We start from the raw sequence: 126,704 nt of genomic DNA on the forward strand, positions 1-126,704 counted from the left end.
TATTCTCTATATTGATCATCTGAAAACATGCAGAGTTAACATTAACAGTTTTAATGACTACAGTCTACGACCTCTCTGTTAGGACACTGGAGCCTGGCACCGATCTGGTTCACTGAAACAATTTCCCAAACTTGTCCAATACACTGGCAAAGATACCCATCTTCCCATATACCCAGAATGCTATCTGAGGGTTGTTGGAATGCCATTGTTATTTCAAACACTCCCCCTAAATGGATGCTCTGTTATTCTATGATTAATGACTTGGCTATTGTGAAGACACGTCACCTCTTTCAGAAACATTGGCAGTAATATAGTAATTGGGAACAATTAAAGGTTATTTTGATAACCATATGTACCTTGTACAGGGCAACTATTCGTGTATAAAAAAAATCAAATGGCTTATGACGATTTCTTGGTGCATTAGATTTCCTAGAAGAAACATGTTTGACCATTTAAAAGAGTTTTGCATCTCTTTATATTCGGATTCTATGTGAAACATGTTTGCAACTTAAAGGTTCTGAATGCCAAACGGTCTGCAAATGAGCAACATTATATTACCCATACAAGGTTTTTTGAAACATAAAAGCATTTAATATACAACATTAAAAAACCCAAGTTTTTAAGGTTAAAAAAAGTGTAATTGTTTGTTTCGCTAATACTCGAGTAACTGGATTTGACAGATTTCCTCTGAAAGTTCTGGTCCTACTGCAGTATTCCTATTACATAAATGTAAAATTGGTAAAAAAAAAAAAACCTACCCCTGAGGCTTGGAAGGATAACTGAATTAAAATCAGTTGACAAATCATCGCAATGACATGCAAAGTGAACACTGAAATGATCGAAATAACTGCCAAGAGACACAAATGAGCAAGAAAGAAAAGGGACGTACAGACTGACCACAGAGCAAAGCAAAATTAGACAAATGCCAAACCATCGCAAACACGAAAAGCATTGTTAAAAACAACAAAGAGAAACAGAAAGAGCATTGCTATTTAAGTGCTTGCATATTGTTAAAACAGCCACAAAGAGTCTGTGAAATGCAAACCAATGGAAAAGAGAAGGGGAACGACCAAACACGAACTGTCGTTTGAGAGGCAGAGTAACCCCAGACATTACAATAAAAAGAGTCTTTTCAGTGTGGGAGTCTTATTTTGTGTAGGAATTGTTTCCGTATACGCACACGTAGCCTGTGAGAATATCCCATGTGATTTCTTTGTTCCCTTTTCAGTCACTGGTTTGTCTGTACTTACTTCCATTTGTGCAAAACAATTTTGCAACCACAGCAAAAAAAGAAAAAAAATTGAGGATACATTATTCCTGTTTTGATGACACGACAAACAGTTCTTTTATATATATAAATTAAAGAAGAAGGAATTATGTACAGGAGACGACCGTTTAAAGGCAAATTTCCCCAAAAAATAAATAAATGTCGGTATTTACAGTTACAGTGCTGTTTTTAAAAGAAACAGTAACATCAAATACTTCTTTCCACCCTCGTTGGTCTGCACACAATTCTCTTCCTCGTTCTTGCAAGACTCGTATCTATCAACGGCCCTTGATAAAGATGGCACCCATCTGTCTGTGTGAGGCCTCAGTGTGCCAGAGGTTGGTGGGATTGTCCTCAGAAATGCAAGACAGAACTGTGTCAAAGTACATTTCCGAGGAAGGAAAGGAAGAACATTTCTGTAGCATTGGAATGAGAGCAAAACAGCTTCTATTATTATAAAAAGTTAAGAAATCTGGAACCAACAACAGTCGTCCCAGAACCGGCCGATCTGCCAAAATAAGTAATCGGGGGACAAAGGGCCTCGGTCAGACAACAAGCAAATAGCCACTCTAAATGAGATACAGGGTTCATATGCGGAAATGGGAGAACCTGGATTGCTGCCCTGATGGTAAAAACCATTAGTGCAGCAATCATACCTTTATTATAGAGCGGTCAGACAGAACCCATTCCTCTCTAAAATGCACATGATAGCCTGGGGGGGAATTTGCCAAAAGGCACTTTAAAGCTGCAGTCTGCAAGATTTGTTGTTGTCATACGTAAAGTCCTACTTTTTGGCATTTTAAGAGTTTACATGATCTATCAGAACGCTTGAAGTTGAAAACGGTGACCTCCGTAGTCGCAAAATGCAAGAATGCTTATTTTTTAACCGAAAAATAAAAAGTTATTCAACTTCCTGTCCCGCCCCTTCAAAACACATGAGAACTCGTGCACGTAGAGATGCGCCTACACGACTCCTCATTCATCAACTCACCTGTCATTTGCGATCATGGAAGACACAGTAAGTAGACAAGCCCGTAATGAAGTTCAATAGTCCAGATAAATAAGCGTGGGGACGAGCCTACCTTGTATCGCGCGTGCACAATCGGTGATTGACAGGCAGCAGAGCCCAGCTCGTAACCTGATTGGTTACCTTTTACCGGTCCGGTCTGCAATTTTGTAAACAAACCTGCTGGCTTTGGAGGGACCTAGCGGGACATATAGGGGACCTAGAGAACTCATTTTTTTTTTGTATTGGGGTATTTAATGTACTACTTTCAGAATCCCCGGACAGTTCCAGGCATTATGCTTGAAAAAGAGTTGCAGACTGCAGCTTTAATGACTCCCTTGCCACGAGAGGGAAAATCCTCTGATCTGATAAAAGACCGAACTATTTGGCCACAATCCCCAACAGTGGGTGTGATGGAAACCAGACACTGAGCATCATCTCATTAACCATTTGTACAGGAGAACACGGTAAAGGCGACACGGGACCGAGTACAGGTCGGAGTGGAGAGAAAGAGGGCCGTAGAAATACCAGCAGCAGTCCCGAGTGAAATCTTTTCCAGAGTGCTCAGGTCTACATTTCAAGAAGACAACGATCGTTTCACTGGCAAGTAAAGACAAGATCAGCGTCATAAGATCTCGGTTAAAGTTCTAGAGCGGCACAGCCAGAGCCTGGACACGAAGACCTGACGTTGCCATTGCTGCCAATGGTGCATCAGCCAAGCAAGAAGTAGTAGAGGAGATTTCAGTCTTGTTTCTAAATAGATGGAGTCCTGCTGTATGGCTTTGCTTTGCTGTTGTGGAGCATTGTATGCGTTGTAGTGACGGAAGAATTGAATCAGATAAAAGAAGAGTCTGATACAGAGCAGAAGACGGGGAAGTTGAAAGTTGCAAGTATGACTTGGATGATTCAAAGTGCTCAATATATTCGTTGCAGTGTAGATGGTCAGATTTGGAAATCTCAAACAAGGAAGTACACACAGACAACGACACACTCTTGGCGTTTTTGGCTCATCCGCTGCCACATTTTATTATCTCATGTTTATCTCGTCGTGTTTTAAATACATTAATAGTTTAATCCCAAACGTCTGCCTGCCTCTTCGCCGGCATACTAGTGTAAATGAGTCCAACAGTACAACAGAAACTAATGTGTTTTCTTACATCAGGACAGATGACAGCATTATGAATAACACAATACAGCTGGGATGCAAGTTGAGACAAAATCCTCTTAAAAAATCTGCTTTAAAGATCAAAAGGCACATAAAGTCAGCATACACGCAGAGGTCTCTCTGAATGATCAAGTCAGAGACGCACATACAAATATACTGTCCGTTACCTGCTGTTTAAATAAGTCGGTTGCAGTACAGTTTTGTGTAGATCACACGAAAGATAAAAGTGTGAGCACAGCACTGAACATCTTATATAATGAAAATAACTTTGTTAAAAAGTGGCCATACATGGCGTCGATATCCGTGTATGGCATATACTTTGTTTTCTGTGATTATTCAGAGATGCCGTTTGAGGTCACGCACAGATTGAACCTATAAAACAACAAAGTGCACTCAATTAAGAGACTCAAATATATCCTGAAAAATATATTTCCACAGCTTATGAAGCCAAGCTGCATGCAGATCAGAAGTTTAAGAGTTCAAAAGTCTTAACGAAAAAGAATATGTATCTTTGAGATTGAACTGCAGATGCATTGCTTTGCGCGCACGCGTATGTGTGCGAGGCGAGTCGAAACACTCAGATGAGCCAATGATATGGACATGTCCAGGACTAAACTAATTCTACATATTCATCAATGTAAACATCTTTTTTTTTTTTTTTGTCAAGGTAAATTATATTTTGCTGGATTTCTTTTATCGAAGGAGGAGAAAATATCTGCACCATTTAGCAGTTTCCAGTGCGTTGTGAAACTGGTGTTATTACAAAGCTGCAATCACACACGCACACACACAAAAAAAAGAAATAGATAATGATTAGTTGAAAACGAAGAGAGTGGAAACAAACCTAGCTGTTAAAACCTGTAAGATTATGGAAATTCAAATCAAGGATCAGAGCAAGTTGTGACACTCTGCTCACGTGAGCAGGTGTGTTCAAGATTACATCAGCGCTCCTTTTTCTTTTTTTTTTTTTTTCAAGATTATATGCTTCACACAGTACGAGTCCAGTCCAGTTCATCTGTGTTTTCCTGCAGCTTTTTCCTTTTTTTTTTTGGTATATTTCAAAAGACCAGTCTACTAATGGTATTGAATCCTCCTCCCCCTCCTCCTCCACCAGATGGGCCACAACTCCCTGGTGGGTTATTGTCATCTGAACCGTTGGGTCTGAACGAGCACGAGGACGAGGAGGCCTGAAGAGCCTGCGACCGAGCATTCAGCTCCTGTTCCTGTGGATCGCACGGGGAGGGGGAAAGAGAAAGATTTCCAAGTTAGATTAAGTGTCGACTGGAATCAAACCTATATGTAAACTACAACAGTTCCAACAGTCCATCAGTGTAGTTCTTTACATTATTACAGCGCCCCCTAGAGGAAACCTACTACATTGCCTTTTACAGGTTGAGTTTCGGTTCAACGCGGCACAACTCAGTGAATGACTCATGAAATTAGACCTTACATCCTTTAACAGGTCAGTTCAGATTTATGTCCAAGTGCAGCAGAATGAATAATTGAACTAATAAACTCTGTGGCGATCAGCCCTAAACAGATGGGTGGCCTACTTTCACCACTTTTGATCTGAGTGAATCTTTGATTTTGACAGGTCACATGTCAGTAAAACGTGAAGCATAAACAGTTCCACCAAAACACCAATGAACCTCTAAACAGTACTTTTCACTCTTTGGGCTTATTTGTAAGCACTAATGGTTTTAATGGGTAACATTGAAACAATGGCAATATGTGGGAGAAGTATGTTTGTTGGTTTATTTCATATCACCTGTAAGTACAGCTTGTTGTCCTTGATAATAGCATCCAGCAGTTCCTTTTGCAGGGGAGGCTCAGCAGTCAGTCTCATTCCATTTGCCATTAGTCCTCCATTCAAGTTCTGCCCTGGAAGATCCTGTTTTCTGTACATGAGCACATACGCCGTGTCCTTGGGGAAGCGATTTGTAATGTTTTGCACTGACTGGAAAGATGCAAATGTCACTCTGCTATCATTGAACAGTAGCCAATCCTTTGCCTCCTGACCACTATTAGGTGGTGCGTCACCTTGATCCGGTGGAGCTGAGAGCGCAGAGCAGGTGGAGAGGCTGCAATCAGCCTGGCCATTCCCCAAATCCTCTTTGATGGGAGAGTGACTGGCTGGATGCTGTGTTCCATCTGCTCCACTGATGTTACGACCATAAGTGTAATAGTGGCCACTCTCAGACGATAAACCAGAATGCATCACCAATGAGCTTAGCACATAGGGCACTGACTGAACTGGCATCTCTCCTGCTCTGTTCGTCTCCTCTGCTTCATCTATCCTCACTGCCTTCTCGTCCTCTTCATCTTTTCGCGACGGTTTGAGCTTTTTGGCCAGATTTTCGCTGCTCTCGGGAGAATCCACTTGCAAAGGGGAAGAGGTAGCAGAAGACCACTGCGAAGGCGTCGAAGGCGCATGAACAGGAAGTCCCAAGACTGCTGGGATGGTGACGTTGTCGAGAATCTTTCTGCGGATGTGGCATTTGGCATCATATGAGAAGCGCAGCAGGGTGAGGATCAAGTACTCAGGTGCGGACACCACTTTCATGGTCCTCTCCGCCCGCTGAAGGGAGCTACACTTCTCACAGAAATAAGCGTTGTCTTCATCGAGAATCTCTGGAGCCAGGAAATAGTTCACCAGGTCAGGCACAGAGAAAGGAGACTCATTTGTCCCTGGCTCCTGATGGACGCTACTAGCAAGACTGCTGGCTGGGCCTGGCTCAGGAGCTTCGCTGCCACCGTTGACAGATCCCTGACAAACCACTTTGGGTTCTTCTGCCGGCCCCTGCAGTTTAGGAATACTATGAGAGGAGGCAGATGGACAAAAGGCCAAAGAGAGGTCTGTAAAAGGCTCTTCTTTCTCAGAAATGCAATTGCATTGCATGCAGCGAATGCCTGTGATCAGCTTTCCACCAAACATCCTTTCTATCAAAGTCCTTCCGTCATCTGCAGGTTTACTTTCTGCCTCAGTCAGATGGGACTCCTCGTGTTCCTCAGCAGTTGAACTTGCTGGGTCTTTGCTATTCATGTCAACCAAGGAGGCATCTTTTGGCTTAGCTGACTCCAGGACCTGAAGTGTTTTCTCCTCCTCATGCAACCTTCAGATCAAGAGACACTTGGAATTAGGAGAAAATACTAGCTGTTCTTTGGTTTTGATAACATACTGCATTTTTTTATTTTTTTTAACTAAAACCCTCAGTAATATAGTAGTAGTCAGTAGTAGAAACTGCACTCGCTCACACTAATACTTAATCAGTTAAGAACCACGTATTGTGTTGTTAACATTCAATTCACTTTTGAATAAAAGAGATGCACGGTTGAAAAATAACCGATTATAATGGAGCATGATGGAGGGACAAGACGAGAAGAGGTTTTTACTCTCTATTGAGTATATTTAACAAACTTGCACATTAATTATTAAGTCAGCTAGAGATGAACAGTACCTGTCTAAAATAAATCTGAGGTACTCAGAACAGTCCTGTTGCGAGCCCATATTGAACCACGGAGGACGAGATGCTTCCAGGAAGTTTTTGGGACCATATGCTGCCCTCTGTAGGACACAAACAAATGTACCGTCATCCAGTGTCATTGTTCTGCAGAAACCATATTCTGCATCTACCATTACTCAGGACAACACCGACCTGTGTGTGTGCAAGGAAAGCAAAGAGGAGCTGAAGTTTTTTCATCAGTGTGTTGGAGCCGTTTAGATGCAATGACAAAACGTGCCTCCGAAAGCTGAGAAAAGAAGTTTGTGTTTAATTCAAGAGTTTTGCAAATTCAACAAGAACAGGTGGTCTCACACACTGATTCAGTATATCTGTGTGTGCCTATATGACTCACTCTGTGGCCATAAAGAGGGTCTGGATGATGCTGTTCATGTAGCAGGTGTTCCCCAGGTTGATCAGGCCCGTCTTGCCCGTCTCAGACTTTCCGGCTTGCTTCACCAGACCAGACGCAAATGAGTTAGACTGAGATGTCCAGGCGCTCTGATTCAACACCAACTTGATCTTCTCTTCTGCAGGCTTTGGGAGATCCTGGAAAGAGGGGTGTGGAGTAATTGGCATAGAAATGAATTGAACTGAACAGCAGCTGAAGCTATAGGCTGCTCATGCATTTGTAAGAGTAATTTCTGATTATCCAAATAAATCAAACAAAAAACAGGTAAAATATCAACACACATCTATTTCCTACCTTGATTGCTTCTAATATGTGGTCATAGAGGTCAGGGAAGCCGGAGTACTGGTACATCATGCAGTGTATGAGCTCAGTGAACTGCAGCAAGAAAGCTTTACTGGTTGGGAGACCATCTGTCCGTAGAGACTGAACTAGATGCACTACATGTGGAACCACCTGAAAGAGGTGAAAATAAAGACAAGAGAAAATAATTGAGTGCAATATCGTGTTGAAAACAGCGGATGGTACAGCTAATATTAATCATACAAATGTGCAACATGGTCACACATCTGGAGCCCCACTGAGAGTTCAGTTTCATTTTCTAGTAGAGTATTTTTTAGATTACTCATGTTTTTTAGATTCTAATGAAACTGGCCAACTCAAGGGCCATTGCTTGGCATTTAAGTGCTTCACACATCATTAGTGAGAGTGGTGCCGCGCCTGGGCTTCTGGGAAAAGAAGTCTGTGTGGCTTTGAAGTAATTTAAGCCAGAAGAGATGAAAATGAGAAAACCAATAAGGTGGCCATATGAGAGGGAAATGGGCTGTGAGGAGGCAGGAGATCCCTTACCAAATGGAAGGCCTCAGGAGAGTGCTGGAAACTTAGCAGCATATGGGAAAGCACAGCCAGCGCCCCCTGCCGCACAATGGGGTACCACAGACGACTGAATACCTGCAGGCAAACAAAAGAAAAGTTGTGAATTCATTTTTGCAATAGAAATTGTTCAATAATTCAAGTGAATGCGTTTTCCTTCCACGCCCAAGAAAAAGTAAAAGCTGAAATAACCATTATTGCACTTTAAGAGCTGTGTAGCGTACAATTTCTGTCAAACCCTCCCACCACCCCGCAAGGTCCATATTGAACCAAAATCAAGGATTCACATCACAAACCAGTTCAATTTTGAGTAGAGTGACATCTATGAGGATAGTGAACTTCTGAACCGCAGCCAACCCTTTCAACAGAGCGATGACCCACGTGTCAACATGCTGGGCCAAAGGCCAAGACAGCCAGTCAATCATCCTGAACAGACAGAAAAGTCATATAGATCAAACAGAAAAATCAGCTGCAGATCGCAGAAATGTAAAAATACTGTAGAGAACATATCCATCCTGATAAAAAAACAAACAAAAAAAAACACGTGTCTTTTCAGGATGTGTGTTCATTACAACAAAGCCTTTTAACTGAAATGAGTCAGTGTGAAAGGTAACCTGCAGAGAGCTTTAGTCATGCTTGCATCTTTGACATTCTGGTCCGTGGTGAGACTCTTGATGAGCACAGTAATCATCTGGACAGGGATATGCTGGACCAGACTGGCAAGCGCGATAGATGGGTCAAAGGAAGGGTCTGCAAAAAAACAAAAGCAAAAAGCAAAACACAGCATTCAGAATTGTAGTTTTTTTTTTGTTCATATTCTGGTGCACAATAAGTGGGCTGTGAATTTCTACATTTTCTTAAATTCGACAGGTTGAGAAATGTGCACGTAATGGACACTGCGACTTGGCAACTGCCAACAATAGTAATCTAACACATCCCGGCTTTTATTTGATCGTTTTATAGTGTAGTATGTTGATATATGGTGTTTTATGCACCTTTATGCACTATTTTATCTGTCAAGAGGTGCGCAGGTGTCCGGGTTAAATCAATTAGAGTTTCATTCACAGACACAAAAACAAGCAACTAAAAGTCAATTTATGGTCAGTGACACAAGACGCAACGCAAGACGCAACGCAAGACGCAACGCAAGACGCAACGCAAGACGCAACGCAAGACGCAACGCAAGCCCTTGCGCGGTTGCAAGCCCCCCCCAATTGTCACCTCAATTTTCTAAACTTCACGCAAGACGCGAGCACAAGCCACTATCTACATCACATCCGGCGGCGTGTTCATCTTCCGGTTTCATCCCTTAATAAAAGACCGCTGTTTTCAAACACCAAGGTAGAAAGCGAAGAAGAAGAAGAAGAAGAAGAAGAAGAAGAAGAAGCATGAATTTCCTGTCCTGGCAGGCCTTCACCGCCTGTCCTGGCGGTGAATTTCCTTTCATCGTAGTAGGCTTCTCTAAGGTCGTCATTGAAAAAACCCGCTGCTCCACCTACTGTCCCGGCGGTGAATCGCCACACAGCACACGCAACCGCCGACAAAGCAAAATTGAAGCATAAACGTCTCGAGCCATTAACGCAAGCGCAAGACGCAAGTGCAAGGGCAGTTAAAAGAGGTATAAATCAGGCTTAACAAAGAAATCCTAGGTTTCGACAACAGAACTTTGGGATCACTGTTCAGTCAACGTGACCCTCTAACATTATGCAGCTTTGCTCGCACATGCTGCGTGTGTGACAAATACTTGAAACTGTGACCTGCTGGTTGTTTTGACCAGCATTATTTAGTACTACTCTACAAATTCAGTCATTCGCAACACTGCACAGAAGCCTCGGGCAGCCATATGAAGAGAAAACCCTCCAAAACGCTTGATATTCGCAGACATATCCTCAACTAGAGTAAAGTCAAAAAGAAGTTCTGTTCGTATCTAACATGTGTTTAGGGCAACAGTAAGAGCTCCAAGGGTCCTAAACTTACCATATGAAAAAACAACACATCATTCTCCAAGATGAAAATACGTTGCTTTCTGGTTAAAGCAGTTTTACCTGTGGAGGAGATGATGGCAAAGACCTCCTGCAGCGATGGCAACAGCGTGGCTGGGTCAGCTTTCCAGATGTTTTGCAACAGTGTGCTAACCTTAGTCACCAGCCCTACATACTCTCTGAGTTCCCGCTCTTGGCTGGCAAAGCAGTGGAAGTAACTGATGGTCCTGACCAGCTGCTGGCAGAACAAAATGCCCGACTTATCCCTTGGAATGCACTGCATGAAGTCCGACAGCAAAGTGCTCAGACGGGCACAAAGAGTAGGCTCAGGACGTTCACACACCATCCTCAAAACCTCCACCTGGATCACACTGAAGGTCTCCAGCACAGAGGGGCAGCTAATGAGTAGCCGCAGGCAGCAGTGAATGTAGTCTATTATGGCTGGGTCTCTGTGGTCCAGCTGCCCGTAGCCCTGCTGGAGCAGATTGAGGACAAAGTCTTTATTGAAGAAATACTCAAATTCCAGCCGGTGGTAGCGCGCATAGGCTTCAAGAACCTGGAAGCCAATCTGCTTCTGGAAAGCATCTTCACCGAACAAGATGAGGCGGGTGGTGAGCGTAAACAGCGCCCGACACTGCTCCTCTGTCGCCTCCTTCTCTGCCGCTTCCACTACCTTCTTTACTATGGCCCTCTTCACTGGAACAGAGTGATCGGAGCTGATGAGACCCTCCAAAATCTTGTCCATGATGTCGGGCTGTAGAGAACAGTTGAGAAAATGATTAGTTATCAAAAAGTCACACAAGCACTGCAAACAATGAATGTGAGAGTTTGGTCACAGAACCATTTTGACTTGTATGTGTGAGAAAAGCAGAGGTTATTGGATTCAGTTTTAGGGTCCTGGTGCTGTAACATGTTGGTCACTGTTCCCGCTTCCTGGGACTTTAGAAAGAACAAAGTCATTGTTGCTGTTATTAGCAACATTTTCACTCTCCCTGCTAGGACAAGTAATAACACAAAGAGGCCTGTCCATTATCCTGTCCATCAAGTTCTGCGTATTGTATTTGTTGAGTGCACACACTGTCAGCACTCAAAGGCAGACCACGTGCACAAGCCTTTCATGTGCCTCTACTGGAATGTAAAGTTCTGTGTCCAAGTTTGTTATTCAAAAACAAAATCACTAACGGAAAGGAAAGAAAGAAAAAAAAACACACCTTCAGTAGTTATTTATTCTTATTTCTCATTGATTATTTTAGTCAAACTTTTTATTATATTACTAAGGTCAGCAAATCTCCACATCTGGCAAACAAAAACCTGCAAATATTAAACAATTTTACTTGAGGGATTTTTTTAAAAAAAGTTTCATATTATCAATACAACTAATATTCTCAATGCCAATAATAATGTACGGACGTTTTTTAAGTAAAACAAATAATACCCATCACTCATTCATGATATTTTTACCCACCCTAATCGTTCATAATACAAAGAAGATAAAGGTTAAACACATTTTACAACAATGATGGTTGATTCTTGTTTTTGATGTCCAACATAATGTCTACCCCCACACCCCATCCCCACCTTTTTTATTATTTTTTTTCTTCAGTCCAGCTTACGAATGCAATAATGAGCTATATGACATTACAGCAGCAGTTTACATTAAACATATCAAATACAAATGTACACATATTTTGTTTCTCACACATCGAGCCAAATCAAGAAGACATCAATCAACCGCTGCTGTTGGTGCTGCTGAGTGGTTACTGGGAGCTAGCTTGCTAACGCTAGTTGTATTATTAAATTTAAAACAAACCTCTACATGTACAGCAGTACCAACATAGGTTTTGAACTATATAAAAACAAAACTACCAAAGCAAGTCTGTGGCTCCAGAGAGAAACTAACTCGCGTCTGCGACAAAAAAATAGAACAAAGCAACCAAACAGGCCCAACGTCTGCCGAGTAATGTCAGGTACCACTGACTTAGCATAAATACCACCATGAAAAAGCGCATTCCAGAGGCTTTACCACATCTAAACCACCAACCTTACCTAAATAAAGCATGTCAACAAAGTCCAACCAGAATATTATCCGCTGTCAGTCGGAGTTAGACGTCTTTTGACAGATAAATTCGTATTATTTTGGTTCACTTGATCGAACAGAATCAGCTGATTTGCCTTCCACCTACGTCACTCCAACGGGCAGCTACGATTTAGGACCCTTGTGAAAGCAGTTGTACATTTGCCTGTTATTTTGGTACCTTAGTTTTACGAGGTTTCTTTCGTTGTTTTTGAAAAACTGACTCCTCACTAAGGACATTGTTGATTGCTTAGGAGTTGTCAAAAATGTATTCATATATTTTAAGGTCTTTTGAATTATTTAGGTCCAGTTTGTGTGTTACATTCAAATCCTCCTCGTTCAAGAAAAATCTTTTTGAATTAAAATTTGCAACATTGTTACAATATACCATAATATTTAAACTTTGAAATATCATAAGTAAGTAGTTCCCCATAATAGATTAAAACCCAACCAAAATCACCCTTTAGGCAAGAAAAAATATATATTTTCTCAAAAACTTAACTTGGACTATTAATTATGCCATTAATTAATTCAGAATGCATTCATTTTAATTTTTCTTTTCGTTTTAACCAACCAATAAAAAAGCGTTTACCACTCTCACAAATCACCACGAATGACATCATTCATGTTATTTAAAAAAAAAATTGTTACTGACAATAAAACTGACTTCGACTCTTACTTATTTTGGAGATTTTGAACATGTTTTTATTTTTCAAACTTATATATTGGGCAGTTTCATAAACTGACATTGACAACAAGTATTATTCTCACAGCAAGACTGAAAGCCATGAAGCTCTGCATTAATAATTTACCACATTTCCAACAGTCCACGAAGTCTCGCGATACACAGTGTACGCTGGGTGGTGCTTCCGGTGCTTATGCGCGGGTGCGCGAGAAAAATCTTGCTAGCGCGAAAGTGTTGTCTATAGAACCAGTGCGTCTTTCATTATAAACAACGGGATAGTTCTTACTCACCGCGCGAAAGTTCAGAAAATCCTTTACGACTCTAGAAGGAGATCACACAGGGCACATACTAACAGAGGATATATCCGAGAAGAAGAGATAATTGGACCAAAATGTCTGAAAGTGCCGCGGAACTGCGGGAAGAGCAGACTGAACTTGAAGAAGCCGGGGGAGCGGAGGTAAGATGGTTTAAAATGGGCATTGTCTGTTCACAGCGCCGAATCAATATGTCATAAACACGCCGCAAAAAACGTTTAAAGCCCATGTCTCCAACCTATGGATCCCTCAATCCGTGGGTTAGGAACAAATGTGTCAATGTTAATGTTGACTCTTTGCGCTACTTAGCTGTAACGGCTAACTAGCTGCTAGGACGCTACATTCGCTAACGGCAACAGCATCTCGGTCCCATCCAGGAACAGAAGCTAACGTAACAGCACAGAGCCTCAGCTAGGCCAGCCTGTCTCATAAGCGCTCACGCTGTTAGCTTAGCGCTGATAGCCACACAATGATAATTAAACCGAGAGTCTTCTCTCGCTTTCCGTTTACCCCCAAACCATATGCACACAGCTTCGGTGCTTGTAATTGAGATTGGCTTTTAGAAAACCTCGAAGAAACAAGTGAGGAGGAGCATCCCTCTCAACTGTCCCATTTGCGTCTTTGTTTCCAGAGGGACGGCGCTGTTATGGCTGCTGTAACCGGGGGCAGCTTGACTACCGCTGTACTTTGTGTTGAGTTTTGACCTAAATCCCGTACGCCATAAAGTTTTTTGGGGTTTTAGATGTAAAGATCAACGGTTATAAGAAGATAGGATAGATGTCACTTCGTTATTCAACGCACGGCTACCACGAGTGTTTGATTTACACAAAGATGTGTACAGATTAGTTAAACTGCTGAACACGCCAACATACGTTATTACAATTTTCATGCCTCTGGACGGTGTCAGTTCTGCATGTTACCACTTTTAATAGAATATGTGCTATAATGTCAAGAAAGGACAGGTAAGCAGCTGGTTTGCTGTTCAGTTGTGACTGATTTGTAGCCCAAAGTTGTTGCTCTGAATTGGAGCAGAAGGCACAAAAGGGTGAAAGAGGTTTTGTAGAATATTAAGACACCGAAATCAGGAATGTATCTTTTTTTCTTTTTGGATTGTCACATTTACTGCATGGCCTACTTGCATTTAAAATAGAGAAATGAAACTATCAGAAATTTGATATTTTTACTGTCATTTTCCCGTCCACTTTTTATTGTTTCTACAACTAATAATTACATCAATTGAACAGGACATCACAATTTGTTCACAATCACAATTTTTTGCCTCTACTATGAATCGTCACATAGAAATTTGTGGTTGTTAAGGGTTTAGTCGGCATCAACCTTCCCTTAAGTAGGCAAGAGAGCATCTCATCTTATATATAAGGTTACCTTCTTAATCAGTTTATCTTGTCAATTCCTAAATGCTATAGTCGCAATGATGTAAACATAACCACTGAATACAACTGTTCTGTTTTTTTTTTGTTTTTTTACATTTCACTTGGCTCAGGAGAAGTCTGAGTCTTCGGATGCTGGAAAAGAGTCCTCTTCAGATGCTGGTGCTGATGGGCAAGATGCATCCCCCTCTTCATCCCAAACTAAAGATTCTAATCCAGGATATGAGGAGAAAGTGGTAAGTAAATTTCCCGGTAGCTTGTATAACAAGGATGACTCTGCTCTTGGCTGCATAAGTTAACAAAGCCCGTCTTCCTGCGTGATGCAGCAAACAGACCGGACCAACAGATTTGAATATCTGTTGAAGCAAACAGAGTTGTTTGCTCATTTCATCCAACCGGCGGCTCAGAAGACCCCAACTTCGCCTCTGAAAATGAAACCAGGACGCCCTCGGATCAAAAAAGACGAGAAGCAGAACCTGCTGTCTGCCGGAGAGTAAGCGCTCGTCTCCACAACGTGGCTTTGTTTTTTGACATGTGAAGTTTGCTCACGTTTTGATCTTGAATTGTTGTTGCTCTTTCTTTGTTTTCACAGCAACCGGCATCGTCGCACAGAGCAAGAGGAGGATGAAGAACTTCTCAGCGAGAGCACGAAGACCACGAACGTGTGCACTCGCTTTGATGATTCTCCCTCCTGTAAGCGACAACTGATTTTCCACCTAAGGGGATATCAAAGCGCAGCTATGCACCAAATGTACACAATGAGCAGCTGTTCAGGTTATGTTTTCTTGTCTCTTATCCAGATGTGAAATCAGGAAAAATGAGGGACTATCAAGTCCGTGGTCTGAACTGGCTTATCTCCTTGTATGAGAATGGAATCAACGGCATCCTCGCAGACGAGATGGTCAGTACTTTCTCACTGTCGTCTGTTTTATTTTGCTTTTTCAAGCCACTGGAGATTTTTATGTTCTTTTCTTTTTTGTGTCATTTTTGTGTGCTCACAACATGCTCTGTAAACTTGTTTTTAGGGACTGGGAAAGACTCTCCAAACTATTGCTCTGCTGGGTTACATGAAGCACTACAGAAATATCCCCGGTCCCCACATGGTGCTGGTACCCAAGTCCACCCTTTACAACTGGATGAATGAGTTCAAGCGATGGGTGCCCTCTCTTCGTGCCGTCTGCCTGATCGGAGACAGAGATGAGCGGGTAGGCTGCGTCGAAACTTTCTTTTAGTTTCCAGTTGCAGTCATTCGATTGTCTCAGGTGGCTTTTAATGAGCTTATGCTGCACATATGAACAAAAGAACGTTTGAAAGTGGATTACACTGGCTTTAGTTTATGTATGCAAACTGTGTGCGAGTATGGCATGAAGCTATTTATCTCTAGTTTAAAGAAAAACTAAATGTAACCACTGCAACTGCAGAATGCCCTGATCAGAGATGTGCTGCTGCCAGGAGAGTGGGACGTCTGCGTCACATCCTACGAAATACTCATCATAGAAAAGGCCGTGTTCAAGAAGTTCAACTGGAGATACCTGGTCATTGACGAAGCTCACAGGATCAAGAATGAGAAGTCAAAGGTTAGACAGCCATCGAAATGGAATGAGCGTTTACATTGTTCTTGTATCGATCTTGTAAAGTTAAAGTTGCTTTTGCTTTTCCGTAGCTGTCAGAAATTGTGCGTGAATTTAAAACCACCAATCGACTGCTTTTGACTGGTACGCCTCTTCAAAACAACCTCCACGAGCTTTGGGCTCTGCTTAACTTCCTTCTGCCAGATGTCTTCAATTCAGCAGAGGTAAAATTCAAGCAACACCGTCAATTGTGTGTTTAACTGTGACCTAGGCAGAATTTAAACGGTTAACTCCTGAGTTTGGATCTGTTATTAAGGGGCGTTTCTTCACACTCTTTCATTTCTCCTTGTTTCTCAGGACTTTGATTCTTGGTTTGACACGAACAACTGCTTGGGCGATCAGAAGTTGGTCGAACGTCTTCACACTGTACGTACGGAATGTCCCTCACTTTAAGTTTGAATGCCAACCTTTTGGTTTCAGTGCACCTTATTAGTGTCAAACAATAAGAATGTCTTGTTGTTGTGTAGGTGCTGCGTCCTTTTTTGCTTCGTCGTATCAAAGCTGACGTAGAGAAGACCCTGCTGCCCAAAAAAGAGATAAAGATATACGTGGGCCTGAGTAAGATGCAGCGAGAGTGGTAAGCATCCTGAGTTTTTCTCGGTTTAAATCAGATTTAAGCTTCTTTGTGCCACAAAGCTTAAAAGAACTTGGAAGCTGACCCCCCCCCCCCCCCCCCCCAAACTCATCAGGTACACAAAGATCCTGATGAAGGATATTGACATCCTGAACTCTGCCGGCAAAATGGACAAGATGCGTCTGCTGAACGTTCTCATGCAGCTGAGGAAATGCTGCAACCACCCGTACCTGTTTGACGGGGCTGAGCCGGGCCCACCGTACACGACCGACCTCCACCTGGTGGTGAACAGTGGCAAGATAGCGGTCCTGGACAAGCTGCTGCCCAAAATGAAGGAGCAGGGTATGTTGATTGTTTCTGGAATCTGTTCCATCCCCAGCTGCTGATAACTGCTGTTCAGTTAGAATATTTAGGCAATATATTAAACACTGGATTCATCACTCTCCAACTTGCAACCATAATAAGTCATGTTTACAAAAGATTTGTCCGTCAAATTGTCAAAGATTGATGGGGTTTAGACTCGCTCTTCTGTTGCCTATTCAGTGTTGTGATTTACATCTGTCGATAGTTTAAACATGTTCTCACGTACTTGATTTCCTCGTCCCTCCGTCCTAGGTTCCCGTGTGCTCATCTTCAGTCAGATGACCAGGATGCTGGACATCTTAGAGGACTACTGCATGTGGAAGAACTACGAGTATTGTCGCCTGGACGGCCAGACACCACACGAAGAGAGACAGGTGAGATGCTGGCCTGTCGGCACGTGTCAGCAGCTGCGATTCATCAGAGCGAGCAAATGACTGAATTTTTCCGTGACCGTAATAAATGCACACATTTAATCCGTTTTTCTGTTTTTGTGTCAACAGATCTCCATCAATGCGTACAATGCACCCAACAGCTCTAAGTTTATTTTCATGTTGAGCACCAGGGCCGGTGGCCTGGGTATTAACCTGGCTACAGCTGATGTGGTCATCCTCTACGACTCTGACTGGAACCCTCAGGTGGACCTGCAGGCTATGGTGGGTGCTCTCATCACATGCTCTACCTGTCTCCTTTAAATCCCATCAAAAGGGGTGGCGGTAGTTTTCTTTAAAACCTGAGAATTCATCCTGTTAATTCTGACGCGGCCGCTCTGGTTGTTTCAGAGGCAGAACACTGGATGATAACGTGCTCTGCTTTTATTTTAGGACCGAGCTCACAGGATTGGTCAGCAGAAGCAGGTGCGCGTTTACCGTTTCATCGTTGAAAACACAGTGGAGGAGAGGATTGTGGAGAGGGCTGAGATGAAATTGCGCCTGGACTCTATTGTCATTCAGCAAGGTGATTTAGCTCAGCTGCTGACTGTTGGCGTTTAGATCGGCATGTTGAAAATGTTTAACGTCCTTCGGTGCGCTGCTCCGATAGATGGATACCGCGTATGTTACCGGGATTTTGAGACCTAACCGTTATCTTATTTTTCTTATTCCTTTAACAGGAAGACTCGTTGATCCAAGTGCAAACAAGCTGGGCAAAGATGAGATGCTGTCCATCATCCGCCACGGTGCCACACATGTGTTTGCTTCCAAAGAGAGCGAGATCACAGACGATGACATCAATGAGATTCTGGAGCGAGGCGAAAGGAAGGTGAGGCTGGAAGCGGGATTCTTCTGATCACCCGTTTCTTTTTGACTGCTTTGTTTTTTTGCATATTGATTTGATATATTTCAATTGTTTTGTGCTAGACTATGGAGATGAAGGAGAAGCTTTCTTCTCTGGGTGAAAGCTCTCTGAGGAACTTCACCATGGACACGGAGAACAGCAGCGTGTACACGTTTGAAGGAGAGGACTACAGAGAGAAGAAGAAGGTAAACAGACTGACCAACACCAGCGTTTGATCCGTCGCACGCTGCCCTACTCTGGGAACGTTGAATTTTTACCTTGTTTTCATCTTCCCTTTCCACTCAGGTCATTACCAACTGGATCGAGCCGCCAAAAAGAGAACGGAAAGCCAATTATGCCGTGGATGCCTACTTCAGAGAAGCTCTGCGAGTCAGCGAGCCCAAAGCTCCAAAGGTAGGGCGGGGTCACTCTGCAAACGGCACAAGTATATAAAGCGGGGCATGTGCAGCAAACGGTATAATGACAATATTCTTATGTGAATTTTTCAGGCTCCTCGTCCCCCAAAGCAGCCTAATGTTCAAGACTTTCAGTTCTTCCCTCCACGTCTCTTTGAGCTTCTTGAAAAAGAAATTCTGTTCTACAGAAAGACCATAGGCTACAAGGTACATGTGACAAGTTTAATTTAAACGGCAATTCCTATGAGTCGGTGTCGTCTGAGATGCGTCTAAGTGGACCTGTGGTTGTATCTGTTCAGGTTCCCCGTAACCCGGAGCTGCCCAACTCGGCTCAGGTTCAGAAAGAGGAGCAGGCTAAGATCGATGAGGCCGAGGCTCTCACAGAGGAGGAGCTGGAGGAGAAGGAGAATCTTCTGCAACAGGTACGGATAGTTCTTACTCAGTGCAGCCAATTTGGTGCTCAAGTGTTACGCTAGAAATGTATTTTTATGTTCTTTATCTTAAGCCTGCGCACGTTAAAGGCGGGGTAGGGGATCTTTTTCTGGAACATTTTTTTACATATTGCTAGAAATACTCTTCACACCTCCATTTCAACCAATTAATTAAAAGTTTTGACACAAATATGAAAAGTTTTAGTGGCCTCTAGAACGTACAATCTAGGAAAAACAGTATCCAATCATTGTGAACGGACCGTTCACAATGATTGGATACTGTTGCCGTCTATCAAACTGCAATCTGCTCCTCCCTCCCCCTCTTTCTCCCTGTGCGCGTACCCTGCTCCGTGAACGTCCAGAAGCTTGGCAGGAAGCTAAACTAGAGCCAGCTTGGCTAGCACCTAGCATTATTAAACGTATAGTTAGCATATACTAAATACTAAATACGGCAACGATCGATGCTTGCTGTCAGAACAGCGCTCGTGCACCTTCGTGCTCGTGCACGTTCATGTACTCTAGAGGCATGCCTTCGGGGGGAAAGTGAAGAAAAGGGTTGGGACTTTTTACCTGTGTATTTTCAAAATGCAGCTTTGCTGGACTCAAAATCCAGGATCTCCTACCCTACCTTTAAATGACTGTTTACCCCCCCCTGCAGGGATTCACAATTTGGAACAAACGTGACTTCAACCAGTTTATCAAAGCCAACGAGAAGTGGGGAAGAGACGATATTGAGAACATTGCCAGAGAAGTTGAGGGAAAAACTCCTGAGGAAGTCATGGAGTATTCAGGTCATTTTTGTTAATATTATTACAGTATTGGCTTTTTTTTTTTTTTTTCGCAAATTGAAAGCTTTGGACGTATTTTGTGACTTGATGTTTGTGTATGTTCCTCCAGCTGTTTTCTGGGAGCGCTGCAATGAGTTGCAGGATATCGAGAAGATCATGGCCCAGATAGAGAGGGGAGAAGCCAGGATTCAGAGAAGGATCAGCATCAAGAAAGCACTGGACTCAAAGGTAGCAGACTGTCAGCAGTTTGGCCGTTCTTACGTCGTAAACGAGCCAGATGAGCCTTTTCTCGTTAAACTTTGCGTCGTCTCATCCTGTCTTACCTCCTTTTACAGATCGGCCGCTACAAGGCTCCCTTCCATCAGCTCAGAATCTCCTATGGCACCAACAAAGGCAAGAACTACACAGAGGAGGAGGACCGTTTCCTCATCTGCATGCTCCACAAGCTGGGCTTCGACAAGGAGAGCGTGTACGATGAGCTTCGGCAGTGCATCCGCAACTCGCCTCAGTTCCGCTTTGACTGGTTCCTCAAATCCCGGACCGCCATGGTGAACTCTAACTTCACTGCACCATTTCCTCTGTCAGCGTTTGTCCGTGATTTGCATGTGTCCTAAATGAAATTTTGTGATTTTTGGTTGCGTAGGAGCTCCAAAGGCGATGTAACACTCTGATCACACTGATTGAGAGAGAGAACATGGAACTGGAGGAGAGAGAAAAGGCTGAGAAAAAGAAACGAGGACCAAAGAGCGCCTCAGTAAGTTGCATATCTATGAAACCTGAAAGAATGCAGAGCATAGCAGTCTGTCTTGAGTTTGGTATAGTTTAAAACTTGCAAAAGAGCAGTATCAGATTTAATGAAACCCAATGTGGATTTTTAAAATATCCCCCCCACCCTCAATGCTGTTGACTACACCAGCAGCCTTAACCTTAACCTGCCAAAATATTGATATCTGAAGGTTTAGCAATGGGTGCTTGGTACACATTTCCATTTGTAGCAAAAATGTTTGATTAAAACTCTGCTGCTCTGGTTGGCATCGACAAAGAAGCCACAGCTTCTGATGGGCTTTTCCTTAAAACAACCTCCTCTTCTCTTTGTTTCAGGCACAGAAACGAAAGGCTGAGGGGACTCCAGATGGTCGAGGACGCAGGAAAAAGCTGAAGTTGTGAAGCAAGCTCGCAACCTGCCGGGTTGGAATTTTAAGTGGCAGCCAGCTCGTATCAGTAGTCCTAGTGTCCGTGTTTGTCTGACAGGCTGTGATAATGTACTTTGTAAAATATCTGACGGACTGATTTGGTCGTATTGGGTTTTAGGAAGTGCTGATGTACGAGCCTGCCTTGTTATCACTTCCCTAAACACTGCAGCTGTGCTGAGTTTTTTTTTTTTTTTTTTTTTGGTTGGGTTTATTTTTTTTTTATGTTTTTTTCTTTAATTGTAGTTAACTCAGATAAATGTATTTATGCCTGTTGGTTGTACTGCATTCAATTGCTTGTACCCTGTTATTTTTTTATGAAAAACATTGTTCTGTTATCTTCCTATGTGAAGTAGAAAGTGTCCTTTTTTTTAGCATCACAAAATAAAGTTCCCATTTTATAAAAAAGGAAGAAAAAAAACGCTGCCTGGTAAATAAGACACTCATTCAAAAAAAAAAAAAAAGGTGACGTTTATATTTGGCAGTTAAAATGTAGATGCATCCAAACCTTTAAAAATGTTACACAAATTAAAAGCCACAGTTTGCTTGTTAAAAATATTTTCACCCACAGAAGGAAAAATGGTTCTTTCGGGACTGAATGAGCCAACCAGAAAGACGTGTATTTAATATCTTCAAGTTTAAACCAGGGCGTAGCAAATTTTTTTTTTTTTTCTTGTCTGAATCCTGCTTTGATATTTACACAGATACATCAGTTTCAGCCACACGTATCAGAAAAGCTTACAATCCCTTTTAATGGCACCATGGTACTCCTATCGGCGGCGTGCTGCAGGCTTTAAAAAGCACAGCGGAAAACTAAAAAAAAAATCACTTGTCACATTGCCATTCATTCAACTTAGTTTCATATAACATTAGATCCATTTTACTCGATTTTCCACAAAACAAAACAACAAACAGCATGAATTACAGTAATAATAATAAAAAAAAAAGGTATTTTGAAGGCGAAAAACATAGAAAAAAAACAAAGTTGCCATATACGTCTGAATTTGTTGTATTTACTGCATGCATTTGCAAACACGGGATAAACTGCAATACTTTACAACTCGGCAACCAGCAAAAGAGGCAAGTATCTTTTTTTTTTGGAGGGGGGGGCGCTTTTTTTTTTTTTAATACATTTTCATGATTCCGAGTAGTGAGTAATAAAGGCACAAACCTACAGTACATTTTTGTAAAAACTAACCAACACCAGAAATCAGTAAGCCATAAAAACCGGTTCATTCTCTGTGTGTAGTCCCCAAGCACTGGCATCCTTTGCTGTCCACAGGTTCCACAGGGCGCTACTCAGTGCTACAAGAAGTTAGGCATTGGAGGCACAGTGATGGAGGAGACTGTTATCGTCTTTTAAATAGAGGACAGATGTTTGAGTGAAGCGGGGTCCACATTTAGACCTCAGAGCTGTCTGAGCTGCTCCACATACCTGCCGGGCCTTGACTGTAGCTAGTGTAAGCCGAGGAGGAGGAGGTGTTGTACGGAGGGAAATGGGTCTTCTTTTCCCTCCTCTTGCGCCGCAGCAGCAGAAGAACGATCGTGGCGATGAGGCAGATGAGGAGGATCAGACCTGCAACGCCCACCAACATGGGTAAGTAGGAGGTGTCAGCTGGCTCTCTGCTCGAACTCTCCAACAGGGGGCGCTCCAGGAGGGGGTCACGATTAGAGGACCAGGGCTGCCGCTGGTTGACCACCATGCGGTCTGTTCGGTCCAGGGCAATGTGTTGGATATTGGTGCCCCGGTTGTTTTCGATCCCTATGTCCTGGACCAGAGCCGGGCCAGAGAAAGCAGGGGCAGCCCGGCGGTGGCGAGAGCCCGTGTTGGAGGCGTGGGGCTGCTCAACAGAGGAGACACTGTGATGGAGATACTCCACACTGCGCTTGCCAATGTTGCGGTTGGCATTTTCTCTTGAGCGGACGGTGTAGATGGTGTGCATGAACCATTCTCGACCAGCAGCCACCTGAAATAGAAGTGCAAGATGTTATTGCGTTTTCCTCTTATTCATTCAGCACATGAACACACTGTCAGAATTATACTGACTTGGAAGAGTGGAGAGGAAGATAGCGTGAAGCCATCTGTGCCTGGTTGTCGGACCAAAGACAGAGCTCCAGGGGTGTCTTGGGCCAAAGTTGCCTTAAAAGCAACATCACCGAATGCTGAAGCTTGAGTCTCTGGCTGGGCTTTGTCCTGCAGAACATCACGAGTCAAAATCAGAAATAACCCTCACCTTTCTATTCTTCCACAACACCCCAAATTGATCTGGGATCTTACCAGAATCTTGAATCTGTAAAGAAGAGACGGAGCATCTGCAAGGCAGCCAAACTCCTTATTAGTGGGATTGTACTTGGGGACGTAACCGTCTGCTCCGGTGCAGAGGAACACTTTCTCAATGCTGCATGAGAAGGAGTCCCCCAGGTTCTGGACAGGGTCCACCATTACGCGACCATAAATTGTGGCGCCTGAAACAAAGGACGGATAAAGGGTGAGGCTATGGTACCATGCTGTATTCTTGCTGAAAACCACTAGATGGCAGTAGTGCACTACCTTCTGAAAAAGCAGCATCAGTCCCTTCTCCAAAGCCCATGGAGCCATCAGACAGCCACAGCTCTTTCTTGGACAGCAGGAACATCTGTGTGTTGAGACTGAACTCAGCAGCCACCGGGTCGCTCACCTAGAGACATTGGGTTATATTATGAGTTATTGGGTTATATGGCTTATGGCTTTGGGTGTAATTAAAAGCAAAAAGACTAATGCAAATGGACAGAATAGTGTTGCACTTCCAAATTCCTCCACTTTCTAGTAACTTTAGTTTAAGAACTGTCTATGAAATGAATTCAAACCGAAAACATATCAGGGGATCACTCCCAAGATATTAAGTCGAACCTGCTGGAAACGAATGTCCATGTCAAAAGTTAGTGGCTCTCTGGGGTGGCAGACAGGAGGGATGCTGAACTCTCCATTGGGTGACGCAATGCAGGGGACCAACTTCACTGTGTAGGTCCCAGAGTAGTCTCGCACCTACAGACCAGATGGATGCATTGGCAAACTGTAGAGAATGTTAAGTTGCTTCAGAACCTAATCGAAGTTTTCACGGGATGATGACTCACTGCAAAATCTGAGACAAAATTCCATTGCTGCATGGGCTGGTTGTATGTCGGCTCCGTCCTGACCAGGGCGAGAGTAAACGTCAGCCCAGGATGGTCAGCACATATCACCATGGAAGATACACTGGTTCCTGAAGATAAATAAGCATACAGTCATGAATATTTACAGCTGCATTTCGCCCAATCTAAACTAGCAACCAGGTCCGTATTTATAGAGGCATCTCTCACATTGTTTGCGTCACTTGCTAGCTAACTGTAAAAGCTGCAGGGTCATTTTGACATTTGCTTAAACGACCTCTGGCACTTTCACACAGGAAGACCCCTGTGGCGGAACTCCAGAAATAGATGAGGAGAGGATGTGGGCCACAGAGTAACCCAATATGGGGCTGCTTGTATAGAATGACACCGGAGGACGGGTTTAGGGTATGCATATGTGCATGTCGGCGCCACTCTCATACCTGGATGAGACATAACAAACTGTCCCCTGAAGCGGGCCTCGGTCTTGAAGTTGACCACGAGACGGCCCTCCTCATTTATACGCATGCTGGTGGGGTACATGGCTCCTATGAGAACAGAGGGAAACATTCGACAGCTTTTCACAAATGAACACTGATTTTATTTTCCTCTACAAGAAGTTCTTTAGCAGGGAACAGATGAGAATGTACCTTGTAGTTCAGCTTCCGGTGGACTGCCAATGCCATCCTGCCAGAGAATAGCTGTATCATACACAAAGGTGAGTTTGAGCTCTGACTGCAGGTCAAAGTGCTGCCAGCCTCCGACAGCCACAGGAGAGTGGAAGACATAGGACACAAATAGAGGAACCCGCAGGGTGACATAGGACTGGACCAGGTTCAGCACCTTGATAAGTGGGAAAACAGACAAAATCAAGAATAATTTTGGAGAATTTGTAGCAAGTATATGTCTCTGACAGTTGGAGTTACTGAAACAACTTCAAGCTTTAGTTGGAAAACTGGATTAAGTTCTATTCCCGTACCCCTCTGATTTAGTGTTGAAGTCACAGAATCACCAAGGGTCATGGCTTACTGCTAAGGTTAGATTTAGGGTTAGAGGTTAGAGGGGTTTTAGCGGAACACAGGACACTAAAAATATGGATACGATCAAGGAAAATGAATACTGCTGGAAAGCCATCTACTAAGACAGTGGTCAGGTAGTAGCATCTCTGCACAGGCTGTTTACCCCTCCTCCCATTTGGCTCACATGGCTGTACAACGTTTTTCAGTGTAAAGATGTCAGAGAGAAAAATGCTTGCTTATTCTGGCAGACAAAAAAAAAAAAAAAAATGCACACTTTGGGTCTGTCTTCCTCATTGGGAAACAATGTTTTCAGCTCCGAACCAGGCTATTTTTTAAGTGCCCAAAACGAGTATATAGATGTTTTTTTTTTGTTTTAATTAAGGAAGCTTTAATGATCCTATTTTAGTTTTTTAAATCTAACTTTCCGTGTAGTTGAAAAAAAAAAGACGGCTGACTGTGATGCCAGAGAATCATTTCAGACACCATTCTGGCCTTAAGAATATTTAATTCTGTACAGTATTTGCAGTAACACATACCTGTCCATCAGTGCCTATTGAGCCTCCGCAGTCATTCAGCAGCTCTGACATGTCGTAGTAGCTGGTAAACTCCCAGAGGCAGGCCTCTAAGTTGAGGTTCCTGTAAAAACGAAGGGAATTGGTTGACCGCATGACGGAGTTGTATTGATAGGGTGAAGTCTCCCCAATGATTTCAGGGTTCTTTGTTGCGTCTGTGATGAAGCCGTGGCCGGTTTGGATCTCGTTGAAGTCCAGCAGGTTGGAGCAGCGGTGGTTGCCCACGCGTGTGCCATCTGGGCTGAGTGTCAGCTCAAAGTTGGACAAAGGTCTTGTGGAGATCACTGGCAACATTCCTGGTGAGGGGAAAGATGTGTTCTTGTCACACATGGTAAGAGTTTATGGGCTTCAGTTGAGATGATTAAACACTTAAACACACAAATGTGCCACATACCATCCATGTGAGGCATGTTGATGGTCAGTTTGATGAGGTTAGGAAAGTCCGGATCATCTGGACCTGTGTAGCGGATCTTGGCAGAGAACGGTTCAGCTCCAACAGTACCCGGGATGCGAGGCTGACACATACCTGTAAAGATTTAACATCAGTTTATCATCAGTCATGTCATCACATTTTAGCACTAGTGTCTTAAGTCTCCTCTTCCTCCACGCACCCTCCTCTTTGCTGATCACAAAAATGGGACTGGACAGTTCCAGACCAGCATCTCCATTGGCATTGAAGGCTCTTGCCGCACACTGAACCCGGGAACCAGCTTGGAAGTAGATTGAATCCAAGGTTATTGACTTGGTGTTGGTGAAGAAGGTGTTAGTGTCCACCTCCCTCATTGGGCTGGTCACTCCATCCGACCCAGTGGGAGCGCTCACCAGCCAGCGGTACTGGGTGAGCGTGTCGTTGATGTTCTCCACTGAACAGATGGAACCTGTTTTATCAAAGTCGTGATACTTCGGGTTGCAGGCCTGGAAGAGAAGGCAAACAAGTAGTCATAAAATGTTTTCACAAGCTGTAAATGGTTTCATAATACATTTTAAGTGACAAAACAAAGAAATGGTTTGGTTCCTGTGCTTCAGAGTGAAGAAAGTAGCATCCTACCCACCGTCACACACACAACAGGGTATCCATTGAGGGGGTAGGGCCTGTCTTTGGTTTTAGCCGTGTCATCATACATGAGCAGGGACACCACTTGGGGAACTGCAGGGAAGGTAACATCCGCAACACTGTCCATTTCCTCTATGTACACAATGGCCTTGTTCATCTGGTAATGAGATGAAAACACATCATCTTTAAAATTCTAAAATTAGTTGTAAAGAAAGTAATGCACATGTTCTCAGTGGGCCCTTGAGTACAGATGTCTCTTTGTGGTCTATTTGCATAATTTTGTTGCTGTTTTGTGTCTGAATTTTGTCCTTTTTTTCTCTATGGTGACTCTTCAATCTAAGTTTCAGGCCTAACTTTGATCATTCTTTATCTATTTGTGTGTCTTTTTGTTAATTTTGCATCTCTTTATAGCTGTTTAAACTCTGATGCGGGTCACTTTGCCTCTGTTTGTGCTCAGTTTAAGTCTTCATTTTACAACCTACATTTCTTGTATTTTCTATCTATATGATACAAATGATGATCTGTGTGATACAAATTATCATCTTATTTTAGACCTGATGACCAGGGGTCCCCTGACTCCATGGGCCCTCTTTGTCCTGTGACCAGTTTGCTCATTTAGTCTTCTGTTCATAAATGCATTATCTGTTCAGTTAAATGTACTTGCAAATTGTTTCCTGTTCACTCCTGCCACATTTCTAAGGAATTTAAGACACAATACAAATTTGGTGCTGCGGAAAAATGATCATGGATTTTAACATGTATATCTAAGATAAAGAAAGCTTTGATCTGGATTGAAACGCAGATTTAAAACATGCAAAACATTAAAACATTTAAAATTAGAATTGCTGATGCAGAGCCCAGGGGTCTGTTGGGGTGCTACAGTTTAATTACAGTATAATGAAGCACAAAACTTAGCAGGAGATAACCTATTTCTGTAAAGTGAGCAGTATGTGGCTGATGAGTGTATGGGTAGAATGTCACAGTTCTGTTTATAGGTTTGTCTTCTGTTTGGCTCCGCCGGGACATTCCCGCTCAGCATCTCATTCCAGAGGAAAAGCTTTTTATAAGACTGTGGTTCGGGTCTGCTGACAGCATTGCCAGCTGCTGCCTGCCTATTTTAACACAGGCTGACATGACAGGACGCATGTTCACGTGTGCAGATCTGCTGTACAGCGCTGTGCACACACTGGACTTTCTCCTAGTTTCTATTTGTTTTCGCGTGCATGTGTTTGCTTCTGCGCCATGTGGCCCGAAACTCACTTGTAATTCAGCCACCATGTTGTCATCAGGCTTCATGTGCACAGTGAAGGCCTCTCTCATCTCTCTTTGACCGTCGTACAGGATCTCGATCTCCACAAAATGTTCCTTTTCGCCCTCCTTGAACACCACATCTAAGAAAGAGATTGTATAGTAAGCAACTTAAAGGCCTCCAACATAAGTTCAAACCAGGTTCTCTTACCCTCTGACAGTGGGTTATAATCCTCTCCGGAGGTCGCAGAGCCATCCTTTGTGTGCACTCTCACCACAGACACCTTTGATGTGTCTCCAAACCGCAGAACAGGAACCTTCACTATCGCCACATCACCTTTCACCTGGGGTTCACGCACACTGTACTTGATCTCAGAAAAACGGATGATGGGCTCTGAAACAGGAAGCAAAGTTGACTATAGAAAATGTGAATTTTTACAGTTAAATGCTATTAGTCTGTGCTCAAACTCAGATTAAACAAAAGAGCAAGAACAATAGAAGTCAGTTCTGGGAATAGGGACTATTTTTTCGTTACTCAAACAGATTATTCAACCTCTTTTCTTTCTTCTAAATGCAGCTGCTGTTCTACCATTGTTTCATTTAGACATTTCATAGTTCAAAATACATTTGGTTTCAGCAGGCACATACTATCTTTGTCATCCGTGACTGTGACCAGGGCTTCCTTCTGCTCCCCTAGAGATGCTCCATATGGAGACTTGCTCTTGGGACTTCCCAGAACCAGGCGGAACTCTTCGTCCTCCTCGTGGATGGAGTCGTCCATCAGGCTCGCCACACATGGCTTTTCAGACTCACCTTGGGAGTAAACGTAGGGAGTGGAGAATACAACAAACGTAAAGAGACTACAAAAGAGCTGTTAGGACACAGACAGAGATGGGAGGAGTTGAAGGATGTCTGACCTGGCAGAAAAGTGATGATTGATGCCTCAGTATTGGGTCTCTCACTGTAGTCCATCATGACCTGAGCAGAGCCCTGACGGGTGTAACAGCGCACTGTGGATCTGAGGCTGATGTCTCCGCTGCGGTAAACTATGACTCTCACCTCCCCATCTGACTCATCCACTTTGTAGCTCCCTTCCTTGAACTGAACCTTTGGCACTAGAAAGACAAAGATCGACATGTTACATGATGGTTTTTACAAGTTTAAGTTAGAATAGTGACTGCAACGTTTTTCTGTTGATATATATTAAGTGACAGTGCATGTGTGTAAAAAGTAAACAATTGTCTGAAGCTAATGTATAAATGACTTACTGTTTGTAATTTTCTGTTTGATCCATTCTTGGACACGTACTATTTTCAGTCAGTTTTCAAAGCTTTTGTACATTTATTTTGTACAAGTGTTTGATAAAAGATGCAATACAGTTACATTATAGAGTTTCAAGTAACATTGGATTTTCCTAGAAGCTCTCCGAGTCATTTCACTTCAGAATATTTGGCACTCACGGTCAGTGACGGTATCATTGATGGTGATGGTCGTCTTGCTCGGTTCTCCTAACACAGCGTTCATGGGCATCCTTAAAACAAGGTCAAAGGTCTCAGGTCCTTCCAGCTCCGGCTGACCCAGGTCATCCAGAATGGTCACCCTAAATGTCTGCATTGTCACTCCAGGAGCAAAGTCCAGGTTGCGACTAATACCAACGTAGTCAAGTCCAGCTGGTAAAAGCAAAAGAAGCCACTAACTGATTAGAGTTTTACACAATGACTGAATTCCATCAATTCTGACAAACTGCTGATTTTACCTTCCGCAGAAACAGGCTCACTCTTCCTGGAGCGGACAGTTACAGTTGCGGTCTTGGACAGGTCAGTACCTGTCCTCCAGACCTTTACTTCAACGTAGCCTGAGCTCTCATCCACGGCATACTCAGGCTCCCCAAAGTACAGTGAGGGCTCTGTGAGATATGGAAAAAATAAAAGTTAAAGCTTGAACAGTGGTACAACTTCTATTTGATATTAGGTGAGAAATTATCTGGCAAAATGTTAACTTTAAAATAAGCTTTTAACCAGGCATGGTCATTGGGATTTTTGTGGATAGTTTCTCAGTATATCTGACAGCATATATGCATCTCTGCAAAAAGTTACAAGGGACAGATTGACATAGTTGAGCAAATCCCCTCCGTTTTGTCTCAGCACAGGAAGAGAACTGTCATCCATCTTATCCTGTCCTTCTTCGACCTTCCTCCCCCACTTATCTAAATCCAGACAGCTCTGTCTGAAGTCAACGCCAAAGGGTTGTAGATGCACCTGAAGAATGAGGCGAGTGCTTGTATGCGCATGCAGAATGATGCGTAAGTGAAGAGATGTTCTTGGTTTTTGATGATCGAGAGGCTGATAAGAAGCATGGTCAGGGAGCGGGGGGTGGCAAATCCAAAAAGGCAACCGGACGCTTTGCAAAAGGCAGATGGCAAGCATTCAAAGAGTCCCGGAACACAATGTCAATTCATCGCTCATCGCTTTTGCATTAAGTGTGTTTTCATCACTCTCTGTCCAGACAGGGCCCTTAGAGATCAACGGATAAACATGTAGATCAGGTCCTCAACTTTTCAGCAAAAACTAAAGAAAATATAAGAGTAAAAATCTAAGGAAAAAAAAAAAGATAATCATATAAATACATCATCATTTTGAATCTATCAAAAATAACAAGATCTTGGTTGTCCTGTTGTGAAAAATTCTGTTTTTTTTTTATGATGATGTTGTTGATAATATATTAGTAAATACTTGTTGTTTCTCACTGTCTAATAAGATGACCTCTAACTACTCAACACAGTGTTTAAGAAATTATTCATTAAACATTGATAAAACTTTTGTCACAGTGCCTTCTTTAAAAGTGATGCTTTGCATACACGAGCAGCACTTGTGCCAAAGCTTCTTCTGCTGCCAAGGAAACCGTCCTGACAATAAAACCTACTACAGCAACTCTTATACAAGTGAATAAGTGTGAATAAGTGAGCCTATGTCACCTTTATAACATCGCAAGTAATACAACTCCTTTCACGAGAGACTAGAAGGTAGAACATGCAGCAAAAACCAAAACATACTTTGTGACTTTTAGTATCTCAGATTTGGGAGCTCTTTCACTGCACGTGCTTCGCCTCTCGACCCATGTTTTAAAAAGAAAAACTCAGTTGAGCTCACGAGCAGGGATAGACTGCTCGTAAGCAGGAGTAATAGGACTAATAGGTTGGATAAAAAAATGGCATTGAACCCTTTTCAGTGTTGTTGGAGCAGCAAAATACAGGATAGTGGTCACTATGATGACCGCTAGCTTGTGATGGCTAATAATAGCACACTTCAGCTAAGTACATTGGTGTGAGATAGCAGAGTCATTTTTCTGACGACATGAGTGTAGTGTGAAAAAAGTGTAAAAGTGTGCTGCAGAGCATTTGAGCCGTTTGCCGTTCAAATTTGTTACAGTTTACCTCATGACCCTCACTTGGGCTATCAAGAAACACCTGACAAGTTTGAAACCCTAAACACAAAACAAGCACAGTATAAATAAAAGGGATTGCATCTGCAACCAATCCAATTTTCTCTCTTGGTCCATGCTCCCACTCTTTGTAAGTTTATTTAAACATTCCCATTCATCATATGTGGCCGTCATATGTGTTTGGTCATGACATTTTATTTCAAATTTTGCTTGAACAGAAAGTGCAAATCTGGTCTCGAGTTGACATCGAAGTTTATGTTTACTGTAACGGAGAACTGATGATGAAGGAAGAATTTCTGGCACACTTTCAGCGCCTCTCAGTGCCTCTGTTCAGTGCCGAGCAGAAGGATGGGAGGGGGAAATGAGCGCCAACATGGCAACCTCGAGATCAGTGGGAGGAAGAGTCTGACAAATACAGTAACAATGGTGGCTCACTGTTGGCAAGAGTTCAAACCACAAGTTTACTCAGACAGGCAGATGGTTTTACACACGCTCACACACACACACACACACACACACACACACACACACACACATACAGATACTGAACTAGATTTATGGCCTAGTGTTACGTCAGGACCCACCAAGAAGTAAAACCACAATAAAGGCTTGACTGAGGTGTCTTGTCTTTTCACATGTCTGGGAATGTAAGCCAATTATTTATACAGAGAGTTCAGTTGTATTTCAAGCTTATCCAGTAAATTAGCTTTGCTAAGAGTTGGGAGAAATAGAGGGGGAGAACTAGTGTCTAGAGTTTAGTGCCTTTAAACAGAAAACATATTCCTGAATACCATCTAGCTGAGGGGACAGAGGCAAAACATGCCAGTCATGAAGACAATAGTTCTTCTCTCCCAACCACCTGCCTTTTGGTCTCTGCAGACAAAAGGATGGCCTCTCTATCCCATTTAGTTCCCCTGAATGCCAATGACGACAGGGGGGTCACTCTGGGAGCAGAGAGGGTTTTAAAGTCCTTTTTATCTGTCGGGCTACAGTGTAGCATGACATCCACTGAGGCTGCCATTGTCCTGCGTAACCCTTTCTATTGTTTTCTTGTTTCTAACACACACAGAGGCAGATGAAGCAGTGTGTAAACAGAATCCAGAGTTATCTGTTGGTGCAGCGGTGATCCTACTCTCTGCGCACCTTTGGTGGATTAATGCAGAACAGATACTGAAATGGAAATGTAGAAAGGCCGTGGCTCAGTGGTTAGAGTCGATCGTCCAATAACCGGAAGGTTGGCGGTTTGATTCCCACTCTCGCCCCTCCAAAAAAAAAAAAAAAAAGATTGGTGGATCTGACAGCTGGAGGGGTGTCTGTCCACCTTGTCATGGATGAGGTGCCCTTGAGCAAGGCACCGTACCCCCATGATCCCCAGGTGCTGAATGGCTGCCCACCGCTCCATGTTGGCATCTGTCTCTGAGTGTCTGACCCTGTGCATGTGTGTGTCAACAGGTGCCAACCTGGATGGGTTAAAAGCAGAGGACAAATTTTGTGTGTGTGCATGACCAATAAATCGGATCTCTCTTTAAAGAAAGCAGAGTTTCACACATTGGAGATTAGGGGGTTCCCATAGGAGAATGGGACTCTGGATGGCTTGAATGAGAACACATAAATATGTGGTATCAAGGCATTGGAAGAATTTGGAGCATCTTGTTAAGCTACAGTAATATTCAGGGTTGCAGAAGTCAGTAAATAGAAATATTAGTTAGCTGAGAATGCAGCACCTGACACTTGAAGTCTGCTGGAGTGAGAAAAGTGCTGCCACTCACCATCATCACTGTCGGCCAAAATGGTGACTTTGGCAGATGGGAAGTTGGCGCCCATCTGGCCCCCCATCGGCATACTCAGGCTGACGTTAAAGCTCTCCTCTTCCTCATAAAGTGAGTCATCAATGATAATGATGCGGCAGACTTTTTCTCTCTCGTCCTTATCGAAACGCAGCACGCTGGTGTGGTCCTCTGGTCGGGTGATGTAGTCAGAGTAGGACAAAACAGTGCTGGGTATGGTGCCAGTCGCCGTGCCTGAGGAATTATTGGAACAAAGAAGGGACATCCGATGTCTTAATGGACTCCTTTGAGAAAACTTTTGTAAGGCTGCATACGTGAGCATTTTAATCTCACCTTGCTGAGTGTAACAGACTACCATAAGTTCCTGGCTAGCATCTCCTGACCGCCTCACCGGAACTAACAGCTCCCCAATATCCTCCTCTATCTTGAATTCTGCTTGAGGGATGAAGACTGTTGATTCTGTTTATGGGGAAGAGCAAAACAAAGTGTTTTTTTTTTTTTTTTTTACATACCGTCATGAAAAAACAAGTGAAAACAAAGTTAGTTAAAATTGCTTCAAATGGCTCAAAAAAACAGATTCCTACCATCTCCAGGGTCCACAATCTCCACAGTTGCGGAGTCGGGAAATTCCAGCACCGCCATGACTGGGTCTGACAGCTGTATCTCAAAGGTCTCTGAGGTCTCAAACTCCTGGTCTGTGAATATCTTCACCCTCCAGGTAGCTGTAGTCTGCCCTGGGTTGAACTGGACCTGCTTCTGAGCTTTACCACGGAAGTCCTTGTCCGTCGTTGCTGTGCCATCCTTAGTTCCAATACCTGAGGGAGAGGGATGCACATGTTTTGAGCTGTAACCAAAGGGAGACTCTGGTGGCACTTTAACAAAACAATGCAAACTGATACTGTGTCTTACAACTCACACACACACACACATAGTTTAGTTCAGTAAATTTTGACACATTATTTATAGTTGGAGTTGCTTCTTTGTCTGCTTCTTGTTTCACATGTGACCATAGATCACACAAATGTGTGAAAGACTTAAACACTACTATGCTGATGCGCTTTTAATTGTATTATTTCACTGACGAGAGGGAAGAAAGCAGTGGTCAAACTTGAAAAGTTTTCTGTTGTGCTATTTTAGGGTAAACTGTGGAGATCCTGCTTCGCTAAATGAAGTAATAAGTCTAGGAAGGCAGATAAAGAGAGCTTTTATTCACTGTTAAAATGACAAATAAGGGGTTGTGTAGTTTCACTGTTCTTCATATTGTTTATTGAGAGGCATGTGAGAGAAATATTTTGAACCTAACCTGTATGTAAAAAAAGTCATCCACAAATTATGATAAAATCGCTAAAGAAGAACATCTGTAAAGATACATTGTTTGTCAATAAATCAGAACGAAGCTTAATAGTGACATTTTATTGGCTCTCAACACTTACTGATAAAAGAGGTCTCTCCCAGGTAGCCTCTGCGTTTCAGCTTCACCTCCAAGAATTTGGCATCTTCATCCACCAAATAGTATTCCCGCTCCAGAGAGATCCAAGCCCAGTTGAGCCGGAACGGCTGAGGTCTTAGTTTATTTCCACCTGCAGTGAGTGAAAAAAAAGCTTTCATTCAGAGCTCCTTTCAACTGTACCAAAATCAGCTCTGTTCATATTAGGAGTTAGTGAAGCTTGTAAACTGCAATCTGTGGTGGGCCCGGGGATAAAAGGAATAAAAGGGGCATTTTCATTTCGGAAGGGAAACATGATAACTTAATACCCGGGCTTCTCTAAGTCTAACTTCACTGCACCTCAAGAGGATTTGCATTACTTCTTTTTACTTCTGATTCTCATCCACTTTTATTTAATGCTCTGTCTTATTCTCAACCTTTAGTTAGGGATAACTATATGCATAACGATACTCTTGTAAAGTGGGCACATTTCATTATGTTTATGAACATGAATTATGTTAAACCGTAAATGTGGCTCCTGTGTGCAATGCAGTTATACTTATAAATGTACTTCATTTAAACATCCACATACAGGTAAAAGTATTCCAATTAAGGGCATTATCACATGCAACACTAAGTCTGTTATTTATCTGATTATGTGCCCATGTGGAAAGTCATATATTGGTAAAACCAGTAGGGAGTTAAAAGTACGCATTGCGGAGCATCGCACCACTATTCGCTGTAAAAACCTTAACTATCCAGTTGCAGCGCATTTTGTGGAAGCTGGTCATTCGGTTTCTGCGCTAAAATATATAGGCATTGAAAAGGTATCTCTACCTAGACGGGGTGGTAACCTTGAACGTCTACTATCTCAGAGAGAAAATTATTATATTCATTCCCTTAGGACATTAATTCCTTTTGGTTTAAATGTGGAATTTGAACTGAAATGTTTTCTCTAACTAGACTCATTGTTACTCTGCAGGTCTGGACTCTTTTGATGGGTTGACAGGGTGATACAATGCTTTTTATGACGGCCCCTAGTGGCCTGATTTAAACATTGCAAGTATTGACGTTATATTATTTTGTCTTCCCACCATGGGACTATATTGTATATAGACCACTTGGTATTTGGATCTTTTGCACTCACAGGGGCTGGTGTATTATTATGTTTATGTTTTTCTTTTTTCTTCCAATACTTATAAATTGTCTAAACCTATTACCTGTCCTTTTGACACTATTTGCCAATGTAAACAAATGTGATTGATTAATGTGTGACGAGACTCCACCTTGATTGGCAGGTGTCATGGGACTAATTAACTGATTGTTGTCAACCAATCACATACTAGAGGACAATTTATAAGAGGTGTTTTCACTTTGCTTGTGTAAAAACTTTTGTAAAAACTTGAGAAAGGCCACACTGGCCGAAACGTTGTTTGTACAATAAATTCAGCATGATGGACAAGAGTGTGCGGTGTCTTCCCCTTTGAAGTAAACCGTGAGCAGGACACAGAGGAGCAGCAGGGTTGTGCTCGTTGTAATTCGAGTGACTGCAAAGAGTGAAATGCCTGAATAAACTGTATTCCTCCTTTTCTAGATTATTACAATTAACTCAACATTCATGTTATTTGCACACTTTGTGATCTTGAAATGATTAGACTGAGTTATCTGAACATTGTGAAGCATCTGAAGCGCCAAGTCACGTAGCTCTGATCCACAAACATAGATCCAATCCTTAATCCACTCCATCTCATGACTCATATAATCCCTCCAACTGTCAGATCAGTTTAGACTACAGGTTCAATACTGACTACTTCAGAGATACTTAAGATAAGAGGTGCTCTTGAGTAATCTGAACACTTTTTTAACAGCAGCTGCTAAACAGCCTATGTCTTGTCCTTCAGTGAGATGAGCCTGGTGACCTGTGACTTGTGATGTGAAATGGGTCAGGCTCAGTGGATTCTCTGAGTCTGGATTACAGAGGTTAGAGAGAGGTGTCTCTCTTTAGTTTTGCACGGCTGGTCACAGTGACAGCAGCCTCGCTGACCTAACTCTGTCGTAGATACGTAGAGGAGAGTAGGGAACTTTACTGAGTGTTGGAAAAAAAAAAGCAATTTGATAAGATGTTCTAGAGCTGAGGAATTTCATGAAATGTGTCATGAAATGCACAATGAACAATACATTACCCTTGTTAAAGAGGCTTGAAAAATAAAAAGCAAACAGTACCTGGAGAACAATAGAAAAGAGCCTTACAATAAACCAGCATTAAGTTCAGTTTTGCATCAGTGAGGAAGACAGAGCCTGTGGTCTTCCTGCTATGTGGAACGAATGAAAACACAGGGGAGTTGAGTGTGGGTATTTGGGATGGGAAGGGGGACACTTCCTCAAACCCACATGTCAAGACTGAAGCCACACCAGGCCAAGTCACAACGGGGGCAAACCACACTCATTGGAAGGCAGAGGCATACTCAGATGGAACTGATAAGAATAAGTGGAGATCCTGGGAAAATTATAATATTGGATTGCATCTCTCCTGGAATTCAATGCCTGGAGAACCTTTGACAACCATATAAACTTCAGTACTCAAAAAAGTTCAAGGAGTACTTATAGCTATACTATTACTATCCTCATTCTCTGTGCCATCCACCACACACCGCTGGACTCATGAATGCAAGGACTTCTGTAGTAAAGCCAGGCGACAGTGTGGCAGAGATCTTAAGTCATGCTCCGTGCTCAGGTTTCCTGCGCAGAGCGGCTAAAAATACAGGAAACATGTATCATGTCTGTTTTGGCTCAGCCCAAATTCCTCATGTGTTGATGCTGCACATGCACAAAGCGATGAAAAATATAAACAGATACAATATAAATGAAAAAAATATACTCTTATTGTTTCCGTGAAGAATCTATTCATTGGCAGACAAATACAAATATGTCTGATTAGACTTGCGCTCAATCTGCATTCATGAAGAAATCAACTTCTTGTTCCATTAAAGAAATGGTCTCATTCCAGCTTGATCTACTGTATCAATTGTATGAAAAAGAAATGAAGAGAGAGACAAAAAGTCTTTGACAAGCCTCAATTATCCAAACTGTCTTTGTGCTTGAAAGAGGGGTGTCCTGGCAGCTGGCCCCATTTGGAGCAGATATGTGGAGAAGCTTAGCCAGCAGCTATCATCAAGGATTATCAAATGAACATGGCCAAGACAAAAAGCTGCTTCAGTTTTGGCATCAGGCAATCAGGCAGCTTTAGGTTCCTGCTTTGGAAAAAGGAGCAAAACAATGGAGTTTTTATGAATCAGACTAGAACTCAGTGACACCTGATATTTCGGCGGCTTGTGCTGAATAACAACAATACTAGTTTACAGTATGTTAATATATTAAAAAAAGTTTGTCGGGTGAAATTATGAATTTACAGTTTTATGGAATAAACGTTTTTGGATGTATATTTGGAAAAGTTTTCAGAGAGTCAAAAAAAAAAAGAATCGGACTCTGCATGACCTGCTTGGTTTTGACTTTGAAATTTTAAACTTTAAAGCGACTGTTTGAAAAGGTTTTACATTTCAGTGTCACAGCACTAAGCTGAACTCATTGATGTACTAAGATTTTTTCGTTGTACCAAGAAATGTTATGTGAGTCTAGCAAGTAATAATGTATTTTATTGCATTTTTTATTGCAAATTTTCACAAGCTGTCCTGGTGAAATTTGATTCTTACTTTCTGTTTCTGTATTTGAGCAAAATTGTCCTCATTTGCATGTGGATACTTTAAACCTGATCAGACAAAATGTTTATGCAATATTGGAATAATCATTCGCTGGACCGCTGGTACATTGCTCAGAAGGAGCGAATTTAGCTGATGAAATGAAGTGATAGGAAAGCTGTAGGACTCATTGCACTGATTATTTTTTTATTGACTTTATTGACTTCACATTTTAGATCTGGTTTCTATGTTCACTCCTTTGCGCTATCAATTGGAAGAGTTTTATTTCACATGTGTAGGTTTGTCAGTGCGGAAGAGCGTTTAGTTCTTGGATGCATTTGTATCATTTTAAGTTTTTCTGTTCAAAGGACGACATTGCAGTGGATATTGGATGATAAGCGTGTGAGACCTCTTCTGCTCATATGAGGAAGCACCTACAGCCACAGCTCCGACACACTGACAGCTAGGCCTGTTGTAGAGGAAGATAATGTAGGTGTTACAGCTCCTAATGTGATAACGTGACTGTGGAACTTGACCCAAATGCAGGACGATGGAGACAGATATATCCAAAATGAAGTGTCGCAGCAGTCAAGGTGTTTTACAATAGTAGGGAGTCCGCGATGAGAACAAACTGGCAGGATGCACCTGTAGCTTACAGACTAATGAAGTGGCTTGGGACCTGAAGGTTGCTTGTTAGCTTTCCTGAAAAAAGTCAGCTAACTCAAGGGATAAGCCAACATAGGTAAAGAACCAACTTTAAATAGTATATTTGGGCAATTTGTTACTAGCAGTCTTAAAAGATAGCTCCATTCATGGAAAATGCCAAATATGCCGGCTGCAAATGTCACAAGTCTTTCCAGCTGTGTTTATACTTAAAGGAGAACTGCGGTATTTTCAACATTAAGCCTCTTTTATGAGTCGTCTGCAATGTTTTCGAACCCCCCTCACCGCTTTTTTTATGTTTACTGCTGTCTCCGGTATTTGCCTAATTTTGATTAATCTCAACCTGCTTCAGAATGGCAAGTCATGTGCATGTCCTAAAAGGTCCGTAAAGGCACCATAAACGTCCGTTTTCAAAATAATCAACTCACCGGAGTGGTTACTGGTGTGCACTGGTAATCCATATCAAATGTCGTTGCGAAAAGTTGCTTCTTTCGTGTTTTATTTGACATTTTGTACTGGATGTTCATTGATATTACTCCGCCACCGCTAAGAAAATAGTGCGAGCATGAACGAGCTGCCAAATAAAACACGACAGAAGCAACTTTTCGCAACGAAATTTGAAATGGATTACCAGTGCACACCAGTAACCACTCCGGTGAGTTGATGATTTTGAAAACGGACATTTATGGTGCTTTTACGGACCTTTTTGGACATGCACATGACTTGCCATTCTGAAGCAGGTTGAGATGAATCAAAATTAGGCAAATACCGGAGACAGCAGTAAAATTAAAAAAAGCGGTGAGTGGGGTTCTAAAACATTGCAGACGACTCATAAAAGAGGCTTAATGTTGAAAATACCGCAGTTCTCCTTTAAAGTCACACAGTAGCATAACCTCAGGAGGAGGAACAACAAGCTGAGCTACTTTCTGACAAAGAACATCAAAGCAAAGATCGTCCTCAGTCTTTGTCTCTCAGTCCCCTGTCCCTGTTTTGCAAAACCTTCTTTCCCGCCAGACTCTTGGAGGAGCAGAGTGACAGCTGTACTCAACAAACCTCCTCCCCCTCCATGTTGCCCTTACTCCCTGTGCCGGCTTTGTTCACTTGTGGGACGAACAACTGAGAGGGACAGCAGGCCACAGTCTGGGTGGGCCAGATCTACCACCATGGCTTTCCTCCCTGCCTGCCTCTGCATTGTTCATGACAGCGTAGGAGTTGGGAATCTCCCTTCTCTGGCTTCTTTTGTACATGCTGTCAGACAGTGAGCATGGAGCTGGCATAAGCCCCAACAAATCAAGAATTAATCAGGAATCCAGACTTCCCACGGTTGCACAGACACAGTGCTTGAGGAAGAGTTGAAAATGGTTTTAAATGGCAAAAAAAAAAACTGAAAATGAAACACCTGCGAAAAGTAGCTGAAAACAAAGAAGTGAAAACGGCATCTGTGACATGGTTTTAGATATGACAGATGATCTGATTTATTACAATTTTTATGACACGCACTATATTAGACCAGCAATCAAATCCAATACTCACAGTAGCTGCTGGACTCAGTTCACATTTCCATTAGCTTTCAAAGTGACAGTCATAATAATTTCTGCTGGGATGAAAAGTTTTATAGGCTGCATGTGTTTCTAAATGTCACTGTTAGCAGCTATTTAATAAATTAGCTGCAGTATGATTCATAGCTCACATGGAAAGGCAAGGAATATGACAGAGGTATGATAATGTTTTTCAGAGTGAAATTAATTCCTCAGCTCCAGAGCACATGTGCATTTTTTAATTTCAGGTAACTTCAGAGTCAGTATAGCCGAAGAAACAGGACATTGCAGCTTCAGATTTTCCCCGTACATGTTCCTCAGGAGCTCATATTTACACGGCACTGGGGTCGATACCATACATAGATGCAGTGGGATTGTGGGTCAGATCGGAGATATCATTGGAGAGGGAAGTCAAAATGGGGCTTTGACGTCCACCAGTATGATGCAAGAAAGAGCAACCTGCTAAGAATATCCTCATCAAGTGACAAGCATCACATTATTGCAATTTCCTCGTCAATCATCCTGCACATATAAATACAGGGGGCGTTCCAGTCAGTTACACTCAGTATTTTAGTGTCACAGGTTTTAAGTGCAGAATGTTTGACCAAGGAGATGTCACACGTTGATACAAACAGAAAAAAAATGAACTTTTAAAGGATTAGCTCAGTGTGCTCTCTGCTCACCCAGGAATTTATGACGGGAAGCACGTAAAAAAATGTCTGCACTGCTGAGTCTGAGTAGGACACCAAAGTGATCCCTGCAGGATGTTGCAAACTGTTTGCAAGGGCCTGAGAACCACATTCTTTGACCCCTGAATGTCGTAACACAGAAGATTGCAACGTCTGTTGAAATCGAATAGTACCAAAAGTGGGGTTCTTAGAATCATTATTTTTCAGGGAAATATTACTTTAAGAGAGAATCCCAAAATGTCCAAAGACTGAATGTCAGCATTTACAATGCTTACAATGGAAATGCTTGCATTCTGACATTTGGCTGGTATAATGTTGAATAATGCAATTTTTAGAATTTTGCGTCTGCATTCTAAGATTTAAAAATCACACATAATACAAATCAGGCTGATGAATATGCAAGTATTTGATCATAGACCAAAGAATTTGGCTGGATGAACATTTAAAGCTTTTCGGCAAGAACTGCAAATGTCGGCTTCACAGTCTTCTTGACAGATTTCACTGCGGTCCAAAATGATGGATGCACTGACAGACTGACAGTCCAGCAAACTGAGGTTTCCATGTCGCTAGCGTGGCTCAAAAGGAAAGCACTTGAAACTCAGTGACAGTTTGACTAAGCATTGCAACAGCTTTGCCATATGAGAGTAGATAAGAATAACTGCTCTAGCCATACATCATAACACCCCGCCCTTACAGACCTCCAAGCAGCATAAATCAAGGCTGAAGCAAAAGCACGAAATGAGAAAGAGACCCAGAGAATGAGGCGATTTCATAGTTTATAGAAATGGAAAGGGGAATCCCCCGTAAGGAAAGAGGTGAAACAATGAACATACCAAAGAAATATAATGGTCATACCCTAAAGGGTTCTTGGAGAACTGGATGCAGGGAAAGTGAGAACAGAGTGGGGTGTGGTGGAGGAGTCCTAAGAGGCCTCAGCCTCTCCAAGTCACAGGGGGCCCCAACTGTGGCACCATCAGCCAATAAATCTCCTGTGACTGTTGACACGAGTGACATGTAAGATCCCCAAACAGAGTAAGGAAGTAGGAGTATAACATGGCTGTGTCGGTCAGTATACCATCCTATGGTAGAAAAGTACATCTGAAATTATTAAGATTGTGACCAACGTCCACGCTTCGTTCTATTATTTTATCTATTTTTGTCTCTTTTACTTCCTACTCCCTCTTCTTTTTTTGCTGGCTATCCTTCCACACCCTGGGGAGGTGCCCCTTCAAGACATACACCTCCACATTGGGAGTCTACGAGTTATCGGGCTATCTGAGATTGGGTTGGATTTCTGCGGAGCTGGGAGTGGGGTGACCACAGACTTTGAAAGCGGATCTCCTGGAGCCTTTCCCCTCATGTATACACCTGTCTGCCTGGGATACCGCTTCACTTCAAGCTCTTGCTCCGTCTGTGCTGCTGGAGTCTGGAGTCTCTGAGGAAGTGCATTCCTCTCCCTGACACTGAATGATCACATAACACTCAACCCGCCAGGGTTTATGGTCCCTCCACAGAGCTGGGAGGCTGTATTGTTGCTATTGGAAAAAACACACGGAAACCAACTTCAACTTATCAGGAAGTGCAAGCCAATACACTGTTAGATCTGAAGATATTTCACCAGTTCTTAGACTGAAATGTGCTTTAAAAAAACTACAAACCTCTCAACATGTCTGACAGAGAAGCTTGCTTTATTTCCCTGCTTCTTGTCTGGGGATATATGGAAGCTGTTTATCCACTTGTAAAAACAAGTATTTATTGCTTCAGTATCCCACTGTTGAAGGGATAGCTGGAGGGATTTTCTGACCTGGTAACTTGCACGCAGTTTAGTGCTTTTCTAATAGCAATTCTCAGCAGACATGGAACAAGCCAACGTGGACAGCACTTTATATCTGAGGTCATTGCCATCATTTCCAAAGAGATGAGTTTGGTATTCTAGCTACTATGTGAGAATTGGTCAAATTGACAAAAAAGGTGAATCATTTCACAGTGACAGAAAATCAATTCCCCCTCTCAGCCCATTTATTACTTCACCTCTCTCTGCAGCTTCGGCAACAAAGCGGTTTGATTCCATAGATAAGAGACTCTGTGGGTCACCAGGAGCAGCATGTGCAAACTTCTCAAGAAACTGAGGTTTTATCAAAGCAACCTGCCCCTTAAAGTCGACTTCATCCTCATCCCTGGAAAAGATCTGACTCTAGGAAATGAAACTTAACATAGAAGTTAATGATCTGAAAATCATAAAAATCCTATAATGCAACTTCCACAGCTCTTATGTTGAAGTATCCTTGGGCACTTGGCCAAAGTCATTTTGGATATAAGTGTCAGCTAAATGATTGTGATGTAATTATAAGTAGGAATATTCTTTTAAATACATGTGGTCATTTTGATTTTGGTTCTATTACCATGTTGCAAAAAGTTGGGGCAAGGGCAGACCAAAGACTGAAAAGTGATGATTGTATTCCAGAGCGGCTCGGCCTTTAAGAGGTAAAGACAGGGAAGGGTTCACCACTGAATGGATTTGTGAGGTAAAGCTTCAGCATTTCAAGAAAATAGTGTTTTAACAGAAAATTGCCATCAGGATCTCATCGTTTACTTTATAAATTATCATTAAAAGATTCAGAAAATCTTGAGAAATGTGGAAAACTGAATCAGAAAACTCAAATTTGAGCCACATTTCATACAGAAGACAGCACTCATAATGGTAGGGGGTTGCATTACATGGCATAGGTAACAATTAATGCAGAAGAACGCAGATGGGTTTTGGGGAAAAACATGATGCCTTCCAGGCTTCTTTTTCAGAACACAATGCTAAACCAAATCCTTCAGGAATAAAAAAAAAAAGCATGGTACTGTGCTAAAAGAGCCAAGTGTTAAACTGGCCTACCCTCATACCAGACTTGTCACCTGCTGAAAACATTTGGCACATTATGAAATGAAATATATATTAAAGGATGCCCAGAACTCTTAAGCAGCAGAAATCCTATAAAAAACAAAAGAAAGGCGAAAACACTTTTCTCTCAACAGTTTTTCTCTTCTGGTTTCCAGTCTCTTACAGAGTGTTGTTAGAAGAAGAAAAACTCTATTGGAATTGGGTTTTGTGGGGGCAGCATTATATATGCTCAAGTGAGCATTTTCCAGTTTCCTTTTTTTGCCTTTGAGCTAACAGCTACACTACACCAGCCCTGCTCTGCAACGCCCAGGTCAAACTGAATATCTACTTCTAACGTCTTACACACACCACACTTCTCTTCTCTTCAGAATACTTCAGCTGTGCCTGGCTACACACACTGTTGCTGCCTCACACGCCAAACATTTATGTCTCCGATAAAGATCTTAATGTTCTGTATCTGCAGACACACTTGCAATGACATCGTGTACGCACCAGCTTGCAACTTTTTGTACAGCTTTTCCTTCCTTTTTTCTTTTTTTGCCACACTGCTGCAGTTCTCCATCTGTATGTGTTAATGGCTTGAGAGTGTATTCTTGACCTGCTTGTGAAGATGCATGGTTTCAGCACATGTAGAGGCAGGTACCTTTTAAAAGCTGCAAAGACCCTGAAGCATCTCCCCTCTCACAGCGTCTGAGGGGCATTTTGGGTCAAAGGCCACACTCAAATTGAGTATATCACATAAACTTACCTGCCTAAACTGATTTAGAAAAGGCATATCAAACTAATGAATGATTAAACTCAGTCCAGGTATAAATGACTGATTAAATATTGTGTATTTCTTCAGACAAATCTTTGTTTGTTTGAAAAAAAAAAATCCGAGAGAGAGAAAAGAATAAGCCACAGATCTGAATTCAAGATTTGGACCAAACATTTTCCAATTAATACAAATAATCTAACTGAGGTTGCGAGCACTCTTTAATGACAAGGTCTGTAACCAGAGGCCAGATTGAGTGGATTATCTTGAGTGCAAATCTCTATTGAGCCAAAGTTTTACCTTCAACACAAACAGCTCACCTGCATAGATTTATTAGCAGATAGCCTGACCATTAGCATGCTCTGCAGCTGCATGCTCCTGCATGTCCAGGATAATGCGACCTCCTCCATGAGTCACCTTTTCAACACTTTGTGAGTTCACCGGCTGGCTCATCTCACTTTCCATCAGCTATCTGTTTGATCCTTTCCCAGATGGGCCTGTCTATTTTTTTGCATCTGCGATGCAGAGGTGATTTTGCAGGTGAACACAAGTTAATCTGTGCGTCTGTTAAATAAAGTAATACTGCTGTATGCTATAAATAACATTAATGTTCTGGTGTGCTGAGCTTGAATGTGTCCTTAACATGTGAACCATGGCTCTGCAGAAACACAGTTTTGTTTGAAGTTCCAGTTTGCACCACTGCACCTGGTTCAGCTGAGTGGAAGCCTGGACAAAGAGGGTAGGCAAACAGAACAAGGAGTGTTGAGCTAATTGAAGCCCTTGTGCTCCCTTCCTGTTGTTAAACCCACCCTTAAAGACAGAAAAGCTCCCCTTCAGGAGCTTATTAAATAACAAAAGTAAGGCAGAGAATATTGGTATAATTTTTTTCTAAATTGATCGATAATAGTTGCAGTGTTTCAATTAATGTCAGAGCTATAGGTCTTTAAACAAAAAAGGATGGTTCACAGCATTCAGAGTCTGGAGGGAGAGATAATTAGTAGCTATAAAGTCAAACTGGCATAGCCTTCACTTTACGAATATAAAGATTATATTTGGCAAAATCACATCCTCTCAGTCCTACTTGATGATGGTAGCATTATCACTAACATGGACCTCTCAATACAGTGTAATTATACACTGTATTGAGTGTATATATAATTACCAAGCCTATCTGATTCATTAAAGAAAATTATTTGGGATTAACAGCTTTTATTGGTAGACTGACATGTTATACCTAAAGTGGATACTTTTAAAAACTATTTCAAAGGTGAGTCTCACTTGAAAGATAGAAATGAGATTCCATAAAGGCAGAACTACTGAAAACCAAAATTAAAAATGTGTAGGCGATTATTGGATGCCGATGACAGAAACTCAGAATTCCCATTATTCTCTAAATCGCACTGTTCACTGTCACACCCTTGCAGTCAATAAAGTGTAGTTTAAAAGACGAAAAGAAACATGTTTGTGAGATTGATTCCAAGAGTTAGATATGGGGATATCTAGTTATACATAACTTCATATAAAACATTCACTTCCCACAGTCACTTAAAGCAGATGATAAAAGGGGGAAGTTTAAAAGCTCTCAGAAGCACCCCGAGGGAAAGGATCCTTTTGTTCTTTAACAATAAAGTTTAAAGCATGTGGTGGTCTTTCACTTTTACAAACTCACAGTCAGAGTTTGGCTTAAGTCTCCTTTGACCCCTGTCCTTTAAACCTGCTAGCCTTTCCACTGGCGTGAACTGAGGCAGCACCTCTGTACCGGGTGTCAGTCATGGCTAGCTGCCCTAAGTCTTTGTAATGCAAACACTTGCCTGATTGACAGAGAGCAGGAAGTTTTAATTTTAAGGAGCCAATAATAGGCAGATGAACTCTTGAAGAAAACCTTGTGGTCAATGACTCTGTACCAATGAGTCCCTGTCTGGAGTCGGTGCATGAAAGTATTCAATGATAAAGGGTTCCTACCGTTGTCTTCAACTGTGAAATAGAAGATATCACTTGTGGCGTTACTCCCATCCAACAGCACGTAACAGATCTTCATGTCATTGATATCAGCTGTTAGTGTGACAAATACAGAGAGATACAGCATTTACTGAAAGGATAAGATGACTGTGACATTAAAAGGCATTTAAAAAAATTTTTTGTCACATCTTTAAGCTATTAAAGTGCTAAATTTGCTGCAGTAGAAATGTTTTTACGAAGTTTCAGAATTCTTTCTGTAAACTCCAAATATTTGGTGACAAATATCACTTACAAAAGCATACAATGATTCAACAAAGTTTTAACTTAATCATAAAAACAGCCCAGCATAATGCCAAAGCTGGTCTTATATTAGTCGCAGTGTTTCTAGATGACAAATGTGAAAATTTTAGGTAAACTTCAAATTCCACTTAGAACAGTTTCCATCAACTTGTTTGGAGCAGATAGCCCAGCAGCATTACCAGCATAGTGATTGAAGTTGAAAACAAAACAAAAGGAAGAAGAATACTCAAAAGAAACATGTCACCATCACCACATAGAACAAAAGAATTGAAAGATTATCAGGAATACATTTTTTCAGCTGGGAATTACTCTTTCATGTTTGGAGTACCAACCAAGTCTCTTTTCTAGAAAGCGTCAAAAGCTAAATAGACAATTGAATTAGATATTTGCTACATTAGATCTTTATCACGTAACAGGGTTTTTTGTTTTCAAGTTTTCTTATTTTCTGTTTCCATCAACCTTTTGCTTACAAAGAAATGTTGTTAGTTAAACCTAACCAAAAGTCTAGAACAAAATAAAACTTACCTTAACCAAGTTTAAACAAAGTGTAAAGTTAAAAAAAATATTATATTATATTATAAAATATATTGTCAGGTGTCTCCTCCAACCTCTTTCTAAGTTATTTTTTTTTGCTATTTCAGGAAACACCAATGTTTTTGAGAAAACCATGTATATTTCTTGCCAAGTGGACTAGTACAGTTGACTTACCAGTCTATTAAGGCTTTAAGTCATTATACTGTGCTGCATACATACCTAATTTCTAATTAATATATTCTTTATATGCTTGTTTAGAATTATTTTCGCATTCAGTGAGCTCTAGTTGTTTATGCATTAAGCAAATAAAAATCATTATGACTCATTTGGAGTTGTGTTGTATCTGACAAAGGTGCAATATTCACTATGTATTTGTGCTTCAGACAGAGTCGTTACTGAAATATCTGGCTTTTCTATATTATTTCACATTGGAGACTCATGACTGAGAAATTTGGTTCCTTATGTTTTTAGGAACTATCATGAAATATTCAATGGTGTGACACCAACTTACCTTGTGTGAAGGTTTTGATGCTGTCATTACCCAGCTCAGTGTTCACGATGAATCCATGCAGTGGAGCCTCAGACACAATGTACTTCAGGACTTTCTGGGGGCTGTCTCTGTCCTCCGATCGAAGGACCTTGCTGGTGATCACGAAACCAAGGTGTCCTGTCTGAAGGACTTTCAGCGAGGCAGCAGCTTTGTTAACAACAATCTGGGGCACACCATTATCCACCGTATTGATATGAATGGTCATCATTTGGGGCTTGCGTGTCTCATACACAGTATCAGGAAAGATGTAAAAGTCTGTATGAGTGCCGTCAGTGATGGTGAAAGAGAAACTGTCTTCATTGGTCTCAGTCCCATCGTGCTTATAGCTGATAAGGTTCTCATTCAGATCCTGCTTGGTAAAGGTAGTGATTGGCTGGGAGTTGTTGAAAAGCAGCTGGCCGTGCACTGGCACCTGCGTGACTATGAAGCGTAGCAGGGTGTCAGGAGTGTCCCGATCCTCAGCAGTCAACTCAAATGGTGTAATGAGCTTGGTTTCTCCTTCCTCGACAACCAGCTTGTTTACGGACAAGACAGGTTTCTTATTATCTACATCAGTGATAGACACTCTGAAGGTTCGGAAGACAGGGTTGTAACCATCTGTCACCTCAAACTCAAAGCTGTCCATTTTCATCTCATCATCTGAGGTGTGGATGTAGTAGATCTTGTTACCAGCGAGCTGTAGTTGTGTGAAGGTGGAAATGGGAACACCAGGGTAGTCAGTACACTCTAAGTGTCCTCTGCTAGGTGCTCTTGTGATACTAAAGCTGAGGTACTCATCAGGACTGTTGATGTCAGTAGTGCTGAGGAGATCAGTAGTAAGAGTTACTTTTCCTCCTTCTTTGAGCGTCACACCTTTGTTGATGACATCTGGGAAAACCATGTCAATACTCCCAATGTTGATGTAAAAGTAACGGTCTATGAGTGGATTGATACCATCTGTAACGTCAAATTTGAGCAGGTCACGAATGCCCTCCTGGCCTGTGTGTACATACTGAATGAGTTGTTTGTCAATTTCGTCCTGTGTGAAATTCATTCCCAGGGTTATGTTCCCTAAGACATCACCATATTTGCTGATATGCTGAAGGTATCCTTGACCAGGGCCATATCGCACAACATATATTAGTTCCTTGTCTTCAGAGTCTAGATCTGTTGCCTTTAAAACCCCGTTACTGATGACTTTTGTCTCTCCGATCTCAACATCGAGTCCGTCATTTATAGCCATTCTTGGTGTCTCATCATCAACAGGAATAACCATGATGAGAACTGTCTTTTCCACTTTGTGTTTGCCATCAGACAGCCTGATATCAAAGCTGTCTTCTTTGGTCTCAGAGTCATCGTGTTCATAGACAATGTTGGATGCTTCTTTGATCTGTTCCAAGTTGAACTTCTCTACAGGCATCGTGCCAGTGCTGAGCTGCTGAACTATCGTCCCATGCTTTGGGTTTTTGATGATCTCAAAGTGTAGTTCATCCCCTGGGATGTCAGCATCAGCAGCGTTGAGAATTGGTGTGTCAATAATGAGACTCATGCCCTCCATTACCACAAACTCACGAATGAAAATCTCAGGCTTCTCATCATTGGCTGGAATGATGACTATGGGGAGGAAGTGGCGTTCAGAGAAGTTAATACCATCAGAGCAGCGGAAGGTAAAACGATCCTCCACAGGTTCAACCCCTTTGTGAATACTTTGGACGTAGTAGATGTGACCAAGGGCAACGTCTTTTATGGTAAAGGCAGTGATGGCTGTACCAGTTCTTGATTTCTCAGAGCCCGCTGCTGGGGAGATGTTCTCCACATAGCCAGATGTTGGTTGGACGATGATGGTGCACAGGATATCGTCATTGTTGGTGTCAACATCCTCAGCTTGAATGTGGTTTACGGTGATAACATTCTTCTCCCCTTCCACCACAACAAACTGCCCACCAACACTGACAACAGGTGGAATGCTGTCAACAGGAAGGATGGTCACATGAACTGTCACCCCTTGAACCTTGTTGCCGCCCACGACCCACTGATCAGACATATCAGACAAAGTTAGGTTAAAAGAGTCGTGTTCTTTGACTGGACCGATTTCACCGGATGTATGAGCATACACCACCATTCCATTAATGATGTCTTCCTGGGTGAATCTCTCAGCAGGAGCTCCATTAACCAGGATTTCACCCAACCTGGGAGATTCCTCAACAATAAAAGTCAGCATGAGGTCATCTGTGTCTTCATCACGGCCCTGGATGACATTAGTTGTAATTTCGGTTGCTCCATTCTCCAGCACATCGATAGAGGCTCCGAGTAGGCCAGCTGGGAGCATAATTGTTGGGATCTCATCATCAACTGGCTCGATGGTGATCCTAACAATAATGGGCACCTCATGGAAGCCGTCACTTACAGCAAGTTTGATGACATCGCTGAGCGATTCCTCTCCTCCGTGGATGTAAGTGAGGTGACCATTGGCAATGTCTTCAAGCACAAATGTTTCACCGTTTGACATGTCAATCCCTAAATACTGCAACTGCCCATATAGAGGAATCTGGGTCACGGCGAAAATGATATTTTCATCATCTGTATCCGTGTCAGTGGCATCCAGCTCCTTCCTGGTAATAACATAAGTACTTCTTTCCATAAGGGCAAAACCAGTGTTGGTGATAACTGGTGGTTTGTTGTCAACTGGCTGTAGGAAAATGGTGAATAGTCCATCTGCTGTGTTACCAGCTGTGTCTTCCACAGTGAATGTGAACTGAGCCACTTTTGGAGTGATTCCCAGTTCCTGGTCTGGAGGCTTGTAAGCTACTTTATGGTGATTAACCTGGGCTTGTGTGAACTCTACAACCACGGTGTCAGGGTTCTCAGTCAGTACAATTTCACCTAAAGGAACTGGATTGTTCTCATCTGTGTCAGTTGGTGGTTTGGTGATTGTGTATTTCAGGTCTCTGTCATCTGAATCTAGATCAGTATAACACAAGAATTTTTTCCTGAAGAATGTCAGCTCATATTCCAGGACTGTCATGTGAAGGGTTGTGCCTAGGAAAAGCTCCGGGGCAAGGTCATCAACGGGATGGATTTTAATAGTGAACATGTGCTCGCCTGACTGATTAGGAGGATCATTGTCATCCTGCACGCGGAACACAAACTGATCAATCACAGTTGTGGTGCTATGGGGTCCGATGTGGCGATAGAACAGCTTTCCATCAAGAATATCCTGCTGAAACCATTCTGTCACCACCTGCTCAAACATCTCATCTGTCTCACTGAACTTCCACAAAGTTGGGTCAGTGGGTGGCTCTACTTGCCTAAGCAGGAGCTCTCCTACTGTGGAGTAAGGTGCCTCCAAGATAAACTTAATAGTTGAGTCCTCTGAGTCGATATCTGTAGCGCTCAGTATGAAGGGAGAGATCTGCATAACTTCATTCTTGAACAGAACCAGGCCGGTGTTAGCATTAATAATAGGGGGTTCGTCATCAGTGGGAGCAATAGTGATAGGAAACAAAAATTCCACTTCATTGCTTCCATCAGTCATTCTAAAAATAATGTTGTCACTGTACGTGTCGCTGCCGTCATGCTGGTACACAACAATACCACTGTCTAGATCGGCAGGGGTGAAGAATTTCCTGCGTGTGCCAAGCACAGTGAGGTCTCCGTGTTTTAAACCATCAACAACTGTAATTCTCACATCTTCCAGGTTATCCTCATCACTAATCTCTAAATTCTGTGAGCTTGAGAGAGCTCGGGACTGCCCTTCAAATAATAGCTGACCTGTATTTTTAGTTGCAACTGGAGCCAAGGTATTCATAGGCTTAACCACAATCATAAAAGCAAATGGATCAGAGACTGCACCATCAGTATCTACAATCTCAAACTCAAGTTGGAAAATCCTCTCTTGTTCTGAGTCCTCTGACGGTGGTTTGTAGGCTATTTTAAGGTCTTTTATGTCCCTCTGATAGAAGGAGGTGATAGGGAGGTTCTGATCATCTGTGCTGATGATATAACCCTGCTGAGGGCTCAGTGGTGAAGTAATGTTGAAAATCAGATCATCTGGGTCAGATTCGACATCTTCGGCAGCTAGCATGTCACTTGTAATAGCTGTCATCACAAATTGATCAATCTCCATCATCATCATGGCTACAAAGCTGGGTTTGGGAGCAGTGTTCTCTGCACCCTCTCTAATTCTAACCATCAATTGAAAATGCTCCTGCATTATTGTGTTGCCATCATTATCCTGCAGCTCTACCATCATTGGAATATAGTCTCTGTTTGGTGAATTGGTTTTAGCAGTGTGTTTGTAGCGAATGCCCAGTTTTACAAACTCATCACAATCAACCATTTGGCCATTGGTGGGGCTATTCAAGAGAGTGCCATACCTGGGAAGATCTCCAGCGCCGACCAGAGTAGCGATTTTACACTGTGTGACACCATCCTCAAAGGAAAACTCTAGAGCCTTTTTGTCAATGGGGCTGCTGTCCCCATTGAGCTTTTCAACATTTATGGGCATATTCCTTGTGACGATCTCAAGCTGCTGGAAAACCACCTCCACTTCCAGCATGAAAGGGATGATAACTGTGTCTGTCTGGGAGTCGTAACGAAGCTGCAGCTTCACACGATCCTGACTGGGGCTCCGAGATCCAAAATGAGTGTATTTCACTTCATCTGCGCCAAAGGAACAAGGGAACTTTTTCGGGGTCAAAATCCCTGGCTTCTGGGCCAGTGGGTCATTGTCCAAAACTGTGATGTGGCAACGGTCACCGGGCTGCACTTCTGTTACCAGGTCATTGACAGGGTCCAAAAACACAGACCTCCCAAAAGGCACCCTGATCCCATTGTTAGCAATGATGATATTGTCTTCATTAGGTCTGGACCTGTGGTAATAGAGGTGAGCTGGATCAAATGACTGTGAGAATACTGGGGAAAAACAGGAGCTGAGAGAAAAAATAAGCAGCAGGCCTCTCAAAAATGCCCACTTTTTCCAAAGTTTGGAACTTTGCAGACAACCAGCCATGTCCACTGCTAGTTGCCTTGCAATTTCTATCACAAGTCAGCTGCAGCAGGCGGATTCCTCTGCTGAGTGAAAAAGCATGAAAAAAGACAAGTCTCTGATGGTCTGGGTCTTGGAATCTGTCCTCTGTGTCTCTGTGTTTCAGTGTGGCCACACAGAGACACAAGTGTGGTGAATGCTGCAGGGCTGTGCAGGTAATAATGAAACAGTAGACAGTGACAGGCACAGGCTCCTCCTTCTGTCAGCACAGGGAGTGAGCCTCCAACCCCCATTGCTAATTTAAGAAAAACCATTGGACAAGACTGAGAAAGTGCTGCTCCAACCAACACTTACCCCTCTCCCCTTCTCTTACTGAATAAAGACTGTTCAGGGGGATTAAATTGAGGCATTAAAGCAATTGAACTAAATTTAGTGTCAGTTGTGCTACAACAAACTAAAACTATATTCATAACTTAGATTAATGCAATAAAGAAGCAGTAATATTTTAGTAGCATTTGTATGCCCAATAATTTATGAATGGAAATAATCTATCAACTAAGCAATACAGAGTTATAATTTTGACTGTTTATGTCAAGATTTACTTTTATCTATAAGTTTACAAATATAAATGTATTTGCAAGGAAACTTATTATTGCTTCATTGCATGACACCAGTGCCCTCTAATGGGTTAAAGGTGAGAATTTGCACTTAACAGATGAAGCAGTTAAAAAAAAATCTTTTTTTCAATTAACACAGATTTTTGTCAAATAACTCCACAAGTGTTTCAAATGTCCTTTGAAGACAGCTTTGAGCTCTTTTGCATCTGTATTGACTAATGTGATTAGAAGCGCTTCTTCATAGTTATGACTGTTTCTTTAAAGGTGTGAACTATAGAAATGAAGTAGGCAATCCCTTATTAGAGGTCAAGTCAAATCTGGTATTCTACCACTGGTATGCATCCTCCAACAGCTCTTTGTACAGAGAAAATATGTTGTGAATAATTAAGTGTGTTTCACTTAACACACTCAACACTTAAACAGCAAATATCTGAGTTCTTAAGCAGGCTTAAGCTATCAGAAAGCAAAAAACTCGAAGTTCATTGTGAACATAGTCATGACCTGAGAATGTGTGAAGACATTTGTGTTCTGTTCACAAGACAGAGAACCTCCAAGGTCATGACACGTCGGCACCAGAGTGGCCGTTAGTCCCACCCTTTGGAAAAATAACTTGGCATCATCTGGCAGGACAGGTGTGCATGATAACTGTTTGGTGTCACACACAGAAAACGCAACACAGCTCAAAATATTTGTCGAGACGTTGGTCTTTTTTCAAAAATTCTAGCCTGACATCATCACGATCCCATGATCACAGGCATCACCGCAGTTAACCCATCCAGATCTCCTTTTGTTGATTATTCATTATAACAAACTGATGTCTCTTAATTACAGATTATTAATGTTGCTTTGTCAACATACACTGAATCTTTCAGATTCAAATACTTAGCATTTTTAACAACATGCAAAAGAATGAAAATATGATATAAACATGGTACTTGCTGTCTTTTGTATCAGTTCAGAATAATTTAGCCAAGATTTAGCTTTACATTTTTAGTGCCTTTGGACATTTTGGTAACTTTTCATTCTTTCAACAAGTGGTGGTTTGTGATAACTCCCTAATTGGTCGCTGTTTATTAGGGGGTTAGTATCATATTTAAATCAGGGAAAATCCCTGCTCTATTTTAACACAATCTGGATATTCGATGCAGGTCAGTAACATTGTTAGGCTAATGAATAAAATAACAATTCTAACAAGTTCTATGTCAGCAGGAGCTGACAGGCAAAAATCTTCAAGGCAAAAATCATGAAGAAGATGTATTTGACCGTGTTTCTCTGCAGTGACACTGACAAAACAGTGCATGGATAAATCAGGCAGCCACTGTGAATGCAGTGAGAAAGTGAGAATGTGTTCTCAGTATCCCGCGCAAGGTCATGTTAAGATAAAAATACCAAGTAACCTTTTATGGGTCATCTTTTGAGTTGAGCCTGACACTCAATGAAGTGATCTAGGAACATTGCTCAAACACCTTCACACAATTCCTCTGGTGGAAACGTTTGATTTCTGCTTTGCCATCATTAATGCCAGTGATTATGAATTCTTAAAAAGTTGGTCTAATCCTGTTCAAGTTTAATTTTATTGACTTAATCAACACAGCTTTGAACTGATAAAGTTAACGACTAATGAATCCTGTTCATGCACAGCCATGTAAGTTCAGAAATTTGGTGTACACAGTGCCCTCAACAATTTGACCGACTATTAATATAAAAGAGCATCTTTTAATGTGAGATGGAAATGCTTTTACAACACGCTCAACCTCTCAGCAACCTTCCTCTACGTGTGGGCCAAATAGCAAAGATGCCATGTGCGTCCAGGCATTCTTAATCACACATTTCATTGCATCCTCTAAATAAATCTCGCCCCGCTCACTTGTCCATCCAAAAATAAAAGTGGAACACACACCAAATGGTGTGACTATAGAAACAAACACAGCAAGCTTTTTATACTCCTGGATTTTACTCACATTCCTCTCATAGTGAAGTCAAAGCAACAAATGAAGACTCTAAAATCAGGAAGCTCTCGGTATCAATTTTGGAGCAAGAAACATGACAAATGAGAACATCATTGTGTAAATTTGTGGAGAGCAGCTACTAAATGTGTCTGTTGTCAAGCTGCGGCATTACATTCCTTGAGCCATTAACTTTCCTTTTTCCAATTTAGACATTAAAGACATGACATGCCTTTAATGGGTGTCCAAGGTAAACAGAGAGAGAGAAGCTGGGTCGAAGCCAGGCTCTGCTGCCCAGGATCAACTCCTCATCCAGGGGGTAGCTCATGATGACAGCAGGCACTAATGACCTCATGATAGATGGAACACAAAGCCTGAGTAGATCCAGTCCCTTTATCCTGAACAGCCATGCAGACTGAAGACAGGATTTGCTTGCTTTCCTTTCGGTACAGCAGTTGACTGTCAACGGTGAAGCAGCGGTCAGACGCATGCTCCGTCACTTTTAGATGAGTCATCCATCTCCATAGCATTTTTATCTTTAAATCTTACACTGTGCAACCCCCCCAACCCAAAAAATGTATTTATTCAATATTATTATTATTCTTTTTATTCTTTTTATCTTTTACAAGTTTTATAATGTCTTGTGGAAGTATGTGAGTGTATGCGTGTGTACTACTGCTGCAAAACAATTGCCCAAGTTGGGACAAATAAAGTTACTTACTTACTTAGCTTCACACACTTTTCTTTTTAATCACACATTTGTGGGAATGGTTCCAGCACTGGAGATGTGCCTTTTTTGAGCAATATTTCAGTTTGCCATCATCTTCATCTAAGTTTAATGCCGTTTGACAAACACTATATAATGGTCCACCACATGGTCCTGGTAATGTGAACCTGTCACAAAGAACCAGTGTGCCTGAGTACAATCTAAGCAATTCGATCATTTAGCATAGTTTACCGTTATAGTCACTGTGACCTCACTTTGAAAAACCAAAACTTAAGAATGATAATCATGTCATGAAACGTATTATCTATTAAAAGTCAGAAAATGTAGTGAGTTATTAGATTGTTTATAAGATAGGTGAGCAAAAATGACTTAACATTCCACAACTTCTCACAAAGCCAAAGATTTAGCTCATTCTTAATATCTTGATTATGTCATTCATAGAGAGGTTTAGTGGTGCTAAACTCTTTTAGATATAAGATACTCTTGTAGACTGATGCGTCTGCTTCCACATGGTAAAGAAGGTTAACGGGTAAAGGTTGATTAATAAACCTAAATTCAGTGTGTCAGAATTAGAAATACTTGAAAATCAAAATTCTTTGATATGAGGAGAGATGTAAATAAATATAATAAAGTATCTATTCATAAGTCACAGTGTTTTATTGTTAGGAAAATGCAGGATATATATATATATATATATATATATATATATATATACACGTGTATATAGTACATAAACATATAAGAAATAAAAAGAATAAAAGATGTCTAGAGAATGAGCACCATACTAAGAAAATGAGAAGTTTCAATAGTAAAACAACTTCTAAATATATTCATAAAACCGCACAAATGAAATAGGTCTATAATAGACCTTGACATTACCCAATGACAATCTCGATCATTTATTCATTGTATTTGTTGAAAGTTTAGTAAGTACTTAAAATTCCCCTTGCTGTTCAGGTCACCAAAGAACTTTGCCTCACTCCACATTAAAACAAAGAAATTTACATTTACATATAACAATGCATTTAGGATGTTTGAACTTATACTTCTCTTGGGATCTGAATTTCTGATGACTGTTCAGACTGGAGACATCTGCAAATTGGTGCTGCTGTTATATTCTATGTGTGCTGGAGTTTCTTTTCAGCGGTCATGTCTTGAAATCTTTCGCAATAAAAACCCTCAACCTAATCACGGTTAGCTGATAAAAGGTTGCAAAGGAGAAGTGTAAAGGTCACACTGTAGGGTGTGATAAGGAGCTCAGCAAAGAAGCTTTGACTGATTCTTTGAAAACAAGCTTTGACCTCGGAGTGGAGGTTCACCCGGATGAACTCCTTGTCTCCTCAGAATAGCCGATGAAATTTCCCCAACATTCTCTTTCTGCATCTCGCGAGCATCCAAATCATCCGGCCCGATGTAAATATACACTGCGTATAAATAGAGGATACTGAGACCTTTGGATCCAGTTCCGAAGAAGAAGAGGTTTGTGTTCTGCTGCACTGAGTGGTTTGTTGCAGGGTGCCCATGACTGTGGTCAGGTTTGAAGCGCACACGTACAAATTTTAGAAGTGTTCCTGCCGTCACTGCTGCACCGCAGGCTCAGTCCAACGATTCATCTGCTTCATGGTGGATTAAAGCATTCTGTGGGCGGACTGATATATGCTATCACTTGTCATTAAAGGCAAGCAGAAGCCCATGGAAACAGGCTTGATATAGCAGCTGGAACAGTTCCAGACACTGAGGAACCCATCACTGTATATGGAAATCATAAAACGTATGTTGATTTACCTTCAGTGAGGAGCTTGAAATGGGGCAGTTGTAGCTCAGGAGGAAGAGCAATCGTCTGACATTCAGAAAGTTGGTGGTTTGATGCCCAGCTTTCTGGACCACATGTCAAAGTGTCCTTAGGTATGACATTGAAGTCCACGTTATCCTCTGGTGTGTCCATCTGTGTTGGAACGTGTGTGGTACGGAAAAAATAAACACTGCGTAGCCTGTAAAACTGTATCGAATAAAATGCACTGTATGGTTGTGTGGATGAATGAGTGAATGTGGCTTGTTGTGTAAAAGCACACTGAGTGGTCGATTAGACAAGAAAAGTTGTACTTTATAAGTACAGCACAATGCATTTAAAGCAACACAATAGATTTGGCAAATTATTTGCTCTTTGGCTCCCCCTATATAGCTTTGAGATGCAATCCTGCTGTAATAAAACAAATCTCCATGGGAGCATTGCAAATGTACAGCTACTCACATGCTTTTTGCCATGCTGAAGACGCAACAAAGACGCTATTGAAAGCCAAAAAAAATTCCATGCGTCCTTGAGGCATAACGGCATGGTGCAGGACTGGAGACCAAAGTCGTGGGCAGCTTTATCTCACCCTTCGGGTGCTCTAGGGTAGTTTCAGGTATGGGAATTCAAAACAAATTACAATCACAAAGTTTTAAGGCTCACAAACTTCTCTAGTGTTGCTTTAAATTAGCTTTATTGTGTGAACTGGTGTATTACATATATTTATATATAGATTTACATTTGACTAAAAATTATTATTCAACTTTCAGTCGATATTTTTCTTAGCCTTGTACAAGCACCAATAATAGCATGATAACATATCCACTGAAGATATGTAATCATGCCAACAGGAGAAATTTATCTAGTGAACCAAGAATGTGCCACTGTGAAGTCAATTTTGCACCAAGTACCAGCATTTATATTTAAATGAAAGAATATCAAATAATAATGATAAAAAAAGAAAATGTCTTAAAATGGTCAACAGTAACAAAAAACACGTAACACAAAGTGAGCTAATCTTTATTGAAATTCTTTCAAATAACATTCACATTACAGCAATTTGCATAACAGAAATATTAAAACATTAATAACAGGGTGAAGAACAGTTTATGCTGCCATGTCGCAGGTCCACATCTGAGGATATCTTTGGTTGGAAAAGTTATTGCCAATTCTTGTATTTACATGTAGGCATCGATTTATGTGCATTATTATACCATCAAAAAAGTCATTTGAAAAAACATAAAATCATTCTAGAAATATCGAAAGGGACATATTATGTTTTCGTGTTTTGTGTTACAATGTGCCAAGCTCTTTATCAACACATCCAAAGTTTCAAATAATAAGGTAAGTACATCTAAAACTAATCTTTGTGAACCTAATTTGGTAACTACTGTTTTTAAAGAAAATCTGTAAAAAGAGGCAAATAACACTTAGCTAGCTATTTATCGAGGCATCTAAATCCTGCCCTCCTTTATCATTTAACTGCAAATGTGACCACAACTGACAAAGTTGACATCGTGCTCCAATTAAAAATGATAAGCAACTCAAACAGTAAACTTTTTTTTACTGGAGGTGACGGATCGAACGCGACACCAAATCGTTACTCATAGACACAATAAGACTTGATTTTCCAACCGAGGAAGGTTGTCTTCTGCTGGCCAGTGCATTAAAACGCAAGTTTAGCACACATGTACATTAGTTCTTAGTCTTTTCTGTAGAGTCTGAGTACTGTTCTCAAGCACTGGAAACTAAACCTCAGCAGGCTTACAGAAGTTGGCCAATCATAAAAAAAAAAAAAAGTGCGTCTGCATAAAAGGCCAGCATTGCCTGAAAGTCTACCGTAAAAACCACAGAGCTGGTGATGAGCAAAAAAGTCTCCTTTCACAGTTGAAAGATAAATCCTGAAAATCATTACTTTAAACTAAAAAACAGATGCTGAGCCTGCCTTACATTTAACTTACAAAAAGATGCTACATTGCAAACAATTGGCTGCAGTCACAGTCACCAGTGTGGCCGTTCCACACAGTATGAAGTATCCGAAATCCCCAGCAGTCACTTAAGTTTCCTCTTCAGTCTGAAAGAGAGCGAGAGAAAAAAAGCCCAAACATTAAAAAGAGAGTACCCCATCCCAAAGTCATGTGACCTGTAATCACCTGCTTTTTTCTCTCGTAATTTCTGCTTTAGTCAGGTTTATGTGGCCTTTGCCGTGACCTCTATGGAGAAACATCTGTTTGAGGGAAACGACAACTGACATAATCCCACACCCCACCTATTGATGTGATTTACACTTAACCAAAATGTGTCTACAAATGTAGTCCCCCTGGGGATGAAGCGACAGCGGTATCTGTCTAAATTCATCCATTTCTGGTCTTTTCACTATCTTGAAGACAATTGTTTTCAACAGCTTTTATTGATGTATTCAGTTTCACAATCGTCACGAACCATTTCCATCTTTCAAAGACGTACTCTGTTCTTGAAAATCTCCAGTTTTAAATTTGATCTGAGTTTATCAGTTCAAATCGTTTATGCTTTAAAATAAACAGGATTTTTAGTTTTAGACCAGAAATGTGACTACAGAGGCTCAGGTTCCAGTTCGGACTGCACAATGATCTTACTTTCTAAAGTTGTGCTGAGCTGTGCCACAGGGAAAGATAAGGATCTGTGAAGGCCAGCAAGTCACTGTAGTGAAACCTGGCTGCTGAAAGACTGGGCATTCCGGGGAGGATTTAACCATTTGGAAGAACATTCTCTGCTAAATCGTATGCAAGGATATTCGTTTTTCTCAGGTAACCACAAACTCAAGAGGTGTCATGCCAGCAAAACAAAGAAATATTATAAGGAGGGTTTTAGAGCTGTGCTTTCATTTATTTGCATCAAAAGGAAACACCCAGGATCAATCAGCCCTTTGGGCGAAGTACAAACTTTAGAAAAATATTTTTTCAGAGAACAACCTGCTCTAAGGAATCCCACCTGTATCACTGCTAACAACAGGACATGGGAAATAACAGCTAAAAATATATCACACGTCACTTAAGATTGCTTACTTAAATCAAGTCTTTATTGGAGCTTGCATGACAAAAGGTGAGCACAAAAACTAAAGTCAGAACAACTGGAGCCATAAAATGCTTTCGGTCCTGCAGATTGATCACTCCAAGGTTAAGTTTCCTGAACTGAAATACTAAAGGAAGTTATCACAGTATAAGTAAATGAGGATTTACGGTTGAGCTGTAAATAATCTTTCTACGTTTTGTTCAAAGAATGCCACTGAAATATTCAACGAGCAATTGAATTCTAGATCATGCAGAAGAATGTCTCTCTCAGTTGTAAACAGCGTTTCTGTCAATGACAGGACTTTCACATAGAAGATTGTGGTTTGCTTCCCGGGTGAGAACATCGTCTTTAGATCTACTTGCTTCATTACTCTTTTTTTTTCTCCTTACATATTTTGTTTGGCTGTTTTGTCTCAGCAACAACATGACTCAGGTGTATCGTTTGGGCAGCCCAATCTTACCAGGAAAAAAATTAAAAAAAACAAAAAAAAAACAAAAGAAGTAAGTTTTGTGTGTGGTACATGCTCACTTAGTAACCGAGATAGTTGCAAAGAATATTCCGGCCTCCTGTGTTACTTGCACATAATTCTATGTTAGAATGTTTTGGTTGTATTTCATTTATTTCTGACATCTCACTGCTCTTAAAATTGATTTTATTTTATTTATTTATGTATATATATGTATACATATATATATATATATATATATATATGTGTGTGTGTGTGCATATGTCTGTTTGTGTGTATGTGCTAGGATGGGGCAGGGTGGGGTGGGGATGGGGGCTGCTTTTAAACAAGTATAGCACTTTGTGCTACATTTTTAATGTATGAAAAGTGCTTTATAAATAAAGTTTGATTTGATTTGATTTAAAATGTCTTCTAAAGTTCCTAAAACAAACTTATTAGTGCCTCAAAGTGTAATATCTGAAATATACTCATCATAACTGACACATAGATTTGACATGAACTTTTTGATATAAAACACATCCAAAATAATAACTGACATAAAATTTAACTAAAGGTTTTACATTTTAAGCATCCGTCTTTCAACCTGTTCCGAGACTGCACCCCAGCTTACTTCAAACTGTGTGAACGACTATTGACGGAGATGTAATAAAGCCACGGTGTGAATCTGACAGTTTGACACTGCCTGAGGAATGTGGAGCCGATGCCGGAGGCGATACCAGCAGGTGTATGAATGTCCGTCTGTCAGCACCGCTCCTGATCACAGTGGCCATGCCAACTGCTCAAAGCCAGACCAGGAATGTTAAAAACTGGCCAGGAGAGGACAATGGGGGAGGAAGCCGTCCCTACAACTGCAGACTTCATGTGGCTGGTTTTCTGAGAAAGTGGCAGGTCACTGAAAGTGTCAGCTGCCTTGAGAATTGGGTACATAGTCATGAAAGTGGTTCCATTCTTATTGTGTTCATCTTTTTAGACCACTTCAGACCATGCTTATTGCCTCATTCAAGGGATGGCAATGCCCATTAGTACATCTCCTCCACTGCACTTTGTTTAGTATCAGTTTGCAAGTGTTGGCATACTAACACGCATAACAAGATGATCCACCCGGTCATCATATTCCTTTAAGCGACGCCATGTTAACATCAACATCGTAGACATGCTAATGTATAAAATGAAGGTCAACAAACTGCTGTGCCAAAGCTTACACTCACAAAGTCACTGTGATGCTGCCAGAGAGTCAATAGCATGTTTAAAGTTTGCACGAAATAGGTGATATACATGAATATTTTCTAAAGCACCACAAGGTCAGGGTCACTAAAGCACATGGTCAAATAAAATAGAAAGTGTATTCACTGATTCACTATGTCAACTCAGAAATTAGATAAAATATAAGAAAATTGTTGCATCTAAAAAATGATGGCAGCCGCCAGCTGCCTTTGAGCGGTACACTGAATTCATTGAGTTTGGCTGATCACAAGGTATGGAGACAATACAGAAAGCCTTTTTTGTTTTGTTCGTGAGACATCATAATGTGCCTGTGCAGCGTGATCTCATGACAGATCATCAAATATGTTGGTCCACGGAAAAATATGAAGGAACTAAAAACTGAATTAACTATGTTTTCCATCCCGTTTTCTGCTGTGATACAGGTCCTGTTACGATGCGATGAAGCTGACACATGGGTGGGACAAAACTGTGTGGTTAGGGGGAAGGAGCAGCTGGTGGGTGGCTCCAAAAGCCTGACCTTCAAACAAGAGATTATGGGTTCAAATCCTGTCCCTCACAATTTTTTTCTGCAGTATATAAACTTTTCTACTTCTGCGATTTACCTTTATTTCTACTTTACTCTCACCCACTAATATTAAGGATTAGATTTTACAAGTACACGATGAGGGTTAGAATTTATGTACATGGTTGCGTTTTGATGTATTCAAACTGGTTGTGACGCTACAAATAACTGCCTAATAAAATGTTGTGTCACAATTTTTAAGCCTTGCTTGTGTGATTTCTACATTTTGGTGTTGTAGACAAATGTTTAAATTTGCTGGTGAGACTGGGCTGGCCCTTTGTGCTTTGTTAGTAGTGGAGCCCAGAGTTCAAACTAGACACGGTGAAGCAGCTTTTAGCTGTTATGCTGCACACAACTGGAACAAACTACCAGCAGAACTGAAATCAGCCACAACTGTAAGCACTTTTAAATCCAGGTTAAACACATTTCTCTTTCGGTGTGCTTATGGTTGAGTTTATATTTTTCTTTTTCCCCTCTTCTTTGATTGCTTTAATTTTTATTCTATTTTTTTTCTCTTTAAATTGCTTGTTTTTATGCTGCTTTTTGCTGTTCTTTTAAATGCCTTGTCTTTATGTAAAGCACATTGAGTTGCCTGTGGTATGAAATGCGCTATATAAATAAAGATGCCTTGCCTTGTTCACACAAACACACTGGACCTTGGGTTCAAAGATACTTGACTATATTACAGAAGTACAAACGGAAGCAGCATCAGTCTTGTTTGGTTTATAAAAATAAAAAAGAATTCTCAAAGACTGCACATATTTATTTTGGCTTTATTTATTTTACAAATAAATCCAAGTGGAAGACTTTCTGCCAGCTCACCAGTAGAGATGCAACTGATTTCTCAATTCTTTTGTCAGGAACATGACTGTGACACATTTTTAAACTATAGAAGTACTTCAGCATCAACTGGACAGCCTTCCTTCTTGTGATGGTAGGGTATCAAAGGAGAAGAAAACTTTAGTAACTGGGCAGAGTAGAGACAGCACAGTTACAGACTGCAAAATGTCCCAATGTGATTGCTCACAGCTAACCCACTGTGACCCCACACAGAGAGTAAGTGGAGTAACTATTTCTGTGTTCACTTCAAATTGTTTTCACTATGTTAGCCTCACCCTCCCTCGTTGAGAGCAAGCTGCATGGTGCAAGGAAGTGAAACACGCACTTCTAAATCAGGACTGTAAAATGTTTTGCAGGTCACCTGCCAAAGTACAAAGAAAGAATCTAAAAAATGTGACACTAAAATACATCGAGTGTAAATAGAGTAAAGGCCTGGTATATTTATCAAGTTTTAGAAAAAAAGAAAAAAAATGCTTGTTTTGTGCCTGAAAGGAAAGCAGAAGTGAGATGTCAAAGATACCCGTCTTCTTGGTCTTTCTGGTACACATTCAGTATGGATTTAAATAAAAAAAAACTTCAGAATAAATAGGTGATAACTGGATGTATGATCATTTTAAGTTGCTTTGCCCACACCCATAAATATTCTTGTTTCAGACTTTGTCTTGTGCTGATCTTTTTGTTGAATTATCTCCTGGTCTGGACGACACATCACAGCAGCCGCCACAAATCCAGTTCTGCATAGACTTGCTCAGTCACAGACAAAGAATGTAAGCCAGATGACTCTGACACTGAAGCCACATTATTTTCCTGCTGTCACAGTGTACCCTTTAATTAGGACCGTCTGACCTTTGGAATTGACCAACCCAGAGCCTCTGCAGGTCAAAGAGCCTCTGCAGGACAGGAACAAATACTACGAATTGAGAGCTATGACACAGGAAGTGAATATAGTAAGTGATGCAAAACAGTATGATGGACAGTGTCCGTCAGCTATAGATAAATAACAACATTACAATCAGCACGGACACGTGCACAGTTGACTTGCTCTACAGTCAAAGTTCAGCTTGGTCACGGGCCAGCATTATTTCCTCGGTATACACGAACGGAAGCAAAATCTAGTTATTGACTGAAGTATGTCTGACGTCGACACCCCTGAACTATGTTACAAACATACAAGGCATTTTCCACATTTCTATTACTGTATATTGGCAATCCATGAATGCAAATGACTTCCTAAGAAGTCAAAGTCCAAGCGGCAATGACAGGTTCATTATCCCTAATTTTAAGGTCCTGTAAAGTCACTTGTATGTCTGGAATGACTTGTAAATATTTGCACTTATACAGTGAATCTTTAACTAGTGTAAGAAAACACTGTTCATTTTGACCTGTGCCACAAAAGGTGAAAGTTGAACTACTTTTCAGGGATTCAACTACAGTACAACCTAATTTCCTTTAAAATCTCTTGAAAACTTATTGTTTCAGTTCTTAAGTTATAAGCATTGATTATACTTATATACAAATATGTAAACGTCAATGTTTGAAACACAGAAAAAACATAAAATTCCAAAATGAACCTACAGTTCACATCAACCTAAGAAGACTCCAATGTGGTCAAGAAGTTGGCTGGTAAATTGTAGCACATTCTGTACTTTGGACAAAAATAATAACAGATATTGTTGGGTCTTAATACTTTCTTTGCTGAGTGAGGGGATCTTTATTCCTGGCTGGACACAAACATTGCGTGTTCTGCCATGACAAATCTGCTAATGGACCATATTGGGATCATTTATGCACCAGCACCCCTTACTGCATTGTTGAGGAGGTCATGTTTATTTTACATATTTTCGTAAGATCTGGTTGAGTTTTGCCACATGAAGTGATTCGATGCTGTTACACACACTACACTCAGAATCTTGTGCAGGTTTTTGTTTCCAAATTTTTCAGCCAGAACTTGATGGTCTGCTTCAAGAAGTAAAGGAAAAGAGGGGGCAGATCCAGCCTCCACCAGCTGTTTCCTTCCTCTAGCACAGAGGGAGTGTCAGTCTGTGTTTTCCGACAGTCCCTCCCCTCTCTAAAGCTGCCCAGGTGTAATCTCTGACATGCCAGTTTGAACCACATCAAACCTCTCAAGCAGGAAGCTTCCCTTCACTGTTATTACTCAGATAAATACCCTTTTTTAAGCACATTTACCCTTATAATCTTACCCAGCATTAATATGTGTTTAAAAGGAAATGATATATGCATTTTCTTTTTGGAAACGCAATGTGTCAAAATGTGTTTTGATATCTAATCTCTCTAGAACCAATAAGTTTAGAGACTGTACACCAAGGCTCATGGGGGACAAAACAGCTTTAGGTCTTCGACTTTCCTCATTTCTGTGACCCGCCAATGTAACCAGCAGCTTTTAGCAAAGTACCATTACTTGTCTCACAGAGTAAAATCTCAGTCTGTCACTTCTTCACCGCTGCCTCATCCTTGCTGCGAAATGTTCATCCCAGGCGGCACGGGCAGTTTCCTCCAGCTTCAACCATCAAACATGAAAGCTGTGCTCTAACTGGAAAATAACACAGTACGGTCCTCGGTCTAATTATGCTGGTTTGTTTTATGACTTGTCAGTTCATATCAATTATCTTCTGCCGCTGTCTTTCAACTCCAGCTTACTCATCACTTCCCAAACCAGGTGGGAAAGAGTGAAGTGTTCACTTTTTCTTTTTCTTAGCCGTTTCTGAGTTTGTGGCACACTTAGTGAGGGTTATTTCAAATCAGTGCTTTGTTCTAAATAATCATTAATAATTTGTTAAAAGTGCTGCTTATTTACTTTGATCTTTAAAAACCTTAATGCAATATATGTGCAAAATAAGTCCTAAAATAATGCTAATTATTGTTAGAAGTAGATGGATTAATCATCAACGTGCATATGGTTAAACATGAAACATTTTTTGTTAGTTCTGTGCAATGTTAAAATGAAATATAGGTCAGCTGCACAATGCCAACCTTTGGGCTCCAGATGAGATTTGAGTTTTGTGCTCTCTACATGTAAATCACAGGATGGATTGATCGTGCCTGGGCCATGTTGCAGCCATTGACACGGGGAACATTTTAACAGCATAGAGACGAGTATACGAGGAGCAAACATTCAATTAAAAAAAAGCTGAAAATAAAGAGAAGGAAGCTTCTACAACAGGACAATGATCAGAAACACACTTCAAAATCCACACCTGAAAACTGTACCTCAAGAGGTGCAAGTTGAAATCCCTGATATGACTTTTGCAAAAACTTGTCGATAGGCTTCAGAGGAGCAGGTCATGTGAAATAGTCTGTAAAACATATGGAGCTAGAGGCCTTTTGCAGTAAGAGAGACGAGATCAAACAATAACTAAACTATAATGGTAAATATATATATTATATATATTTATATTACAAGCTGTGACACTTGCCAAAGGTATACATTTCCTAAATATTGGAATTCTGTCATCTACAGCTCACAATAACAGAAATTCCGACACCACTTTAGCTAAAACAATATCTGCATCATTCTGACTGTACACAGTACAGTATCATCGGGTTTAAAAGTTTTTGACAATTTTGGAAGCTTAAATTCTAAGAGAAGCGTGTCATGCAACTAGGTTCACTCAGCAGCATTTTAACAAAGCCTTACATACACCCAGAAACAAAAACCAAACAATCAATACCGAAACACTTTGTTTGTACCCCACAGACCCACGATCATTGAGTCAGTCTACGACTGAGACACAGAAGCACGTGAGCTATTCGAAATACCCGCAAATTTCTGCAGCTGTTGAGACCAATTTACTTTTCGACCACACCGAAAATGTTTTTAAGTATAACTGGAAGAAGATAATCGATGCTTTTTACAGAATGCGTGTCAAAGCAGAAAAAGGTTAAGCTGTTGATAAAATCAATGATAACTTCATTACATATGCAAGTGCTAAATGTGTAAGTAATACTTGTGCTTTTCTAAATTATTTTGGAGCCAGTATGTTTTTAAATGTATTACAGGTCTGGGTGCTGAGAATCAAAGGTTTGACTGGAATACACAGTAACCACATACCTCATTAGCTAAATAGAAATGGGCTACGTGTTTTTTGCTCTCAAAGACCCCCTTTGTGAGCAATTACTCGTAACAACTGCTTTAGCTGCTACAGAGATGTTTGGGATTTCTGAGGCTGGTGTTTCTGTGAGATCAGAGATGAGCCGTGACTGATAACACAGAGCACCTGAGCGCTTTGCCTCTCAGATGTGAGCTTATCAATGGCTGTTAAGAGTGGTGTGAATTCCTCGGGCCGCAGGCTGCAGCCCGAGGTGTCTCGAACTGATAGGAAGCGGGAGGGAGTGCAGGTGCAGACGTGGGCCCTACATCCTGAAGCACATGTTGATAAGGCTGAGAGGCCCCCTGTTACTACGAGTGTGAGAAGAATCTCATCCATCAGTGTCAGATAGAGCAGGAGGAGTCATAAGAATAAGAGTCATTTTTACAGTTAGTTGGTACAAAAGAGGTGTATTTGCATTGATATCGTTTAGAGCATAGACCTATAGATAGACACGACTTTAATACTTTTAATAGCACCAATTACTGTTTTAGTATGAAATATTAACTTAAGGTCTATTTATGATATTTTTGCTTGGTAATCTTCAACAAAGTTTGACAAGTTAGCTGCAAACGCACTGAACAAATGAATTCAAATGTAAGAAAAAGTGAAATGCTGCACGTAATAATACTTTGTCTACCATTAACGCTCCGCTTTGGGTGCAGCTTCCACAGTATATATTTATAAACCACCGGATGACAGGCTATCAAGATGATTTATAATTTTGGGACAAGCACATCTTGTAAATATAGAGTTAATGGTTATGACTTGTCTATTTTTAATATGGTAATTCAGGAAAGGAAGCTGTAACACAGCCCTCCCAGTGGTTCAATGCAGAGGGTGTTGTCCCTTTTATCAACACCTGAGTAGGCCGAGCAGCTGTAGCAGAGCATCTGTCAGGTGTAGTCTTACCTGTTTCCGAAGAAGGACACACTAATAAGGTGCCAGCAGTATCTCATACTGGACAATCGAGACAAACTTCCCAGGGCGAGTTGCTCCTCTTTATATCTATCGAAAAACAGAGGAGGTAGAAGTAGAAGAATGACAATCATGAAGCTCTCTTTCGTAACTGGAGAAAAACACAATTGTTCTGATTGATCGAAACACTATTTAAGTCATTAGGCAAGAGGAAGTGTTTGCACATGAACACACTGCAGGGGAAAGAGCTATAGTAAACCAGACACATGTAGACATGTGTTAAACAACACAGTGTAATTACACTGTTCAGAGGAAGATCAAGAAACAGCAAAAGTTGAAGAACTATGTTTAAGGAAAGTGATGGTGGAGACATCTGAACGTTGGAAGGCCTGAAGACGAACACAGATTGAACTGCTTCTGCTTGACAGGTGGCTAGCATTAGTTTTTCTTCAATGCTTCACAGATGCAAGATAAGCTGTGAGTAATTCTGCCTGGAGCCGGTGTGCTGGTTCTGGGAAACAAACCCATTCCTCATTCCAGAGGCATTGCATATTGATGCTTTTACCTTAAAACTATACATATGTGGCATCCTTTAGATACTTTTTCCAACACACCAGGTTAAGATTTTGAAAGGGTGTATTCCTGATCTTTTCCAAAACCCACTAAAGTAGTTTTTGTGCTCAAAGCCAAACACTTTTGTTTGCCTAAATCTAACCAAAGAGCGAGTGACAGTGAAGTAGAACAAAACAAGGGGTCAGACAATTATCTCACGGAGAGTAGATCCATGTTTCATGGATGAAAATAGTCCAACTTCTTGTACCATCAGGCGCATTGCAGCCTGTAATGTGCGCTAAAGTTCATTTGTAACACAGACTGTATGAAAAAGATGGTCCTAGCCTTTGTGATTTGGGGACTACCATTTTGAGGTCTTAATGTTGTCATTGCCGTGTTGATTTTGGAGGCAGGCACAACAAACAAGGGACAGATCTGAATGAGAAACTCCTACTTGTATGCATTGGGCAGCTACCAAAAAAAAACAAAAACATGCATGCTCCTGTCCTGATTGCTGTATAACTCCAATCTTTGTGTATAGGATGTGGGGACATCTAGAGGGAAAATTTGCAGATTGCAAGCAAATGAATATCCCACCCGTCTCACCCTGCCTCACCTATCGGGTAGGAAAAACCATGGTGGTTGTAAAAACATGAAAGAGAACAGCTATATAGACTTTGACTGATTTGTCCCTTTTGGTGTGAGGAAGACTTGGATCGTTTGTGGATTTAAATGGCTATAAGGTAAATAATACACCAAAATTCTTCATTTCATGAGGTTCCATACTAATGAATGCATGATCAAGAGTTTTTTTTAACGTATTTCTGACAAAATATTCAACTCTATTGTTATTCATTACCCATTGGAACCTAATTTAAACAGATAAGTTATTTACAAATTCCCCCTGTACATGTGTCGTGAGTCAAACTGGCCATACACTAAAATAACTTTTTGTATCAGGGTGTTAACATGATTTTTTTTTCTTTGTACATTTGGTTATTTTAACATCACGGTTGTAATGGATCAGCCTTAACTGGCCATTCAAGGAACCATTTTTGTCACGTTGACTTAGTTCTTAATTTCTGAAAGTTACATCTTGGTTGGCTTTGTCCCACTGTCTTGTTTGACGTTACAGAACTATTTTAATTTTATTCAAATTTTTAGAGGAAGGAAGGATTACTTAACCCAGTTTTGTGTTAAACAGGAATATACAGTATATTTGGAAATTAAGCAATCATACCGTTACTTAAGTTAGTTAGTGGAAAATGTGACGAAATGATGGATATTGCAGTCGGTCAAAAGTGAGTTATTAACACAGCAAAGGAGCTGCGAATCTGTTTGGCTAAAATAAACCCAATGCAGAACTGCAATAAGTTCAACGATTTTCAGTGGAGACCTAACCACATAGCCACATAGCCAACTCTTGATCCTGAGACGGTGAAAAAAACATAATAAAATCAGTGCATAATGTGTGTAGACACAAGCTTGTGTGAGGCTGGATGGTGTGGGAACTAACTAGGACTGTCAAGTGGGGACAAATGATCCAAATACCAACCTCTCTTCTGTCCGAAGTCAGCATTGTTGCTGTTGTTCTCATTTGTCTCTTTTAGCGACTCCACGGAGGTCTTGTTGGAGACCATGCCTTCGTCATCAGTTTTCTCCTCCAAACTGGGCTCCACAGGTGCAGGAGGATTCTGCTCGACAACATCCTCTTTGGGTTTGTCTTCTGAGCTGTCTGGAGCTGGAGCTGCGGGCTCAGTGCTGGTATCAGCAGCAGGTTTATCAGCCTCAACTGTGAAGGACAGCAATAGCAAATTGCAAAACTAATTTTTTTTGGTCATTTTCCTCTTTGTTTTATGTTATTCTAACAAATGTTAAAGGAAACAACATGTGGACTGTGTCATTTTGGAACATACTGGAAACACCCATCACTTATGTCAAGTCTTCTCAAGAGGAAGTTCAGCTGTTGCAATTTATTAATTAAGCAATATTCTTGAGACATTTTACCATGCTATCAAACTTCAATGATTTTACAGATTTGCTGTTTGGATAAGTGTGTTCTGTATTTAGCTGCCACGTAATGACATCCTTTTGACTCATACAGCCTGAAGTGGTTTGTACTCAGGTGGGAATTCTCTTGAGCGACGGCATTTCAAGGGGCCACCATGTTGGTAATGAGGCGACTGATTACTGACCATTTCCTAATGAGCCACAGCCATGCAGCTGTTGGAGTCTGTGGGAAAGTAGGGTGGCCCCGTCATTATCTGACCCAGTTTTACGTGGAGGGAAAGCGCAGATTAGGGGGGAGAGGAAGATCACTGTTTTTTGATGCATAACTGTACCATGGCTCTTTGGGCATCAGTCCAGCTTTCATAGAAACATCACGTCTGTCTGGTTGATTGCAGATGACTCAAACCTTTTCTTAGGTGGACTCCTGACCTGACTGCAATCTTATTATTTTCAATTAGTATACTGGTTATGGAAATTTGATCCATAGCTGATACGTGCTTTGTCAAAAGTTGCTATTTGAAATGTAAAATCTACAGACAAAGATCAACAAAGCTCTCGGGTTTGTATTTTAAGGTCTTAGTTTGGGTGAGAGTCAGCAATAAGGGGAAATTGGTGGCCTAGTCTTATCAAAAATGAAAAAACCCTGCATAGCAACACCTCTAAACCTCAGTAAATAATATGTTGGGAAACAACAGCTAGTCAAAGTTACTTACCAGAGTCTTGTGCAGCAGAAATGCTTCACATAAGTACTTGACAAATTAATGCACTTTTGTTCACAAGTATCTCTAAGTCAACTCCTACCATATGGATTTCCATGAAATTTGTAGCAGATATGAATGTTGCCTCATTTCCTTATCCAGTGCCATCATCAGCTCAATATATCTAAATGAGTAGCTTTCCTAGCAGTCTCTTTGAGTTTATTTATTTTTTCACAAGAATTGGCCAAGTAAGGCGAGGTGTGAAAGGAAGTAGGGTTTGAATCATCTTTACACATGAAATGTAGATCCTCCTCTGAAGGCTTTACATGGAGTCTACTTAAACCACATAGCAACAACATTTCTCACTTTTGGAGAAATATTTGCTTTTTTGATTACAAACCTTGATGGTAAAGTAATATTCCATATTATCTTGAATACAATATGAGATAATCGTCGTGTAATGCGATGAGATCTAAAGTAGTTTCTAATTATACTTCTCAGTTTTAGTAGTATCTGAAGTATTTAAAGAAAATGTATTAAACATTTGTGGTTTCAGTGCTGCAAACCCCCAGCAGAGTCTTAGTGTAATTTTAGTTGGATTATCCTGGCAGCGTGGTCGTCTTTTCCTAAGTCCTTAAGAGTTGTTCCTCACATGATTCCTTAACCTCATGACATTTTTCATCCAGGTCAAGGAAGAGAACTTAGGAGAAGACAATAGGATATCACTTTTTAGTGTGTTCGACCAGAACTTCAGTGATGAGTAAGGCTAATTGCTTTCCAGCTTTACGTCCATACTCGAAGGCCTTGCGCTCCTGTTCTACCCACACAGGTGATTTCACTCACTTTGGCTGATAAGACCTCTACTCAGGTCTGTGGGAGTCTGTGCCGGCTATAAAGCTCAAGTCAGCCGGAACAAGTGAAAACACTTGTGCAGGTCTTTAACGACCCGTTAGTGCTGTGTCTTTGCCTCACCTTACATACTACTACTCCAAGCATCCAAGTAAAATCACTTTTGATAATCTAAAGTTGTTTTAAGCCAAGAACTGCTACCATGAAGTATGTGACTTTTCCCTGTTAACGTTAATGAAATTTCAGTACGTACATGTACTTGCCAAGTCTTGGGCGCTATATTCAACATGGGTTTCACGCTACCTTTTTGATCAAATTTCTCCAGAATGGAAGATTGAAAAAAAGAAAAATAAGGAGTACTCGAAGCCAACTTACAAGAATTGACAAATCAAAGTGCTGGTGGTGCAATTTTATCAGCAGAAGAGTAATCCAACCTGATAGTAGTTCACTAACCAGTGATCATATTTTGGTGCTTTATTCTCTCTTGTATTTTTCCATTTCCAACTTGCAAAGGTTATTTCTAGTAGTTCATTTTTACAATTTACATCATACTAGCTGCATTTAACATCACACGGTATTAAGTCCCAGCTACATTTATGTTTATCTCATTCTGTGGTTTTTAAAATAAATAGGAAAACAAGTCACACACCTTCAAGTAACCAGTTTGAGGAAGTAACAATTCCAGTTTGACTCGGTATAACGGAAACAAGCCAATGCACTTTTTTCCCTTTGTCAGACATATTTGCCACTGAAACAAGAAAACTTGAAATTCAGAACGTAACAATGGATCCACAATTAGCAAAAAAAACACAAGCGAATAATGAGAAATAGGGTAGAAAATTTGCTTTGGCTGGTGTGACTTTTTTTTCCCCGTAAGAGGAAGATATCCGTAGATCTAAAAGCTACCATCAACACTGTCCACATAAACAAAGAGTGGCTCAGGGCAGAGTGGCATGCCCAGACATGACTCCAACTTTGGCCTTTTAACACAGGAACACCTGAGAGTAAAACAGGAACACTTCATTCATTCATGAGCAAATGAAAATGTCAAAACAAAAAAAGTTTTTTTTTCTTCTCCTTCTTGGTCTCAAATGTCAAACAAACACTGCATACATATATTACTTAAAATTAAATTCTCTTTGATTGACAATATATAGATTTTGTTTCTCCATTTTTACATTTAAAACCTGTCAGATTATTTCCTAACTGGCTCCATTTAAAGACAAAGCCTTTGTTTTGTATTTGACTATAATTTGAGTTGAGAAGAATAACATTTGCTCATACTTTTGGGCAAAACCATGATGTGTTTAAGAAGCCCTGTCAGAGATACTGGACATCAACTGCAGCAGTGACCCAATGAATGGGTTTCCATTTCCATCAAGTGGTGGATAGCGGTACTGCATTCTGTAATTGAGTTATTTCTTTATAAGATGTGCGCATGATTTTCATTACCATTTCAAAACTTCAACTTGTGGGTTTTAAACAATGATGGCACTTAAGATTGTTTAGTTAAGAGGAATTAAATTATCAATCAATCTTGCTGTATGATCCAAAGAGTACCTCCTGCTGCGCAATTTAAGGAGAAAAAGAAGAAGCTGACCATTAGTGTTAGAGGTAAGGAACAAAGATAAAAATACCTGTCAACATCAGCTGAGCTTAGTTGGAGTGGGTGAACAGTTTCTGGGAGTCAGTATCAGAAAAAGTGTCAAGTCATCTGCACTGTGGTTTACAATACTCCCAGCTGCCACTGGGCAGGAAGTTTGCCCACACTCTTGATAGGTTGCCAGACCATCGCACGGCTACACAGAAACAAAACATAACAACCCTACACGCTCGCACTCAGTCCTGGGGCCAATGTAGTTCATCCCTAATTAATCACTAATTAACTTAACATGCGTGGTTTTGGACTGTGGGAGAAAGCTGGAGTAGTCTGTGAGAACACACACCTGCACAGAGAAAACATTCAAGCTCCACACAGAAAGGCTCCAGCTGAGAACCTGCTCACTGTGAGGCGATAGTGTTAACTACCACAGCAACACGTAGCTCTTTGGGTAAATAATGATTTTGAATTTTCATCTTGAGAATCTGAGAAGTTGACCAGAACTGATGGTGTGTCAAGCTGCTGTGCACGAGCACCTACTGTGTGAACAGTCTGGTTCTCTTCCACAAAGTTGTTTTGTACATGGTAAAAAAACATAATTCTTACATTTAACATTTGTATTCAAGATGTTGAATCAACATCTTTTTGTGAATAAAAGCACGTACTCCATTTGTTCAGGCATAAATGATCAAATTCACAGCACCTCGGTGTTGTGTGCTTCGTATATAACGTCTAGAGAGTTGTCTGAACTGTGCTTCCTTCTTTTTCTGTTTAACTGATCTTAAGAAAGAGGAAGGAAAAATTACACAATTAGCCCACAGCTTGCGATGACTTCATTATCTACAGCAAACACAGCCAGATCCAACAATAGAAATAAGTCAGGGTTTTCTTTTTGTTCTCACTTTTCTGCTCCTCTTGTGCTTCAGGTTCAGATTCTGGTTCTTGTGGCTCTTTTGCACTGTCTGTGCTTTCAAAGGTTTGCAGACCTGAAAGCACATCAGAAAATGATAATGTTCGAGAAAGAGAACACCACAGATGTCTTTTTCAAGTGTTGTAATATGTCTTTGCTGAGAACAGATATTCTCTGTTTAGTTAGTGGTTGATGTGGATGCTGGACTGACCATTTTCAGGCATGGTATCAGCGGGGAATTCAGGTCGCATAGTGCTGAGAGGGATGCTGGCTTCATCTTGTCTGGAGGTGAGATCAACCGAGTAACGCTACGGAAAGAAGAGATTCAAAACAACAAGCATTAGTGTCTTTATTTTATTTCTTCTGTGCAAGATAGATCTAAGAGTCAAATCTTAAAAACCGCAGTCATGTGACACTGATACCACTTTCATCATGCAGCTAGTGTTTTCATCTATGGATAGATTAAGGGTAGCTGTGCTCCCCATTTCTAGTATTTATGCTGACTGCAGCTTTAAGTTTAGCAAGTAGTGAAAAAAGCCAATTATTATCCAACATGCCTAACTCTGCGTTAAGTGGCGGACTCAAATGACCTCTCTACTTACCCTTCCTCTCTTACGGACACATAAGAAACAACAAACTCCCAATACAGCAGCTATGAGGATGATGATCACGATGGTGATGGCTGGAGATGGAAATAAAGTTCATGTTTAGAAAGAGGCCAAAAGATATTAATTTACTGTTCCTATTCAGAACTAACATCATAGTTACAAATTCGGACACATTGTGGTGGATCATCATTTTAGAGGCGAATGGGTGAACTCACTAGTGCTGTCAACTTTTGAAGCCGCAGTACCGCCGCCTGAAAGAAAACGCAAAATTAAGAAACGCAAAATGTTAATTTGACAGAGTAGAAGTTTTTTATGGGCATTTCAACCTGAGAACGTGTCTGTTTACAATACAGTTTAAACTGAGCATTATATATTTTGATATATTGTGGTTTAAAACTACAGTAACATGTTTGTAGCCACCTAACGGTATACAAAAAAAACTGTAACCATATTATATTGTTATATCAATTAAGTGTGTTAGCAGCCAATATGTGTTAGCAAAAGTCTGAACTTAGCATGCTTCTCCTCAGTGGATTTTCTGGCATTTTGGCTGCTGAGTGCTCTACATTGTTCACCTGTTTGCGTTCATGTCAGCTCCTGTATCATGAGGTTGCATACAGTGAGTGTATTGGACCATCAAGCATTGAGGCTGTGTAAGCACCCACTGTGTTTTTGTCTTTTCTTATACATGATCTTTCTTCTTCTGCAGTTTGAGTCTTTGTCAGCCCCTTGAAACGCTTTGTAACGAGTCTGGAAATCTGACACGCTCATCAGGGCCGCCCCCCTGAATATGTTCACCTAGTTCCATTACATCGAAAGAATTTGTTCATCGTTGCCAATCAAAACTGCTTTCACTAAACTTGGTGCAAGTACTCGTGACCCCATTCAGATGACAAATAAAACTAAAATGAATAAATCGTTTTTAAAAAATGCAGCAACTTCTCTCTTTCTTAAATAGATAATTGTTGTGTGAAACGTGGCCCACTTGTTTCTGTTCAAATTAGACATTTACAGACGTGCACCATGGCAGAAACATTTCTCAAATCTAAAAGGAAAACATGATCACATCTCAGCAACGTGTTGAATGAATAGTGTAAGTTTCTAAAATTAAGGAGCTCATGAATATCATTGTGAACAAAGGTTCATTTGATTTCACACTTTTTTGTTCACACATTTGAGCTTTTAAAGTTCTGCTTTTTTACTTCAGTTTCATGCAGAGCACGTCTTCATGGTGTCTCAGTGTCTGATGATGGAAAACAAAAGTTCCAGCTCACCCTCTTTTTTTGCTTTGGTGGTGCCTCCTTTGGGATCAACGGCGTGAGGTGTGGTTGATGGCGCCTTGGTTGATGGCGCCTTGGTTGATGGCGCCTTGGTTGATGGCGCCTTGGTCGCTGCAGCTTGAGAAACATCTGTAGAACTTTCAACACCTGAATCAGGAAGGATAGTATTTCACAAGACAACATACAGAGACAATCATCAAAACAAGGAAGAAATGGCTAAGAATGGATTGGCTACCGGAGTCAAATCAGTTACAAACCAGTTTTTAGGGAATTCAAAGAGCTCTCACCATTGCTCTCTGTTGTTGCTGATGTAATGTCACTGTAGAAGTCGGAGATGTTCCCACTGTCGGTGGTTCTTAAGATACCTGTGATGTTTGTGGTGCTGGTGATTTTGATTGTGATTGTGATGGGAGCTTCAGTGGTGGGACTATTGTTATTGATTTCTGTACTGTTGGCTGACTGGCCTGTGCTGTTCAGAAATGGTTGAGCTGATATATCATCCGCTATGACAGATGCCACAACCAAGCCTAAAGAAAAAAACAAAAAAAAATACTTTAGTTAGCAAATCTCAACAAACCTTTCTCGAGGCGTTTTTGTTACATTTCTTACTCTATGCCTCTACATTTCTTTTTCTTTTGTCTATAAGTAGCTCCATTAAAATGATCTTGACCCCAGAGGCTCCGTGCATTGATTTTAAGGAAATAACTTTTACACAAGCTGACACAGTTCACAATCAAATATCTGTGACTTGCTTTGGTCAAAATAAAACAAGGGGGAAACACAATAACACAATAAGCATGTGATTTCCATGTTGTTATGCAAAACTTAAAAAAATTACTGGTAGAATGACTTTAGCTCATTTATTTCTTATTTGAGTGAATTATGTTACTAATGGTAGAGATTGGATATTAACAGTAAAGCAAAATTCCAAGGAATAGCAAATGCAGCGTCATTTGAAATTGAAGTCTGATGGCAATATAAAGGGATATATACATGCATTTCTCTTTCAGATCTGACTTACTGAATGTAGCCTTTCGAATATATTGTGTTTTGCCTGAGTTGTTGAGTTAACAGTAACTTCAGACACTAAAACAAATGCTCTCATGCACAGAAAAAGTAATTTTTTAACATGTCCGCTATAAGCTTTATCGTTTTGTTGACTAAATAATTCATTAAACCACTTTGGAGCTAAAAAAAAAACTAACGGGAAAGTTGGTTCATCTTAAAATTTCAAAAATGTTCAGCGACAATGATTCAAAATATGACTAAAGAACAGTTCAAGGTTGGAAAAAATGTAATGAAAACAATGCAGACAAATACAAAAAACAGAAATACAGGAAGAAAAATACTTTGAAAAAGTACAAAATCAAAGTATATGAATGCCACATCAGGTGATGTATGCTAAGTAACGTTAGTATCAGAGCAATAGTGTGTCTGTAGACCTTAAGAGGGAACAATCTAAGGGGATGATGTGGTGTAGCCCTCATCATCTTCTAAGCACATTCCAGTTGTCATTGTATTTCTATGGCAATGATAAATAGTGTGAACCTAAATGTCACATATAAGGAAGATTTTTTATTTCAACAACCTTAATACTGTGCTCATTTTTACGTAAAATGTCTTCGTAAGAACACACCAACTTCATGAAACATAGATGATTATATAAAGAGTCTTACCGAGGAGAAATGAAGAAATCGATGGCATGGTGAGTTTGTTTAAGATGGAAACAGAGGATTGAAAAATGCTGCTGACTCCTGATATATTGATAAGATAAATTCATAAAAGCTCTCTGCTGAAAGGCGATGCTTTCATATGTATTTCTCTTCCTTAATGCTTCAGATCATTGCATGCCTCTGAGGCAACAAAAAGAGGATCAACACCTCTGACCACAGCAGGATGCTTGAGAGAACATTTCTCAAACTCTGAGTGCGAGGAAACTGCTCTTATGTTGCCTCACACTTCTCTCACTGCAGAGAAATGTGAGATGGGAGAAGGTAATTGTTAATGACAAAATTCTTCTGCGGTGGATCACAATGAATCTTACTGATTCATTTGCACGAGAGAGCAAATATTTGATATTTTCCAGGGTTTCTGCAGCTAAGGGGGTTATCTTTCAATCTGAAGGTTGTCATTGCAACCATTGCCATTGCACGTCACATTGCATCCATTCAATGTCTTCTTGGTGGATGTAATGTAAAAAAAATAAAATAATGTAAAACAAAGAATTACATGTAAAGTTAATTTTTTAAACACATTTCCTTTTACAATCACACTACAAAGGAAAAATTTGCATTAAAACCGACTTGGAACTGTCAGTTCAGTTTCATACTCACTAGATGTCGCTGTGACTAAGGGGAAGCACATCAGGTAGTTTCCACCTTCTCTTGCTAAAGTAACTACATCTTTTGCTCTATGAAAGCACTGAAAAGAAAAGATCGTGACAATATGCATGAATCATTTATTCAAATTGTTCTGCGTTTAGTTTAAGACGATGACGATCATTGATGGCACTGTTGAGAAGACAGGAAAATCCAGTTTGTTAGTGATGTGGTTTGATAAAGATGTTATAATAATCATCTTGATTAACTTGAATAGACATTTGAATACATCTCTTTTTCATTCAGAAATCAAAATTTGAAATCAATTCAGAAATCAATCTGTTTGGTTTATTTTCTTTCACTTTCAAGACCAGAAAATGTAATGATTAACTGAGAAACTAGTCAGTTGTCCACAGTTACTTTAAGGCCCATCATTTTGGGTATTTTTTATAAATGTGTGCGCACCATGGTACAAGTGTGTCAGCATGACCAGTCTTGTGTGCTCAGAATTGCTGTCAGGGTGTATGTGTGCTCAGCTTTGTAGGTTCATTTATTACTGTTTATTTCCCCATGCCAATGGTAATCAGCAGCAGGATTAGTGTTAACTGCCACCCAGTCACTGGCAGGCTCCACGTGGGCCACTGCAGGCCCCTCCTGCCGTCTGGCCTGACTGGGTCTGTTTGGGACCCACTCACAGTGTCGAGGGAATGGGAATCCACTAATCCTGAAGAAAGACCAACGTCTGGCTTCCTCTCTGGGCCACCTATCGCCACATCACAGGCCCAGGCAGCAGCATCAGGCCAGAGAGGAGAGGAGAGGGTGTGTTTCGGTGTGTTTCTGTGTGTATGTGTAGAGAGACTCAGAGAAGAGGGAGAGCTGGACCACCCACCCTGAGGATTCAGAGGCACAGGATTCACAGCCCATTCTGTTGACCTGCCACACTGCCCCAGCTCTGGGCAAGGCCCTCCCCAATTGTTCCGCCAGCTAACATGAGGAGGGGGGGAGACAAGGGGGGTTGGGGGGAGGTTGGATGAGCAGTTAACAGTGGGCTGAGCTTCTCTCCTTCAGTGCACAAAGGGGCTGAATTGTGTCAGACTGGAGCACTTTTTAGAGTGGTCCTGCCATGGGGCCTGAATGAAACATCTGTGGAGGCTGAGCCCGGGGGGAGAAAATGCTATTTTGCTGTTCAACCACACTGACAACCTGTTTTCTCCTCTTTTTTTATTTTTTCTTTACCCTTTCCTTCCCACACAGACACACACACCACCACCTTCCTTCACTGTTATTTCTCCCTTGGCCTTGTAAAACTATTCAGACTGTATATACAATATATGTACCAGAATTAACAACAAAATACAAAAGTAACAGGATAGAAACAACGTTTTGATAGAGGAAAGATTTCTACATTGTTTTTTAGTTGGTCAATGAACCTGCGTGTGACTTTTTTCAACAGAGTCAAATTTGATTTACTCTATTAGAGGAGAAAATTGATTTCAAATACCAATACTGCTTCCCAGTGAGCCCTTGGTGCATTAAAACGAATGAAGTACACACAAAGGAAAAGCACTCACAGGAGCTCAGTTGGAATACACACAGATATTTACAATAATAGTTGTCTGTTTAGCTAATTTAATGATGATGTTTCAAAGCCATACAATCATCTTACCCTTTGTGTTGCTCCATTAAACTTCTGTGTAACGTTATGACTAAATTTCTAAATCATAGAATTTATTTGACCTCTTTCCACAATTCTGCAGGAATTATCTGACATATTTTCAAGGCTTTTTAGGCATGCTAAGAATTGGCCTAGCATCAGCTTGTTGCAGTGCTCCAAATTTACACACTAACACAAACTAACAGATTTAGACAGTGGCAGAACAGCAACCCTGAAAATATGAAATGGATAAATCATATTTTGAAGCTCGTATTGTCTTTGATAACTACATGATTTATTTGATGGAAGTGGATTGGAGGTGCCCTTTCAAAAACTAAGTACAAACCGTTTGTGTTTCTATGCTCTGAAGCTTGGTGGCTAAACCAATTATGAATAATTTCATATCCTCCCATTTCAAAGAAACTTAACATGGTGGTTCCTGCAACTCCTCACACTGCAGCATCGCACCATAGGTATGTACTAACGTAGTAGTGGATTTGTGAATTGGACTAAGCAATTAATTGTAAAACTATTACAATTACTCCGGTCCTACAAACTTGTACAATGTGTTTAGCTACTTAAGAGTGTGATCTTATGTCAAGTTCTGTAGATAAATACAAAGAAGATGGTAAAGTTTGGATAGTATCATGGAGGTCTATATCAAGAAAGACTGTTGCAAGTCCATCCATCAACCTCATCTCTGTGACCTCCTCCGGAGCCCCCACACTTTCCTCATACTCCAGTTCCACCATATGCAGCTCAAAGAGAACGACCGCTGAGACATTTCAGTGTAGTTGAAGGGGGAAACAAAGATCCCTGCTTACTTCCTGGTCACTCATTTTTTAAAATCAATTTCCTCTCTTTGGTCCCATATCATCTGTAATTACTTTCTCTTTCCCGCCCCTTGTGGGTTCTCCTTGGAATGAGGGTCCACACACACACACACACACACACTTATAGCTAACCCCCTGCTGTCAGCAAGCAATACCTTTGGCATCAATACTCATTGGCCCCTTTGGCTCCTTCAGACTGAACAATGAAGAAGGCCCACTGGCTCCAGAACCCCACCAAGAAACCCCTGACCCTGCCCACCTACTCTACTAAATCCTTACAAACACACACGCACACACCCACACACACAGTGATTCATGTGGAATGCACTCTCATTCTCAAGTTGTAGACATTGTCAGATTTGCACACACACCTCACACGAGCCTGCGGTGAATGGCGGGAGAGAGCAGAGACGGGGAGGTGAAGGGGAGTAGGGTCACTTTAAATATCAGCTCAGCTTGTAATCACTGGAGTTTGAACTTAGAGGACTTCTTATGCAGAGAGGTCAAGAAGCCAGAACACTCATTCGCTCCTTTCTTTCTCCCCCGCTGCCCTCTGTCAGTCATTTCTCTCAAAAGGTCTCTCTCTGATCCATTAGCTGCTTACATACAGTGAGACCAGTGCTGAGGAAATCTTTCACTGTGTTTTCAGTGAGAACACATGAGGAAGACAAATTCATTTTGGCACAGGCTTGACTATGTCCAGCACTCAAGCAACACAAAACAAAACTTTTGCCAAACGGAAATTCTCTGTAAGAAGTGATCTCCACTTGTAAACAGTTTCAAAGGGAATTCGGAAAATTTCAAACTTACTTGGTCACGAGAATATGGAGAAAATGCTTGTAAAATATCCATCAAGTGTTGCAACAACTGCTTACCAAAGAACATTGTTTACATCTGGTAAAGGCAGAATGAAAATGCCCTCTACATAATACACCTTTATAGGACTTCACATTTCTCAAATATGACCACCCAGAGTACACAGTCCATACCACCCACACACTACTGGGTGGATTTATCACTCAGCTGATGCCGGTGTGCTAGATGAATGAAAGCAGCTTATAGTATTGGCATTGTTACCTTGTTTGATGGGGAAGTGAAAAGTCAGAAATTCCAATATAAATAGGTACAAGGCATGTCTAAGGAGAGAAAAGGTGTTGCCTGCCAGCTACAATCACAATAACTGCCAAGGAAAGTGTATTATTGTAAAAACATAAAGAGCTGAAGCGGAAATGTTGGTGTTTGTTAGTCAGCAGCGTCATGGGATTATACATATGGGAGGTATACAGTGCCAGCCAGAGGGTACCTATATTGCTGCAGTTAATTAAGGCCAGACTCCTCAGAAAACATGTAATTTGAACATTTGTCCACATAGGGAAAATGTAAGAGTGTCACAAATCAAGGTTGACAATTGTGAGATGACACATATCACCTGACTTTTGGTTTATATAGAGCAGTGTCATGTGACTTACGGGTATTGAATATTGTAGATTTTCAAAATGTGTACTTTTCAAACCACAGTCATGTACTTTGAGCATCTCACCCTAACCATCCATGGGTGAGAGCGTAGTTGAAAATAAATTAATTGCGAATAAGAGGTAAATAGAAAAGTAAAATGAGAGTGGAAAACACTGTGCAGGGTGTGAGTTGAACTGACAAACCATTGCATGAAAATCTGCTAAATAATTACATCTGCCAAACCCATCCAAACCCTTTGTGGAAGTCAAAAGTGTTGATAGTTTCATTTCAGGAGTTGAGATCATTATGGTGAGTGTCTTAACGAGTCAACACATGATCACCAACAGGACGAAAGCTGCATTGAAATCTGCAGTAGAAAGAGGAAAATTAAGAAAAATAAATAAATGAAAAATAAAGTAATCATACAAATTTTTGAGCCTTTATTGTAATACATATCAAGAGAACGTTTTACACTCTTGACCAGAGTAGGTATTACATATTTTGTCATGGCTTGGTAATATTTGCTTATGTCTTTTTTTTCAGTAAGTATCGATCAACATAGTTGTGAAAGAGTTTTTTTTATTGTCACACAAAAACTAGGAATCAGGTATGAAAATGGTCAGGGATATCTCTCTGTTCATATGTAGATTACATGTTGTTGTACCTGTGACATACCTTCTCACGGCCGGAAATACTCTGGATTGGCGCTGTTGTAGAAAGAAATAAAGGCAGTTGACCATGCAAAAAACAGTGTTGTAGAAACGGCTGTTTTTGTCTTTGAAGTGCCACAGCATTAGTGGAAAAAGTAAAAGAAAATATACAAGCAGAATGAAAATAATAGACAGTGGTAATCTTGGTCACTTTTATTGTCTAACAGCTCCTGTTCATACAATCAGTCATGTGATTCGAATGTTTACTATGCCGGAACTCCATCCATCCATCCATCCATCATCTTCCGCTGGTCGGGGGATCGGGTCGCGGGGGCAGCAGCTTGAGCAAAGAGACCCAGACGTCCCTGTCCCCGGCCACTTCCTCCAGCTCTTCTGGGGGGACCCCGAGGCGTTCCCAGGCCAGCCGAGAAACATAGTCTCTCCAACGTGTCCTGGGTCTTCCCCGGGGCCTCCTCCCAGTGAGACGGGCCCGGAACACCTCACCGGGGAGGTGTCCAGGAGGCATTCTCACCAGATGCCCGAGCCACCTCATCTGACTCCTCTCGATGCGGAGGAGCAGCGGTTCTACTCCGAGCCCCTCCCGGATGACCGAGCTTCTCACCCTATCTCTAAGGGAGAGCCCAGACACCCTGCGGAGGAAACTCATTTCGGCCGCTTGTATTCGCGATCTCGTTCTTTCGGTCACTACCCACAGCTCATGACCATAGGTGAGGATAGGAACATAGATTGACCGGTAAATCGAGAGCTTCGCCTTCTGGCTCAGCTCCTTCTTCACCACGACGGGCCGGTGCAGAGCCCGCATCACTGCAGACGCCGCACCGATCCGTCTGTCAATCTCCTGCTCCAATCGTCCCCCACTCGTGAACAAGACCCCGAGATACTTGAACTCCTCCACTTGGGGAAGGATCTCATTCCCGACCCGGAGAGGGCATTCCACCCTTTTCCGGCCGAAGACCATGGTCTCAGATTTGGAGGTGCTGATTCTCATGCCGGAACTTATTTGTCAAATAAACCCTAATGCCCATTGATTATTCTTCTAAAAGGGCAAAAAACAACTCAAGTGAATGTACAAGTGCAGCCTGGTAACTAAATTAAGGCTGTTTTCTGGTTTCCATGAACCCTTTTCAGCTTGCATCTTCAAAATGATAAAAGAACAAATTACTGAAAATGCCAACTCTAAATGTCTTGTTGGGTTCAGTTTGCATTTTGAGAAAACACTACCCTGTTCTGAAAAAATCTGAGTGGGATAATTAGTGGTATTGTGGGTATTGTGTCAAGTACAAGTGAATCAAGAAAACCCAAGTTTGAAGTCTAGTTTGAATAAAGGATTGTGAGTTGGAAGGCTTATCAAATACCAAAATATAGCACATCAGGAGGTCATTAGGAAGAATTTTATTGGACATCACATAAAGCTATGAGGAGGGATTTGACAATAGTACTAGGAAGTTATCACAACTGTAATTATTTGATCCCTTGTTGACTTTTGTATGCAAGGTTCACTGGTGCCTGTGCTGCATCAGCTTACAATCTGAAAGTGTTGGCAGGAAATCCCCTTGGATTCTTGTAAACTGTGATGGGCATCTTCTTTTCCAGGATCTTCTGATATTTTATCGACAAAGCAATAAACCATTAAACTGAAAAATAGGGAGATAAATCAATGATGGTAAAAGGTGTAAATTGAAAACGCACAGTCAGTCATGTATAATTAATGTACACAATGTTGAGGCCAAAGTCTCTCTGCTTAAACACAGACACACAAACGCTTGACAGACCACTGATGTGGGCCTTCTTGTGTGGGATAAAAAAAAAAAAAAAGAAGACGGAAAAAAGGTGAAGACAGGGACAAGACAGATTTTGGCCCCAGAATTTCTGGAGTCTTTACAGGAATTTAATGTGCAAATGATAATGCTTCATCCAAACCGTGTGTGTGGTCAGGTGGAGACGTACACACAAACATGTCCACACACATGCATATCTGTGCCCACACACATACTGTACTCACACACAGACTTGGTGATTGGGAGCCTTTGGTCTTCATCAGGTCAATCAGTGGAACCGTGAGGCCTGGAGGCAGTGAAACTGGATGTCCTTCTGTTTCCAGACTTCGGTGTGGCCTGTTCCAGTAACTCCAGAGCAAATACAGACCATCAGTGTGTGTGTGTGTGTGTGTGTGTGTTTGAACCAGAGAGTATTATATGTAGGAGCTGGGAACAAGCTCTGTGTGGGGTACAAAATGGAAATTAGGGGGTATTACCTCATTGTCATTTACCGTAACACACATTACACATTATGTATTCAGATCATCAGTGCAGCTATCAGCTCTGAGGCGCCTATAATGCTCATGATCTACTTGGATATCAGGTACAGGATGCAAAGTAGATGGTACCAGTAGCTGGGATAGAGTTTGTTCATTTAATATGAAAACAGATGTTTATCGTTGCTTTCACATTGATGGCCCACCTGTGATCATTAGCATGCACACTCTCACACACACGGGTACACACACTTAAACAAAGCCCACCAAAGGCAGAGGCAACCACAGAAGGTGCGCAGATGTGCCGCTGGCTACAACAAAAAATAGGTCTTGCATTCAGAAGTGATAGCTCGCATATGGCATGTGGCAACAACAGCAAAATCTTACATCATTCCCATTCAGAAAAAAAGTACGACCAGAGAAGGAAGAAGAATCGTAACAATATTTAGAGTAAAAGGAGTAGCCATAACTTTTTTTCTTGAAGTGGAAAAAAGAAAGTGAGCTCATGTATAGATACAGATAAGGAAGGCGTGTAGTTATGTAGTTTCTCTACAGCAGTGCTCTGCGTGACAGTTGGTGATTAATTTTATTTGTCTTGAGGTTTTTTAGGAAAAAAACTATGTTCAGCTGAAATTCAGTATCCCATAGATAGACCAGCAGGTTCTTTCGTTACATAAAGGTTGACATAGTTTCTCTACGCAGGACTCTAACAAGCTTTTTGTCTGAACAGTGTGTATGAAATGGTGCTTATCATTAACTATCAATAATAGATGGTTTTAGATAGATAGATAGTCTTTGTTTGTTTCAGTGAAACCGTATGTTCACTGCTCTAAAAATATATTACCTGTATCAGTATAGCAACAGCTGGGTGTGGACATCTGAATATAAGACAGAGACTAAATGAAAAAATCTGAAAATCTCATTTCACAGCTGTTAGTACAGAGGTTTTGTTCTTGAAAATTTTGTTTCTGATTTCGAGACAATGACATGTTTGGTTTGGTTAGCCAATATTTTTTGTTAAACATGCGGTCAAATTTCAATCACTGCTTCTTTGCTTTGATCTTGCTAGAATAATTTTAGCTGTCTGTATAGTTGAGCTAAAGGGCTCCATGATTTTGAATGGATTAGAAAGAAGCCAATCCAAGCTCTCATTGATCGAGAGACAGGGCCCATAGTAGAGGGGTTGACAGTTCATCACAGGGCCAACGCTGAGACAAACCACCACGTACACTCAGTTCAATTTAGAATCACCACTTAACCGTGCCTTTGTTTGTGGACCGTTAGAGAAGTACCTGGAGACAACACACACATGAAAACTCGACACAGAAAGGCCTCAGCCAAGATTTGAACTGGGAACTTTCTTGCGATGAAATGGCAGTCCTAACCACCACCACCATCATGCATCCCACAGGGAAACAAAGTAATGTTGAAATACTTTATGCCCGCATTACTTTGTAAATATTGTTTATCTCATTTGAACTTTTTCAGTGGGGATCATTTTTATAGTCCTCTCGATTCTTTTCCTTAAACTTTTTTTTCTTTTTGATCTGGTTCCATATTCAGTGCCACAGTGAGGTCACAATGGTAGTTTTACTGTTAATCCCAGACCTCTTGTCTCTAGTATCATGACAAAGTGCCCAACCAATACCACGGGGAGGGTCATGGTGGAAATTTGGGGTGAAGTGGGATCAGAGAGGGGGTGTCTAGCAATGCATCACCGATCTCCTGAGTGCTTTCATCTTCTCTGATAAGTGCCATACCTAATCAGGTTAAAGCAGCACATGCCACAGAAGGAGAGGAAATTCCGGCCAAAATGGTAACGTATCTGTTCCGCTCTCATGCGTCGCATTCTTCCAGCTAATTAAGAGTAAATATCTGACCCTGGAGAGAAAACGTCCACATTAGTCCAACTAGTCAGCCAGTGTGGTCCATCTGTACTCTTTCTCTCACTCACCTCATCCTCCCCCCTTTCATCTCCCCTCTCTCCCTAATTTGGCGCACAGATGACAAAAAACATAGGCAAGTTCTCAGTGGGTTTGCCTTTTTTCTCTATGCTCCCCTCCTTTTGCTTCTCCAGCATTAGGCCCCACTAGTCTTGACAGGCTATCAGTTGTGCTCATGCCAGATTAACTACTGCCAAAGACCTCGAGGTTATAGAGCAGTGCTCTCTGCCACTTTCACTCTTTGATTTGCCTTGGTCTGGTCACAGATAAACTAGACAGAGTTTTAAGGCTTTGTTGAGTCTGAGTCAAAGATGTCATTGATCACACAAGCAACTTAAGTTTTGGCAATTTTGTTAAAAAGAGAAGTTTAGAGGGTATTTTCTCCTCTTTTTTAAGTGAGGTTGTGTGAAGTACTTATAATTAGTCTAGGAGACAGCGATCAGAGCGCTCTCAGTTTGGAGAGTCAGGGATGATTTGTGATTGACAAGCCAAGCAATTCGCTGCTCAGACCAGGGGCACCAGAAGAATGGATATTATCCATTTAGAACAATTCAAACCTCCCACATTTCATAATTGAAAGCATATTGACAATTTTTACACCCTATCACTTTTATTTAGTCTGTCATCCCATTTTCTCAACTGAAGACCAACAACAAAAAATATAACTCTATGAACTAAAATAAATTAGAATAGAATAAAATGAATGGGTTCACTCTAAAAGTTTAATCTCACTGATCGCTTCTGTCTTGAATATGAATGAATATCGAAAGATACTTTTCTCCTTCCCAAATTGTCCTCCTGTGGTATTTGTTCATTTTGTTAGATGTGGTCAATTATCATTGTGAAAGAGTAAGCGACCTCTGGTGGTTGTGATAGCACCTGCATGAGAAGGGTAAAAATGGCATTCATGATCGTACGGTTGTATTGCAAATACAAAGTGTTGTCTAACCCAACAGGGAAGTAACTAATTTAGGTCATATTGTGTTGAGTTGACATGTAACCAGGCCATCATCCATAAGGGTGACGGTCACTTTGTGAGAAGTATGTATTTTAGCCCTAACCATGATTGTTTTCTGACCCTCAAGGAAGTAATGTTATTTCTGAACCCAGTGAGGAAAAGACAAAAGTGGAAAATGTTGTCGTGTTATTGATGGAATATATGTTGGTCTTGATCTCCCATCACACATGGGCTCGTGCTGCTGCTCTTAACCACTCCATCCACCACCCCTCCTGCCTCTTTCTGAGGATTTTGAGGCTTCCTAAACAAAAGATTTGGGAATGACATGTACTCTGATGTGAAAATGCTCCAATGTATTTCCTTCCTGCTGCCTGTTAGGGTGGATCTCTACCGAACGCGTTACGAGACGTATTGAGGGATATGAAAAAAAGTCTTATATTACGGTTTCAGTTGGAGAACTTGTTGTTTGATCAGCTTTACAGTGATTACAATAATGTGAATCATATGCTACAATGTGACCTGCACAGGCCATCTGAAAACCTTTGGGAGTAAACCACACAGTTTATTTTCTTCTATTATTTTAAGTCTCGAGGCTTGAGCAGTAAATATGATATTTTGCATTTGACAAGATGATGGTTAGTTGGACTCAACGGAAGTGTGTTTGAGTTAGGATCATAATGTCTTATTTGTTTACAGAGCTTCTTTGCTGCATATCTTACATCGGATCCAAAATCCCAACACAAAACCATCTATGATCGTGTTTGTTAGGGCTCATTTGTTTGAAACACAAACGGAAAGCTATGCTGCTCAGTGAGTTTTCTTGGCTCACTGTATTTTCCTGTGTAATGTTGTTATGTGTGTCTTGTTCTCTCAAGTGTGTGGTTCTCTCACACTCCGTCTTCATTCAGCACATTTGGTTTACATGCAATGAAACGTGCTACGTAAATAAATTTGCCATTGTGTGTGGTGCATAACAAAATGAGCCAAAGTCGAAAGTGGCTTTCATGCTTTAGATGTAAAGAGGAAGCTATCAAGGAAGAAATCCAATGAAGCCTGAAGTCCATTTGTATCTACAAAACACCAGCTTTTCATGTCAGAGCTCTTGTGCTTTGTTGATATCATCAATCTGCATGGAAAACATGTTGCAACACTCATTCAGTGCTGGCGTCCGTGTTCAAAGAAACAAAAAGTTATCCAAAAAATAATTTTCATGTCATTGTCAGTTTCTTGTCATAACCAGTTTCTGTGAAATTTTCCACCCCACACTCTGACAGTTAAATCAAAACAGTCCTTGGTAATTTGGCTGCTTTCATTCACAGTCAATGTATTTATAACTGCACAAACAGGCTCACTTAAAGTCTCATCAGCTGACGTACGCAGCATGCCACACACATAGCAGCAGGAAGCAGCACAGTGTGATACACTTGAAGTTGTTTAAATTATATTGCAGAGAGAGGAAGGTGCATGAAAGACACATCACGATCCTCACCCACGATCCTGACCTGTGTGCAAGTGGATGTCAAGACGCACTCCACATGTTCCAAACCGGACTGTGGTCAAGACCAACATTAACATAAGTTTGGCAGTAAACTGACTGACTGCGATTGTCCCGGTGAACTTATATTATTGTCATCTGTGCATAACACCAAGGGTCTTGACAAAGCCCGTCGAAATTACACATCACCTTATTCTCATGAATCATGGACTCAAGCTCTTTAAAACCGAACAAGATGTTAAAGTCATCTGTAACATATGTATGTAGAAAGTGACAAACATTTCTAAGGCCAGTGACAGAGCAGTACACACACAGAAGCTGTCATGATCCCTCACTTCTGATACGGAGTAAAGCACCAAAAAAGGCTGCATCAGTGTAGAAGTGCCAAACAAGGCATTTGTCAACAAGAGGGGGAGGCCAGAATGGCGATGATATTGCTGGGTTATGTAGCTGCAGCAGCATAATGAACACTAGAGTGTAGTAACCCACGAACAGGGCTCACACATATCACTTGAGATCAGAAAGCATCTGAGTACCACATTTCTGTGTACTAGCGAACATGTACACCAGGGTGGCTCACAGTGTTTTCTTTTTTACTCTTTTTCTGCTCATATTTACTCTGTAGGAGGTAATTAGTGAGCTGATCAGAAACCATATTTATTCTCCTGTGGTCAACCACACCACTCTTTCCACTCTGAAGTGTTTGCTGAGCTAAAACAACATCTAAATACTTCCAGATATTAAGACAAGAGCTTCTCTTTGCTTGCCGAGACTTTCTTGAAATGAAGAAATTCATATGTACACATGTGCTTAATGGACTACAGTATAGACAGATACCACCTCTGTTGCATTCCTCTACGTTAATTAAAAGAAAAAAAAAACACTGCTATATGTGTGTTTCCATTTGATAAATCATTACACATTATATAGAACTTTGGAAAAACCTCTTTTTTAATTTTACACAGCTTAAACTCCCTATATTACTCTGTATAGCCAAGTAGATCTGCAAATAAAGCTTAATTATCTGTTGCTTTCACATTATCATATTGTCTTCGTACATATTCATTTTGGAAACTGAAGAGCTGTGTGGAGAGCTTAAGAAACTTAATGTGTTGTTCATGTTCATATATAGAAATAGAAGAAGAATAGAATAGAAAAATACTTTATTCATCCCCCAGTGGGGGAAATTCAAAATTAGTCAAGTACATCAAAACATTTTTTCAAATATATATATATTTTAAATATGTACAATTATTGTATATTAGAACAATAACAACAATAATAATAAATTGATACATCAATAAATTAGAGAAGAACATGTCAGCAGTCACTGTTAAAAAGCTTTATGGCTGTGGGGACAAAGAACCTCCTGAACCTCATATATATATATATATATATAAAAATATATGATATATATAAAGACACTGAACCTATAATATATGCATGTTATGTAATGAGTTAAAGTACAAATTCGATCTATCTTCAGACTTTTTGCTTCACAATGATTCCCTATGGTCCATTTGGCTGTTTTCAGACTTCCAGTCATATCACACAAACTTAATTACTAGAGCTTGTGTATCAGTGATGGAGTCACAGATCCTGACACTTCTCTTTTTGTTTAAGCACTGTGAACACATTCTGACCATCATGATTTAGAAGTAACGGTAGTAACGGCTTTCTGTAAAGTACCCCCTTCAAACAATAGGAGCAAAATATGACTCATATGAACATTCCCGCATCTGAACAGACACTACAAAGTCCGGAGGAAGTTTTGTTTTCACTTCTAACTTGTGTTCAGTCAACAACACAGCAGCACTTTGCTAAAATCCATTGTTCATTTCTGGTTGGGTTTAACCAATAACACTACATGCTTATGGTGAAGATACATCATCTTTACACAGCAACCTTTACCTTCATTTTCAGTTTGATTAATCCATATATATACATTTTTGTTTTTCAGACCTGCAACATCAAAAACAAAATTGTGATGGTAAAAATTTGTGTCACTTTATGATGATACCTTTGCACAACACTCAAAATGAAAACTGGCATTCAAGATGCCAAGCAATGAAGTGTACCCATACCCCATACATCCCCAGCCATGCCTTTGTAATGTGTGCAGAGTTATAGAAATGGAAATAGAAAAATACTTTATTTATCCCCCAATGGGGGAAATTCAAATTCGTCAAGTAGCTCAACATTTTTTAAAAATATTTACAATGATTGAATTAACAACAACAACGATGTGTGGTTTTGCATTGTCTTGTTGGAAAATGTATGGGCATTTCCTGAAAAGATGTCATCTTGAACATATCTTGATATAAAATCTTAATATACTGTTCTGCATTCAGGCATTCTGCTTTGCTTTAGTCAAGGACACTGATACAATACTGATACAACCCATTACAATTACAGAGCCTGGCTTTTGGACTTGTTGCTGATAACAGTCTAGATAGTCCATCTTTGGTTTTTGGTCTGGATCATAAGGTTACCATTTTTCTGAAACAAACCTAGAATATTAACTCATCTGACCACAGTAACCAATTCCACATGCCTCTGAGCCCAGAGAAGTCAACACCACCTCTGGGCAATATCATTAAAAGGCTGTTTTCCCCCTGTAAAGTAAAATGTGGCAATTGTGAATGTAACTCTGGACTGTAGTGCTTGTCAAAGTAATCCCTTGCTCAGGTGGTTATATCAACTATTGATTATAACTACCGATCGGAAGGTCGATGGTTCAACTTCCGGCTTCTCCACGTGTCAAAGTGTTCTTGGAAAAGACACTGAACCCCGCACCCCGATGCATCCATCGGTGTATGAATGTGTGTCAATGCTTAGAGCAAAGCACTGTGTAACGTGCTGTGTGAGTGAATGTGGCATGTAGTGTCTAAGCACTTTGAGCGGTCAGTTAGACTAGAAAAGTTCTATCCAAGTGATTTTATTGCACATTTATTGACAAACCTCAAAGACTCAGCCTTTTGTGGATACTGTTTTGTACTAAATCATTCTGATTTCCCCTGTTTGAAATTTTTTTTTGTTTTTGTTTGTTTGTTTGTTTGTTTTTTCTACCTACACGTAGAATTGTAAGTACAAGAATTGATGTATCCGATCAAGTGACTGGAACACGATGAGACAAAGTATGAAATATCTTCAGTTTATACATTCTGCAAAGAAATTTGGGTCAAAACAAGTGTAAGAATGACTGACTTTTTTTTCCTGTGATTGCATTTTCCATCCCATCCCATGTTTTTCTGATTTATTACATATAAGGTTGACAGACCTTATATGTAATAAAAGGTCTGCCAACACACACTCACAGACGCTTAGATCAGTGGTCTGTGGTTAGACTCTTGTTGTAGTCAGACAGCATGATGAAGTGTGCAGAGGCCAGAAGAAAAAAGGAAAGTGCTTCCTGAGCAGTGATGTGTGACAGGAGATATCAGAGAACTGGTGCAGGGTCAACCACCGCTGACAGCCACCACACCTCTTGACATCCACCCAAGACCCTGGGAGTTGTGCTCAGCAGATAAGGGTCAGTGGAGGCTTGAGATGTGGGGGTTCGTCACATCAGTGTGTGTGTGAGCATGTGTGAGTCTCTTTCTGCTTGTGTCCACACTATAAGATTTCTTGAGGAGCAGCACTGACCACCCAGGTGGTCTTGAGTTGAGGAGAGAAGATTCAGTGTATTTAGGCAACAAACAGGTAACCTAAACCTCTACACCCGTGCTTGCAGCTGCTTGGTCTCCTCCCTCAGGAACCAGAGCTTCTTTTACATTCTCTGTGCTTTGTTCCCCGCCCAGCAAAACATTAGCACTACAATAACCTCCAAAGGGAAACTCGAGTCCATAAAAACCTAATGGAGTGGGATGAAGGGGGAAGGAGGAAATGGCTACTGAACAAAGAAACAAGAAGAATGCAAAATTTTGTCAAGTTTACATTTGACAAAATCCTTGAAAAATATCTGTTCCTAGAACTCATATAAGCCGTGCAAGGCATCACTTTTTAAAGCAGCTATTGTGGCATCATCATTTTTCAAAAGAATCACTCTATTATGGGTGGGGTTGTCGGGGAGACGGGTGGGGGCACCAATGGCATGTAATAATGACCTGCCATTTTTCATCAACATTCCCGACAATGCATGATCCAGACTGGAGCCAGAGCACACACTTAGTAGGTGACACACCGCACAGAAATGCATCCCTTAGGTCAGAGGGTCAACCAGCATCATGATTACTGGGATCAGGAGCAACTACATATATGTTTAAGTGTGTGTGTGTGTAAGGGGGGTATTGTACTCTATGTCATAGCTGGGAGTTTTAGGGAGGGAATTCCTCTATACTCGATTTTTGCAGGTACTGTTTTCCTCTCACCATCAGGATGTATTCATTGTGAGACAGTCAAGCCCACTGAAGGCCCTCTGGCTGCTCCATACAGACCCCTACACCCCAAACCCACTCTTAGCCCCCTTCTCAAATTAGATCCCAGGTCTAATCAGAGACAGCTTGGCATTGTGGGTGGAAACTAGCCACAAACCTCATCTTCAAATGACTGTTGGTTGCTGTGAGAGGCCCCCCTGTTCTGTTAACTGGGCAGGATGGAGCGCTATACGAGGCACTCTCAATTCTCTTGACCACACAATGGAAAATGGGAGGGAGACCACACAACAATGAGTGATTTCCAACACAGCGGCTGACCTAAACCAAGATTCAAAGTGAAAAACATGCCAAAATAATACCCTAGGACATAACCATGTTCAGTGTTATATAGTATAACATCTTTCTTTCTCTTGAATAGCAGACCAAAAAAATAAAGAAATAAAACACGAAGAGACAGCCTTTTAAGTTAGTTATCATAGAATGAAAAGCAATTCAAAATGACTTTGTACATTTATATCTATATATATATATATATATATTTATATTTATACTGAAACAGCCTTTATTATGAATAATTTCCCGAATTCATTTAATTTTAGGAATACATAGACATTTGACAGTATGGATGGATTTATGTATAAAACATCAACATAGAAATGTGTGCTCACCTCTGTGATGTCAGAAATCAGTACTCATCGTGGAGATGTCAAGGATCGGTAGCGTAGTTAACTGCCTTCATCTGCACAAAGATGGCTGTAAAATCGCCAGTATTCCGAGACAATCTCATGAAATTGCCAGGATCAGAAGAATATTGTGGATCTAGGCCAGTAAATGTGTGGAAGGTGGCTGTGATGGTCTTCCAGGAAGTATCTCAAAAGCAAAAAGCCACCCCCTCCCAGTCTCAAAATGCAAAACTCTGATCCTATGACATAAAACTTGATCTCTTGTAGCTACTTGACCACAAAGAATATAATTTCATCCACCTAAGGGTTTGTATGTGTGTAGATATTACTTTGTATAAACATTGGGCCTCTCAATGAGATATGTGTATATATCAAGCAATGAAACTGCTTAACCAGACGTGCCAGATGGTTTCTTTTACAGAACCATCTGCAAAGTCCTCTTTAGAAACTGTTTGGAAAAGGTAGCAGGTGACTGGATGAAGAATTTGTCTATCAAGGCCACAAGTGATCTTAACCAGTCAGATGAACAAACTTTACAAGCGGAACAAGTGAATAGGACGTGCCAGTAGTAATTAGCTGTTACACCAAAGCTGCCACTATAATCAACTAATTTCCTGGTTTGAGCTGCTGAGACACATCTGTTTAGCCTGACTACGTCATACTCACGATTCTAGTCAGAATGTGAGTCTGATACCGCTCAATAGAGTTTTGAGTATGGGGCGTGTTTCAACCGAACCAGGAGAAAAAAATGCCTCTTCGCTCAATTGGATAGACCTACAACCAATCAGAGCAACGTAGTATGTGACGTAGATTAAGCAACACACACTTGTTGTAGGAAAGACGGCAAAAACATCTTTTCTATCGATAAAAGCCTTTATCGCGTTCCTCTGTTCGTCTTTCAAAATGAATGCAATGTGGAGATCCTGTAGAACAGACTCGATGGCAGAATCTACACACCCTAGCTCTCCAGCAGCAGCCATGTTCAGCTTTTTAGTGACGTAGTCGATAATGTCCATGTTGATCATCTGTCCATTATCGTATAAAGCCCGCCCTGGCAATCTGATTGGGTCGACCGATTCTTGGTCGGGCATAATGATTTCCCAACTGAGCAGAGCCAAACCGAACTTCCCGACCAAAACTTTTATGGGCGGGGCTAAGTTCAGCTGGCACCCAGGCTAACATCTGTTATAAAATATGTTTGCAATAGCTTTCTAGTCTGTAAAATGTGCAAAATGCTAACCAACCCTTCCATGAACATTTTCATTTTGACTTATTGAGCCTCGTGACCCTGACTACTGCTAAAAATTTAAAAAACTTCCGTCATATAATTCTGACTCTGAAATAACATTGTGTGATTGAGGTTCTTTATCTCAAAGAGTATAATGCTGCAGCTCTAACAGATCAGCATCTGATGGCCTCTCTCCTTAAATATCTCATTTGAATAGTAAAAGCAATTCAGGCCCCATTTACACGATAGGAAGACGCAGATATTTTCCTGCGGTTTGGCCTCTCATTTACACCAAAACCCCGTTTTTAATCACAGAAAACGATTATTTCTAAAACCTCCGGCCAAAGTGGAGATTTCTGATAACGCCGGTTATGTGTTGCCGTGTCAACTGGGAGAAACGGCGTTTTAGGTTCTTAAACGTCACATTATGCGCCAGAAAATGCTTAACGTCATGCGAGCGCTGTCAGGTCGGGGGTCGAAGGTGGGAAGGTAGGACACGGATGCGGACTTACAAAAACAAGGAAGATTTATTAACGAAAAACAAAGTAACAACATAAAACGCGGCAGAGCCGGAGAAAAACGGAGCTATAAACAAAACAAAAGAACATGGCATGGAATAAATACTTATCTTAGAAAACCGTGGAACTCATGGGACGTAGGAACCTTAGCGTGGATTTTGAAACTTGACACTAAACAAAGATCCCGCAAAACTGAAAGGGGAGGCAGGAAACTAAATAGGGAGTGAGAGTGATTGGGGAGTGAGTGCAGCTGAGGGAAAAAACACAGGTGAAGTGAGTGAAACTGATAACCAAAGTGCAGGGAAACTAAAATGGCAAAAACTAAACATGGAGTGACACACAAACATGACCTAAAACATGAAACTAAAAACGTGAGTCCATGGGTGTGACAGAGCCCCCCCCTCAAGGGGTGGATCCCAGACAACCCTTAAGAAATCCGAGGGTGGGAGGGAGGGGCTCGAAGCCGGTCAGGCTGGGGACCAGAAACGGGTATGTGGTACCGGCTTCGGGCAGCAGGAGGCAGTGGTCTGGCGGACGCCCAGACCGTAGACGGCATAGCAGGAACCGGCGGTGGTCTGGCGGACGCCCAGACCGTAGACGGCATAGCAGGAACCGGCGGTGGTCTGGTTGGCCCCCAGACTTCCTTTGGCGCGGTGGCAGCAGGCGGTGGTCTGGTTGGCACCCAGACGTCCGTTGGCGCGGCGGCAGCAGTCCGGTGGACGTCCGGACCCCCGATGACGTGGCAGCAGGCGGTGGTCTGGTTGGCACCCAGACTTCCCTCTGCATGGCGGCAGGAGACGGCCCGGCGGACGCCCGGACCCCCGATGACGTGGCAGCAGGCGGTGGTCTGGATGGCACCCAGACCCCGCTCTGCGTGGCGGCAGGAGGTGGCCCGGCGGACGCCCGGACCCCCGATGGCGTGGCAGGAGGAGGAGCCGGGGACCGTCCCACGGTCGGCCGGACCTCCGACGGGGGGGGAGCCCCCCCTTCAAGGGATGGATCCCAGACATCCCCAAAGTCTGGGGGTGGGAGGGAGGGGCTCGAACCAGTGAGTCCATGGGCTGGGGCCCCATGGGCTCTGAGGCTTTGTCGGGCTCTGCCGCCTCGTGGTCGAGGTCAGGCCCGGAGGCCTCTTGGTCGAGGTCAGGCCCGGAGGCCTCTTGGTCAGGCCCTGTGGACGCTTGGTCAGGCCCTGTGGACGCTTGGTCAGGCCCTGTGGCCGGGGCCAGCTCTGGGACGGCTGGGGCCGGGGCCAGCTCTGGGACGGCTGGGGCCGGGGCCAGCTCTGGGACGGCTGGGGCCGGGGCCAGCTCTGGGACGGCTGGGGCCGGGGTGACTGTGGCTGAGGAGAAGCTGTACAGCATGGTTACCTGGTGTGGCTCCAAGCCGAAAATGTCCTGGGTTGCTGAGCGCCGCACGCTCATGACCTCCGCCCAGATGTCTGCCACATCCGGCAAGTGCTGGAGGACCTGTTTTTTTAAAAAGAAGTCCACCAGGTCAGCCACGTTCAGTTGTTGCCAGGCGGTGTCGTCCCGTGCCAAGCAGCACCAGAACTTCCCGACCAGCTTCCAAAAAGCGTTCTCGTCCGCCGCGTCCATTTCTGGCGGGATCTTTCTGTCAGGTCGGGGTTGGGGGGTGAAGGTGGGAAGGTAGGACACGGATGCGGACTTACAAAAACAAGGAAGATTTATTAACGAAAAACAAAGTAACAACATAAAACGCGGCAGAGCCAGAGAAAAACGGAGCTATAAACAAAACAAAAGAACATGGCATGGAATAAATACTTATCTTAGAAAAACCGTGGAACTCATGGGACGTAGGAACCTTAGCGTGGATTTTGAAACTTGACACTAAACAAAGATCCCGCAAAACTGAAAGGGGAGGCAGGAAACTAAATAGGGAGTGAGAGTGATTGGGGAGTGAGTGCAGCTGAGGGAAAAAACACAGGTGAAGTGAGTGAAACTGATAACCAAAGTGCAGGGAAACTAAAATGGCAAAAACTAAACATGGAGTGACACACAAACATGACCTAAAACATGAAACTAAAAACGTGAGTCCATGGGTGTGACAAGCGCCTTATGTTTACAGTTTGTTTGGCTACTGATCAGGATTTTCACGGATGATGTTAAAGTTCTACAAATTTTTACGTTTGTGCAAACGATTCTGGCCTTATTGCATTTGCCACCCCAAACCTGATCGCACAGTTCAAAATAGAGGAGCACCACTCTTCTGTGGCCGCTCCTGCGTCCAGTATCCACTGACTGTCTATATTTCCCTCTTTTTGCCTTCAATTTTGTTGTGATATTTGCTCGCGTTATCTCCTCCTTCACATGAGGAAAGTCCTCGATTCTGAGGATTTGGATTGGCTTGCATGGCTTTATTCCTTTCCCTACACTGCCGCCAATAGGTTTGGCATAGTTATTATGGCGCTTGACGGCGTATTTATGCAGGTTGATGTAAATGACAAGTTTTTTGAAAACGATGTTGTGTGCACGATGTTATTATTGAAAACGGAGGGGGGAAATATTCGTTTCTCTAAATACCCGGCTCTGTGTAAATGTGGCCTCAGTTAAGCTGCTCCTCTCCTGAATTTTCTAGCTTATCTTGGGGCAATCTCAAGGCCATCCAAATGTCATATATATGCTTGTACAATATACTCTGTCTTCTGGGGTCTGAAGGCCTTCTGATCAGATGGCTGAAACACCTCAGCTCAGCTCCTTCCTAATGTTTGAGCTCCTTACCACGTCTACTATGGTGCCACCCTAATTCAAACCACTTTGTAACCACAATCTTATTCCTTTCATTAAAAAATACAAATATAGTAGCAGATACCTGACCTTGGAACACTTTGTAGTTGTCTACTTAGGCACTAAATTAGACAGCAATCAGCCAACAATGAGCCCTCCTAAGCCACTGGAATAAAGCACAGAAAAAGAAGGCAGCATTGGATTTCTGGCAACCTCTCCTTTGGCAAGCCTTCATGATTATCACTTTGTGTAGAAGCATTCATTTTGCTTTCAATTGTAAGACAGAAAAAAGTCAGTCCCCTCATTACACTGGTAATGATAGATTGCTCTGGCTGAACGCACACGTCCGGCCTGTTGCTTTGCTACCTACACCACTGATGCCAGAGCAAATGGCTCCCTATTTAAAACTTGTCAAGGGTAAAATTGGGGCCGTAACTAGTCATTAAAACAGTGGCACATAGTCTAATTTGGGTCATGCTGTGGTGGCTTAAAAGCAGTGTGAGTACAGTTCTTACTGTTTCCAACATTTCTTGGTAAAAATGAAACAAGTGTGCATATTTCCAGCAATGACATGAAAATCTGTGGTAGCCAGCATAGCATCCCCAAGGATATTTTTCTATTCTCTAACCAGTATGCATGAAGTAACAAAGAACTCCCACCAATCAGATTGTTCCTGGTGAATGTGAATATTTTCATGAAAACAGTTGACTCTCTGAACATAGCTTAAAGTAATTATGATACTAACTTTCAGTATTGCCTCAAAAAGTAAATATCTGCGATGGATATCAAAATTACCCACACCACATAGAGTAACATGTATCGACTGAGCAAGCAATATCCTTTTAGTTCTTTTTTCCATTAATAAAGACTCCATCTATAACCAATCTCTCTGTCTCCAAAGTCACATAAATAATGTTGAGTGCCTATTACAGCTGTTCAAACAAAGAGTAGTCAAGTGACCCATGCTCTAGGAAAACACAGCAATCTATTCTGGCAGCATGTGCTAGAATAATGTGTTAAGGAGCATAGTAACGCTTGTCATAACTCACAGGACACAAAGGACCTGCTGAGAGAGGTTTCAAAACCAAAACACTGTGTATGAATGTTTGTGTGTGTGACACAAACCAAAACAGGCAGCTGTTCACACCAGGGCCAGCGAACATAGGAGCGAGTCCAGTGACTCAGGCCCTCCTCGAAGTGCTTGTTTCATCCGTTGAGGAGGTCCAGAGATCAGAGGGACAGAGAAGGGTGGGCGAGGAGGGGAAAGTCTCGTGTGGGCCCGATGTCAGGGGCCAAAAATAGCGGAGAACGCCTCTTTCGCTGTTTCTTTCCCTCTGTGACTCATCTCGAGTGTGGTAATTAGGAAGAGAAGGTTCGCCACCATCGTGGCTGGAATCACACAGCGTTGTGGTGACAGGACCCAAAACAAACGCTCCTTAAAGAGGGACTGGGTGGCAGGGAAGGGGGGTTAGAAAGGAAGAGTAAGAGAGCAGGAGCGGGAGGATATGTCACACTTGGAACCCACTGGTATTACAAAATCCTTCCAAGAAGCAGGAGGAAGCAAGAAGGGTAGAAGAAACCAGAACTACAAGATGTGAGACAGAGAAATAAGACAGAAAAGAAAAACAAAAGCAGTCTCATTTCCTGAATGTACATCTGTACCACATTTTCCCCTGAGTTTTCCAATTATTAACAGGCTGAAAGTGTAACTCACCTGGGCCCAGGAGGCCCCTGGACATTACATTACACTGCTTGCACATCATTTAATTCACCTCCATTTTCACCACAAACAAAATTGTTTATTCACATATTAGTGTAGACCCTGCTGAGCAAATAAATGCCTTCATCATTGGAATATGTTTTGGGTCAGTGTTTTCTTTGCATTTTGAGTCATATTGATTTATGTCTGGGCCTGTGTGTGTGTGTGTGTGTGTGTGTGTGTGTGGGGGGGTTAGACAGGCAGACAGACACGGAATACGGATGTCTATGTAAACAGCTGTGTGCTTGCCATGGAGCTATGTGATGCTATAGGCCATTAAATCTTACATAGTTCGCCATATAATATGTTTTGTGTGAGGGATTGTTTGGGATCAAAGACAGAGAAGCAGATATGAGTTTCTGTTCCTGGCCAGTGGAGGAGGGGGGTTGTCATACCAGACATGGTGAGCACATACATTTCCTTGGGCCCAAGGCGTGTGCTTAGGTTCTGCTGGGTGGACTCATTACTCACTGTGAGCCCTGAGCCCAGGGTTGATGGAGAAGCTTGTGTCACACCCACTGTGCACTGACCGTTGTGTAATCCCTCCTGGGGTTGTGGAATGAGCTTGTAATGATGACTGGTTTGATATGGTTTCACTCTCTGACACACATGCAGAGACACTCAGGAGACATTCACGCAGACACAGACAAAGACCTGCTGTGATGTAAGTGATACTACCACACAAGAGCTCCTGTCCATTGCAGGGGGCACTAAGTAGAAACTAATCTTTGAGTTTTTTTTAAAACTTAAAAATCAGTGCAGGGTTGAAATAAAGGCGTCTTCGCTGTACCGGTGACAACCAAGCCTCAGTATGGAGAAAACTGCTATTGCTTAGAACAGTTTTTTGATTGTTCATTTCCACAAAATGCACTGGTTTATAGACAGTTATGAGACATGATGCAAATGCATTACATCTTTCGAATTAACTATGGCTATGTTCGAACTGCATGTCAAATGTGGCCCAAATCCAATTTTTTTGCTCATGTGTGACTCATGGCAGTGTAAACAGCACACATGCAAATTAGCAATATATTTAAGCAAAGAGTTTTAAATGCTCACATTTCAGCAAACATGTTGTGTATGGAGCCAACCTAAAAAAAACTACTTGCCGAATGTATATTTCAAAAACACCAGGGAATTTAACAGATTAATAGTATCCGATAACCTAGAAATGAACTAGAAAGAAATACATCGTCTCTGGATCGTAAAAGAGAAGCCAATGCCAAGAAACCGTAACCCTGCATTCTTTGACATTGCCAGGAAGTGGTAACTTGTCTGGTTACAAATAGAAGTACAACTGTACAAAAATCTATGAGAAAAGCTGAATACCAAAATGAGTATTCAAACATCGTCAATGTATCGTCAAAGATTTTCCCAGTGACTTTATGGCCTCAATATCAGGTTTGTGTATTATGATTCCATTTGAAGTAAAAATTATGATAAAGTTTGATGGCACTGCTACCTCATAATTTTTTAGTTGCTATTGTATGGTTGTATACAGTGGCAAATAAAGCAAGATGGCAACCACCAAAATGATAAGTTTAAGGCTTCAGAACAGAAGTCTGCAGTGGGTGACATCATTTGATTTATCCATTTGTTATGTACAGCATTCGGGTGGGATCACACTTATCACAAAACTCCCATCAAAAGCTTTCAGTTTTTATCAAACAAACAACTGATGCATTACCTCATCTGCGTGCAAACGTTATCACTGACCAAAAAGACATTTTGGTGTCCCAACTTGTCATATTAGGAAAAGTGCAGTTCTAATGATTTTAAATAATGGTGCTGTTCCATCATGTGTCCCAGTAAACCACAACAGTCATCAAGAAAGCTAATGGAAGGAGCAAATGAAATGTATTTAATGTTTATGTTTCTAATTACTTCACTGCTTCTCCTGTTATTGAAAGTGTTCTGTGAAACAGGTCTTTTAGTCACAGTTTGCGGTGGAGCTCCTCTCACTGGTGAAGGGAAATGTCAGAGGCTGCACAGCAGTGCAACAGCGTGTTTCTACTAGGTTAAAAGCTTGCTGAAACACTGGAAAAGCCACAGAAACAGTTAGGAGCTGCATTTTAACTTTTATCTCTCAATGTCAAAGGACACAAAATAAAACGAAAACAATTCCAAAGTTTGCCGATAGGTTTCCATCCAATAGCAAAGTGGATTTGAAGCAAACTTTTAAACATTTGTTCAGTCGCAAATATGCATGAGACTTGTTTCCATTATTTTGCTCAGAGCAGCAAACATGACTGCACTGTGTGGTCAGCAGATGATGAGGCGGACCATGTTGCACATGGTTGTAATAAACAGTGGAAAAGTCGCTCTTTGGAAAGATTACTTTAAGGAAGAAGACCAATAAAATAAATGTTGTCCTGGCCATATATAATGTATGGAAAATCAAGAGAAGTCTTCACTTGTGTTTATTCTTTCATGTTTGTTCAGTTCAGTGCAGTTTTTTTCATATAGTGCCAAATCCCTTCAAAGACACAGTCCAATTCAAGCCAATTCTAATCTAACTGCCACACAATAATAATCGTAACACAATAATAATCAACCCCCTCATCCACCCATCGTTTCTCTAGCCTATCTGGAGCCTATCCCAGCTGCCACTGGGCAAGAGGTTACAAACTGGACAGGTAAGGTCCATCACTGGGTCAACACGGAGACAAATGAGACAACCACGCACTCTCAAACTCTCTCCTTGGGTTAATTTAGACTCTTAAATTAATCTAACATCTAAAAACGGGCATAGTGGGAGGAAGCCTGAGTACCAGGAACATGCAAACTCAACACAGCTGGGATTCGATAAATGTGAGGCAACAGTGCTAACTGCCGCATAACTGTGCAACCTCAATCATATTTGAGTCAAGTCACATTAATTAAAATCCAAATTAGTCCAGTTTATACATTGCCAATTTTTTTAAAAAAAGGCTCTGCTACTGAAACCAACATATTGCATTGAAACTTCTCTAAGATCCAATCCCCCATCTTGGATATGCATGAGGTAACGGTGGAAAGGAAAAAATGACCTTTTAACAGAAAAAAAAACCTCTGGCAGAACCAGACTCAGAAAGGGTGACCATCTGCCTCGACTAGCTGGGGTTTAAGAGGACAGGAAAGGGACAGGAAAGACAACAAACACCATAACACCAGCAAAGGGGATGCCTGCTGAGAAAGAGAAACACAAGGTAATGACAACAATAATGTTATATGTACATGGAGAGTAAAGAGAGCAGAGTGAGGAGAGGTGCATCATGGGAGGTCCCCTGGCAGTCTCTCTGAAGCATAACTGTGCAATGTTTCAGGATCACCTGAGCCACCCTTAACTATATCAGCTTTATCAACAAGTAAAGTATTAAGCTAGTAATAAGAGGGTGTCTGCTTCCTGAACCCAAACTGGCAGCTGGTTCCAAAAGAGAAGGGCCTCAAAACTGAAGGCTCTGCCTCCCATTCTACTTTTAGAAAGTCTAGGGACCACAAGTAAACGTGCAGTCTCAGAGCGAAGTGTTCACCGTGAGATCTTCAAGATGTGATGGAGCTTGGTCATTAAGACATTCATATGTGAGGATCAAAAATAACTCCACGGTTTCTCACTGTTGTACTGGAAGCCAATTAAATACCATCTAGAGTAACAATATAGCTAGACAGTTTCTTCCTGAAGTGCTCTGGTGCAAAGACAACAACTTCAGTTTTGTCTGAATTTGGAAGCAGAAAAATTCACTCATCCAGCTTTTTATGTCTTTAAAACATGCAGGCTTACCAACTGATTGGCTGAATATCATCAGTATCCCAATATAAATGTTTGCCATGCTGTCTAAAAAGATGACCCAATGGAAGCAGGTATATAGTGACAAGAATTCCTTCAAGCACAGAACCCTGTGGAACCTACTCTGGTGTGCAGGGAAGATCTTCATTTACAAGAACAAACTGGAATCTATCAGATAAATGTGACTTAAACCAGCCTAATGCAGTTAATTTAATCCTATAACAGGTTGAAGCCCCTGTAATAGAACGTTGAGATCAGTCATATCAAATGCAGCACTGAGCTCCAACAGGACAAGCACAGACACAAGTTAACTATCAGAAGCTAAGAGGAGATCATTGGTAACTCTCACCAGTGCTATTTCTGAGCCAGTGGTGTAGTCTACGTTGAACGCAGGTATACGGCGTATACCCACCTCTTTTTTGGGGGGATTTCCGTATACCTACCTAAAATGCTCCGTATACCCACTTAAAATTCGTTTTTCAATATTTAGAATAGCACAGCCACGTTTCATCAACTACCACTTTTCATGGAAGCCTTGTTATAATTTAACAATACAACGACAACACTTCAGAATAGCATTCATTCGGAAATTGCGGCAGTCAATCAATCTCCCAGCGATTCCCTATCAGTGTTTTGACAATAACGTCCCTTCTTTGTATTAGTTGAAAGCGGTGATTCTCTAACGCACAACACCGCCCCCCAATAGGAGTGGAAGGTGGAAAACTAAAATGGATGTGTGTGTATATATATATATTTTTTTATGTATATTACATATATAAACGAATGTAATACATATATATATATGTTACAATTAATTAATTCTGACAGCCCTTGTATATATATATATATATATATATATATATATATATAAATAAAACAACCTGTCTCAAAATGCGATGGTGTTCTGCTGCTTTAAAACAATCACTCTGTTAGGCCTCGCTCTATGAGGGATGAGTACAAAGATTAAGTGCCACAGGGAGTCCCATTGCCACTGAGATACACAGCACACAGTCCACACAATCAAAGTGAGTTTATGATGTCCCTCATCCTGTCCCTCATGCATGCAAGGGGCAGGTAAGTGCAAAGTTTCGATCCCACAAACATGTTTGTCCCTTAACACAGCATTATAAATGTGCTGTTACCAGAATGGCAATGACCAAGTCGTAGTGCACTATTAAAAGCCCTGTGTTATGTCATAGTATTGTAGTACTATGGTACTTAACTTTTCAATGACAATTACAGCGCGCCACTGGAGGTACGGCGTGCATTAAGGGGCTACTATTGGTCCCGAGGGGTCCCGAGTCCCGACCCCTAGTTTGTTACCACGGGCCTATGACTGGCCAACTATACAGTATACCCACCTCAAAAAGGTAGACTACACCACTGTTCTGAGCTATGATGCACTCTGAATCCTGACTTCTTTAAAGCACACTGCTGTGAATTAAACCAAGGAATCAGCCTCTTCTAAATGATTACATTATTTCTTATAGGGGCAAGATTGTCCAATATGGACAATATGGGCTGAAGCTGTAACTCTATCATTAAGATCATCAAGTTATGTAGGAGTAAAGTTTAGGTAGCTTTCCTCTGTTGTATGAGCACAAGGCATAGAAGAAAATGATAACGGAACAGATTCTTTAAATTTGGTGACAGCATTCTCCGATTGACACCTACACCAAGGAAATTTCTACCCAGATGCTGCGTAGTCAAGCAATATAAACTCACAGATGATCAAAAAAAGGTCAGAAAAGACATGGTTATTAGAGTATACTGTTAACTGTACATTTTAAATGTCATATCAAAAGATCAAGGGTATGATTAAGAGAGTAAGTAGGTCTGTGTACATTTTGAGAAAAGCCAACTAGATACTAAATACTACTACTTGAATACAGACTTAAAGGGAATAATAAGACTATCATTTTCAACATCTATGTGATTGTTAAAGACACCCTCTACAATGAGTTTTTCTGTATTTAGCACTAACTGACAAAACAAATCTGAGAATTCAGATAAGAAACTCAGATAAGAGCCAAGCAGACGACAGACAACAACAAACAAAAGGGTTTTTTGTGATTTCCCTTTAGGTGAGGTAAAGCTAAGAGTCGGGGATTCAAAAAAGCTGAAACTAATCTTTGATCTAACACTGATTCGTTACAACTACGGTATACATATCCTCTAGAAGTGGAAACAGCGGAAACAGTAGTAAATTAAGCTAATACTGTATATTGTAGTTATAAGGTAATAAACAGATAAATTGTCATTACCATCACAGTCACTTGTGTGATGGTATGACAATTTACACTTTTTGCAGAAAATGTTAGCTAAGTTTTAGACTTGCTAAGTTAACTGGTTAGCTGGCATACAATGAACACTTAATATACGTAAATAAAGTGAAATTTCCTATTAATTGATTAAAATACTCAAATAGTAACTTATTTGGTAATGATGCCTAATAAACATACTCTCAGATCAGGATATATAAAACATCAAATTACTTACATATGTGGGCATCCAAAAATTTGGCTTCTGCCTCATGTCTGGGAATGTTCCTCTGGAGCATCTAATTTGCATGCAACAATGTGAGTAACTTTTTGTAAAAACTTTATTGCTCTCTAAAATGCTGAGTGTGATGGCAATGACAGCTGTATGAGGGACAGCGATATTTAACTATAAATAAATTGCAAATTGAACAAATATAAACTATATGAATTTGAAAAATGTATTTTTAAGTTGTTATGAGGAAATGCAAAGTAAAGTTTTAATGAATTTAGCACGTTTTATTGCTTTATTGAATAGAATAGAATAGAATAGAATATAATAGAATAGAATAGAATAGAAAAATACTATATTCATCCCCCAATGGGGGAAATTCAAATTAGTCAAGTAGTTAAAAAAATATATATATTTACAATGATTGTATATTAACAACAACAATAATAATACCAATTCTAGTAAAAATACTACTACTAACTAATAATAATAATAAATGACTAAATAAAAAAATCAATCAATCAATTTGAGAAGAACATGTCAGCAGTCACTGTTATAAAGCCTTAAGGGCCGTGTATACTCTCGCAGCAGTGTGTCGCAGTGAGCTTGTCGCAGACATGACGCAGTTATTTTTGATTTATGCCCAATTTTGAAGCGCGGTCTGCGCTATGTTAATTCCACGCCACAACGCAAGAGGGACAATCATGAACAAGCTAGGATTGTGGGTGTGGTGGGTGGCGTGTTTCTCTTCCGGTTACGGAGGTCATTCAACAACAATGGCGACTGGACGAATGCGCACTTTGATTTAGATGCAGCTGATCAATCTAGAAATAGAAGAAATATTGCTACTACTGGAGCTGGCAGAGAGGCGAAAGAATCGTCACGGTTAGCACGGTTAGCGTCACCATTAGCCGGTTAGCAAACCGGAAATATGCATAGTGTAGAGCGGATGTAGAGTTGACCAATCAGAGGCCTCCTTTCTCTCCTCCCTGCGACGATATCTGTGGCACTGTCTGCAGTGAGTTACAATTTTGGGGAGGTGCACGAGAGTGCCTGCGTAAGGGGGTGGGGTGGGGGGGGGGCCGTCTGCATTAACTGCGACACACACGCAGACGACCTGGTTTCCGACCATAAACCGCCCTTTATGGCTGTGGGAACAAAAGACCTTCTGAACCTCTCAGTCCTGCAGCACAGAGAGATGAGTCTCCTCTGTCCTGCCAGGATGCTGTGGAGAGTGTTTATTGTTCTCCAAAACAGAATACAATTTCCTCCTCATCCGTTGGGTCCAGCCTTCTGCCTACAACAGAACCAGCCTTTTTCACCAGTTTGTCCAGGCGCCTACAGTTTTTGTCTGTAGTGCAACTCCCCCAGCAGACAGCAGCATAGAACAGTGCACTCTCAATGATAGTGTGATAAAACATGCACATCATATCACTGCAGACATTGAAGGACCTGAGCCGTCTCAGGAAAAAGAGACGGCTCTGGCCCCTCCTGTACACTGTGTCTATGTTGGCAGACCACTCCAGTTTATTATCCAGCACCACCCCCAGGTATTTGCAGGTCTGAACAGTCTCTATCTCCCCTCCATCAATGCAGACTGACTGGTATGGGGTTTTAGATCTCCTGAAGTCCACCACCAGCTCTTTGGTTTTGGTGGTGTTCAGGACCAAACAGTATTTTTGGTCCAGTCAGTAAAGGCCTCCACAAGGTCCCTGTACTCCCTCTCCTGTCCACCATGCACACATGCCACAACAGCTGTATCATCAGAATATTTCTGAATGTGGCAGGACTCTGAGTTGTACCTGAAGTCTGATGTGTACAGGGTGAAAAGAAAAGGAGCCAAAACAGTACCCTGCGGAGCCCCAGTACTGCATTCCAGTGTTCCAGAAACACATTACCCCATCCTGACATACTGTGGTCTGGCAGACAAATAGTCTATAATCCATGATGTCAGGGAGGGGGCCACACCCATACCTAGCAGCTTGTCTTTCAGTATGGGAGGCTGTATGGTGTTGAAGGCACTGGAGAAGTCAAAGAACATGATTCTCACATATGAACCAGGCACATCCAGATAAGCATATGCCCGATGCAACATGTACAGAATCGCGTCTTCCACTCCTATGTGTTTCTGGTAGGCAAACTGGAGGGGGTCAAGATCCTCAGCAACCTGCAATCTCATGCAACGACTACAGGTGGAAATTAGCATTTCCTGCTATAACCTGGTACAAAGCATCTTTCCTCATGGTCAATGTTTATTGTACACTGTCCCTGTTCAAATAAAAATAAACAAGGAGTCTCTCCAAGGTCTTCATTATATGAGATGTCAAAGCCACCGGTCTGTAGTCATTCAGCTCCACCGTTTGCCCTAATTTGGGCACCGGTATGAGACAAGAAGTTTTCCACAGTACCGGGACTTTTTCTATCTGAATGCTCATATTGAAGAGCCTCTGAAGAGGGACTGCTAGTTGACCAGCACAGTCCCTCAGAAGCCTTGGACAGACTCCATCTGGGCCTGAAGCCCTCCCTGACTTAAAGTGATAGTTTGGAGTAGATTCAACCTGGGGTCATTTGAACCGTGACATCCAGCCAAGTAGCCCACCCGAAGTTTTTTCGATATTGGCTGAACATCAGCTGAGTAAAGGCTGATTTATGGTCGGAAACCAGGTCGTCTGCGTGTGTGTCGCAGTTAACGCAGACATGCCCCCCCGCCCCCCTTACGCAGACACTCTGGTGCACCTCCCCAAAATTGTAACTCACCGCAGACTGATTGGTCAACTCTACATCCGCTCTACACTATGCATATTTCCGGTTTGCTAACCGGCTAATGGTGACGCTAACCGTACTAACCGTGACGATTCTTTCGCCTCTCTGCCAGCTCCAGTAGTAGCAATATTTCTTCTATTTCTAGATCGATCAGCTGCATCTCAATCAAAGTGCACATTCGTCCAGTCGCCATTGTTTTTGAATGACCTCCGTAACCGTAACACCCACAATCCTAGCTTGTTCGTGATTGTCCCTCTTGCGTTGTGGCGTGGGATTAACATAGCGCAGACAGCGCTTCAAAAGTAGGCATAAATCAAAAATAACTCTGTCGTGTCTGCGACAAGCTCACTGCGACACACTGCTGCGAGAGTATACACGGCCCTTTACTGAGTTATCCCGAATACCTTAGTACAAGCGCTAATGGAGCCTGGCAGTATCTCCAAAATTACCACACTAAAATCACATGCCATGACACCAAACTTCTACAGTAGTACAAATATGGTCTGTACTCACAAAACGATGCATTTGGAAGTTTGTACATAGTCCAGGAGTTTATTATTATCAACACAAGCCTAATAGCTTCTCTGCTGCTAAAGCTGCGTCGACGTCTCTTCCTTGATCTGGGAGCTTCAAAGTAAGATGAGGGTTGATCTACTACTGTAGACAACAAAGCAAGGCTGCTCAATTTCTCCATTGATAAAATATATTCACAACTCTACAACATAAAAATTCATAAAAAATCTTGTAGAATATAGCATATACTTTGTTGTCTACAGCTGATGTTCAGCCAAGATCGAAAAAACTTCGGGTGGGCTACTTGGCTGGATGTCACGGTTCAAATGACCCTAGGGTGAATCTACTCTGAACTATCACTTTAAGTCTCCTGAGCTCAGCTCCAACCTCCAACCTGAAGAAGGGATTTGAAAAAGTCTGGGTTGGGGACAAGCCCGAAACAGTGAAATTCTTGCACATTTCAATTTTCAACACACTGAAAAAGTATTAAAATGTTACCATTGAGACACAGTTATTTTTTTCATAGCTACTTAACAAATGCAATAATTTTCCAAAAAAACAATTTTTTCTTGAAAATGTACCCTGGGGACAGAAAAACTCTAAAAAACTAAGGGAGTTTTTCTATATTAGCTGCATCTGTCCTCATCTCAAATGTGTCTCCATGGGTTGGTTGCTCATGCAGGACAAAATTACCTTCAGTCATGCCTTGAAAAAAACACTCTAGTTGTGTGACTTCCATGTGGGTGACAGTTGCAATGTGAAAAGAATGTATTTTAGCCCTAATCTTGATCGTTTCTTGACGATAAACCAACTGATGATATTCTTAACCCAACCAGGAAATTATAACGTTTTTCAGTAAAGTGCTGTCGTCATATTGACTGCATGTAACTCCATTGATCTTGAAAATGCGTTATTGATGTATATATGATTGAAAGTTTTAGTCTATGTCAGGTAACATGATAAGTATGTCAGAACTAATTAGCATCAAGTGTTTCCATCTGCCCATAAATACCACAACAATTCTTCAAAAAAGGCATAAAACAACCACAGGAGAAACAAATTTTTGCAGTTATAAGGACTTAAATGAGTTCTCTTTTAATTCCAAGAATTCTACTGAAGCAGCTGAATGGAAGTCAGCCATCATTTTCTAAATTCCAAGTATATAATGTGATCAACAAAGATGGGCCAATTTATCGTCAGAAAGAGAAGCAGTATAGTTATTTGACCTGTTCACACTCACACAGACAACATCATCAGGCTTGCCCCTCTGATTTTGTCTCTTTATCAAGAATGATCACAAATCCCTGTGAATGACATCATCTTATTCTGGTGAGTTGAAGCCAAGCAGACACAGAGAGAGGCAGCACCAAGCAGTGCATCCAAATCCAAGCCCTCAGCAGTCACTCTCTTGAGCCAGCAGACCTGGACAACAGCAGAGGACAAATATGCCAAATAACCCTCCATCCCCTCCAACCATCTCCCAAACCCAGCTCTCGCCCCCCACTCCCACCCCCTCATTACCCCCCTCTGCTGTTGAAAGCTTGGTTACATCATCCGCAGTGTCCACATTTCAATAATACCTCTGAAATCTCCCACTGGCAAGAGGACGCGGGTGTTGGGGGACTGGGATGGATAAAGAATAATATCCAAAATGCATGATAAATAAAAACAACACATACAGAGGAGTCACTGAAGCTATGTTGAAAGAGTAAAATCTAAAACATTTCCAACATGACCAAAGAATGTAACTTTCTTTGTTTCCTCTTCGTCTCGCGTAATCCGTGCATCTAGACGTGTAGTGGTAAGCGTTTGTATTGACTCAGGCTGGTCAGCCAAGCCCTCTTTTCAATCCCTCCACCCCCCATCCATCCAATGAGGTGGGGGGGGGGGCTCTGAGCTCCACACAGGCCCAGCCATAGCAGACATTTTTGTGGTGAAATCATTAAACCCACGTGCAGCTCTCTCTCTGTGGTCACTGGGGGTCGTGCTCCTCTGCCTTTAGCTGAATAAATCATAAAGTTTGCCGGGAGACCACACAAGAAGCCAGCCCAGTGAAGCCAGAGCATCCAGCCTGTGCAGCCAGCGCAAAACACATGCACACGCACAGCCCCAGACCTTGTTATTTTTCAGGAAAAACCCCGGCAGTGAGACAGAGGAAGTGAGAAAGAAAGTGGAGGAGGCAAACCAGTAAAAGCACAAAAAACGGACAGAATATTTAAATGGAAATAATGTCAGAATAATTTTACGACGTCAGAAATCACAAGTCAAAAGTTTTTTTTCTAAAACATGAAAGCCAAAAGGATTAAAAGGGATAGGCTGAGTTTAGTTAATGAAAAAACTGAAACAAAAAACAAACAAAAAAAAGACGTTTTTTTTTTTCAACTGTGGGCTCAGAAGCATCATAAAGAAGAGATATTCCCTCCCATTCTGTGTCTGAATGACCTCGCCAGACTGATCCTTCAGACAAGACTTCTCTACAAGAGGAGGAAACACAGCTCTGTCTGAGGATCACTTACTGTCTGGGTACATATTTGCAGGATGCACCAATAAATACCATACATTACTCGGACGGATCATGACTAAAACAGAGGAGTGGAGGCTGCTCTTTTGAAAACGCATCAGAGCTACATTTCCATGTTAGATCATACAAAAGAGTAACAGGGCTGCATGTCTTTGTTTAAGTGAATACAAATAATTACCTAAAGCTGTTCTAAGAGTTATTTTGACAGTGTTATGAATGATAAAGTGATTATGATTACACAAATATATAATGATTGCAACATGCTGAATATAGTGGGGCATTTAGCAGCTAAAGAGTCAGGTGCATCCTTCTGGAGCTGATAGATATCAAAACAAAACTGAAATCAGAAGGAATTTAGTATTTTAGTTGTCAGGTGAAATACAACCCCCCACAAAGATTCTGGAAGGGAATTCTTTCTGATTCCCATTTGTATTTTGAAACTTGACACTATTGCTCATCATCTGCGTATAATTAAGTTTTTCTATCACCTTATTTAAATATATCTGCATTCAGATGCAGTCCTTACACAAACATCCATCATTCACATATCTATCGCTTAAGCTAGAAGCACTTTAATATTGGCTGTTGCCCTAAGACTGCCCAGTCATCAGATGATAGCTGAAGGGTTCAACTCCAAATGATCCAATCAGAATGGAGGAAGTTTTGGGTGTAAGTCTTTAGATATGTCACTAAACTAATCAGTTACATCCCAATCCTTGGGCTCACAATACAACTCACCATATATTCTCATGACCATATATTCTCAATAAAATGATTGTTGACTGGGTATAAAGGAGTACTAAATTCAGAATGTATTCAAGATGATTTGTGCAAAGAAGTAAGTAAATTTAAAGCAGAGTCAAGTATACAAAAGTTGGTGGACCTTTTTTTATATTTATCTGAACATTTCTATCATTAGAATATAAATACTATCACTCCACAAAAATCCGGTCGTAAGTCACACCGTACAATGACAACATGTGGAAGTTGTGTGTCCTGTATATGTGTCACTCCAGCTTCTCAATGTGGCATGATAATGCACGGCTGATCTTTCGAATGTCTGAAGAGAAGAGAAAGAAAAAAAAGAAGATGAGAAGCAGCAAGTAGAGCTGTATCAAGTGACAGAAAAATGGCATAAGGGTCACTTTATCCCAACACTACTTTATTTTCATTTTCCAAACCCTGCATTTTAAATTATTCATATTCAGATCCTTTTTCGCCAAACACTGTAAAATCCAGCGTAAACCCAAATGCTTTGATCAACTAAAGACAGGACATACTGTATTTACTGCTGACTTTTTTATGTGGCTACATGCAAATAAAACTGATCAACTCTGACAGCTCATATTAAAGGACAAGACCGTTTTTTTGACATTGGGCCCTTGATTTCACATTATAACATGATGTTCTACTCACCCCTGCTTGTTGTTGGTAATTTGGAGCTGTTCCGAAGATATTCGAGAGGCGTCTGGCTGCTCTCTTGAGATATTCGGCCATGAAACGGTTTCCTATGGGCAACGTTATACAGGCACAAACTATGCTGTTTATAATTTATTAATTACTGTACACTAGCACTGATAACGTGGAGGTGCGTCGCTTACTTAAAAAAATCCGGGTTACTGTAATTTTGAATTTTTGTCGTAAAGTGGGTGTTACTGACGTCATCATCGTGCTACTACCACACACAAACACACACAGACTTTACGAAAAAAATTCTAAATTACAGTAACCCGGATTTTTTTAAGTAAGCGACACACCTCCACGTTATCAGTGCTAGTGTACAGTAATTAATAAATTATAAACAGCATAGTTTGTGCCTGTATAACGTTGCCCATAGGAAACCGTTTCATGGCCGAATATCTCAAGAGAGCAGCCAGACGCCTCTCGAATATCTTCGGAACAGCTCCAAATTACCAACAACAAGCAGGGGTGAGTAGAACATCATGTTATAATGTGAAATCAAGGGCCCAATGTCAAAAAACCGGTCTTATCCTTTAACAGTGACTCTCCCACGTTGGTGCCTCAACAGTATGAACAATGTAATGTAAATCATAAAGTGAGATAGGAGTGAAAAATGTTTAATTTGCCAAACAGAAACTATTTCTTTAAAATTGAATAAATAAATTAAATTTCACAAAGTTTTGGACTGATTCTACTTGTTCGAGTGAACATGGATATTTTGAAAACTGTAGACTTTTCTGTGCGTTTGCGCCCATTGTCGTCATGGAGTTTTTAACAGTTTTTGGACACTGAATCCAAAAAAGATTTTTTTTCATACTACAACTGTAATGTTTATGTGTGGACTGGAAAAACTGAGTTTTTGGCTTTTGTCATCAGACGGTACGCTGCTATCTCCTTGGTTTCACATCAAAATATGTACAGATTTCCCCTTTATTTAAATGGCAATGCCAATATAGCACTGAAACTGACTTTGCTGTCAGGACGTTTTACATTTTTGCAAATAAAAGCTCTATTACAAGCAGGTTATATCAAGGAATGTAGGGATCAAGATGCAATAGATACAAGATAGTTTTATTTGTCACATACACAATCATACATAGTACAATGTGCAGTGATTTTTTTCCTTGTCCTGCTACCAATGAAATGAGAATTAAAATTAAATATGGTCTGGATATGTTATGGAGTATAATGTTAGATAAAACAAGTATAAAAACACAACTATCGTTACCCACAATGTCGGTTTTGGACCAGGCTCAGCTGGACCTCAAGTTGGTGAGACAACTTTGAGACCAAGGTGGTTTTCACTCAGGAATGGCAAGAGAATTTTCATATGTCCAGGAGATCGCCATTGCATTTGACCAAGTTGCTCTGCCCCTAAACTGAAGGGCAGGGAACTGTTATGAGATCACCTCTCATAACAGACATGCACAGTGTGAGATCTTTTTGTGAATGGTGCTGTGTGCAAGTGATTTTCTTTTGAAGACAAAAACACATTTTTATAAAAAAAAAAATACCCATAATTGTATGTCCTAAGCCTGACTGTCTTCCTCCCCCGCTGGTGTGGTCATGTTGCGCTGGTATCACTGTGGAATCCCAAGCAGGATACACCCAGCATGTGGATGTAGGTTGCACAGTTTAGCAACCTTGGTAACCTAGTCCAATGCAGGAAGGTCACTGAAATATTAAGTCTGCAGTGAGCATTTTGATTTCACATCAAAGTATTTTCATTGGTTCAAAAAAGCTCTGGTTGACAATTATTGTGGTTTATTTGAGCTGATCTTTGAAAAAGGGTGTCATCTGAGAGCAATGGCTATTCTGTTATGATTTCGAGAATTTCATTAATTACTTTGGTTATTGTTTTAAAAATGTATGTTTGTCTGGTGGAGCATAACATATTTATGTAGAATTATTTTAGCTTTACTCTAAATGTTGAAGTCTTCAAGAAACTTTCTCCGAAAGCAAATTAAACACTCATTCGTATACACTACCAATTCACTGTCATCTACTTTGAGTTTTTTTTTTACACCTTCTGTCCTCCTTTGTTGTCTGTTTTTTTCCACACTCTTATCAAGCTTGTGTCACCTGACTAAAAGATGGGGGTTGTCACATGTGTTATGGTGAGAAGTGTAAGTGGCGGAGCAGCCTAGAGAAAGAGGTGAGGGTGAGGGTGGAGGTTGAAACTCTACCCTCACCGTTAACGGAGGCTGTAGCACCTCTCGACCTCTGGCCACACATTTCTGGGTGAACTTTGGCCCTATGACCACACCAGTCGAGTTGGGTAGCTCTTCAAGTCAAACATGCACATACATACACACAAAGAGTATATCATGACACACCCTCTGGCTTGTAGTCAGGCAGCTATTACCTGGAGATTGTATCAGTGTCAGTTTGTGGGGGATTCTTGCTCCCTGGGGTAAAGCACAGAGGGCAGGCGCCTGATCTTCTGTGAAATGTTAATGTGGAACAAAACAGGCTGAACTCTGGAGTGTGGCAATCCATGGAGCCAGGCTCATTGGTTAAGAAACTCTATCCCCTCTAGCATCAGTTGGCATGTGACCAAGCAAAAACATATCAGTCAGCTTTGAGTGTTTTGCTTCTTAAGCTCACATTGATGGTTCCCCCAGCTGGATAAGTAAAGCATGATTTACTGTATATCTATAGCACTCTGCCCTCATTAAATGAGACAAAAATCTCCCCTTCAAGCCACAATAAGGGTGTCCATTAGCACTGGTATTCCAATTTTCAAGACAGTAAATTGGCCAAGGAATGCAGCTTGTTGTCTTATCAAAGTCTAGAAGCAAGGGATCTGGAAATGCCTTGCTTTGTTGAGCGTTTAGTTTATCTGTCCCTTAATTGCACATTGTAAAACTGTCTCTCTGGGCTTCTTGCTCTCCCCAGTGGCCAATGTAACCATCTGGCCCTTGCAAAGATCTGAGCAGGAAGTTATGTGAGACGTCAGAGGATAGGAACTCTGATAGCCTCACATGAAGTTGGCTGATTTTTCAGCATTCCAGTCATTGCCTGAAATACCTGTGACTGAGTGTCTGGCTGCATCACTAAGGCTGTCGGTCTTCAGAGAACTTTGCTGCTGTACGAAAACAACAACAAAGTTAAAAAGTTTTTCATGTCTTCCAGTACAAATAAGTCAGCATTGGTATACACGGGGAAACGTTGATGTCACTAAACCGTGTCTAAATGGTACATCGAATAAAAATTCTGGCTTCTCTTGAACTAATAAACAGGTGGATGAGCCACACAGCTAAATCCTGCATGCATTTTCTCTATGGGGAGCACCTGCTATATTCCTGCACAAACACAACTCTTGAGAAATGAAATGTGTCAATGGCACAGAAAGACATCTCTTCATTCAAAGGATTGTGAAGTTATCAAGACATGTACTCTTTGTCTACCTTCATAGATGTGGTCCGGACCTTTAACAGTAAACCACTCTGTCAACACATGTGAGCAGGTGGCTGGCAGCTACCCCCCAAAAAAGTCACATAGTGCAGTTGTACGAGATGAGCATGATCACATCCTGCATCACTACTCACCCATTGAGTTGAACGGTTTCGGAAAGCTGGAGACAGACACAGTGATATTAAGACAAGGAGGCCCAAGGAGAGTCAACCCTAACAGGGCACCCACTCTGCACAGATCCCTCTTTATGCTTCTGTTTATTATGGTCCCGACTAATCCATGCCTTGTGCACTACACCAGAGCTGCAAGATGTCAACATCTTGCTGGTGGTTTGCAGGGTTCCAAACAACAGATAGGGTGCACTGAACTTACCATGTAAACTTTATAAAACACGTTCAGCAGAACTATAATTATTTAGAAAACCAGAGCATGGGAACGTTCTTAGTATAGAAGGGTGGGATTATATTTATTTATTTATCTATTTATTGAAATAATACAACTTCATATGGCTCATTGGATAGCTCTTTAGATTGGTTGAGGGACCAAACAGTTGACATGAATGATTAATGTACTCAGCTTTCCCCAATATAGGCAACACACATGTTTAGGTATGACAACATTGGTGTCTTAATCATCTAATGAGCGGTTGTGGAATATGTAGAACACTTTTTTTTCTTGTAGAGCATGCTTGGAAAAAAAAAAAAAAAAAAAAAAAAACGGCGGTGAGAGGGGTTGTTGGTGAGGAGTGAGGGGGGTTATTTTTGTGAGCACCCCTACAATGCTCCACCTGTGCCTCAGCCATACCCCAGAGGACCACCCACTTAGGCAGAGAGAGGGCAGTGGAGAATCCCTATAACCTCTTTGGGTGGGCAATAAGGCCCTGCGCTGAAGTAGAGTGTTTCAGGCAACTGAAAGCCTCAGGAGGAATGACTCCCGGCAAACACTATCACATCACCAGCAAAGAATAGCAAGTGTTGGTGTGAATTAGAGATGTGCTGCATTAGGGCAGCCTCTTTGTGTGTGTGTGTGCATAATAGTGTGTGGCTTGGTACATGTTCACATACATAGATATAATAATGTTTATTGAACTATGGAATTATACTATGCATTATGCTAAAATCATATTAATTACACTAATAACATATGTTCATGGAGGCATAAGAATTAACCATTAATTGTAAACAACATACAATAAATATAAAATATACACTAATTCTTCAACACATCCATGAACACTCCTTTCCTTCTTCAAATCAACATTTTCAGGTTTAATTCCCAGCAGATAACTGTGTTATGATACCCGCCTAAAGTAGCCAAACTCCACAAAAGATACTGAAATACTGACACAGACATGCTGAGATCTTAAAGATCAAAGATGCACTTCATCATTGAGCCAGATTTGGAACTTACAGGACCTTCATGGCAAAATTAATCATCCAGAGACCTATACATCAAGATATAGATCAACATAACTGTTATATAACAGGCAAAGTCTGGCACTGGCACGAGAATGGGAATAAACCAAAGCCAAAGTAAAAAAAACAAGCTCCTGGTGATTTTAAAAGACATGAAGTACAGGTTTCATAATAAGAGATATTCATTGACTAGATTTCTTTCCCAGCTAGGGACACAAGCAACTAAAAGACTAAATCTAGTCTGTTTCAAGCATACTCTGGCCTCTGGAGTTGAAGCCGTGACAGTTTTGAGGGACTGTGAAAGAACCAGCTGTCCACATGAGCAAAATGATGTGCAGAACTTGTACATGAAAAATATACACTTGTCATTTACAAACAGAGCATGGTGCATCCATTGATGTTTATTAAGACTTTTTAAGACAACATACTGAATTGTAAATTACAATACATTTTACTGAAATAAACACTGTCTTAAAGTTAGTGTAAATCATAATGGCAAGGTGTGAGGATGAGCGTGTGGTTTGTTTGCTTGTATCATCTATATGTCTATGTGAGTGATTGATGTCTGAGGAAAAAGGTGAAGGCCTCCTCCCCGGTGGTCTGCCTGGGCTCTTAGCCACTGTGCAATGACCGCTGCCGCTGCTATCCCTGACCCACATCACCACATCATTGACACTAAACCGACCGCCAATCTTCCGTTGGCCCGTTGCCTTTGGCACAGACTACTCTGGAGCTGTTTGGATTATAACTCAGCTTCATAATGAAGCCTGAACCATAATGAAGGGGAACACTGTGTCCACAAACTACAAGATAAAGTTTGTTTGTCTATTATTATTGTCAAGCTGATTTATATTTTTCTTCTTTCAAAGAAATGTTGAGAAGACTGCCGCACAGGCCAACACTGCGGTGCACGTGTTAAGTGGCAAACACGGGGAGGATAAAACAGCTCAGGAACACTATCCCATGTTCAAATAAACAGATGTGTGTGGGGTCTGAAGAACAAACACACATTCATTAGGTGTCTCTGTGCCTCTAGACCTGTGATGTTTGAGCAGCCATACAGACGCACATTCAAACACACTCACCCAGACACACACACACAGATATAGATATACATACACACAATAACATGTGCGCTCTCCATTACGTTCTTTCTTTTTATCGCTCATTCTCACACACACAGAGTCCAGCCAACCACCAATTAGACAATCAAACAGCTCTTCTGACCCTTAGCTTCTCTGGGATTTGGAGTTTACACCCGGACATGGGCCGCTCACTCCTGTTTACCCAAGAAACCTGACTGATGGATTGTATTGTTTGGCCTTTCACAGCTATAATTGGCTCTGTTGTATAGGTTAAAGCTTGGGATATATTCTGCAGACCCCAAACATGCCACACATGGCCTCTGGGTCAATAACACTCCTATCAGTCCAGGGACCCCTAAATGGTAAAAGGGTCAGGAGTGAACGTCAGTGGCTCGCTAACGACATTAGTCCATGACTTCACCATCATAGTCTTCTTTCATCTCTTTGCTCCTGAACCAGAGACACATGCATGGCCAAGTATGCCTTCTAACCCCCTCCCAGCACCCAGTAAATATTTAGTCAGGACTCCAGACACACATCAAGTCCAAACAACCTGCTAAGCAATTATCACCGGCATCATCTGTATACTGCACTGCCTCCTCCATGGATACATGGAGGCAGTGCCAGTTTGGTATTTGGTTTTAAAACGCTGTGGGATATTTTGTTAGCTTGAAATGTCAAACTGTGCTGACTGTATGTTGACTATCATTATGACTCCGCCGAACAAGAAAACATCCATTTTGTGCTGTAAAGTCAAGGCTATAAACAACATCCATTTGCTGGACTGACTGTGCTTCGGCCCTCAGCAGCTCTCACAAGTTTCATAGCACTTTGAATATGAAAGTCGACTAATTAAAGCAAAATGTACACTAAATTCTCAGTCTCCAAAGCAAATAGCCATGTTGGTAATTTTGATGGTACAGCATTGCAGCTTCACTGGGAAAACTGTCAGGCATCACATACATTATTTTGATGAAATTTCAAACCCATCAAATCTTCAGGAAAAAATCTTCTTAAACACGTGATTGACATAAAAGTCAGTCAACGTTTTAGCGGACACGAGTTAATTATCTAAATGCAAAAGGACCTTTCTGAATGTCAAAAAACTTGATGGAGAGGTGGATCAAAGGTCAATGACTAACCCAACAAATAAAAACCAGGTCATGTGATCCAGGTCACTTTCTTTAAAACTGTGACAGCAGTATATGTATTCTCTGGGTGTCCCTCCAATTTGCTTGTGAGCCTGTTGTATTGCACATTATGTCATGTATTTCACATCGAGGCTGGTCACACACTTAAAGGCGGGGTAGGGGATCTTTTTCTGGAACATTTTTTTACATATTGCTTGAAATACTCTTCACACCCCCATTGCAACCAATTAATTAAAAGTTTTGACACAAATATGAAAAGTTTTAGTGGCCTCTAGAACGTACAATCTAGGAAAAACAGTATCCAATCATTGTGAACGGACCGTTCACAATGATTGGATTCTGATGCCGTCTATCAAACTGCAACCTGCTCCTCCCTCCCCCTCCTTCCCCCTGTGTGCGTACCCTGCTCCGTAAACGAATTACGCGTCCAGAAGCTTGGCAGGAAGCTAAACTAGAGCCAGCTTGGCTAGCACCTAGCATTATTAAACGTATAGTTAGCATAAACTAAATACTAAATACGGCAACGATCTATGCTTGCTGTCAGAACAGCGCTCGTGCACCTTCGTGCTCGTGCGCGTTCATGTACTCTAGAGGCGTGCCTTCGGGGGGAAAGTGAAGAAAAGGGTTGGGACTTTTTACCGGTGTATTTTCAAAATGCAGCTTCGCTGGACTCAAAATCCAGGATCTCCTACCCTACCTTTAACTACCAAAAAGGAAAATTTTTGGTAGTTAAGTTGACACAGTTTAAATGTCAATGAGATCCGCTGCGATGAAAAATGATTTATGCATGTGGATTTACAAGAATAATAAATGTCTAAACCACTGGTTGCTAAGCATACAGTAAAGACAGATAGAAAAAAACACAACCGTCTCCATTTGGCCACAGATTAAATTGTCACACTTCGGTATGCAAACATTAAAATATGGCTTCATATCCTCTGCCTCTCTCTAATGAGGCTGCGGGAACAGTGATCTATGGATGTCTAGAATGGTAGAGTACATCTCGGAGATTCCGCTGTTTTCAGTACATGGATTTTTCTTCCCCAGTTTTTTATGTGTTCAAAGGTTGTGTTACTCTCTCAAGTTGCATTTTAATACTAGAGGTCGAGGACTTGCGTAGCAAAAAACAACAACTAAATGAGCTTGCAATCTAATATCTGTGGATCTCGCTGCTACTAGAAACTAAATCAGAAACTAATGCTGCGTTGTTTTGATGGCCACTCAGAGCACAAGGTTTGGAATGAGAATAAGTAAAATGTTGGAATTTGTGACTGAATTTGAAATAAACAGTTAAAATTGTGATGAATAAGAAAGGGCAAAGTTGTCCGGTATGCGTGCAAACAGGGTGGGAGGATCGATGTTAGAGATCTGGAAAGATGAGGTGCGAAAAGCAGCAGGAGATAAGAATACGTCACTATAAAAAGAGAAGAAGAAGTTCATTCCATCACTGCAGAAAAAAAAACAAGACCACCTTGCTATGTGATCACACCAGTCGATGACATCACTGAATATCTTGGACTACATCTGTCAAGAAAGTAATATAATCTAATGTTATTCACCAGACACAGTTACCTTATGTGGGAAGTTACGAACACATTGCAAATGAAATCACTGTAGGACAAGGTTGAGAGGAGCCATGTGTCTTTGGTTCCTCTAGTTTGACACAGTAACTATAGATTGGACAGGAACCAATTTCTTCTATCCTCGAGCTTTAATGTTGTCAAAATCATGCTGAAGACAGAAAGGCGGACATACAAACAGGCTTAAGGTGACTTTTGCCTGGTGTCATTTTTTTCTTGTTTTGATCAAGGTAACATCTCTGGTAACATGAATTACAGATGCTCCATGTTAACTAAGTCGGTGCAAGCCTTATCTGATTACTTGGTATTCTTTCCTCTCATGCAAATATGGTCATTTACTAAAAATCAAGATGACGATGGTCAGAACTTAAGGCTTCAAAACATTCATCCACAAATCAACAGGCGTTGTCACTGGGAATGGTAACTGACATCTGAAATAAACAATTTAAAGTGCGGTGACAAAATGTGTGTTTTTAACACATATCATTATAATGTTGTTATGTGACCATGGACTGCGATTGAATTGCCTTTTTGGGGTCAGTAGAGCTGTCTGAATCTGAATCATTTCATTGTCTCCTACCCTTACTCTAATCATCAACTGAATGCCTAACGCTAATCTTAACTCTATTCCACCCTTAACCATGAAACCAAGTTTAGACACTGAAAAAAAAACACACTTGTGGGGTCCACCATTTTAGCCCACACAAAGCGTCCAGATCCTTTAGTGGCCTCCCAGTTTTCGGACCCCATCAATACAGAAAAACAAGACCACACACACACATACACACAGACTCAAAATGTCCCTGATTGAAATGCAGTCAGACTAAATCTGTCAGGTCACATACATTTTGGTGCATCTGGTGAAAAATGTAAACAAAATTTACTTTGATTGTCAAAGTTAATTCCAAAACTTCATACAGCCTGCAAACAGCAGTACCATAGACAAACACATCTGTAAAGGTTTTTCTTCCTACCTGCTGGGCAGCTCTGTCTACTTCTTTGGACTTTTCTCCTCTGTGAGTAATGCATAATAAAATCCACAATTACCTAAAGTAGACAAGAGAGAAAAGCAGCTAGTTACATATTTAAAAGTGACTCTTAACAGTTAAATCTCAACACTTTCCACAGTGATCACTTAGTGAGTGGCATTTATCAGTTCTAAAGAGATATAGAGAACTATCCTTATTAAATTCATTTAGCAACTCAACTCAGATTTAATGTTCTATTATGTTCCCAAATTTGTATCAAATGTTTAAGATGCAGAGTTAGTATAGCAGACAACAGAAACCAACAGATGATAGACAGAAGTCTCCTTCGAATAACTGCTTAATTCATCTTTTTTGAATAGCTTTTTG

General features: G+C 41.2%; 4 protein-coding genes across 4 annotated transcripts; 1 reads left to right on the forward strand and 3 right to left on the reverse strand.

The window, feature by feature from the left end:
- Positions 1-3,266: 3,266 nt before the first annotated feature.
- Positions 3,267-12,397, reverse strand: usp38 (ubiquitin specific peptidase 38). The gene is made up of 11 exons (XM_075463135.1): positions 12,249-12,397; positions 10,266-10,956; positions 8,835-8,970; positions 8,517-8,646; positions 8,197-8,298; positions 7,645-7,803; positions 7,294-7,487; positions 7,095-7,188; positions 6,897-7,003; positions 5,207-6,551; positions 3,267-4,661 (listed from the first exon to the last, which is right to left on the reverse strand). Exons 2-11 carry the CDS (start codon positions 10,945-10,947, stop codon positions 4,497-4,499), a joined length of 3,114 nt encoding a protein of 1,037 aa, XP_075319250.1. The 5' UTR covers positions 10,948-10,956; positions 12,249-12,397; the 3' UTR covers positions 3,267-4,496.
- Positions 12,398-13,145: 748 nt separating this feature from the next.
- Positions 13,146-21,736, forward strand: smarca5 (SNF2 related chromatin remodeling ATPase 5). The gene is made up of 24 exons (XM_075463137.1): positions 13,146-13,418; positions 14,780-14,902; positions 14,993-15,159; positions 15,259-15,359; positions 15,467-15,567; positions 15,692-15,871; positions 16,088-16,243; positions 16,330-16,461; positions 16,595-16,663; positions 16,765-16,874; positions 16,987-17,213; positions 17,487-17,608; positions 17,735-17,887; positions 18,056-18,188; positions 18,343-18,491; positions 18,590-18,712; positions 18,813-18,920; positions 19,016-19,129; positions 19,222-19,344; positions 20,012-20,144; positions 20,251-20,369; positions 20,477-20,689; positions 20,785-20,895; positions 21,243-21,736. The coding sequence occupies exons 1-24, from the start codon at positions 13,353-13,355 to the stop codon at positions 21,306-21,308; spliced, it is 3,099 nt and encodes a 1,032-aa protein (XP_075319252.1). The 5' UTR covers positions 13,146-13,352; the 3' UTR covers positions 21,309-21,736.
- A 45-nt stretch (positions 21,737-21,781) lies between these two features.
- frem3 (Fras1 related extracellular matrix 3) lies at positions 21,782-53,733 on the reverse strand. Its single transcript, XM_075463136.1, has 24 exons — positions 48,538-53,733; positions 47,196-47,285; positions 35,012-35,158; positions 34,163-34,393; positions 33,912-34,037; positions 33,561-33,812; positions 30,107-30,256; positions 29,811-30,020; positions 29,268-29,465; positions 28,999-29,163; positions 28,562-28,744; positions 28,363-28,493; positions 27,101-27,259; positions 26,660-26,963; positions 26,443-26,574; positions 26,013-26,344; positions 25,108-25,300; positions 24,901-25,005; positions 24,446-24,573; positions 24,222-24,356; positions 23,883-24,009; positions 23,610-23,797; positions 23,379-23,525; positions 21,782-23,298 (listed from the first exon to the last, which is right to left on the reverse strand). Exons 1-24 carry the CDS (start codon positions 53,564-53,566, stop codon positions 22,732-22,734), a joined length of 9,429 nt encoding a protein of 3,142 aa, XP_075319251.1. The 5' UTR covers positions 53,567-53,733; the 3' UTR covers positions 21,782-22,731.
- Positions 53,734-59,625: 5,892 nt separating this feature from the next.
- LOC142379296 (uncharacterized) lies at positions 59,626-80,135 on the reverse strand. The gene is made up of 10 exons (XM_075464436.1): positions 79,972-80,135; positions 78,583-78,822; positions 78,290-78,442; positions 77,231-77,266; positions 77,010-77,089; positions 76,619-76,715; positions 76,400-76,483; positions 71,896-72,132; positions 69,783-69,878; positions 59,626-60,695 (listed from the first exon to the last, which is right to left on the reverse strand). Exons 1-9 carry the CDS (start codon positions 79,997-79,999, stop codon positions 69,826-69,828), a joined length of 1,008 nt encoding a protein of 335 aa, XP_075320551.1. The 5' UTR covers positions 80,000-80,135; the 3' UTR covers positions 59,626-60,695; positions 69,783-69,825.
- Between the last annotated feature and the right edge of the window lie 46,569 nt (positions 80,136-126,704).

This window comes from Odontesthes bonariensis, chromosome 4 (genome assembly GCF_027942865.1).
Source record: "Odontesthes bonariensis isolate fOdoBon6 chromosome 4, fOdoBon6.hap1, whole genome shotgun sequence".
NCBI lineage: Eukaryota > Metazoa > Chordata > Actinopteri > Atheriniformes > Atherinopsidae > Odontesthes > Odontesthes bonariensis.

Bases quoted from the DNA above. Each gene is read 5' to 3' on its own strand.
- usp38 (XM_075463135.1), bottom strand. From the start codon at position 10,947: ATGGACAAGATTTTGGAGGGTCTCATCAGCTCCGATCACTCTGTTCCA. The intron at 7,004-7,094 runs GTCGGTGTTGTC...TGTGTCCTACAG, and splicing joins CTTTCCTTGCACACACACAG to AGGGCAGCATATGGTCCCAA. The intron at 4,662-5,206 runs GTGATATGAAAT...TGCGATCCACAG, and splicing joins ACAACAAGCTGTACTTACAG to GAACAGGAGCTGAATGCTCG.
- smarca5 (XM_075463137.1), top strand. From the start codon at position 13,353: ATGTCTGAAAGTGCCGCGGAACTGCGGGAAGAGCAGACTGAACTTGAA. The intron at 17,214-17,486 runs GTATGTTGATTG...CCTCCGTCCTAG, and splicing joins GCCCAAAATGAAGGAGCAGG to GTTCCCGTGTGCTCATCTTC. The intron at 18,492-18,589 runs GTGAGGCTGGAA...GTTTTGTGCTAG, and splicing joins TGGAGCGAGGCGAAAGGAAG to ACTATGGAGATGAAGGAGAA.
- frem3 (XM_075463136.1), bottom strand. From the start codon at position 53,566: ATGGCTGGTTGTCTGCAAAGTTCCAAACTTTGGAAAAAGTGGGCATTT. The intron at 34,394-35,011 runs GTAAGTGTTGAG...CCTCTCCCTCAG, and splicing joins GGGAGAGACCTCTTTTATCA to GTATTGGAACTAAGGATGGC. The intron at 25,301-26,012 runs GTATGTGTTACT...CCACTTATCAAG, and splicing joins CAATAGGCACTGATGGACAG to GTGCTGAACCTGGTCCAGTC.
- LOC142379296 (XM_075464436.1), bottom strand. From the start codon at position 79,999: ATGCCATCGATTTCTTCATTTCTCCTCG. The intron at 78,823-79,971 runs GTAAGACTCTTT...TTTTTTCTTTAG, and splicing joins GATTTCTTCATTTCTCCTCG to GCTTGGTTGTGGCATCTGTC. The intron at 77,267-78,289 runs GTGAGCTGGAAC...GTTTTCTTTCAG, and splicing joins CACCAAAGCAAAAAAAGAGG to GCGGCGGTACTGCGGCTTCA.